Here is a 144179-nt window from a genome sequence, read left to right as displayed (position 1 = left end):
TCCAGAACAACATCACTAGCATGTACACAACTTTATTCAATGAAGGTTTTTTTTTATTTTTTTTGTCTAAAGTATTATTGTTTTCTTGGCCAATGAGGGTATAACACGTCACCCTGAGAGGAAAATGGTGGGGTTCATAGTTGGTTATAATGCTAGAGAAAGGTAGAAGTATGTTAACACAATGATCATCCGTTGCTTTTAGAAGTATAAGTGAAGAAAAGTCTCCATACCGCATTGTGGTGCCCTCTGATTGAGAACCGGACAAAACTTAATATGGGAAGTAAAGGAGGGAATACTTGTCCTTACATTAACCATACAACCCTAGAATTGTCTTCAAGAATTGATAACTCACCTGTCTCAAAAGGACTTTTAATTCAAAAGAGCAAAAAATGGAAATAAATATTTTTTTTAATTTTTTTTAAAAAAGACAAGCTAACTTGACTATATACTTTATATATTTACACAGGTAGTTAATAATAAAAAAAACTAAATATACGTGATGATAGTGCAGTGAAGTGCGTTTTTGGTCAAACTCATTGATTAAGCTGTTTAAGCAGAGTTACCAACCAAAGGGTAAATGCTAATTTTATATCTGCAGTGGGTCCGGTTTGATACTTAAAAGGAAGGTTGCTGTGGCCCTTGTAACTGTGACAACAACTCTTGTCTAATATTACCTAAGATTCTAATAGGATATAAGACCATTCCCCACATTCAACATGAATGACCACCCTTTTCTTCTTTCCTTTGGATCAAATCAAGGACAATCATAACTTTTCAAAATTTCAACATCATTGATATGCTCTTGAACTATCTGGCCATTATCAACGCTAGCCAAAACAAAAGTGCACTGTGTATGTCTACACACCACCAGATTCCTTTAATTTTTTCTTCGTTTTAAGTCATTGCAAGTAAAAGAGGGGAAGGCGGTTCATAAAACTTTCGATTTCTCCTATTAAGGAGTTGAAAAGTACGTGTCGTTCTCTGCATACATAGAACCTTTGCATATGTGTGTGTGTGTGTGAAGAGGAAGTGAAGAACAACAAAAATAGAGACAAAGAGAGTGTTGAAGTGAAAATATGCATTATTTCGAAAGGTTCATATTATTTGCTGGGGTATGTATTAATGGTGGGGGAAGAAGAATAGAAATGCCATAGACAAATTTGATGTTGAAAGATCTGGATTGTTCACTTAGGCCATGAGTAATACATACACAAGAAGGCATGAGGAGCCTCCACCAACGCCATATCAAAGGGAAGAACTAGAAAGGGACAAGCACACATTGGGGCAATAACATGTGCACATTAGAGGATAGTGACAAGGGACAAAGACACATGTGCTTGTCAATCAGAAGCGTGCTCGATCGTAGTTTACGTTATACAGGAAGGAATTAAAAATTCGTATTTAGCTAATCGATCTCCATTAGGAAAAGCAAAGAATACCCACATGAATATCTCTATGTACGTAATGTGGCTATGCGATATACTAGTGTATGGCTATAACGTTCAATAATTTGATATTATGCAAGATAATTAAGCCGTATTTTATAATTAAGAAAGCATTGGAAAAATCAATGCTATATATGACAGATAAAATGAGTTAATCTTAATAATATAAAAACAAACCTAGTATAGGAAAAAAACTCTTACACCAAAATGTCTGACTATTGATGTTACTTTAATCTAATGGTTATGTCCTAATTTAACGTGATGAGGGATAACTGTTAAAGCTAACCTAAATTATTTCAATGTGCGTGGCAAGGGAGAATCATATCGTCCAATAAAATTTAGTGTTCATTTGACGTTTGAATTAAACATGAAATTGAAATTTGTCTTTTTAATTTTTATGCTTAAAAGTTTTGTTGAATTAAAATTATAATTCTATAGTAGTTTCTTAAAATTATAAATAATTATAGCATGAGTACTGTTAAGTAATATATTAAAAATTGTCAAATTAGGTCTAACAATTTAAAAATGAAATTTGTCCATGTAGACCCATGATTTGACCTATCCGATTTGAAGCTATAAAGTTATTAGGTTAGTGGACTGTTCTTTCTATAATAACAAGTATTCACACCTTTTAAGTTTGGTGCTGAAGAGATTATGAACTAGTTAGTCGCAAATAACAAGTGTCTACACCTTTCACGCTTGATGCGCTTGAAGGATTGTAATAATATTCATCCAAGACGTAAGCTATACATGACTGACTAAGTAAGCCTTCAACAAGTTTAACCGTACCCCAAGGGTATAGACAAGGAAATCACTATGGAGCATAGTGCTAAGGTTATAATCCATAATTGTAGACTAGACAATGACCCTAGATTGATCATTTTAACTAGTTTTTATCTACTACATGATAGTCGTACGACTTGAAGAGCCTACAAAAATTAAACCCCTAAGGCTCGGATTAGAGGGATTCTAGACCATTTCCGCATGTGACTAAGGTTCTATAGACATCTCCCTGTGAGAGAAGCACCATGCACGCCACCCTCAGATAAAAGGCAAGAACCGTTGGAGGACACATTTGATAAATAGGTGTGATTCTCCTTATCAATCCATGTTTTGCTAGTGAGATGTTGCTAATATTTATTGAGTTCTTAATAGGTTTTGAGACACCGTAGTAAGTGTATTCTTTGGCAGTCATATTCTCTCATCTCTTATTTCCTTTCAAGGAATTCTTTCTCAAGTTCCATCTTGCTAGAGCAAAGGTGAGTTGCTCTTCAATCTTTAAATTGTTTTTGTGTTTTAGTACTTCATGGGCATTAGTTGATGGTGTTGAGTTATGTCTTGGTAGGAAAAAATTTCCTTTTTGCTCAAATAACACTTCCTCACTCTTTTTGGAAAGCCCAAACTAGTGAATACCATGAGGTAAGGGAAGCTCAACCTATTTTAGGTATATTTGAATCAGTGTAATTGAGTTAGAACAAATGTTATCGAATATGATAAAAATGTTGTCTTGATAAGTGTTCTCAGTCTCATATATATCTCAATAGGCAAGAGATACATAAGAGGGAAATTGGAGGTGCGTGAAAATCGCCTGTGCAAGTAATGACTACATGATTCCTATAAAAGAAAAAACGTATTAGAAAGACGGTTGAATAATATGAATTTTAACTTCAAAATTATTTGAATTTTTTTTGCAAAACTTTAGATGGAAAACTAGTTTGTAAATGTTTTCCTCCAAAAAGGTGTAAAGGACAAGCGTAAGCTAGAACACAAGAACACAAGATTTTATACAAGTTCACTCAAAGTTAACTACTTCTAATTCTTCTTCAATATTAGAAGGGTTTCACCAACCAAAATTAGGTTACACAATTTTTTTGCATTTTCTTTAAAGGCTTGTACTATTTTTTTTTTTTTTGTTTATACCCACTTCAATCTTCTCTTAGTATTGAACCTTGAAATGAACCTTGCTTTTTTATCAAAGATTGTACTTGTACTAAAAAAACCTTGTTTTTAATTAAATGCTCAAAAATCAAATGTGACGACATATTCAAAAAACAAAGGGAGTATCAGAGATAGAATATAAGAGTAGTTTAAACCTTAGCAATCAAAAGCATTGAATATAGAGCTCATGACATGTTTGCTTTGGATGAAGAAAACTTAGGTGAATATATAAATTAGAGTGTAAGATTTATTAAAGAGTTAGACGAAGTCAGGACGTTGGATGCTAAATAGTTCTTGAAAATGCTTTGCAAGCAAGTTCAATAATGTAACCCTTTGGACTATTGTCCTTTATAAAAACATTGGACAAATGCCCATTTATGCGTGTTGGATACGAGTTCAATTAAAACACTTTTAGTGTGTAAGATAGAAATAGTTATACCTTTGCAAGCATTGGACGCATATTTTTTGCACAACTTCAACAAACTCCTTAAAGTTATTCTTTGTTATCATCAACACCATGATATTTTTTGAGGAGTTAAGATAGCTTCCATGTCTTTGGTTACAATAATTCTAATAGTCGTGCATCGACAAAGAACCCACGATGGTGTATCATGACGACAGATCCACGGTGGAATGACTAAGGTGCTTTGATGTTGAGGTTCTGGTGGCTTCGGAGATGCATAGTTGTTCCGAGTGGATTTGTCGCTTAGTTAGGGTTCACACCGGTGGATCTTTTAAGATCCATGACCAAATTGTATTTCTATTTTTCTTTGTTTGTTCGAGTTTTTATTATTATTATTATTGTTATTATTATATGATACTTATTAACTTTTCGTTTTGTTAAAAGAAAAAGAAATTTAAGATGTAATAAATAATTTAATGGAGAGAGATATATTAAAAAATAATGATGTGCCAATTATTGTACATATATCACACTTCTCTCTATTTTTATCTACACATCCACAGAGATATCCTCCTGAATAAAATTTTCAATTCTCACCCGATATGTATTGAAATATTTAATGGATTATAGAAGAAAATAGCTTTTCAGTATAAGGGACGGCTAGATTTTTTATTGATCCAGCGAGATGAAATTTCTCACTGCCGAAGATTAACTCACGCATATATATGTAGACAATGTGTGCTATGCTTGACTGTAAACCATTCAGTCCTTAAGGCCAGTACACATGGAAGTGTGAGGTTGTTTTCCTTTATTAAAGATTTTAAGTAGGGATCACTACTCTCCCTCGCTGTTCTCCATCAGATCATTTCTACGTAAAAGCTTCCCATATATAAATACTAATCAAACAAATATTAAAGACTATCTTTATCAGTCACTTGTGAAGCACTTATACATCTTCATGTCATGCAGAAGCCATGCTGCGATTGCATTTCTACGTACTTGTTGATGGTGGTAGAATCTCGATCTGTGAACATTTTCAAAAAATTCAAACAGATTTTATCCAACTAAATGGACATGAATTTTAAATCCAATCCATTTAATTGGATCGGATTTTCAAAAATCTAATCCATGCCACCCCTAGTTTATGGTGGTAGAATCCCTGAACGTTTTCTGGTTGCACTCTCCGATCCTTCATCAATGCTTAGGTATCTCATATATATACCTCTGATGAAAAAGGTCTGAATCGAACTATGTGCTGAATTAACAAGTGAACTATGTGCTCATTTTGTAATCTTATTTCATGTATATTAATGCTCATAATTTGATTTAATATTATATATATATATATATATATATATATATATATATTGTATTTAAAAAATAATTATTTTGTATTAACTTCTTAAAATGTTTAAAACGTACGATTATGTTAAAATTATTTCCAATGATGGACAGAATGCCATAAAATGTGAAAAAGGTTTTAATTTTCTATCTCAATGATCGCATTAAGAAATCATCACATGAAATAAGAACATACCTCGCTGTAACGGCTGGTGTGCCTCATATTGGTTTTGCCCAAGTAGTGGCATTGGCATTTGAGGGCTCCATCTGTCACACTTTTATTGCTACAAGGTTTATTGTTATTGGATGATATCTTGAACTGAACCATATGTACCAGACGATTTTTAGGATAATCTGTCATAATGATTGGTTGGTATAGTAAAGTTCCTTTTCCTATAATTTTCTATAATTTATTGAATACGTACAACAATAATTTTTCTTATTATTCATTTTAAGGATTTATATAACTAAATGAAACTTTGGATACAGTTTCAAAATTCATATTAAAATTGTTTTAAATTTCGTGTTATCCTTTAAGTCCATCTATCAATAATATATATAAAGAAAGCATTCAAAATTAGTTATTCATTACACTAAAAGTCGTAAGAAAAAGATAGAGAGAAATATCCTTAAAGAATTTATAATTTTTGTTAATCATAATATAACAATTAAGGTCTTTGTTGGTTTTCTAGAACCTCGAGCTATTTTCAAAATTTCAGTTTAATACCTAATTACACAAAAAGTTAGGTTAGACAACATATGACAAGATATTTCAGTAATTTTTAGTTTTTTTTACTCATTAAAAAATTCTTTTGTTTGCTTGGCAATCAAATTTTTTTTTTTAGTTTATCAGTAATTTTTAATATTTCTTGAAAATTTATTTGAAGGAATGTTTTTAAAATTCTAGCTTTTAACTTCTAATTTTTTTATATTATTTTCTTTTTATCTTTAATATATTTATTAAATTTTTTGCTTATCTTTTTTAAATAAATTATTATTTTATTATTTTCCAGTTATCTTATACTTTGTGGCTATTTAATTACTAATTTTACAGATACTTATAATTTAATAAACTAATTTTTCAACTATCAACTTTTAGTTAATTTTTTAATTTTTAACTAATTTTTTTGCTTTTAAGCTAAATTTTTTATTAACTTTATGGTACATAGCTAAATTTAAATCAATTATGAGACTAGTCTTTAATTTATTTACACTTAAAATTTCTTGTCACTATCTAAAGATGTTTGTTTACAAATTGAACTGTTCAACTAAATTAAATTGATTTAGTATTTATAATCATTCATATATCATTATTAAAAAGTTTTTTTTAAACTTAAAACTAATTATATTGTAGCATATTGTAGCCCTTAACAAAGAATGAAAAAAAGGGTAAAGTAATAGATAATAAGATTTAAGTAAAGAGTGGAGTTCACTCTTTAAAAGTATTTATAGAGCTATCGAGATTTTAATTGTAAATGCCAATTAAGACCGAAATTCTTTGGTGGTTGACAGAAGTAGATAGCCTACCAAGTACAGCCATATATGTCTGATTGATCTGGCTAATTATGTGACATCGAATCATCAAATAGATTGGATCGCAGTATCCTTCCATTTTGGGATGCGGTTCGCACATTAAATAATTAAAACTAGCTATTTTATTTACATATTCATAATAATAAAAGAAATGTTAATTTTTATTAAACAGATTCATTTTTAAATATAAAAACAATTAACTAATTAGCTAAATAAGTTATATTTCTTTTAAAATACTTATATAACTATTATTAATTAACAATTAGAATTTCTCATATATATATATATATATATAAAAGAAGAAAGAGAAAAAAGAAAAGTGAAAAGTGAAAAGTGAGAGCCTTTACTAATTATTATTGGATCAAAATAGATGGTATAAATCAAAAAATTTAATAATAAATTAAAATTAAACAAACACTTTCATATTTTCAAAGATTCACGAAATAAAAATTAAGCCTTTAAAAGATTACAATTATTACATCTTAAAGTATATTTTAATCATCACATCAATTTTCTTTAAAATTGTTGTTAACCTATCACCATCATCATTAAAATTATAATTATCACATCTTAAAGTATATTTTAATTATCATATCAATTTTTTTTTAAAATTATTATTAACCTACATCATGAGTGGCAGTTCATGTGTTAAGGTGTAATGACCTCAACAAGAATTTTTTTCTTATTTGTATATGCATAATAAGTTTTTTATTTGTCCCCATAAAAAATAGGTATTGCCCCATCAAATATATTTTTTAAAAAATGAATGCAAAAATATGAAAAAAGAAAATAAATTATACTAAATTTACTAATTTACCCTTTTAATTTTTAGGTTTAATTGTTATTTTGCTCTTGTAATTTATGTTTTAGGTTCAGTTTGGTCATTTTATTTTTAAAAAGTTCAATTGGTCTCTTCAATTTATTTATTAGGTTCAATTTTGTCTTATTTTATTTTATTTTTTTTAGATGAGTTCAATTTTGTCTTATTTTTCTTTTTGCATCTTTAAATATTTTCAAAAAATGATATCAAATTTGATTTTAAATGGGACTGAATTGGATCCATTCAAAAAAAATGAAGGACCTAATTTTTTATAAAAAAAAAAGGATCAAATTAAACCTTTATGACACTTCAACATGTATATTGTAAGATACAACATCTAAGTAACTCAACATACATCTATATATAAATATATACAACTCTTAAAATGATTAACTTGCTAAACACTTAGCCCATCATCAATATACACGAAAACTAAGCAAAGTAACGGTAAGAAGAACACATCCTCACGTTCATATGTCCATTCGCGATGTCTTCAAAGAAAAGCTTCATCTCCTGGTCATTTACTTTCATAAATACAAAGTTAGAAATCATTATAGTCACAATTACATATATCACATAACACAAGTATAAGCATACCAAGACATGTCTAAAATAATCTAAAATGCCATATAATACATATCTAGATCCTATTAATATTTTTTTTTTCCTCCAGAGACCCTATTAATTTTTAAACATGGGCATTTGAAAGTTAATTCATATCAACATTCAACTTACATACAAAAAACGCACCTGGTGGTTATATACAAAAAAATAATTATGTAATATTGGAACAAGCATTTACTTATATACAAAAGGTATATTACATTTTAAAAGGAAATAATTAATAACATATTAATATTTTCATTATATAAAATTGTATAAGCTTGTTTTCTAATAAATCTTTTAATTTAACGGTTAAATGGATTGATGAAATTGGACATAAATAAATACAATGAATAAGTTTGACATGGCTTACTCTTAAAATAAATAGATTCGCATCATGCACAATTGCACATGCATACAAAGAAAGTTCGGTTATTTGTTACATAGAATAATTAATATCTATAGCTGTAAGTAACAACTAACAAGCCACCTGTTAAGAACCACTGTTAGGACTAAGTTCACTATTGATTTCAACTTAACAAAGCACCATTGAATATAATGTGATGAGACCTTTTGCTTCTTACCAACCGTACCCAAATTTGTGAGGTCTATCTGGTGAGCAATGTATGCTGCGCACCTGTGATTCTTCTTTTGATCTTCTTTTTAGACACCGACCAAAATGAATCTTGCATTGAAAGAGGAAAGATATCCTTAATCTAATTCTTTATCACATTAACTTCAACATAGAGATAGATAAGTAACATATTAACTAAATAAAAAAAAAGTAACATATTATAAAGGAATAATTTTAATTACGAAAAATGAGAATTATTTTTTGGTTTATACTCGAAGTATCCTTTTTCATTTGAGGTAATTTTATTTAACTCGGATAGAAATATCATTATGAACAAGTGAATTCTTTTTCTAGATATTTAATACAATTGCTTATTTAGGATTAAAATTTGAAACCTCTAAATTGAAACAACTACACTTCAGTCGGTACACACCTTCTCAGTAAAAAGTGAAAATTCTAATTAGACATCTTTATATATTATTTAAAGAGTGAATTTTTAATTTATTCTCTAAAATTGAAATGGTTGGTCATATTAGTCCTAAAGTTAATAAAATAGCAGAATAGTTCGTAAAATTTTAAATTATCAATCAGTTTAGTCCTTATAATCGTAATGAATTGTCAAAGTGGTCCTTAAAATAAATTAAATTAAAAAATGGTCATTAAAATGCATATCTTAAAATAAGAAAAGAGAAGAATGCAATATTTAAATCTAGAAATACAGGAGAGTGCGAAAGATATTTTAGTCATAAAATTAGTTTTAATATTTTTTTAAGTAAAGCATATATCTGAACACAAGATCTTTTTAAAAAAAAAAAAAAAAACAAACACATGATGGGAGTACATAATACTCACATCTCTTAAGTGACGGTAATATAAAAGATATTTTAATAATACTTTTTTTTTATCAAAAAGTAATAATTTTTTAAAATAAAAACTAATAGAACTAATTGAACAAAAAATTGAAAAATGTAGTGAAGTACTGAAGTGTCATATACTTAAATCTGTCAGCAAAATGAATTGTATATTTTAACATAAGATGAGAGAGCAGTATATACTCACATTTATCAGGAAAGAACAATGTAATTTACTCTATATATTTTATTTATTATCGTATCATTGTCCAAATAAGTTTTTTATTCCTCAAAATATCTTGAAAATTTAGTTTTAGTTCTTAAAGATTATTTTTATTTGGTTTGAGAGTCTATATTATTTTAAAATTGAATACTTTAGGCCTTTTCATTAAATAATGTTTGTCAAATGTTAAATTGACTAATAGTGATCAAATTATTAATGCCACATATAATTTAGTATATATTTTACTGTTAGAAGATGAATAGTGAGTATCTCACACCTTTCATGGAGTGTGAAATATGTAAGGAATAAAGAGATGGAAAGTTAAAACTAAAGGATAAAGAAGAAAATGAAAGATATAGGGAACAATATGATGAGAAAAAATAGAATAGGTGTAAAAGAATGTAAGAAAAATGAAAGTGATAAAATCTAAATTATTAGAAAATGATTATTAGTATTGCTTAATATAATGAATATGACTTCATTGAATTGAAAGAAAATCGTAAATAATTTGTATTATTCACATTTTGCATAACCTTATTAAATAATTTACGGAGGTGTAGAAAACAATAATTTTAAACTTTTTGTTTTGCCTTACGCCCCAAAAGTTCTAAACATGGGCCCTGAACTCGGGGTAGCATTGTGATTCAATTCTTACATTTTTAACCTTTCATAGGCTGTTACTTCCTGCACCCATATTTACTTCCTACACCCTTTTTAATTTTATAATAAACTGTAAATCCTAAATTGTCCTTCCGAACCCTTCTGAACCCATAGTCCACCTGCAACCCCTTTCACCATGGCATCGTTTATTGAGAAATTCTTGTATGGACACAAACCCAACACATCACTCTTAGACACAATCAACTAAAAAGTTACGCGTAATCAAATTAAAAAAAAAATACTTACTGTAAAAAATATAAGAATTTGAAAAAAGAAAGAAAGACAAACCCTGTTTTTCTCTCCCATGTTTTCAGGGTAACATCTTCCTCGTATCTCTCTGATCAACAACACCTTTGCCTTGTTATGCCTCCATTGCTACCAATCATGAACACCGTTTATATCCCTGACTGCTGCTTAACCCTCACAATTGAATTAAGGGGAAGCATCCTTTATGAACCAGAATTCTATAAATGTAAATCTTCGCATGCAGTTTTATTAATTATTAAATCGTTTTTACGAGAGAAATTGCATAAATAAATTGGTAATTTGAGGTATTGTGTTTGTGTGAAACAAGTTCATGCAATATTAAGTTATGTGATATGTTGGTGATTTGCAATGGTTAAGGATAAAATGAAAACAGAATACATCTTGACCAGCATGAACATTGATGAGGACAATGTTTAGTCATGGCATGTGGTGTGTTATGTGCACTAAGAAAGAGTTTCACTCTTTTATCATTTGAGATTTTTACATTTAGGATTTTGTACTTAGTTTGTGGTAGTAAGGATAAAGATATAAGTTTCACAATCTCTTTTCCCAAACTTTAGAAGTGTTTATCAGTAGCTAGAGATGTAAGAAGACAACGGTTACACGAAAGTTTGACGAAGAATAAGAGTTTATCTTCTTTTTTTTTAATGTTGTATTGCTTATTTATTTTATTTTATTTTCTGATTTTACAGGTTGACAATTTTTATTTTAATTTGATTATTTATAATTTTCTTATTTGTTGTTTCTAAAAGTAATGTGTTGAGTTTGTATCTGTACAAGAATTTCTCGTGTCCATTTTTGACTTGATCAAGGACATGGAAGAGAGATGCATGCATTGCTCCTTCCAAAGTGACATATACAATTCTAATTGATGCTTTTGCAAGACTAAATTATATGAAAAAAGCATGCGAGATGCATTCTTTAATGGAGATGGTTTGGTTCCAAATGTTCATGCATCTATCTAATAAAGGAACAAAGTAGGGGTACTTCAATGTCAAAACTCAAAGCAACTAACAGACAATATTTCTAGAAATTACACATTATCTAATCTAGAAGAATTATTTTCTTAATTCCAGATTACCTAATCCAGATTTAATGGCAAAACTAATTCTTCCATAATAGTGAATTTAGAATAAGCTTTTCAGATCACAAACTTTTCAAGCTTACGGATCATATGAACCCGAATACACCAAAGAAGCTTACGGATCCTCCGATCCGGAGCACACAAACAAATTTCTCAATCTGTAACAGACTTGCAATTTTCTCAATCCAAAAAAAAACACACGAACAGAGAAAAAAAAGAGAAAAGGAACATGTTAAGTGCGATGGTGGTGGGTGTCTATCATCTCAGCAGTCTCTGGTGGCGCTCTTCTTGGCTACAGTAATCGTCCACAAACTCAAACGGAGTGCACAAACAGGATTACAATTCACAACTTGGAAGTAGAGGGGGCAAAAGTGGTTGCCAGCGTATTTTGGGGATTTTATGTTTGTTTTAAAACTAAAAGGGTGCAGGACGAAAATATGGGGTGCAGGAAGTCTGGCCCCTTTCATAACTGAAGGCCCAATATGTTGTAAATTAAAGCCACCAATGACTGATTTTCTAGCCCAATCCCAACCATGTGAGCACGGGTATTGCTATTGGCACTTCCTATGTGGGTGTCTTTTAACTATATTCACTAATTGTCCCTTGGATGGAAATACAATGAAAATATGTTTCCATTACGTAAATGGGGTAGAAATATAAAACACAACGATTTCCATTGCACACTTAAATATTTACAATATGAAATGTGTTTCCATTATTCCCTTTTTTTCATTTTTTACAAAATGGAAATGTAATTTCATTTTTCAAAAGTCCCCACCCTTCCAAAACGGAAATGTAATTCTGTTTTGGCCAAAAATTCCCTTCCCCTATCCCTACAGATGACACTCACAACAACACAACAACACTGGCATGGTGCAAGGGGATGGGTGGTGTGGGGGAGGGAGGCAACACGTGTGTTTTGGATCTGAGGAAGGGGGTGTAGGGATTTGATGAGTGGGCAAAAGCGAAAATTTTCAAGGTTGGTAATGCCACTGGCAAGGATTGGTAGTGGCAATTGTATTCCCCTGTGAACACCTATCATTTGTTAAGGGCATCCCTAGAAAGAGTGAACCACCCATCAAAGTCTACAAAAAAAAAAAAGTTATTTGTGGATCAACAAAAATCCCACTTGTCCACAAAATCGTTTCTATGAGTAACCGAAACAACATGGGCTAATTCCAGAAGGTGTGTAGACTTTGTCACAAGATCCAAAAGGAAATTCCAAGTTTCGTACTTGCTAAAGTTGAGAATATTCCAGGGCAGACGCATAAGCAAACCTATAAATGGGTGAAATGCTGCAAAATTTGTACTGGGAGGAATTGCCAGCGAACGAGGTTGGCTCATTTAACTAACAATTATGTTTACACTCGCAAAAATCAAAATAACAAAGTATTAAGCATTTTTCATTGACCCATAATGAATTAGCTTCTTTTTTTTTATTTTTGCCAATTTATTAGTTTTTACTATTTTCTAGTTTTTGTTGATTTTTTAAGGCCGATTCTTTAACTTGCTTGAATCATATACTAGTCAATGCATTCCTATTTACAAAACATAGCTAATTGTAAAAATTTGAATTTTAGAAATCAAGATAGAGCCCCGACCTGTGGTTTTAGTTTTCTTGTTCTTAGAACGCTTTTGCACATTCTTTAACACTTTGTTATAATTGAATTAGGAGGGAGTGAATTAGCAGAACCGATTTGGGCCATCTCATGTGTTTGTGTGGAGTAAAATTGGGAGTGAGAAGTGTTTAAAGTTTGTGTTCCAAACCTGAATATCTTTTATCGCATGAGACGTGATTTGAGATGTAAAATGGCACAACAAATTGGATAGGATGTGTTAATCCTTTGCTATGATTCTTGTATACTGCTGACACCATGCACACACGAACGTGCTTACACAAGTAACTTCCAACCATAGACAACCACGCGAATGTTTGGAAGACATTTTTATATACATAAATCTCAAAATCAAATATAAAATTACATGTTTAAATAATCTAAACCCTTTCTTTTACTTTTGTTAACACACATTATCATTTTTTTTAACTATCTATATTATTTAATTTTTTATTTCTTAAATTACTCACAATTTGAGCGTGCCTGGCTTTTTTTCATCTATTAAAGAACCGATGTTTTTTAAAAATAAAAGGTTGGCAGGATAAGCGGATATATATAGTTTCTTCATTCAATTTTTTCTTAATTTTTATTTGATTTTAAATTTGAATATATTAATTAGAGAATCAATTTGAATAGCAACAAATTGTTGGTTTCTTAGAGTAAGGTTTCATGTCTCCATGAAATGAAAAAAATATAGATGGAATGAGAAATCTTATTAAAGATGGGAAGCTAAATTCTTTAGAGATACTTTTAACCAATGTCTTGGTTTAAAAAAAATATGACAAATGTTGTTTGTTACAAAATTGATTTTTGTCAAACTAGCATAATTTATTCTACATCCAAGAATTAATCAGGATTTAAATCCTAAATCACTTAATAATAGATACAAATTACTATTACTTGTGTCGATTGTTGTTGATGTGAAACTTATCCTATTAAATTACTAGTTTCAAAATAATTTCATTCCACCAAATATTTATGATGAATAAATTTTAAATAACTAAATCAATATTAGTTTCTCTTTTTAATGGTTAAAATTAAAATTAAAATTTAATAAATATAGTTCAATTGACTTTGAATTTGTGATGAGATACCTTTGTTTGATCCCCTCAACTCTTGGCGTATCAAACAAAAAAAATAAAATATTAAAACATCAAATTTGCGCACGGCTGTACGTACGGAGAGAAATTAATGAAAGTTTGTTGATCTCACAGACAATTTCATTTTGTGGGGGGCTTTGTTCAGTACATGACAACAAGAATGTTGAAAGGATGGAAGAAGATAAACTATAGAAATTTTCTATAATCTAACAGCTTGTTTGGAAGAGCTTATAAATAGTTTATATGAGTTTATCTTATATTATAAGTATTTGTGTTTGAAAGAGCTTATAAATATTTTATGCCTGATTTATTATAAGGTGTTTTTTCATTTCTACGTACAAAAAAAAAATACAATTTTTCATTGCTAGTAATTTTTTTATACATTCCCTTCTTTTTCACTAAAAATATAATTTAATTAAATAAATTTATATTTTTCTATGTTGCTAATATTTTTTTTTTGTTTTTTTTCATAATAGTGTGTAGTAGTGGAATTTTTATAATAATATACTATTTTTATATTTTTTTTATGCATGTGAATGGTGAATTTTTAAGCTTATATCATGATTTTATGATCATGTAAAAAAACGTGATTTTATTATATATATATATATATATATATATATATATATATATATACATGATTTTAATTTTAACAACTAAATTATATTATAATCATTTATTATTATTATTATTTTTTAAAATTATTGACAGGAGTATAGTGAATATGTGTGTGTCTCGCGCGTGTTTTTATTAAATTTATATATCATAATTAATTTTTTGTTCTTAAGAATTAAAAATGGATAAATTGTGACTGATGATTTTTATTTTTAATATTTTTGTGATATATAATGTTAGTATATTAATTATTTAGTTACTGTTTAAATTTTTAACTTATTTTTAAACATGATTTTTTTTAATTTTTCAAATGATATAACATCTTATAATTGGTTATATAACAATGCATTCGAACACTTCAAAATTAGGTAAGTACTAATCAACATGTATATTTAAACACAAATAGCTTATTAAAATTTAAGCACCTGTAACATAAACTCTTATATAATATGAACTTATTTAAAAGGATCGTAATTAAATTGTTTGTCCAAACGTGTCTATAGTGCGTAATTTCGTATAAAATATAAGGGGTTAAATTTATCATTATATTCACTTACAATCATTATACTAAAAAAATTGAAAAGAAAGATGATCCCAAAACAATTAAGTCATCTCTATCACAAGGCCCGGCAATATATAATGACCACATGCACCTGTTATTATCCCGGAGCTGGTTTATTGAATGATAACCTCATAATAAAAATCCTAAAATTATAGACATTAAGTATAACTAGTAATTAATCATATGCTTCATGAATGAATATTATATCCCCAAAATTTGAATATTTGAGTAACGTCCTATAATTTGGATATATATATATATATATATATATATATATATATATATATATATATATATATATATATATATATATATATGATTTGTAAATTAGATACACTGTAATTGAAATGTTCAAGTCACAGCCAAAATCTCTTAATTCTATCAATAGACTCATTATATATGACGTGATTAGGCTTCACCAATATTTATTTAATGTTATGTCCCAGATATCTTATGGAATCACATTATATATTATTAATTTTCTGAAAGTGAAGAGATCTTTATCTCTAGACAATTTATCACATGTATGATATATACTATATTTGAACTGAGTACCCACTGCTTGTAAAAGGGCTAGCTAAGGGCTATGCAATGGAGCTTAAGGAACCGTCTTGGACAATTTCTGAGCAATGTCTTAGTTGTTTGTATGTGCAAACTAGGGTACGAACTATTTATTGTGCAGCTAAAACAGCTGAACGAAGCTCGATCATCACCTAGTGCATGTATGCATAATGTGATATTTAAAATCATTGTGAAAATAAATACATAAGGCCCCCGCATTTATTTAAGCATTCATGCTGAAATTGAAATGTCCTTGATGTAAACAAAGGGGTCCATATATATTTTTCTCTTTTTTTTTTCTTTTTGGGTTATATATATTGCACTTTGGTGAACCACATTAGATGACATTGTTCACAAGGGTGCAACAGAATCCTACTGTTTTTAATTCGTTGGGCCCAAACGTAGGTTACGCGCAGTAGCTAAAGAGAACAAGTTATTTATTTATTTATTTATTTATTTTAATTTGTACGTGGCATATTAATTAATTACCATATTGTGGTCAAGGACTAATAGATATTACTAATTAAATTACATTCTGCATGCACATAAATCGAATATTTATCGACATATATTTAACTCAACTGTCTATCTATTTTTTGTATTAAACTTTGCTAGTTCAACAGCTTATGTATATAACCAATGATTGAATCTCTATAGACATATTTAATTCGACTATTAATTATTAACTGTGTTAGAGCTTGCGGTTCGAACAAGCTTAAGATATATGCCTTACCAATTCCGTATAGCTAATAAACCATACAGAAAGTGATGTACATATTTGGTCCCCATGGGACAAAGCCAGCCTTTTATTTTAAAGGTCTCAAGTGCCACATGATTTACTTAATTTATTGTCTGGTTTGATAGCAACGAGATTTGTCTTATTACATCCACAGGTTTTGGCCAATTTAAAGAGGCATGCATATGATGCAAATGAATCGGATTTGTAGGATTATAGATATAGGCACGTTTGATGAGTTCTCTGATTTTTATTTTTTTTTAACAAAGTTCTCTGATTTTGTTTCTTGTGAGGTTAATTGGATATATAAATGATAGAGGAAAACTGCAATACAGAAGACATTATATATCAAGTGTATTTTATCAGTGAACATAATTTTTTTTATATAATCATTACATATGTTCCTGGCGGGTGATTAATGCTTTTTTCTTTAGCATATATATGTATGCTTGGTTGTGAAGAAATATAAGAAAAAGAGATGAGAAAATTTTAAAAAAATGTATCGTCTCACATTTCTACCACGTTATTTTAATTTAAATATTTTTTTTATTTTACTCTATCAAAATAATTCTTATGCAGGCGGGACTATAAGATTCTCTTATGTACAAATATTTTAAAATATTATAAATAAAATCATATTATATATAAATATTTTATATTCTTAAAAATGTTTGATTTTTTGTCTTGCTTGAGAATAAACAAATCTCCAAATTTGAAGTTACAATGAATCTTCAACTCCTGAAGATTCATCAACTGAAGTAATTCACGGAATTAAACACCAAAAGAAATAATAATAATAATAATAATAATAATAATAATAATAATAATAATAATAATAATAATAATAATAATAATGGTTATATTTTTGTAAATATTAGAAATTTAGATAGAAATTGTTTGTTTTCTTAAATACAATTTTGGACCTTCTTTTTTAAGATAGAGATATTTAATTTTTTTATTTTTTCAAATAAGTATTTTTGATCTTCTTATTTTAAAATATGAATATTTAATCCCTTATTTTTATAAAATATGTGATTTTGATTATTCCGTCGAACTCAAAGCATTGATTGCTAAGATATTAACATTTTTTTAATGGTTAAATTGGATTTCATTCAATATCATTGGAAGTATGTACATCCTAAATCAAAAGATGTGTCACCGGATGAGGGGCATCCTCAGTCCAGTAACCTTGAGAGAAATCAAAAGCTAATTTTACTAGGGTATCTGCAACTCTATCTATTGTCTTGAGCGCTTTACAAATGAGATGAAAAATTTAGAAGAAAAAAAAAGGAAGACAATGCAATCTTAAGTATGAAGACACTTGCTTTTTGATTTTGTTCCAAAGTTGGAAATTTTGAAGGCAATCTGTTTCTACAGTGACATTTGTGAAAGAGAGATCTTGGGCAATCTGGATTGATGGGCTTTGTTTTTGTAGCATCTATATTGATTTTAACCCATTAGGATTTTGCACGGGCTTCCACAATACTGGATGATTAAGACTAGCTAGGCACTGTCGATGGGCCCAGGTGACCCACAAATATAGGAAATTAGATAAATAAGTATCTTCTACAAATAAAGGCAACAAATACAGGTATTATATATGCAAAATGAATGTGCAAAAATAGGAATTTTTTCCTAAACATTTGGCTAATTTTGAACAAAATTGTCTACATGACAAAGCAATTCCCATATTACGCGCACATTGCCGCATCTTTCCTTGTCGACCTTTGCAAGTGAAGCAACTCCTATATTCAATGGATCCTATTAATAATCCAACACAACATTCCAAACCAACATGAACGTCGTCCTCTCACCCCTTGTCTCCAATACCACCCTGTGTGACAGACCCAACATCTACTTCAAAACCTAGATGAGGTAAAAGGATTCTTCCTCTGTCGCACTGGCATCACTCCCTCGTCTATCATGATTTTATCTGTGCACGACTAAAAACATCACATAATCTGGTATGACCAGTGTATGTTGTGTTTTTGCAACATCTAAAAACAAAGTCCTTAATCTCAACGGCAACTTCATCAACCCTAAACCTAGTTCCTCTCATGCTCTCATCAAGGCCAAACAAACCCACATGCCCAAACGATTCAAACTCCCTCTTGAGTTCACCACCATGGTTTGAAGAAGGATCCAATTAAAGAAGGTGTGAAATGTATAATCACAAAAGGATGAGAAAATATGAACAAAAAAATAATAGAACAACATGCTTGAAACGAGTACAAGCTTCTTTAGCCTTTGATCGTCCATCGTTGACCCAATGGGAGACAACTGGGAGAAAAAGAAACAAGAGACTCTAATCCTAATTGATTATTTGTTTTCAAAATGTGGAGAGGCAATGAGAACCCTTTTGGCCAAACTATAAGAAGGGGACAATTATTTTTGTAATTTACCATATGAAGATAAATTACAAATTAATACTCACAAAGGGTTGTAGGGTGTCATGCCACTTCTGAAGACAAAGTTGTAAATTAATTCATGACTACTTTTGTTTTGTTTCTTTTTTTACTGAAAACATAAAAACATAAACAATTTTCCTTTTTTTTTATTACCACAAAGTCGTAAATATTTTATTTTTTAAATAGTTATTAGAAGTCGTAAACTGATTTATGATTTCAAGGTCATAATATTTTTTCAAAATTAATTATTGACAAATTTAGAATAGTTTTAGTTTTTAATTTCTAGTTCAATGTTTTTAATATCTTTGTTACTAATATTAACTTAAAATTTATCAAATAATATTAAATTTTTTTTAAATTTTTTAATTAATTTTTATAGTTATCATTAAGTAAATTAATAATTTTGTACAATATTATTAATTAATTTTATTTGATAAAAATATTTTAATATTAAAAATAAAAAATAATTTAGTAATAAAAGTAGTTGTTAAAATAAAAACAACATAATACATTAATATATAATGAACAATACAAATTAAACACAAACATAAAATTAAAAAATAAAAATAATATTAGTCATTAACTTGTTTGTATGGACCGTTACTACTACGATTATTAGTTTTAGAACAAGAGAAAAAAAGATATCGTAAAACAAGAGGACAATAACTACTAACAAATCAAGTGCAACAATAGAAGAACTTGTTGTAGGATATCATTACACTGTTAATGTTTTTCTTAAACAAATGTGTGTAGTATATTTTAATATTTTTATTTAAATTTAAGTCTTTTGTTTATATTATTTTTCTAATATACGAAACAAATAATAATCCTTAACATTAGTTAGAAAATATTCAATAAAATAATATAAAAATATTTAAAATATATTAAATAAAATAATATACAAAAATATAAAATATAGAAAATATTAAATAAAACAATATACAAAAATATTAAATAAAACTATAAATTAAAACTAATTTAAATTCATTAATAATTAATTTAAAAATTACAACTTTAAAGTCATAAATCACTAACCATTTTTAAAAAAATTAAAATATTTATGACTTTAAATTTGTAATTATAAAGAATAAAACAAAAGTTATAAATTAATTATCACTCTGTCTTCAGGTAGGATATTCTACTAATTATCCTTTTATGTAGGGGTGGGAATATGTTAGGTTGGCCTACAGGGGACCTACGACCTGACCTACATAAAGTCTGGCTTGGACTGACATATTTAATTAAAAGGTTAGGCTCAGACTTTTTTAAAAGCCTATTAAATTAAATAGATCAGGCTTAGACTTATTAAAAAGCCTTATAAGTCTGATAGGTCGGCCTATATATATATATATATATATATATATGTATATACTTATATTATTTTTTGGGTACAATTAATATTTTTTTTAAACTAGCAGACTTTGATTAACACATTACTGCTTCATAACTCTTATTCCTATAATCAAGTAAGACTTTAATTACAATTTAGGTGTGAGTCATGTGTCCCTTTATATTCTTTATTATTTTTATTGGCTTATTTTCCTATTTCTGTTAATGTTTCCTTTTCCTTTTAACGTTTCCTATTACGTTCCTGTTCCAAGCAAACAAAAATCATATCATTTTCACTTCAAGCTTTGATAGAGGTAAAACTTCAAAACCTTGCCATTTTTTCTTGCATCTTCTTATTCCTTTAACATTTTTTCTTTCATCTTCTTTTTACCTTCTCTTTTCCATGCATATATTCTTTCTTCGTGGTGAAAGCCTAGCCTACTAGCGCTTCTCCTCCTCTTTTTTGAAACCTTGTGTGGCTAGTCCTTCTTCAAAGTCTCCTGCCATTGCTCCTTCTTTTAAGTTTTTCACCATTGCTCCATCTTTGAAGAAGGTGTTATTTTTTTTGGTAAAAACAACTATCAAAGGAATATTAGGTTTAATGTGATGAAGGCTTTTAAAAAGACTATCAGGCTAAGCTAGGCTTTTAAAAAGGTCAGATCGAGCCAAAATAAAAGTCTTTAATAGGCTATAGGCTAGGCTCAGGCCTAAAAAATTCATCGTAAGCTAGGCTCAGACTTTTTAAAGCCTGGTCTGGCCTGACCTATTCCCACCCCTACTTTTATGGGTATTAATTTGAAGTTTACCCCCATTTGGTAATTACAAAAATAATTGCCTCTTTTAGTAGTTTTCCCGAACCTTTTAGTCGATTTAGTTATGCGGGGCCCATTCCATTCCCAAATGCGAGAAACAAAAGAAGGGCAAGTGTCGATAGGGGCTTTGGATAAGATAGAGTAAGCATATTTGACAGAAAATAGGCCATCAGGAGTTACAACCCAAATAGGGAAGTCATTACCATTAGAAGACAGAGGCACAAGGTAGGCCATGAGCTCAAAAAGGACCCAAGACGGTAAGAGAGGACAAAGCTCATCTATATTCCAAGAGTTGTCATCATGGACATAATATGCCATATTTTTTTAATAGATCAAGGAGGGGAACCTCAACTCGGGTTGTGGAAAGAAGTAGAATGCCCAAAAGAAGCCAAACATCTCTCTAAAAGTTAACCATATTACCATTTCCAACAACCCATCTCATATTATGAATGGCCTCCTTCCAAACCAAGAAAATACCTTTCCAGGTCTGAGAAGCATTCGGTTTAGAGCGCACATAAGGCACAATAGCAGTCCACAATTGTACTTGGCTTTAAAGGCTCACACCCAAAGCTCCTAAGGCTTAGTAATGAGCTCCCTGGCAATCTTCATCATGAAGGCTTTGTTAAAAAGATGAAGATTCTTAAATCCCAGACTTCCCTCTCTTTTAGATATGCAGAAGACCTCCCAAGCAATAGGGTGCAAACCTTTACCATTAGCCACATTATTCCATATGAAGCATCTTTGAATTTGCTCAAGCGAATCATAAAGCCCCTTGGTAATAAGGATGGACTACATGGTATAAGATGGCATAGGTTGGATAACGAATTAGGCAAGGGTGATTTGGCCAACGAACACTAGTTGCTTTGCCTTCCATGTAGCTAATCTTTGTTGGGCTCAAAGAATGGTGTGTTGGTAGTGGGATTTCCTCTTGCGATCATGCAACAAAGGAATATCGAGGTACTTCCCTAGATCTGGCAACATCATAAAGTTTCCAGCACGAATAATGTTGGAACTAATAGAGTGGTTGACACCTTTTGTTAAAAAGACCTTGGTTTTATCACAATTGACCTTAGTCCCAACACCAGAAGCATAAGTGTTGAGACAATCTAAAATAACCTCCATCTAATCAATTGTAGCCTCTAGAAAATTAAGAAGGTCATCAACAAAAAAAATATGGGAGAGCAAAGGACCTTCAAAGGCGAGCTTGATGGGCTTTCATTCTCCATCATTCTGCATTTGGATGATCTAGGAGAGCCTTTCAACCCAAAGAACAAATTGATAGGGTGAAAAGGGATCTCCTTGTCTGAGTTCTCTTTTGGGATGGAAAGAATTCGTTTTATCCCCATTCACGAGCACTTGAAAAAACATAGAAGACAAAAAAAAGAGATATTAGATGAATGAAATCATCATTAAAGCCCAAATCCATGAAAGCATTTGTAACAAAGTCCGAATGAATGTTGTCAAAGGCCTTCTAGAGGTCAACTTTGATGGCCATGTACCCAACCTTTTTCTTAGAACCCCACATGGAGTGACAAACCTTTTGGGAAGGATGACATTGTCCCTGCCCTGCCTACTTGGACTAAAGTTGGTTTGATAGGGAGAAACAAGATAATCTATACTTCTCTTCAGACGGGTTGCAATAATCTTGGTTATCACCTTATAGATGACATTGCATAGACTAATATGCCTATAGTGCTTGATAGAAGTAAGATGATCGATCTTGGGGATGAGCACGAAGTGGGTGTGGTTAATCTTCGAGATAGACGAAGGTTAATTGAAAGCTTCCTTCACTCTAGTGCAGACTGAAACATCGATATCATCCTATTGAGATTGAAATAAAATAGAATGTAACCTATCAATCCCCGACAATTTAAGAGGCCCCATGCTAAAAATTATGGCTTTGATTTCATGATCCATCGAAATGGATTGAATAAGATTGAGTTCATCCTCCATTAAGCTAAGGAAAAGCCTTTTCCAAGCCCAGTCAGTAGGAGTGTCATCATCTTCAAACATAGTAGAAAAGTAGCATTGAATGGCCTCTTTGATTTCTTCCAGGTCGTGAATCACTTTACCATCATCAAGAGTTGGATGTTGGATAACATTCCTCCTCTTTCTGTTAGTACGAGAGATATGGAAGAACCTGGAGTTTCTATCACTGAACTTGAGCCAAACCATCCAAGCTCTTCGGTACCAAAAGAGATCCTTCTTGTGTAGGATCTTTTGGTATTCTTTCCAAAGATGACTCCTAAGCTTAATCTGGCCTCCTGAGTAACCCTTGTCAAGGCTCATATCCACACATTCCATCCTGGCAATAAGCCTCTTCTTCGTTTTAAAGATGTTACCAAAGTGGCTTTGGTTCTAGGATTCAACATTGTTCCTAAACACCTTAGCCGCTCCATCCCATCTGTTTTGGCCTAACCAGGAACTGCAAACAACCTCAAGGAAGGAAGTTTTAGTGAGCCAGCTGGCCATAAAATGGAAGTCTTTAGTCTTTATGCTAATGGTTTCCAGGAACAATTTGACTAAGATGAGATGGTGGTCAAATTTGAAAAAAAGAAGATGCAAAAAGAGAATCTTCATTGAATAAAACTCTTTAGGCGACATTTGCAATGGCCCATAATCCCCCTAGCTTCCCAAGTGAACCATGACCCATGGAACCCAAGGTCCATTAAGAAAGACTCATCAAGGAAATTCTGGAAATTCATGTAGAGGAATGGTTAGGTTGGCCCCCATCCTTTTCTCATCAAGATGGACATAAGCATTGGAATCTCCAAGCAGAATCCAAAGGTCATTATCGTTGTTCCTAAAGTCGACAATTTCTTTTCAAAAAAACACCTTTATCACTCTGGTGAAGTGCTTCATACATAATAGAAAGCACCCAAATAAGAGCATTGTGCTTCTGGGAGATCTTAGCATGAATGAAATGATCTCCAGACTTAAAGATAGAGATACGAAACCCATCATCCTACAAAAGTCAAATCCCACTAACAAATCCAGCAACCTCGACGCAGAAGGAACTAGGGAAACCCAACTTTCTTCCCACTTTCTTAGCTCTGGCCCCACTAATCCGAGGCTCAAGAATGATTAGAATCTGAAACCTAAATTTGTACTTTAGGTCTCTGGTCAAAGAAAGAAACTCCTTGCACCCTGCTCCTCTAGCATTCTAGCAAAAAAATATTATTGGTTGTAAAATCCATAAACAAAAAACAAAGGAAACGAAACATGGGAGAGAGAACTCCCTTAGAGAAAATGTGAAGGGTCAACAGGCACCACCACGATGTCGTAAGGTCTACCCAAGTCCAAAATCCTAGTTTCATCCTACTTAGGTGGATCTTCATGGATCTTAGACTTACTGTCACACAGGATAGCCTAGCCAGGGATTTGAAGATTATTTTGAGTCTTCAGACTAGGGTTTCTTGGAAGGTATGAGAGAGTGGGTGTATCTTCAAAGAGAACAAGACACAACTCAGGTTGAGATTGGGTGTCTCTTTTAGTCACATGAGGGGGCTTCTAGGGGTGGACTCTCTGGGCAATCATAATGGAGCCCATGCCACAGGCTTGCATTTTTTTTCCTCATGAAAGCTTCCAGTTTTTGTTTGCTTAAGAGGGATAGTAATAATAGGGTTGGAGTGAATAACCCATTGTTGTTATTTGGGCCCGTGTTGCCCATAGGTTCTCTAACCTCATTCTCCATGGTAACGTTATTGACGATGGTTGGCTCAACATCCTTTGGGGTTTCTCCCTTTTCATTAGTGTGGTTGTCATAAATAGGATCAACGTCCATAAGGGGAGTAGTTGTGAGTGGATCTTCCTTTCCGACATTTTCTGCCTTATTCTTTGCAATATTCTTCAAGGGTTTAACCTTGAACACATACTTCAACATGATACCTTTCTTAGGGACCTTTATCTAGCTTGGAACCCCCATTACTAGTAGGAATAAAACCCTTATCTTTTATAGAAATTCTACTTATTGCTGGCTCATTGAGACAACGAAGTGCAATGAAACGAGATCTAGACTGCTTAGGGATGTTGCTTGGCGCACACTTTTGATACCCATTCTTTTTTGGTTCATTTGTTAAGTGTGTCAACAGTGGGCCTCCCTTCTTCTGCTCGTCCTGGTTTTAGGGCATATACCTCTTTCTCATGTCACAACATACCATAATCTAGGGACCAAAATGCCTTCATCTTAAGTATCTTGTTGGTCAAAGGGAGCTGTTGGTGCTGAGCCAGAAGTGGCTATGGGCGAATCTTTGACAGATGCTTCCTTGATTTGGGAGAACTCTAAGCAGTGATCTTTTCTATCACCATACTTTCCGCATGCAAAGCAAACCATGTTTAGTTCCTCGTATTCAACTAGGAAACACTTGTTGAATTTCCAAGGGTTTTGGCAAGGTCTACTTCAATAGATATCCTTGCAAATCTGATTCTTTTAGTGGTGTAGCTACCTTCATCACCGCCTTCAGCTTTGTGAAGGGTGTTGTGGTCGATTCTGATAGTTCTCCCTAAGTTATTCCCTATTTTCCTTAGAATATTGTGATCATAGAATTCTAAGGATAGTCCAGGGATTCTCACCCAAACAATGACTTTGTGAAGTTCATTCTTGTGAGGATGAAAGCACAGGTGCCAACGCAGGACAATAAGGCAATGACCTAATATCATCCATGGTCTGGTATTTAAGATTCAAACAACATCGTCCCAGTCAGTGAAACATACCAAGCAAAAATCGTTGTCTAACTCTAAAACCTCCATTCCACTACATGAGAGAGACAACTTGGTGAGCCTAGCTTTGAGGTGTCTTCAACCAATATTTTTACCCAACAGTTTGACAATCAGCAATTCTTCCATGGTTGGCTCGCTCGGTGGACCACATCTTTCGTCACTCTAATAGTAGGACACAAAGGGTTATTGAATGCTCCCTCTAGTTCCTTATATTCAACAAAGTCCTTTTCAATGTCATTTTCAAGCATGGTGTCTTCCTTCATAAACGAGGACGAGTTGAGGTCTCCTCTGTTGACACCAAAACAAACGTCCTTAAATGAAAAGGTCACCCTTTTCAAAGTGTCACCCACCAAGGTGGGAAAGAAGGGACCTTTATGGGGAAAAGATGTACCTTAAGGAGGCAAGGTCGCTCCTTTGGGGCCAAAAGGGATATTTGGCTGAGCGGTAGGTGTGGCGGGCGATTTATCCTTATGTGTGTTCGTTTCAGCTGGTTGCTGATAACTGCTAAATAAAAGTTGTTTTTTTTATGAATATAGAGTTAAAATATCTTTAAAAATAATTATTTAGCAATTATCCATGCTTAATTGGTAGGAATTGATGTTTTTTTTTGTTTATGGCTACATATATAAAAAATGGAGGGATTAAAAGCAAAAAGATGTAAAAAATACAAAAAAAAATGAAGATTTTAGCATCAACCCAAGACGCGCTCAGCGCGCGCTAAGTGCAAAAACAGGCACCTACGCTAAGCGAGTAGAGCGCGCTAAGCGCGAGTACGCAGACCCAAGTCCATTCTAGCAACTATAAAAAGGGAGTCAAGCCAAAGGGAAAAGACACACCGAATCTCAGAGCACTCTCGTACATACCCAAAGCCTGAGAACTCTTCCTTAGGGAATTCTCTTCTCTCTCATTATTCTTTTTATTCCCTTCTTCCATCCCTTCTCCTCCACCAATTCTTATACCCCTATTTCAGTGTAAGACCATCATTGATCATAAGAGGCTAAACCCCTAGTTAGGGCCTGACAGGCCTAAAAAACCAAGAGATGTATGATGTACTCCATATTTATCAATGCAACAGGTGTTTTCTATCCTATTGTCTTTTCTTATTTATATTTCATGCATTACTCATCTTTACATTATGTTAGGGGTTAGATGTTCGACAGAAGGTAACTCTTAATAAAAGTATAAAGAAAATATGCATGTATCAGTTTTAGGGGTTAGACGTTCGACAGAGAATAACTTCTAATAGAACAAAAAGAAAAGATATCATAATGAAATCATTGTTAGACATAGAATGATAACATTATGGCCATGCATTAAAGCACGCATCTAGAATCAAAACTTCATGCATTTTATCTATTAAATCTTTGCAAAGGCATTTGGGAGATAGGTAGGTAAAATAGGCTTGTCATCGTAAGGCATCAGGTGCAAGTAATTGAATAGATGTGGGTAGGATAAATTCACCTAATTGATAAAGAAAAATCCAAAAATCATACATCTTAGGCAAACAAGACATGTTAGGTCCTAACATTCTCATTCTATTGAATTCTCTAATTAATTATTTTACTTTCTATTATTTTCTCTACCATTAGTTGTTATCTATTACTATTCTTTTACTTATTTTACACCACTCTTTATTTCTTCCCTTATGAATTGAAAATTATACAATAAAAGTACAAAATAAAATTCTTGTGGAGTTAGACACTCGAATTTTCGAGTTTTATTACTTAAACATTTGATGCACTTACCAAACGAGTTACCAGTTGCTTTCTTTTGTTGTCATTGTCATAGGTAAAACCCTAGCAGAGGATCGTTGTGCCGTGAAATAATAACCGTTTTAAATTCTATTCAATTGCTTATCTCCAAAGATACTTTCAATGAGTATTTAGACATTAATAGCTAGCCCCAAATTTTTAAACAGTAATACATGTGTGGGCGTATGCGAGTGTATATGTGTACATGTGTGCTAGCCTCAAATTCTTAAACAAGTATTCATAATATATATTGTATATTAAGTTAGAATATGAAGCCGTGTGTATGTGTGTTCACACACATGTGCATGTGTTATGTGTTATGTGTTATGCGTTATGTGTATGTACGTGTATATAAACAAGAAAGCATGCGTGATAGTGTACGAAGTTGTTATATTCTTAAACAGTACATATTCATAAGACATATTATATATTTAGTTAAAATTAGACAAGTTGTTATATTCTTTAATATGTTTATATATTTTCATTTGAAAAGTAATAAAAAAATAATAGTAATTCTTTTCTCTATATATCAAAAAGTGGTAAAAAGATAATTCCCACTGCTCTTACAATTCATTAAATAGTTTCCTTAATTCTTTCATAAAAAATTTAACTAGTTGTTAATTTTTTTAATATTAAGCATATATTGTTTTGTTTAATTTGTAAAGGAATATTAAAAAGAAATTACAATAAGATATAGCAAAACCCATGCTAAAAAGTAAAAACACAACATATATTCAACTCCAGTTATTATGGTAGATAAGATAAGCTAACATAATCGTAGTTAATTATAGATGTACTTGTAATGTACACTTTGCTTGTATTGAGGGAGTTACCTTCCTACTGGGGGGCCTAGAAAAGTAGTTCAATTTTGCAAGAACTCTAATAAAGTTTAATTCACACACGCACGCATACTCTTATTTTTTTTTTTCAAAGACCCTTTGTGGTTGATTTGGTTACATGAATTTTGTTCCGACCTCAAGTCCGCTACATCGTTAGGATCGTCAATTAGAACAACCCTTCTGTACTTTCCTCGAGTGACATGTTCATTAGATCTTCATTGCATTGAGGTGCAGCATCATCAAAGAGCCAATTCTCCAGCAACATGAGAGGGACTTGTGTCTCTTGAGGCTCTTGGTACTGTGGCTTGCTCTCACCCAAGTTGGTGTTTTCTTCAGATTGAGAAGAGCGTTCAGAGTTGAAGCTCCACAAGGAGTCAAGGGCATACTCCTGTGTGCATGTGATTGTGCTTTGTGTTCCCTCACTAGAACTAGACCCTGTGGTTATTACCATGTTATTATTGCTGAAGGGTTTTGTCTCCATTGTTGTTGTCGTCGTGGTCGTCATATTTGGTGATTTCTTCATCCAATTCTCCAACAATCTGGCTATGTTTTCTGTGCTTGATGCATACAAGGATGTTGTTTGGTTTGGTGTTGTTGTTGTTGTGGGGTGGTGGTGTGAAGAAGTGGAGGGTAATTTGGTCTCTGGGAAAATTTGGGTTGGTTTGTCAAGAGATAGGGCCTCACATAAGGCTTGTTTGGCCATGTGGATATCTGTTTGAAGTCTTCTTTCCCATTGACCCTTTATTTGTGAATTGTTAGAAGAGTTTGATTTGTCATCATTATTATCATCATCACTACCACCCCCAATTTGCATCTTCTTCAGCTTCTTCTTCAAATGGGTGTTCCAATAGTTCTTTATGTCATTGTCTGTCCTTTGTGGAAGGTAGGAAGCTATAGCAGCCCATCTGCACCCATTTACACACGTCACAAACTTCATCAACAACATCGATTATTATCAAATTAAACCAAACAAACAGATCCTAAATTTTTATTTTTTTTTCCATTTTATACACACAATTCATTTATTTGTAAATTTAATGAATCAAAACTCAAAAATCAAAAGCTTTTACATTATTAGAAACTGACTTGTATACCCTTAAATTTTTCTAGAGCAAACATCGTACCCCTGAATAATTTAGGCTTTAAGATAACAAATTAAATATATTTGGACAAGGTGGTACCTGTTACCCAAAAGAGCTTGGAGGTGGATTATCATTTTCTCTTCATGATCGGTGAAATTGCCTCGTTTGATACCAGGTCGGAGATAGTTGGTCCATCTGAGTCTGCAGCTTTTGCTGCATCTCATCAAACCTGAAAAACCAAAAAACAAAATTAATGGAATCATATACTACATCATACATACATGTACTGTCCCTCACCGATTTATTAAACAATTAATAAACGGTGCCCAGCTGCACAAAATTATGAAAAACCCAACAAATAAATGAAGAAATTAAATCAAAACCATATGTTAAATTTAAGGTTGAATTTTTATTACCTGTGTTACTGGGAACCGATCTCCAATTTCCGGGTCCATGTTCTTGAATGTAAGAGACCAAGATGATGTCTTCCTCAGGAGTCCAAGGCCCTTTCTTAATCCCAATTTTATCACAGCAAGGTGGTCTTCCCATTTTGTACACCCCAAAATAAAAATAAAATAAAAATGGTATATCTAAGCCAGTTATAGCTATTAGCTATAGCAACTTAATTCTATAATTTCTCTTTTGTTTTTCTTCTTCTGGGTTGAAGAGATTTGATCCCTTTGGGCTCCTCAATTGAGAGAATTATGATGATGCAGAGACAAGGTTCTGCAACTGGGGCTATGTTGTCTATTTTCCATGAGGCAGATACATATATATAGAGAGAGAAGAGAATTAGAGGAAATAGAAGATTAATGGTTGATTCGCTGACTAGCTAGAGAGAAAAAATGAGGTAAGTAAATGAAGAAAGAAAGAAAAAAAAAAAAAAGGAGTCAAAACAGACAAGAAAGGCATTTACTCGTGCATTGCAAAAAGTCAGCTATGCGTCCACCCCTTCACTCTCTTTCTACATTAACCTTTCACACAAATCCGTGCTGCAGCATTCATTATTGTTATTATGGGAACAGTGGAAACACCCAGAAGCAAAGCAAATCCCGGAGGAAAAATAGGTGTTTTACAATCCAAAAACAAAAAGTCTTTGAAATAATTTTAGTAGTTAATGTTACTGTAAAGTCTGTATTTTTTTAAATATAATTTTTAGTTCTTATAATTAAAAAAAAAATTTTGTCATTGCAAAATTATATTTTTTGTTGTACTTGCAAATTTTTTTTTATTTTTCTTCCTTATAAAATTTAGTAGCATTTTTTTAATATTTAAAATATTATCTAATGCGCTCTAAGGAAAAAAAAAATAAAATATACATAATTTGCATTTATATGGAATAAAAGTAAAAAAATAATTTTGCAAGAATAAAAAATAAAAAAATATTAAATTATAAGAATTAAAAATATATTTAAATTTTTTTCAAGCTATTTATATGAAAGAGCCTATGCCAAAAGTGATGATTCATCTTAATCTTAACACACACAATGTGAATATTGTTTTTTCTAACACGAATTATTCCATATTTAATAATCAACAAGATTTTAATCGTAAACTACTTGATCATCCGATATATTATTTAATTTTAATTAATTATGAAAATTATCAAAATAAAGCTATAGTTATTAAAATAACGACATTCTTGTATTAATTATTCTACTTTCTTTTCTTTGTATTTCTTTTAAAAAATAATGTTAAATGTATTTAACTTTTCATTTTATGTTTTTTTTTTATGAAATAGTAAAAATTTGTAAGAAACTTTAGCCATTTCCTTAAGATAAAATGGAGTAATAACAATTACAGTATATTACCTCGTTTCTTTTTTTAATTGTGTAATTTTTTTATAAGTTTTTTTCTATATTTATCTATTGCTAAGATCACATTAATTATTATTTTATTAATTAAATTTTCACTTATCTCATAATCTTTAATTAGTTTATTCATGTATTTATTGTAGAGTGGAAGGAAAAAGAAGTAAAAATAAAAAACTTCACAGCTATTTTATTAAAATTAAAAAAATTATTATATTTTTTAATTTTTACAAAATAACCTTAAAAGACAAATAAAAAAGAACAGAGAAAGTATTATAAATATATATCTTTTATTATATTGAGAGATGTCTTAACTCTTAACATATGATAGAAATTAGAAGTATGTTTTATGAGAAATAATTCTATTTTAAGATATTAAAAACTTAATAGATATATAAAGTTTACTAAAAATTATACAAACATATATATTCAAAATATTATTAGATAGAGTATAAAGTAATAGATTTTTTATTAAAAAATATTTTTGTTGTTGATTAATACCCCAAAAACACGAATTACCTTTCATCGTATGAATGAGGGTGCATAAAATTTTCTTTTTTCTCCGCGGAATAGTGTCGCTGTTGGAATCTAATAATATGGGCTTTTGGATATAACAAGTTGTTTTCAACGTAATTAAACCTCAGGCCTTGTGATGTGTGCTTGATCATCGTGTGGTTCACAAGTTTTTCAAGAACACAGGCTTTTCAACTTCACCTTATTATCACCGGTCGGCATAATAAAGAAAGACGAGTGAGTATAATATTGTAATTTAATTTACAAGTATTTTTTTTAAAATCTTTTCTCTTTAAAAAAATCTTTTAATGTCATTTTATATATTATAAAATTTTAATAATGTGAACTTGTTTGCTATTAATAAGTAGTAGTTAATATTAAAAAAATTTGTTGCTGACATGTGGCACTTTTCAGACAAGAAATACGACTTCCCGGAACCTTGTCGGCTATTAATTTAAGTGAAGAATAGTGATTATTTTTCATATTTCTTTTTTATGTACTCGCTTTGTATTTAGCTTTTTTTCTCTCTCTTTTTTTTACACATGAAAGGTCTCATCATTAGTTTACATTTTAACGGCAATTGGTGAAAATGGGGGCTGATGGTTTTCATTTAGTGAGTAATTTAGTTCTGATATTTTTAGAACAATTTATTTATTTTTATACCTCATAACAATTCATTTATATTTGTTTGACATGATAAAAATATTGACCTTTTTTTCTTAATAATATTTAAAATGCTTGGTTAAAAAAACGTTTGTGTTATTAATATGTTAATAAACATTAAATGTATTCCGTCCAAAAGAAATAAACATTAAGTATATTTTAATATAAAGATAGATTTTCTTAAATGCTTGTAGTAATTACATCAAATAAAATATTGGTTTAATTTTAGAGTAATAAAAAATAATAGCATCTTCCGTAATAAAAAAATAATAAGAGCATCCTGGAGATTGACAAAATTACTGTACAACAGTCATTTTAGCTTCCGTCAACAATAAATACCACCATAATATTTAATGAAAAAATGATTTATGCTGTTAAAAATTAACCATATTTAATTATATTAATTTTAATTGAAAATATTTTTTTTTTACTTATCTTTTATTGAAACTTGGTACTCCCTCTATTTTAAAATAATGTTCTTTTTAGCTTTTTATTTTTTTCCAAAATAATACTAGTTCTTTTAGCTTTTTCAAACTATTTTTTCCAACAATACCTAGACAAAATTAAAATGATCAATTAATACTTACATTGAAAAGAGACATTTGTCATAAAAATAAGTTGATGAATAGTAAAATGTATTGTTATTGATAGTTAGTTAAAAAGTTAAGATATGTTTATCTAAATTTATATTAATTAGATGCTTTTTAATCCGTGTGAGGCAGTCTTAAAAGATCATTATTTTAGAATGAAAGGAGTATTACGTATTAAGAATGAAAAAAAAAGTTATTAAATCTAAATTTTCAATTAAATAAATGATATTTTAGAGATAAATTATTAAATCAGATAACATTAATTGAAAATTTTCTTATATATATATCAGATCCATAAAAATATTTTTTATTTATATTTGAGAGCAAAATATTTTAAAAAAAGTCCACGGTTACATGTTAACAAATATTAAATACATTTTATTAAAATATTTTATTAAATGCTTGTAATCATTACTTTGAAAAAAACTTGGCTAAATTATACTCCAGATACTTTTTTTTTTTTGGCAAAAACTATTGTACAAAAGATATTTTAAGCTTTTGCATATCAATTTTTTTAACGGGTTCACCATTATACACCATAAGAGTCATTAATTATTTAATGTTACCTAATTTAGATTAATATCCATTTTTAATAATTCTTTTAAATTTATTATTATAATTTACGTATTTGGATTAATAGATTCATTTGTTATCTAAGTAATAAATATTCTCTCTCATTTGTTAAATAAATTTATTTTCTGTATTATTTTTTCCTAAAAAAATAATTTCTCTCTTTCTAAAAATAATCTCAACTAAATGCATGACTTTTGCCCTCGTTATAAAATTACTACTACATGGGAAAGGAATGCTCAATGCTGAACCTTGGAAGCAATGGGAAATGAGGGACAGCACAACATTCTGGTTATGATATTTTGGTTGAATTTATTTTACAAAGAACAAAAAATTATTATTTTCTAAAAAATTATTTCTTAAGATTAATTGTTTCTAAACACGCACTTATTTACTCCAATGCTGAACCTTGGAATGAATGAGTAGTATTTTTTTTGCTGGCACTTAATTAGTACTTAAAATTGATAAAAATGGTTAAGTTTATTTTTTATATTATGAAAATCTTCATTTTAATTTTATTTATTATTATTATTATTATTATTATTTAATTTAGTATTTAAAAGTACAAAAATTCAATTTATTTTTAATATTATTAAAACAATGAATATAGCCTTTAACTTCACATTCACTTTGGCTCATAAATTTCGTAATCATCAATCAATTTGGTTTGAAGAATAAAACTAACTAACATATACTAAAGTCAAGATCAAAGCGATTGATTTAACAAATTGATTGACCTCTTGTCAAAAAACAAAATGATGGACCTTAATTAACAGTATGATTAATGATCAGTACTAATTTTAAGAATTAAAATTTTATATTATTAATTTAAGAAAATAAAATTAATAATTATTACTTTAAGGTTGATTAGGAATTGAAAGCAGATTTTAAATGGTAAATATGATATGATATATATTAAATTAATTGACAGGTTTTAATTAGGAATTGAAAGCAGAAATGTGGCAAAAGATTGATTATAGTTAAGTAATCAATAAGGTATTTGGGACCAATAACTCCGACTAGTTCAGTACAATGAGTACACTATCAATTTATAGAATACTATAACTTGATTACTCTTAAATTATATATTGGTAGTTGAAAATTATACGTCTTGTACAACTCTCTTAATAGTATATACTCCTATTAATTATCAGTAGATTACCAATACTAGTTAAAACTAGTCGTGTTAAATATTTGGACATTTATAATAGATTTGAAATATAGAATAATTTTAAATTTTATAAATAAGGAATTTGGAGAAATTTAATAAAAAAAAATGAAGAATTTAATAAAATGTGATATTAGATTCAAAGAAAGGAAAATTAATCTTATTTTTTTCATTTTAGTGAAATTTGATGTTTTGTTTTTAAATTTTGAGGATAAGAAAGTTTAAAATAATTTAATAAATTTAATTTCTGAAGATATTAATTAAATAAATGGGATCCTGAGAGATTTAATTTTATGTATTTTTTTAAAGGAATAAAAAATAATTTAAAAATAGACAACTTAATTTATTTCAAAATAGTTTAGAGACCAAAATTTATATATTGTCTAAGTTAAAGGAATAAAAATATGCAATGAAGGAAAAAATATATCTTATTTACCAATCATAATAATAAATATTTGAATTTATAAAGTTTTATTGTAAATAAAAAAAAACACATTTTTTTTCTTTTTTGTGAGATATTTATCCATCTATTACTAATCAGGAATGGATATTTGTCCACTAAATTCTAGGGAGGAAAAGTAGCTTTTTTATCAAGTCACCCTCTTTTGTCATACACGCCTCCAACTTTCACATTCATCACATCAAAAGATGAGAGAAAAATGGAAACAAGAAAAAGAAATTTGATTGGATTGTGAAATCAGGACCAGTATGTATGATGATTGGTAAACAATACATGCAATGGTGGGGAAGTGGTATTTTCTGCTTCAGTTTTGAACGTGGGACTAGTGTGGGTTCATTTTTATATAGACCTAGGGGACCATACACTGTTGAAAGTTGAGAATAAAATTAGATGGGCATAACTAACCGCCATTCAAATTCTTTTTCTTTCTTTTATATGGTTCTCCATTTTTAACAATGGCAACCTCTTAGTTACCAATAAATTTACTTTATAAAAAAATATAATTTAAAGTTATAGTATAAGATTACAAGTTGTGCATTTAATTCTTGTTGCAGGCATTGTAACTATGCATGCATATATGTAATCATGTTTGTACAAATGAAATTGCTACATTCAAGTATCGAATGTCAGATATAGCAGTCACAATATTATTATTAATATCTCCATTTATATAATTTGAGTTAGATTCTTTGAACTGAAATATATGTATGTCTGCATATATATGGGCCTCTAATTTCCAATATTGCTGCTCAATACACTTGCAATGGTGGTGGCGGGTTACTATTACTGCTGTCCACCGTCCAAGCTATATAATAACAATAATAACAAGAACAGAGGAATTGTTATTATTATTATTATTATTATTATTATTATTATTATTATTATTATTATTATTATTATTATTATTATTATTATTATTATTATTATTATTATTATTATTATTATTATTATTATTATTATTATTATCCATGAATTTTTGTAAGAATCAACTGAAGCGTGGTAGTATTGTATTAAGCTGATAAACTAAATATTTTCAAAATCATCTAACAGAAATTAAAACAATAATCTTAAGTAAATTAATTAAATTATGAATAACTTGATCCAACAATTTAAAATTATTTCACATGACTTTTTAACGGAGTTATTCTAAGTAATTCGTGTACATATAGTTAAATTTAATTTTAATCCTTCAAAAATTGAATAATTTTAGTCTATATATATATATATAAGATTTTGAAAATATTTAGTTATTATAATAAGTGATGGCACAACATATATAATTATGTTTATCTATATACCACACCAACAATCATACTAAAAATACATGTCTAAATACCACGCGATCGAGTGTGTGGTCCTAGGAGTTATTTTCAAAAGTTTCAAAATTTATAATGACCAACATTAATGATTTTTTTAAGACTAAAACTTTTCCATTATATATTTACAACTGAAAATATATTTTAGTCTTAAATTATTTACTTTCTTCACGTGTGCTAAACACTAGATAATAATTAATTATCAGGCCGTATGCTTATGGTTTTTTTAAGGAAAACATATTTTTATTAAAAAAATATTTTAAAAATGAAATAACAAGTAAGTCATTTTCCAAAAAGTTATTTTAAATATTTTTGCTCTTTTTTTTGTGTGCATGTATCTCTATATATGTTTAGGGAAAGGAATCTTGGAAGGGCAAATTTCAACATGTTTAATACATATTTATTGAATCGTCTGGGATCAAAGGCATCCGAAAAAGAGCACACACATTACAAGAATTTTATTTTTTTATTGGGCTGAGTTTGTTTGAACTTAAAAAAATATTTTTTTAATAAAAAAATAAGATTTATTTCTTAAAATAAGTATAAAATTATTTTTTAAGAAGAAATAATTTAAACAAACACAGTATAACACAAAAAATTGTTGAGTTTATTAATGTAAACATTTTTTTCAACAAATAAATTTAAACAAACTAACACTTTAACAAGAAGAACAAGTTAATGTTGTGTCTAAATTTTGGTTTCATGCATTACTCCTTTTCGTACGGAACAAACACACTGATTATAACTAAAAAGTGCTATACAAAGGTGGGTAATGACGGATTCAACATTCTAAGTGAGTGGATACAAATTATAAAAAATAAAATTAGTGGATTTAATTATATAAATATAAATAAAATAAAATATAAAAATATAAAATTTTATTTATAAATTTAATAAATTTTAAAAAATAAGAGGTGTAAGTGCACACCTCGAGTGGCTGTAGGTAGTGAAGGTGGGGTTCCAACAATATGAATTGGGCCAATGATATTACGTGAACTGGTTTGTGCATATAGCAATGGAGAACAGAACATGCAGCTATTGTACTGTTATTTAAATACATTTTTTCTTGGAGATGTAGGTATGCGGGTTCGGATGGGGTAGGAGATTATTGATCACATTAATTAACTATATATAACTTTGAGCATTCTTAGTATAAGTTTGCATCACGTTCATATTGATCCGCGTCCTTTTAAATCATGGTATTGTAGATTTATAGCTTTTGCGTAATTTTAAGTTGTGACGTGATTTTCTTGTTGCGCGTAATACGTGTTAGGACACACTCATTCTCGACGTACGTAGAAAATCACATCCAAAGGTTAAAAACGTGAAAGCAGCAGCGTATAGCTTCACATGAGATGTGAGAAAATTCACATTAAAAAAGCATAATTTTTTTAATCATATTATCAGTGATAAATATTTATCAGTTTTATCAATAATTTATATCTACCAAAAAATCTAATTAATTATCTTTAATGAATTTTTTTTTTCGATCATATTTTTTTATTCAGAAGACTTGAATTTAATATTTAGTGTGACTATGAGATAATCAAATCCAATTCTACTTGAACCAACAATTTATTAATTATTATTTTAAATCATAAATTCAAACATAGAATATGTATACTTTTTGTTTTGCTTATAATAATTTATTTTGCCTATAAAAATACATTTGAAGTTAAAAAATATATATTTATAAATATTGAAATTAAATAGAAAAATATATTTTGAAAAAAAAATCTAATACACCGTACTATTATATATATACTAACTTATATAAAAATAGTCTGTTGGTATTGGTTATAATTAAACTTGAAGCATAAAATGATTTAAATATTGAACTTTTCCTTCGGGTTCCAGAAAGTTATAGAAAGTAGAAACTATCACTGATAGCAATTGTTATCAGTTGTCTCTTCAATTTAATTATACACTTGAAGTATCAATACAAATGGCAAGATACCTACCATCCCCTTAGAAAGGAACAGGAGGAACAAGCTATGATGTGAAGACCTAAAGGAGGCAATATGTTTATGTTGGGTTTTCAAATTTGGATAGCATAGTATTAATTTGTGGGTGCGATTCAAGTGTATTAACAAATTACTAAAATATTTTTTATTAATAAATCATATTATAATTATGTTAGAGTTAATTATATGTTCTACTAATTAATTAGTTTAATATAATTAATTTAAGTATAATGAATTTATATACAAAGAAAGAAGAAATCTGTGTATACGTCTGCACGCAAGAGCCAGGTTGTGGGCAGTTAAGATCGATCAATCTATTAAAGTTGACCCCACATTCTATCAAATATTTAACGAAAAAAGATGGAAAATATAAGGTCTCAATTTCTACCTCAAGTGACACCCACCATAGTTAACGATCTTTTCGCTTTTCCTTATTGTTATCGAAATGAAAGCATAACTGAAATTAAACTGAGCCACAAGAGGAGCAGATATGAGTAGTTTATCCTAGAAGATTACTTATACGATCTTATTGCTTAAGGGTGCATTTGGATAAATAATTTAATTAAGTGTTTATTGAAGAAATACTTATTATATAACTACTTATATTATAATTAAAAAAGAAATAAGATTAAATTATTTTCAAATAATTCATAAGTTATTTTCATGTTATTTTCGTATTTTTCTCAAACACTAAGATAAGTATTGTGTCAATAGATAAATCTAAATAAAGTATTCCAAACAATCTCTTAATTAATTGTTTTGCACATTTCTCAAGGCTTCAAGTGATTTGTATTTTCAAAACATCTTTTTAAGTTCCATTGGAGATTAGGAGTCTATAAGAGCCCTTCAATCATATGTTTATGGTAATGGTGTTTTGTCGGGACATCACCGACCAACTTTGACCCCGTACAATATCTTTGATAACCTTGGTCAAGGTATCTTCATCTCACTAGTTCAATTAGGCCATTTTTGACTTTGCTTTACCAGGGTCTCTTTCAATCGACATCAAACAAGAAATCTTGTCTCGGCCTGGGCCCTATCTAGATTGGGGACATCTTTTGGCCAACCTCAACAAGAGAATCTTTGGTATGTTGAATTTTGTTTGGGCATCTTCAACACAATCTGAGTTGGGGCATCTTTGGCATCCCTCAATCAGGACATCTCCGACTATCTTTGATTAGATCATCTTTGAATCACTTTCGATTGGAGAATCTTTTGCTCAAAGTCAATCAAGACATCTTTTGTTCGATTTCAACAAAAACATCTTCGACTCATGGGTGAGGGTTTGGAAAAAATTATCTTAATTTTCCAAATCCTAATTTTTAAAAGTGAGATGACCCAATGGTTAGTAGTAGCCCAATTTGCCTTAAGGGTTTTTTGGGCCTATAAGTCATTTATATATGTGGATCATTTGACCCTAACCCACATGGACTAAGGCTAAATGGGTTAGGACTAGAGTTGTGCATGCAGGTCATTCCACACATGCAAAACCCACAACCCGTAAAGCTTGCATTCTAAATGGGCTTGTTTTTTTTAACCCGCACCTGCCCCGCATAGCTCTTAGGTTTTTTGTGGCCAACCCGCATTCACACAAAAAATTGTAAGCGAGAGAGAGAGAGAGAGAGAGAGAGAGAGATTTGTGGCCAACCCGCATTCACACAAAAAACTATAAGCACGAGAGAGAGAGAGAGAGAGATGAAGAGAGAGAGAGAGAGAGAGAGAGAGAGACTCTGCGACTGCTAAAGAGAGACTGTGAGCGCGAGGGAGTGAGAGAGAGAGAGACTACAAGCGCAAGAGACGAGGAGTGATATCGTGGTGGAGAGCAAGGCTATGCAAAGGAGTCGTGGCGGCATGGTGGAGCGCGAGGAAAAGAGTGATTGCGGTGAAGAAGATATGAAATTAAGGTAGGAAAGGGAATCTGTCATGTGAATACAATTTTAGTTTTAGGGGTTTTAGTTTTGTGAAAACACCCCATTTATGCTAAACCATACACTATTTTGTTTTTAAGTAAAGGTTGAAATACTTGCAAATTTCACAGGTAAAACTTGTTTAACTCATTGGTTATGCAAGACAAGCTAAAAAGTCCACTTTTTAAACGGGCTAAAAAATGAAGCTCATATACTATATGAGCTACGGGTTTTACAAGTGATCTGTAAGTCTGAGCCCATTTGTCCAACTCTAGTAAAGACTAATTCATTTGACAACTCTAAATAAAAGTTAAATGATAATTAAATTCTTTTTTAATCTTTACCATGTAACATTTTTCACATTCGGTGCTTATTATTTGTTTTATTTTTATCCTCATAATTTTTTTGGTTTTTACTTTTGAAATTGTTTTGATTAAGTGATAAACTGACTAACATAAGTTCATTTGTCCACCTCATCGACCTGAATGGTATCCAGACATAGGGGTAATTTATTTAATCTCTAAACTTTTTTATTTTTTTATTTTTTGGTCCCAATAAATTTGATAACTCTTTATTTCAATTATTATAAAAGTTCTTTTAATGTCTTACTTATGTAGAACACAAGTAATTTAACACTTAATTTGTAGTAAGATGCTTTTTCAAAATTGTGTTACAATGATTCAGAGTCTAAGAAATTGAAGAGGTGTGTAGAATGCAATGAGAAACCACTGTTCAACGATCTTGCATGAGTTATCCTTATCTATTTTCTCAAATTTGCAAAAGGCGTCATTTTAACGAAGCAATTGACGGGTAAGTTATTCAAATTCTTGGATATACAAAACCCTAAAGGAACATGCAGCCCAACAATATTATTGAGATTCATATATGGAGTTGTGTGTGCAATGGAGTTAGTGTAAGAGATAGCCATAGGATAGTAGAGATTGTCGTGTGGTCATGTTGAAAGCAAGCTGAAGCTGTATAGGGGATCAAGCTTTGCACTAAATTTTTTATGCACAGGGAGATACATATATAGCACAGAAAATCAACGGGTGCCGAAAGCTACATGAATTCATGAGTGACAATTAGTGAAAGAGAAGACAATGAGTCTGAGTTTATACCTAAAGTTTTTTTCAAAGGGAGACTTGTAACATATACGATCTATAGGGACTAGTGTTCAAACAACTTCTCAATGGAAGATTTAAGTGCATCAGTGCCACGTGGAAGAGATATACAAGTCTCAAATACTTGAATGGTGAGTAATGAAAAAATCCAATATATTAATTACTAATATGGTAATTAGTAGACTAATTTATATAATAGTAATATACTAATTAGTGTATTAAATTTAAATTTAATATGATAATTAAATTTAAATTAAGTGAAATTATTTCTTAATATAGAATTGCAAAATTAAATTATTTGTTGACATTATTTTAAAATGTCACACATGAATTGTTTTAGAATTTAATACTAAAAATAAAATAAATGACGGAATTTTCCTGATAATTTGTATGCATGATACGAGTAATGATAATGTTAATATTATTATAATTTAAATCAATATTAGTTTTTCCCTTTTGATTACTTCTAAGTTTCACCAAATAAGTTTTTATTAATTTGAAACATTTTTTCCCAATACAACAAGAAAAAATTAATTTCAATTTGCATTATTTTTATAAAATATAATCTATATAAATAGATTTTATCTTAAAGAAATAATAGAAATGTGATCGCATATCAAATATTTTCTTTACATATCAATACGCATGATTAAAAAAAGAATGCAGTCTTTTATATTCTTAGTATTATATATATATATATATATATTACTTTTATATCTTTAGTGTATTTTAATTTAATTGTATAAACAAAACATCGTTTATTACATGCGGAAAAAAGATTGTAGGTCGTGGCTCCTAGACACTCAAAGCCAGCCATGGTCATATCACTAATACAATATTACAATGATTTTAATTATATACTTTTTCGTACATAGATGTGAGTTTACGTATATACTATATGTGTACGTAATTTAATTTTTTTTACCCGGAATTGCATTAAGAGTTTGAGATAGACTGCGACAGCTATCGGTATTGAATGGATAAAAAAAAAAGTCTTCTAATGGTTATCCAATCGCATTCTATCCATGATGACAAGTAATCCTCAAATATAACTGCATGCTAAGAATCTTGTGTTAATAATTCCATATAATCTATACTCCTTAAAAACACACAACAAGAAAGTCTCACCATGATTATGAAAAATTGAAGACCCCAAGATTACGATAGGTTGGAATTTATCAAAAAGCTTAAGAGTTGGACTATTAATTACTCAGACAAACTATCACGAATTATTTTGACTATTTTGCACTGCGAAGGGTAGCTATTTATTAGACGGGGAAATGAGAAGCAGACGCGTCCCAAAATCTGTAACATCGTGTAGACAAGCGTAATGGCGGCACAGGTCCAAAGTTAATTGCATCATGCACTAGCAAACAAATCATGCCGAGCAACTCGTTTGTCTTTTTTTCTTTTGAAATGGCAGCAATGCTATACTTCCTTTTTCTCAAATGGCATAGAGACACGTCACACATTTTTTGTATATTACAATTCAATTCTTAAAATTTGAATTTGTTCTAAAGCTAGCTTGCGAGATGAAAATTGTTCTCTAGTTGATGTAAGATATGCAACATTTTTATTTGATGCGAAAAAGTGATAATCTCGAATGTAAAATTTACAAATTAAACATATGTAAGTGTTCATGTAGAGAATGCCACTTTCTACATACGTAGGAAATCCTAATGGCTATTGTTCATTGGAGAAGTGCATTCCTCTGTACGCAATAAGATCGTCCTTAATTAAGGTGTCAAGATAGTGTATCCCCTATCCTGTCGATCACCACGCTCTCATATTGTAGTGACGTTTTGCCTCTGACATGTTAGATGCAGTGATTCTCGTCAGGTGTCGGAGATTGTTTCATGGTGTACAATGAGTCATCCTTAGGTTGTGTCATTTGGTATGTTTATCTCTTGTTCATATGTTGAGCAGAATCAAGAACAGTTAAATCATGATCGTATGTCCGTCTCTCGTTCATCCGCTGATTACAGTGAGTCTTCCTAAGAAGAAGGACGGTCCAATAGGTAATTTGGTAAAGAATCAATAGCATATAACTTGATAGACCAACAAAAATTGATAACATAAAATCTAATATGATTTTAAAATTTAAATTTAAGCATAACAAAACTCTAAAAACTAACTCGGGAGGTACGAGTTATCACTCAATTATTTGCAGCATGCACCAACAAGCAAACTATGCGGAGCAATTTCGTTTGTTTTCAGCAGCAATGTTATGTACTTTCTTGTTCAAATGGCATAGAGACACGTCAAGTTTACTAATTAATGTTTTTTCATATTATTATTAATTAATAAACAAATTCGTTTCTGGGATTTAAGTGTTGACGTGTATGATGGGTCCTTATAGTGTCATCCCTGTTTCTCACGCTTTCACAATACACGAAGAATAAAATGATAAGCTATTTTGGCTTGCCTACACAGTTGACAAAATGTGTGTGAAAGTTGAGATGGAATGGAAGGAAAAATGGGTATTTATCACAAGAGGATACGTGGAAGAGAGCTGGTGAATTGGAAGCCTAAGATAAATGTTGAGAAATTATGCAATTTTCTTATAATCAGATTTATGAGAAATAAAATAAAGGCACGCATAAAATTAATAATGGAATTTAATTAATTATATTTACGTCTTTGAGTTACTGCACACTTTTTATTGAAAGAAAAAAAATAATAAATGTTTACAAAATATTTAACTCATCCTAATTACTCCCAAAAATATAAATATTATTTTCTCTCACTAATGTTCTCTCTCTTTCTCTTGTTGGAATTAATTATAGTAATTATAGCAGGATAACATTTATATATCATTATTAAAAAAATTATTTTTTACAGTACACATTTTAAGACGGTTAATCGTCTTAAAATGTGACGCGATGACAATTTTATAATTAAATAAAGTGAAAATCACGATGGTTTTACGTAAAACTATCATAGTTTCGTTTCCTTTAATTATAAAATTGTCATTGTGTCACCTTTTAAATCCCTAGCTCGCATGTGTGCCCTCTTCTATGCAAACCCTACATTCATTGTGTCCTCTTCTCCATCCCCTCTCTCTCCTTTGCTTCTTCCTTGCACCCTCCTTCTCCTTGGCCTCCTCTTCCTCTCCCGCACCCACATTCGGCGCCACCGGTTTTTCAATTTTCGATGTCGCAACGGTTTTAAGTACTCACAAGGTTACATTCTATATACCTTTCTCTTTTGTTTAAGCTCTTATTCCGTGCTTTAGCTGATAAAACATTATGTTTTATAACAGCCTTTATCCGTGGAGTTGAGGCCTAGAATATTGGGGAATATTTTCAATGGAATCAGGTGTGCCTTTTCCCTAAGCACAACATTCACTTCAATTTCTTTGACCAATTCTTTTCCTTTCTTCCCCTCTTCTTTCTAACTTAAATATTTCTATATCCTGACAAAGGCCTTTGAAAACTATTGCTAAATGATATGATGATATCTATATTCCTTGTGGTATCTCTGTTCCAACACTCAACAAAGATACACTTTGGGAATTTCAACCTAAGAAAATTGGTACCAAACAAATTATTTTTATTTTTACTATTAAAGTTTATATAGAAAATAAGTATTATGTGGACCATTTTTCCTTATATATGTGATTCATTGGTGATAGGTGAAGACGATCTTTTAACTGGTGGAGATTTATATGCGTTATATTTTACAGCTTTTTAGGTTATCTTCACTATTAAAAAAAGTAATTTTTCATGATGAGCTTTCTAAGACGGTTCTCAGAAAATCGTCTTAATATATAATGCAATGACAATTTTGTAAATAATAGAATATATATGACGAAGGTTTTTAAAAAACCATTTTAGAAAATAAGTATTCAAAGACGGTTTTGTTAAAATCGTCTTAATGTCATTCTCGCGTATTTTAAAAGACTTTGGCCCGTGTTTCGCACCAAAGAATTAATCCCTCCCTCCCCCTCAAAACCCTAACATCATTCATCGCCACCGCTGTGGCCGAGGAGCTCCTGCTGATGAAGTCTCGACGACAGGTGGACTCCTAGGCCAATGCAGGCGTAGTGGAGATCTTCGCCTCGCACCAGAATGTGTGGCAGGCAGAGGAGAAGCACCTCCTGCACTAGATCGACGTCGTTTTCATTCTTCCTTTTTGCCTCTCTCAGTCACACACCTTCTCGATGACCAACGACAACATCGTCGTGATAGATCTCACTTCTGGTTCGCATATCCTTCCTTTCACACTTCATTATTTTCTTTCTTTTTCTCAATCATCCTTTTGTTTCCCTCTACGTGTAGCCCTTAATGAAGAGAATCGCTTCGATCTAGTCAATGCTCTCAAGGTTTGTCAATCCCCGTCGTCCACAAAAATTGTTTATGAGGGGTTCTTTTCAAGTATAGTCTATTCAGGTATGTTACCTTATTGCTTTTAAAAAAAATTAAATCTGATTTTATCATGGATGATTTTGATTTTAAATTTGTAAAATATTGCACCTACTCTTCTACATTGTCTTTGGCTTTCGAGATCTCTAATTTTTCAAACAAACCAAAAAAAAAGTAGTAATTATTCAGTTAGTGTGTTGTGTAAGCGTTAATGTCTTCATGATTTTTCCTCTATTGATTTATTTCTTATTTGATTTTGGTTCTTGAGATGCCATAGTTCAATCTCGGCCATTGTCTCTTTACTTTTCAATTCCTCTTTTTTTCTGATTTTTGTGTAGTGGCTTGTGATAGATTTTTATTTTTATTTGTAGGTTGCATTTAAGACTGGTGATTTCAAGTGGCAAGTCGTTTTTATTGGTGGATTGGCCGATGGTTTTCTTGCTACTTCGTACGTTTCATACTCCAGAATTTCTTCCAATCATTAATTTGGATGACAATGAGTTCTTCTGACTATTTCATTAATAATTTCTTTAATTAAATAGTATATATATATATATATATATATATATATATATATATATATACATATATCTATATATTTATAATATAAATATTGACTATATATGTCATAGATGCGTATAGGAGTAGCAGTGAATTTTTCAAGCCTATGAGCTTTTAGTATAAAAAGAAGAAAGTTTGTTGATTAGTACTACTATTAGTTGTGATACTCATGTTGGATTTCATTCTTTTAGAAAATCAATGTCACATTAGTAATGTATTTCCTCTTAACCAAAATTGGAATATTGAGTTATGAATTTTCATTGCATCTTTAGAAATCTGGCACATTAAATTCTGAGCAGCATTTAGTTAGCTCTAAATGGATATTGTTCTGCATTTTCTTATTGCTGGTGGTTATCTTATGTAGCCAAAGTGGAACAAGGCACTTCTAGAGATGTTTAGAATAGACTACATAGGAAACTCTCCTTACATAAGCCGCCTACCATATCTAAAACACCACAGATTAAGCCCAAAGGACAAATTTTTAATTTTATGCTTTGACGGGCTTTATCAGTACTTGTCAATCGAAGAGGCAATGGCTAAAGTCGAGCTTTTTATCACATTGCAACCTGAAGGAGACCCGACTTAGCATTTGGTTGAAGAAGTGTTGTTTCGTGCTACAAAGAAAGTTGGTACTGACAATTACAACCAACATTTTCATTCAAAAGATCTCACAATCGCATAATGGATCATTGATTTTACTTTTTATTGATGTTTTTGCCATGTTAATCTTTAGGTTTGGACTTTCACGAGTTGCTCAAAATTCCACAGGGTGATAGGCGCCGTTACAATGATTGTAATTTTTGTAATAAAAGTCATTCCTTAAAAATCTTTTGGTCGTCCAGAAAACACTAGCACCCTCCATCACTTTGTGCAACTCTGGTTGGCAAATGACAGAGCTAGTCATCTGTGCATGATGCATCAACATCTTTTTTCCATTGAAAATAATTTTAAAAAATGCAACATATTCCAAATGCCTACAATATGGCTCAAGGTTCAAGTAGTTTATAGTTTGCCTTTTCAATTTGATGTGGATCAAGCATTATTTGCAATATGGCTTTTTATTTATTTATTTTGTGTTGCGTTATATTCCTTTAGTGAAATGGTCTTTTTCTCCAGATGAAGGCAAGCTAGATACTGAGTCAAACTCAGGTGAATTTTGGGTTCTCTTTGGTGGTTTTGCTCCCATTGTGTTATGGCTATATGAAGGGATAAGGAAATAATAGCTCAAGGTTTTGGTATAAATTTTTTTATGGCTGGAAATGATTCTAAGTTGTACATATTTGAGTTCACAAGAAAAGCACTTTGCACAGAGTTCTTCTATCAATAATTTTTGTAGTCCTTTGGAATTTCAGCGAAAATCCAGCAAATTGACTCACTTTTTTTTCTTTATTTTAATATTATAGGTTAAAGAAGAGATTAAAAAATGTTATGAACTCAAACAAATTAGGGAGAGGAGTTGTGTATCTGGGTTCTTCAAGGATGGGACCTAGCCATTCACATTATGTGCAAGCACAAGAGCTAGCTAAAGAGGCAAGTAAATATTCTTACAATAGCTTCCTACCTCTTTTTTCAGCTTACTTGGCAATGTCTATTGTATAAGATCTCATTCATTTATTACCTAATCGCATTGTTTTTGGCATTAACAACAATGATAGTGGCAAAGGTAGTTATAAGTTTTGATTATTTTTGCAACATACCTTGTTGCACAGATAGCAAATCTTTTGGACTGCACTTCTTAGTCAAGGGTTGGACCAGGGCTAATGGATGTTGTTACTCAAGGTGCTATGCAAAACCATCAATAGCTTGAGCTATTGGTTATTTTCTAGTTGTCAAGCAGCTAAGGTCATGCAATTGCAAGTTCTATTTCTTCACATGTTGGTTTGAAGTGAAGTCATTAATGTTACTGATATGTTCAGGAGTACATAGCAAAGTAACACAAATAAGCTGAGTACTTTTAAAATCACAACTTGTATTTATTCAAACTCTAATTGAACTTGTATTTATACATAGGAAAGTTAGTTTCTGCTACAACTTTTGTGTAGAAATACTAGGAAGTGGACAAGTGAAACAAAAATGTTTTCATTAATTTGGTGTATCTAAAAAATTTGTTATGTAACTGCAAGAGTGGATGCTTGACAATTTGGTGCTTTCATTAATTTGTTTTGTTTTATATTCTTATCTTCCAATGTAGGTTTTCATCTGCTGAGTTCAATGCATGCCAAGAAAAACCTAAAGAATATTGGGTTGGAAAGCGAAGACTACCATTTTTTTCAAACATGGTGGGAAGGGCTTACTTTGCACCTATGTAGTACTTGATTTAATGGTAATTATAATTTTAGTTGTCTTGTGGAAGTATCATATTTGAAAAGTGATTATATTTTTAATGATAGAATTTCTTGTGGATGTAATTACTGCTGCCTCTATTTGTAGTTAAAATTATCAAGAGGTTCCTTATACATGTAGTGCCTTTTTAATCTTTTTAATTTAATCTCTACACGTATAGCGAATAATTATAGATATTTTAAATTTATGTAAATTTTAAAATAAGATAAATAAAATAAGTTTCATAATATATTTAATTTTTTTAAAAAAAATATTCTAAGACAGTTCTCTGAAAAATCGTCTTAGAATCCTAAAATTATTTTAATTTTTTTTGCTTTAAAAAACACATTCTAAAACGGTTCTTTGGAAAAACCATCTTAGATTATAGACATTCTAAGATGGTTTTTTGGAAAAACGTCTTAGAATCCTAATTCTCAATTTTTATATATATTTTAAAAAAACATTCTAAGACAATTTTCAATGAAAACCGTATTAGAATGTGGTTATTCTAAGACGGTTAATTCCCTGAAAATCGTCTTAGAATGTGTAACTTTTCTAAGACGGTTTTTTAAAAACCGTTGCAAAAAGTTTTAACTTTGCATGACATTGACTACAAAGACGGTTCAAAATCGTCTTTGAATGTGCCGTAAAACCGACTTAGAAACCTCTTTTTGTAATAGTACTTGTAAGTTGTTCCTTTTTGGTTTATCGGTTCTTTTCTAAATCTTTGTATGAATTATATACTATTGCAGCCTGTTTTTGAGAATAGTCTAATGCAACACCATATTGCACTTCCTCCTAATAACATGGGAAAGATTGCCTACATTGCACTACCTGGCCAATATGGATGAGTTCCCTGCCTTTGGAGCTTTTTGTTTTTCCTTGAAAGAAAATGTGAATTTCATTTTTCTTGTAGCATACTAGTATTCTTTTACTGGGAAGATTAAAAAAAAGAATATTTCTACATTTTTTTACAAAGAAATATTTCAACATGTTGAAGAAAGAGTAATTTACATGATATTATATATAATGGTATCTCTGCTTTTTGATGTCAAGTAACTGGAAAATAACATAGCTTCAGGGCATGTCAAGTTGCCAGCAACAAAATGCAGATTTGTACCTGGGATATATAGTTTTTATGTCATTTCTTTGATGTCGATGGGGCTTGTTCAAATATGCATAAACTACAAAATCCAATTAATTTTAAAATGTCTTCCTTTTCTTTGTTCTGCCAACAGAAAGATATGGATTTTACTCTTAAGGTTATTGGCGGTGATTTGTCAACTTTACCGAGGATATTTGATGCTATAGAGGTACAAGTACTTTATATATTTATGTTACTTTTGTTATTCCTTTGATTTGTATTATCAGTTCACATTGCATTGTTAATAGCTTTTTAATTCATTCAGCACTCTAACTTGGTGAAAATTTCTTCTACTATTTATTAAGGAAACAATTAGAGATGCCATTGAAGACTCTATAACTTGGCCAGTACGCAAGTTATACCAATTCTACCTGGGGATTACAAGTATGTGAAAGTTCATTCCCACTTTCTTCCCAAAGGAGGAAAATATTTATTTTTACTAGTTTATGTTTTGGGAACTTAAAAAATTAGACTTGGTTGCTTGTAAATGAAAGAAATGCATGTTAGAGTCATGCCTTGGTTGCTTGTAAATGAAAGAAATGCATGTTAGAGTCATGCCTTGGTTGCTTGTTGGTTTATTTCATTCAATTTAGGCATGGTAAACTAATGACTTGGTTGCTCGATTGGAGTTTAAGTCTTCTTTTTTTCTTGTTCCAAATCCTTTTCTTTGTTTTTTTCATCATGTTTCTTATTCATATCATATTTTTTGTAGCATTTAAGTATCATATTTTTTTGTAGCATTCAAGTAAAATGTAGCTTGAATTTGAATCTTAGAAGTTTGTTGTCTTAATGTTACATGTTTGTTGTTGCATCATGGAAGAATGAGTTGATGTGCAGTGAAGTTATATTGAGCTATTGCATTTTCTTTTAAAGGTATGATGCTAAAGCCACTATTTTAACAAAGGTGTGAGATCTTCCAAACAAAAGGAATTACAAGAAAAATTGTTCCAAGTAATCCTTCTTAATTGGGCTCATTTGTTTTCCTTCTTATAAAATGAATTGATAACTATTGAAAAAAATTGTGAGGTTTGTAGTGGTGCTTAACACCTTTTCATTTGGTTAGCTTATCCAACCAGCATTCCAATCTGCGTTGGGACATATAAGATCTGGAACTTTGGATAAATTCAAGGAGGCATTTGATAAGGCTTTGAAAGAAGGGAAGGATTTTCTATGGCTGCTAATAATTGCATTGGGTCTTGTATGGTTCAATTTGATGAAACATGTATAGGTGATAAAAAAATATTTATTTTGTTTATTAGTGAGCAATAAATTGAAGTTGAAGGCCAAATTTGGAAAGGGAAAATTGAGAATATGGATAAACAAGAAGTGGATTGTGTACAATGATTAATGTCTTATGAATCTATAAGTGTTTTCTGTCAAGCACAGTAATGGCATTGAGACTTCAGGTTGTATATACTATATAGTAAATAGTTGTACCAAAAAATCAGTTTGAAATTTTGAGTGGTAAATATGAGATTAACTAAGCAAGAACGCCCAATAGCAATGCAATCATTCTAGTGAGGGATCGATTGATACAATGTATGTTGTCAATACTCTTTCTATTAATAATGATGAGTCAAAAGTATAAGATACTTCTCATGCTTAGTTACTGTAGTGATTTAGGCAAGAAGTTTATGAAATTTTGTGAGGTTGTTTGTTACGGATCAAGATAATCACAACCCTAGAATTCGAGGACCAAGGTAAACCTCTAGAAAACTATAAGGAAGAAAGGAATTCTAGTTCTTTTATTTCCATCCTCTCTCAAGGAGAAGGAATTCCTATATATAACAAACAAGGCTAAGACTGTGTCGACAAACTCCCGACAATGCTAACTGAAAGGATACAGACAAAATAACAATATCATAAAAGAATATATTGTGCCTTCTTACACCTAATCCTTCAAATATGTTGGTGGACACCCCTTCCTCTTGGGTCTTTCCTTTATGGATCCTTCATGTTCATTCTTAGCTTTCAAATGACCCACAACCTTTGTTGTATCGGCCTCTTCTTGAACTTAATTTGAAGATGTTATGGACCAATTGGTAACATCTTGGTGATCATCAACAACTTCGTCCTACGAGGATCCCACCGGCATGCTTTTCAAGTTATCTCAATGCAGTACAGTTCTGCAGTAGCTTTCGAAGTTTGAATCCTTAGTTAATCGTATTGTTGGGCTACCAAATCTTTTTCTACTAAGTTGCTTCATCTCCGGACTCGCACCAGAAATTCGTCGGGAGGTGCAGGCTTTGCAACCATTAACTCTAACTCAGGTGGCGTTTTGGCCCATTTGCAAGAGGAAAAATTCTTGGATTCACGGCGTCTCAGCCATTTTAAACCTCTTCCACCCTTCTCCACAGGGCCAGTCTCTTCACGACAACCACCGTCGCCCCCTCCACCAACTCCTAGGTCATTGCTCCCCATTCCAACCAAACCTCCACCCATACCCTTCAGGAGGCTCTCATCCAAGGAACTAGCTACACGACACGAGAAGGGCTTATGCTTTAATTGTGATGACAAATTTTCTCGAGGTCATAAGTTCTCTTTGCGGATTTTCTTGCTCGTAGCTGATGAGGATGAAGGGTCTTTGGAAGAAACTCTCGCCAATTTAGACTCTAACCCAACCGAAATCAGAGTTGACCTGTCCCCAACCCAAATAAGTTTCCATGCTATAGCGGGCCATGTAGTGCCTGAAACTTTACGCTTAGTGGGTCTCATTTCAAACCAGAAGGTGCATATATTAATAGACGGGGGTAGTACACATAATTTCATCTGCCATCATTTGGTATTTGCTTTCGGCCTTAAACCTCAATCTATAACGCCATTACGCATCACTGTCGGCAATAGAGATGAGTTAGAGTGTCATCAGCTTTGCAATGTTGCTCCTATGCACATCCAGGGTCAAGCATATAAAGGAGAGGCCCACGAGGAAGGATCATTTGGAAGCTAAGAATGAACAAGAATTATCCATAAAGGAGAGGCCCAAGAGGTAGGAGTGTCCACCAACATATTTGAAGGATTGCGTGTAATAAGGCACTAACGGAATTAGCAGTGCATTAGGATATTAGAATATATTCTGTTATGATATTGTTATTTTATCTGTATCCTTTCAGTTAGCATCATTGGGATTTTGTCGGCATAGTCTTAGCCTTGTTTGCTATATATAAGAATTCCTTCTCCTTGAGAGAGGGCAAAAATAAAAGAACTAAAACTTCTTTCTTCCTTATAATTGTCTAGAGGTTTACCTTGTCGTCGAATTCCAGGGTTGTGATTCTCTTGAACTAAAATTCATTATGTTAATTTCACTTTCATGCTTCATGTGTGTGTGTGTTAGTTTGGCACTTATCATTGAAATGTATTATGTTTTAATATAATGATCTCATGTACGAGTCCATTTCTGAGCTTCAGTAAAAAGTAACTCCAAGTTTATTTAGGTTTTACTTTTAGCTTTTTGTAAGACGTTATTTGCGAAAATCATCTTAGAATTCTTAATTTTTTAATTTTTTTTAAAAAATACATTCTTAGACGGTTTTAAATGAAAACCATTGTAGAATGCAGTCATTTTAGACGATTATTTTGTTAAAAATCGTGTTAGAATGATAGCTTTTTTAAGACGATTTTTTAAGAATCATCATATAAAATTTTGACTTTTCATAACGTTGGCTTCAAAGACAGTTCAAAATCTCCTTTGCATGTGTCATAAAACTAACGTAGAAACCTCTTTTTGCAACAGTGTATATACATAAAAAAGTTACATTTCACTCATTTTTTTTATTCTACCCAATAATATAATGGTTCTGCGTTTTTTCTCCACAAAAGAATGATACACTTCATTCATTTTATCGGGTTGTATGACCAAAGTCCAACGATAAGGTTGTATTAAAGAGTATTTGATTGCGAGGAATGAGTATTCCTCTTCACATTGTCGCTAATCTGAAGTTTAATTATAAAGTAAGTAAAGTCTGACTAAGAATTATTTTTGTCGAAGATCGGACTTGGATAGTATCCAAACGATTCAACCTTATCTTCAGTACATTAATCACTTGTGTTCAATTACTTAGTTTGAAATATACATTTACATTAAAGATATATGTTACTTTTTTCCCTTTATTTTTCATCACAAAATTCATTTTGTATATAATTATAAGTTCTCTTTAAATTATGATAAATTTTTAGTTTTATATACTATCAGTATAAAAAAAATTACACTTTCAACCAAAAAAAAAAATACGATTAATATGATTTTTAAGCAAATTATTATAACAGATTAAAAGTCAATAAGTTAATCTTATATGTCAATTTATATGATTAAACGGCAAAGTAAAAATAATCCACTGGATGGTAAGAGGTTGGAGTAGAATGCATAAGTTTATTAGCTCAAATTTCAGTGTGATTATTATAAAAAAAATGGCAAAGTAAAAATCATTTACACTATTATTATACTCTATTTCCTCTTGAATAAAACAGTCTCGTGTTAGAATTGTTAAAATAATAAATAAATCTTATTGAAATTAGTCACAATACAAAAACGAAGAGTTTTCAAACTAGGACGGCCATTTTAGCATTTAAAAACCTAGTAATGTCATATTTGATATTTCAATTGCTAATCACAGTTTAAATGTTTTGAAGGACAAAATAAAGACTTTTTTATTTTTTGCTGTGCACAAATTTTCTTTTAAAAAAAGAATTCCGTTTTAAATTATATTTTATTTTTCTCTTATATATATTAAAATAAATTCCATTTTAAATAGATTTTTTAAGCAAGACTCATAATCATTATTATGAAAATCAACCTGATCAAGTTACTGAATCAATGAGTCAGATATTGAATTCGGTTGATCAATATATATATCAAAAAATAAAAAATATATATAATATAATTAACTAATGTGATCAATCCATAATTTATATTTCAATACTAGAGTGTGATCCGTGCAGAAGTTAAATATTTTTTATGAACATCTTTCATAAATATTTTAAATATAATGTTTTTCTTAAACTTTTATTAAGAGTAATTTAAAATTATAGTATACTATTTAAATTATTAATTATTGTTGTCATTTTAAATATATCGTAGACTATGAATTTTAAAATGCAATAAATGTGAGAAGTAAAAATTAATTATATGTTAGGTAAGGTAGTAATTTAAGGATTTATTGTAAAGAAACATTTCAAGCAATTTAAAGTAAGAATTATTAGTCACAAAAATAAAATATTTTATGAAATGACATTTTTAACTATATATTTTTAAATTAAAATTAAAATTCAAAATATGCACGTCATGCATGAAATATGTTGTAGACAATGCTATAAAATATATTAAATTTTAAATATTGAAAATTTAAATTAGAAGTTATGAACTAAAAATAATAAGAATTTTGTGCTACATATCAATCATGCATTCATGTATCATAAAGTATAATAATTTTTATTGATTACCATTGTGCGGTATATATAATTGAGTATATTAATTAATGCAAATCAATATAATAATTATTATACTTGAAAATTAATTTTAAAAATTAAACTATAACAATTTATAAGAAAATATCAAATAAATTATAGTTAAAATTTATAATAATATTTGTATTATTCTGGTCCTTAAACCTATAATTAATATAATTAGATTCTGGTATCATAGTTAATTTGATTTGAATTAATTAATATACTCATTTATTTAATATGAGGAATTCCTTTTTTACTTGTAGTGCATATATTCTGGTAGCACATAAGCTTGTGGATAGTTACTGTTCCCTACTAATAGATGATTTTTCTTATTGCAATGTATAGGAATTAGTATGAGGTATTTTTTTTATTAACATATATCAACCAAAGGAGAATATTTTAATAATAGGGGTAAAGGAAACAACATTAATCAACAAAAAAAAACGTTATAATTTATATATCTCTTAATTTGTGTGCTCCTTGGAATAAACAAATGAAAATAAGAAATCATCGGTGCAAATCAAATTTCTATAAGCACAAGAGGTCTAGGTGAGTTAGTAGAGAAAAGTATGAGTGTTGTAAATTTCATGGTACTGTATTTAATTCCTATCAATAAAAAAAATTCTATAAACACAATCAAAAGCATAAATGAAAAAAAAAAAGATAGGAACCAACTAACGATTTATTAATGAAAATAAAAGGTAATAACTAACCAAAAAAACTTAAGAACACAATGATATGAAGGTGAGAGAGAGAGAGAGTCTAAATGAACATTTAATTAGAAGCAATTAAGAACATAGGCAAATGAAACAACACCGATGATAAAAAAAAAAAAGTGTTAGAAAGATGGTACAACTGACAATGGTAAAAGGAAAAAAGAAAATTAAATCATAATTCAGTCGAAAAAAATAGAAAAAACATATAAAATAGATATAAAATGAAAATGAGGAACCTCCCTCCAAGAATGGGATTAAATGGATGTAGAAACAAAGAGTATGCAAAAATCAAGCGACATTTACTAAATCCTATGCTCTCTTTTTATACTGATCATTTTGTTTTTCACGATGATATGTCATTAATGTATATAATTTGATTTGTTTGTAATTGTTTTATAATCAATATTGAAAATTATAATAATAATTATAATTATTAATCATTATAAATAATATATATCAATCAATTTTGATCATCATCATTATAATTACATAATAAATAAATATTTCAATCAAATCAATTTATTTTGAGAATCTTACATATAATTTCTTTTATTTGAAAACCATTTATTTTATAAAACTCCTAAGCAAGCCACATGTCAAATTCCTTTTTTAAAGCATTTTCGTATGTATATAGTATACATAGTTAGATTATTCACATTAATTATTATCAACATTTTATTATAAATATATTTATGTATATATATATATATATATATATTATAATTGTTATTGTTATAAAATTTGATGATTTTTTTATTATTATATATTATGACTTTATTCCTCTTTTTATTGAGATTATTGTTGAATTCTGTTTGATTGATATTGTGCTTTTGAGACTAAATTATTTTAAAAACTTGAAAAAAAAATTACGAGTTATAAAGACATCGGCTTCATTTGAAATAAAAATAAATTTCAGTATTACGATTATAATTAATAAATAATTTTATAAAATTTATTATTTATTAAATATTTATTTATTAGAGGTTAAATATTTAAATAATTAAAATACAAAGAAAAAAAAATAGCCTCCTCTTTGATGGTTTTCCGGAATATTCGTCCCTGGTACCATCCCTTTTGCATGAGCAAAATTACAAATCCCATGCTACATGACAAAACATGTCATAAATCAGTAACTTTCAGTAGCTGCTACAAATCAAATTCAAACAATTGTAGTCTACTTGCAGCGTTACAATATCAAGATATCTAAATCCCACATAAAACCATTAAACATATACCAAAAAGAAACTAATTATAAGATGTAAATTCCACTCGCATGATGTCAGACTGTTAGCTATCACTTTTCTCTATTTGATAAGCTTGTTTGTAGCAAGCTGAAAATTTTAGCAGATCCATTGATCTTTCAACATCGATATTTTATTCATGATGCTTCTTTTGGTTTCAAATGTTGCTCATGATAATTATTATAACTTTTTGTAATTTTTGTCTAAAAAGTTATTTTTTTTTTGTGTATCCTATAATTGTATTGTTTGAAACATTTAGTCATACATGGATGAGACATGCATTTTCTTTTGTCAAAGAAATATAATTTTTGTTTTGTTTTAGATGCTTCTTCTTATTCTTCTCCTTTTTCATTGATCACACTATTATCCAATTTAACTTGAATGAAAAATGATAAAATTTGAGACTTGAACGTGAAGTCAGATAATGTGACATGCTCTTTTTCATTATATTGGTTGTCATTAATATCTATTGAAGATCCTTGATCCCTAGCCAGTTATTGAAACATATAAAATTTATATGAATAAAATAGGGACGTAGGATATTGAAAATTTGTTATATTAAAATTATTTTGTGGGTCAGATAAATTTAAAGAATTTTTAAAATTTTGTGGGTCGAGTAAATTTGGAGGATTTTGTGAATTTGGATTTGTGGGTTTTTGATAATTTGACATCAGATTTAATCACATATATTGAATGAATTTTGATTTAGATCATTGAATGAAAACAACCCATAGAAAAAGTTGAAAATGTTTTGAGAGGGAGAATAAGAGAAATTTGAGAGGTTTTAGTTGTGAAAAAAAGAAGAATAAAGTGTCCCTATTTATATATAATATTCATATACAATAATTATAAAAATAAGAACCATTATCATTTTTAACACATTGCCAACGGTAAAAAAAAATATAGCCGTGTATGATTTTTAACAAAAAGAGTCATTACATCATCCATCTTTATGAATAATAATATACTTTTTTTTGGAATGGAGGGGAAAACTCCAGAACTGAAATTAAAAACTGAGGAAATACAGTAACACTTACATCCGCCATAGCAGCGTAAGAAATGAAAGAAGAAATAATAATAATATAATAATAATAATAACAACAAGCAATTGTTTTTTAAATTTAAAAGCTTAAGCAACGGTGCTTGAGAAAAACAATCGTGGCTCGGAAGCACTCTTCCACGCGCATCAACAACAAAAGTTGCTTCCCAATGAGATGTGGATGCTCTAAGTCGGTTACTCTACATCCTATATATATCTTGGTTACAAAAGAATCCACCACTATATAAGATATGATCCTTCATATACTTGTCAAACACAACATAGCTTGCATTAACCATTGATAGAAAGAGCATGAAATGTTCCCAGTTTTGATTTTAACTAGTTTCATGACCTGAACTTTGCTAAGTCCACCACTTGCTCTGCTAGCACATCAGAATTTTTCTAAGAGTATCTCCTTTTAATTTCTTCTTATACCCGTTCCAAAAAGTAAATAGGTATACGTTAACAAATCCATAAAGGTTAATGATTTCAATAGTATAACAAATATAACAAGGAGAGAGAAGGCAACGAAAAAGAAAAGGCAAAAATTTAGGTGGCTCAAAGAAATTGTAGAAAGAGAGGATAGCATGAAGACTACAACCAACAAGGAGAAACTAGCGGTGTCACTTTTGGAATTATGATTGACATATAGTAAATAGTGCTTGATTGCATATTAAACAAGGAGATTCATGTATAAATTAATGAATTTTGGTTATTATGGATTGTCATAGGGATGCCTTGCACTTATAGAATTTACTTTTGTGTTTAGAAAGTGACACTTTTATGTTTCTTTGACACTTCTTTGACATTTAGTCTTTATTAATATATTTTTTGCCTATAAAATAAACAAATATAACAAACATATATTATAGTGTAATTATTAGATAAGATGAATGTGATAATAAATAGTATTCACCAATAAGAGAAAAAGAATTACGTAATGACACTATAATAAATTTTATATTGTCATTTAATTATAATTTATCGTATATAATAAATTTTTTAATTTAAAATAATTCAAATAATAATTTATAATAAAATAATAATATAAAACTATTTTATTTTCTGTATATAAACATTAATCTCCTATAATTAAAAAGCTGGCCTAGTTAGAAGTTCACATCAAATCAAGTATGGTTAGTCGTAAGGGAACGTGGATAGATACATTTAATTGGCGATGTCGATGCTCATGGGACAGGGTCTACGATATTGCATGATTGAGGAGAGAAAATTACGAAATGAAATGAGAAGAAAAAGATACGAATCCCAGTTCACTACTAAACGCACCTACCTACCTACCTAACATAACTGGGCCTGTCTGGTTCAGTTCGTTAGGTTCAATTGTAGGAACCCACACCAACAAGAAAAAAGGCGATTTTTAAATCTTATAATGGGCCGGCTGGGCCCATTCAAGTGAACACTTGGCTGGGTGCCATGTTTCAGTGATGACGCCAGTGAGTGAGTTAGACACCATTTGGTTTTAAAAATTGAAAAAGGTGAAAGTAAAAAAGAAAATGAAATAATTTGAATTAAAGTAAATTATATTCATATTTTTTTAGTTTTTTATCATATATATTCATGTGAAATTGAATCAAACACTTAAGAACACTACTTAAGGCTCGTCTTCTTCTGTGTTCCCGAGGTTATTTGCCACGTGTCGTTATGTTATTGAAGGGAAGAGTTTCAGGGGAACATAGATACTTGCCAAGCGTAGCTGTTCTGTGGGACCCTGAGTCCGACAAGATGTTGAATGTGGCGTGATATTGTAGGTGCTAACCCACAGTTCTCATCCATATCTTTATTTCAATTTTCAAACTCATTCATTAGAATTTTTAATGAATTAAGACAAGAAAATATTTTGAAAATTACATACTAGCACGTATAAGATCTATATAATTATACTATATTCGGTGCAGATTAAAATGGTATCAAGAATTAGATGACAGACCAAATTTTGTCCACGACAAGTTTTTATATAATAAAATTCATGTGTTGGCATGGACTTGTCTGGTTGTGTTTCTTGGCGGTAAGAAACTCAATTTAATTTTTTAATATCAGAATTATAATATAACTTTAAATGAACACGTATTAGTTTTTATTATAAAATAATAATTTGAAGGCTACTCCTTATTTATTGAAAGAGATGTTCACATTCATTACTTTAACAAAGCAGAAATAATTAGATTCATGGTAATTTTATCGTATCCTAAATATAAAATAAAAAAATAGTTAATGATATAATCAATTAATAAATCATGACTCAATTTTTCAATTACTAACATTTATTCGGTTTAAAGTAATTAATAAGAATTCTAAATTGAAAATAATAATAGTTATTCAACTATTATATCTCAAATCAAATTATTTTTTATAAACAATATATGTAAAAATAAATAAATAGATCTAACAGCCACATATTCAATATGCTATTAATTTTTAGATGTGCATGTATGTAACCAACATATTATATATTTTAAATTATTTTTGGTGATTATTTAAATTTTATTTTGTACAACATCATTAATAGTTACCTCTTTTTGTGTGTCTTTATAATAACTTTGTTTTATTCAAATTATCACTAAACTATATAGAACAGCCCAAATACACAATTCCTAAAAAATTGTGAAAATTTTAAGTACACTGAATTGAGATGTGAACACATTAGTTTTTTCAACTTTGCATCATTATTATAAGATAAAAATAATATAGAGAGAGAAAGAGGGGAGATAAATTTACAGGACATTTTACCCTCCTGATTACCAAATAAAAAAGATAAATTTACTATGGTTTCATTGATATCCATTCTCTTAGATTTTCTAACTAGTTATTATTGTTTTTTTTTCTTCATGGAAATATCTTTTAAAAATTTATTAAATTTACTTTAAATTTTTTTATCTATGCTTGAAATCTTTCTTTTTCGTATAAAATGAGAAGATATCTTATTTCAAAAGATTTAAATGTAAAAATTAAATATAATTGAATGTAAATATATTTATAGTCAAACTAAAATCTTCAATAATAATAAACTCAACAATTGTTTTTTTCATTGTGATCGATTGGAAAAGGAAATCAAAGGGAAAAAGGAAGAGGGGTGTGAAACAGTTTAAAAAATAGCATAAATTATATTAATTACCCATGAGGTTTATAATTATGTCAGCTCAACAATGAAAGGTAAATTATGTAAAAATTTAAAAATTTAAATACTAAATACATCAAATTAATTTTTTGAAGATAATATTCATAAAAAAAATAGAATAAAAAATACAATTAACCCTAAATTTTATAATACGTTGAATTTGATCCGTTGAATTTTTTTAGAATGTATCTAACAGTTATAATTATTTGTTCACCGGTAAACTACTTGAAATAGTGGTTTCACTGTAAAATCCGCCTTGTAACAAAAGAGAGCAGAATGAGAGGAAGGGGGATTCTTAAATATAGATTCCTTCACCAAAAAACTGACTCTTCCTCCTCTTCTCCCCTTTGTTTCTTTCATCGATTGTTGTCAAATTTTTACTTTTTATTTTTGAGTTTCCATATTTTCATTTTTCGATGTTTTTCTCCATAAAAAATCCCCAGTGCCTAAATATCAGCTTGTGGTATGTTATTTATAGCCTAATTTGCCATGCATGATATGGAACAATTTAACTAGTACCTATATGTTCTCATGGGAAGAGAAAACTTATTATTTTGGTCTTTTTTATATAATTATTTGTTAAAAAATTTAGATAGGTGAGAGTTGGGCCAGTGGCCCAAATTATTTTTTTTTAATAATGTTTGATTTTTTGTGTTCTCATTTTATGGACATTGGGCTCAATTTAGCTTTATGATCAAAATCAAATGATTTTTTTTTATCCTGAAAATCAATTCAAATTGAAGCACAAAAGTCATCTTGTCACAGTATGTTTAACATATAGAAAAAACAATTTGGTAGACACCAAATGTTATTTAAAGCATGGAGAGAGAAAGAGAAAAAAATATAACTATAATAAATATGATATGATGGGAGAAGAAATTTATATTGATAAAGTGTTTAATATATAAGTGTCAATATATTATTATTCTTTACATCTAGGTAGGATTGAGCAAAAAGTGGATTTTTTTTTTAAAATCAGAACCGATCTATTTTCAAACAACTTTATAAAAGTGATCCAATTAAACAAATCACTTTTTTTAAGCGGGTTTGGATTTTTTCTCCCTCAAAACAATTAGATTTTTTAGGTTTAGTTTGATTTAATTCAATTATCCATTTTATATCCATATATGGATCAATTTCTCTAAAGAAATGAAAAAAATTGAACTAAACCTCTTTTTAAAAATGATTTAGTTCACCGAACCATTCATAAAGTGATTCGGCCGCTTAGTTTTTCTTTAAAATAGGGGTGAATAGGCATTTTGGTCCATGACTTTTGATCCATTTTGCAAATTAGTCCATATATTTTTGAAATGTAAAAAATAGTCCCTATCTTTACATAAGTTTTGCAAAATAGTCATTGCCGTTAAATTTAAAGTAACTTTGTTAGTGAGGTACATTGTTGGTAATTTTAGTGCCACATAAACTATCCAACGTGACAATTTTGGAGGTTTCAGTTAACTCCTTCCGATGAGAGCCATGAAGGAGAAAGATTGGAATGATGACAACCTTACCATGACCATCGTTTCTCAGCACTGTTTTGGCGATGATTCTGAAGCGCCAAGCTTCTCCATCTCCATCATCGAGGTTCTTCACTTCCTAATCCCACTACACTCTCCATGAATTTCCTAACCAACTAACATTTACTCTTCTTCTCGCAGAACATGAAGGACGAATATGGCCTATTCTTGTGGCCCTGCAGCGTAGTTCTCACCGAGTATGTTTGGCAGCACAATCATCGATTTTCAGAAGCCAGCGTTGTTGAGGTACCCTCTTATTTCAAATTCTTATCTAATGTTATGTGCTCATTTATTATTCTCCATTATTTTTTCTTATTGTATTCATGCATCTAGGTGCTAGAACTTCCTTGCCTGGCTTGGTTGCAGCAAAACTCGATGCCTGTGTCACTCTTACCGATGACTTCACCAGATTAGGGGTATTACACTATTACCATCCAATTTTTATTTTATATACTTTTATAAAGATTTCAAATAAAATATTGTCAACCACCAAGCACGTGGATCAATTGCTACATGATTGTTTTGATTTAATCAGTCATCTTTAGTTTGAGTCCTGCCTTGGGTTTGTAGCTGCGTTGCGATGAATAATTGGGGAGAGCACTTACGTGTGATTTTTAAAGATAAAAAACTGGTTGTCAATATGACTCATTGATTTCTATTAATAGTATTCTTATATGATTTTTATAGGCTTGTGTTTAAATTAATGGTTGGATCCTAAAAGTTAATATATCTAGCAGCTGATTGCTTTTTGTTTGGTTTGGGTCTACAAGGAAGTTTGCCATTGATAAGTGATTACATTGGGCATGTGGTGAATAAGTGGAAGTTTGCCAATGCTTGTTTGTGCATGTTTCTGATGTTGAAATTTTATCATATTGTTTTTGTTAATTTGAATGTTGGCCTTCTATTTGTAGGTGTTGGGATTGACATAGGGAGTTTGGGATTCATCCATATTCAATTTACAACCAACAATTATTCTAGGGGCTGATGTGCTGTATGATTCAAACGGTGAGAAAAAATGGGCTGTGTTAGTTATCCGTCACCTTCACCCTTCTGGAGGAAACCTCGTCCAGAACTTCTCCTTGGGATCAAAATCGCCCGGCCTAAGCTCTCGGAAGACCGAAGCGTGCTTATTATCTATGTTCTTTTTGCTTTGAGAAAATTCCATTTCATATATAGATGATCACCTTATTATGTTTTTTTATCTAATTCTAACCAAACCATAACTGAAAAGCTAATTAAAGTAGCAATGTAGATGAGATACCTAATACCCAGTTGAAGATTAAGCATCAAATCATAATTCTTATGCCCTTTAGAAACTGTATGACCCGATTTCTTAACATCCCCATCAACAGAACCACAAGGGCTCTTCTGTAACTGTACATCACTTTCACACACTCCTCCTCCACCATAAATCATAGAAGCCTCCACAATATCACAAGTGATATCCCCAGCTTCACCATCAAGCTCCCAAATACAAATTCTGGGAAAAATTACACTCTTATTATTACTATTACTGTTATTATTATTATTATTATTATTATTATTACACTCATCCATTGACACACGTTTCTCATTCACAAATTCTTTCCCCCAATTCCTAGAAGAAGTGCTTCCATTGCGCCACGTGAACACCCTTCTCCCCTTCGAAACACCGTTCTCCCAACACTCTTCGTAATGGTTCCCGTTCTTTCACACCAGCACACCATTGCCGGAGATGGCATCATTCTTCCACTCTCCGATGTACTCATTCCCGTTGCGCCACGTGTACCTCCCTTCCCATTCTTGTAGGTTGCACCTCCAGAACCTTTATGACTAACAATGGGTTGCATCATAATTTTTCAATTCAGTCCAAAGACTTGTCACATAGGTTTGCTTACATGGACAAAGACTTGCCACATAAACATATGACTAACAGTGGAAATTGGATTTTAATAGTAAAGACTTATTAGCATAACAGACGTAAAGATAGGGACTATTTTTTACATTTCAAAAAGATAGGGACTAATTTGCAAAATGAGTCAAAAGTCAGGGACCAAAATGCCTATTCACTCTTCAAATAGTTTAGTTTTTTTAAAGTGGTTTTATTCAATTTTGTATCAATTCAGTTGGGTTTGGGGGGTTTGATACCTCTCTCTCTCTCTCTCTCTCTCTCTCTCTCTCTCTCTCTCTATATATATATATATATATATATATATATATATATATATATATATATATATATATATATATGTTGTAGTAGAAGATTTCAATACAAATGCCTATAAAACAGAAGAATTTGCACTCTTTTTTCATGTGAAAAAGCTGCGTTTAATTTTCACGGCTTGAACCTCAACAATAGCCCATTACTTCACATGTGACCTTTAAGTACATTTTTTTGCCTACCAATTATTAAAAATGTTATTAAAAGTTTTTTACAACATTTTAAAAAATATTATCAAATATGAATAAATATTACTAATAATTTTTCACGACATTTTATCAAATGTTGAGTATAACTCACATTGCTAAAACCTACCTTTATTGTCATGGGCTATACAAAACATTTGATCAAATATCGCGAAAACATATTTGATAATTGTTCGCCCGAACTTTATCAAAAAGTGTACCAAGTCGTTAAAATAATAATAAAATGGTAAGAAACCGAGTATCGAACTCAGGGAACTTGTTTCATTTGGTGAAGTTTCATTCAACAAGCAGGCATTGATATAAAGCCATGTAAAAATAATTAAATCAAAGATGTATGTGCTGTAAATCTAAAAGGACTACAAATACGCTTATCAAAATGGGAGAGAAAACAAATGATTAAAACGTTGGGTCCTTCTACTGAACACTTGATGTAATTAAAATATTTTTTTCTATTTAATGTTATTTTTGTGTTCTATGTTGAGGACTACAATACCAAACACTGATTCCTCGCGTGAAAGGACTAATTCTAATTAAACCTCATTCTCGGATGTCTCGTCGAACTTAGCCTAACCGAACAACATTACAATCACAACATATCAACAACTAAAACCCTACACTCTATGTCTAGTAATGCAGTTATCTAGCCCTGCTCTATCCAGTTCTAGGGATTAATACATTTTCCAATGCTAAAAATCCTAACTTTACACACCAATGGTGATCAGACCAAAAACATGCAATAATTAAGTGCAGATAGAAGCAATGAACACATAAAACAACTTTAAATAGATAGTTAAGAATTTACATCAAGTTCTAGCAGAATTTCCCAACAGAGATACTTAGTCTTCCATCACAAGGCAACACCTTTCAGCTACAAGATGAGGGTTTAAGAAGAAAATAACAGATTACACAATGGTGGGGATGTCTCCTCCACCCTTAGGAACCTAGAAATTACTCCTAAACCTAAAATCCTCTTGAAAGCTTAGGTTTTTGGCTTCCTTGCGTTATTTTTTGCCTCTGTTCTACTCTCTACGTTCTAATCCACGCTCCTCTTGATTTTCCCAACTTCAGCCTTAAAAGGGCTTTTTATCCTCGAAGGCTCACTTAGCACCATTTTCGCGCTTAGCTCGAGTTAGTGAATATCCGCTGAGCGAGCTGGGCGCGCTTAGCACCAGAAGAGACAAATGTCTCACTGAGCGAGCTAATGATGTGCTGAGTGCACAGATGCTTCTCAGATTCTCTTCTAGATTCTCTCAAATCACTAAGCGGACTAAGTGCCTCGCTTAGCGCATGATTCTCGCTAAGCGCACAAGCCTCGCTTAGTGAGACACCAGCTGCTAGCCTTCACAAATTTCATTCTTTTTACCTGAAATTGAATTTAAAACACATTAAATTCACAATGTTGGACATTTCTACTGAACAAAATTAAACTAAACCTAAAAATATGTACAACCCTACAAAAAGAACCATAAATTGGGGGAAAAAATAAACATTTTATAAAAAATTTTATACAAAAGTTAGTCGTAAATGATGACTAACAATAATATTTTTTAAATATTGTCAAAAACTTTTAATAATATTTTTAATAAGTGTTAGACAAAAAATATTGCTAAAAATTACATGTATTGTAATGGCCATCAACCAAGAAAAGAATACAAGAAACCTTTATGGCACCATGAACTTCAAGAACCTTGTTAGAACCAAATAACGCACAAAACATTATGTCCAGGATTCCAAAGTTGCTTTCAACACCAACATTGCCTTCTGCCAGATAGGTCTTAGTTCCATCTTATAACACGTTCAGTTCTTATATACTTTGACAATAGCCTTTTGTTGCGTTTTTCCATCAGTTTTGAGTACTAGAAAACTGGCCTCCATTAACTGCAACAACAAAAAATTGAGAAACAAAAAAAGATAAATGAATTAGAACAAACACACATGGTTTAATTAAGCAAGAAGTTTGATTCACCCAAGTCAAAATCACAGTTCATAATAGGAAATTCTATATATTCTAGTTAGGTAACTAATCTTAAAAATGCCAAGAGTTTAATTCACAATTTACATGCACTATGAATTGTAAAAGTTTTACATACATATTGTCAATTAATCAAATACCATCCTTAATATATTATTATATATGACGATTAGCTATTGAGTGACAGATGTATATATTGGTTATTCAAAAATAATTTGTGTTCGGTGTTAATCACAAGTTAGAACATATCAACCTAGTGGTGGTGTGACCATTATACAACAAAAAAATCACAAGAAAACAAAATTTGTGAAAAAGAAATACAAACCAACTTTTTTTAGCATTCTCTCACTACTTCTCCCAACAAGTTTGCAATATCAAAGCAATGATATTATGAAGTGGTAAAGTTTTAAAGTGACATACTGATATGTATTAATAAATGCAGTGACACTATTATAAAAAATATTTTCTCTGATGCTCCATCAATATCGGTTCAATAAAAACTGTTATCAAAATTAATGCGGAGACATTATGAAATTACATCCAAATTATTGACATCAGTTATCAAAAAATCATCGTGGAAAGAATTTTTCAACATTGATTTTTTGTATAACCAATGTTGAAATGAGATGGTCAACATCGGTTTATTTAAAACCGTCGTTAAATGGGCTCGGGTCAATACTCATTTTCTCCCTCGTGCTCTTTACTCTCTCGAGCCCTTCTAATGTTTGTCTCTCTCCTAGAGGTTGAAAGAAGCGACACCACCAACAACGTGAGAAGCTTCCCCACAAAGTGTCCCTGTGAGGAGGAGCCTACGACGCTTACTTATCGTGCACGCTGCCACCACAACGGTTATGGGGGTGAGGAAGTGTAAGATGAAGTCGGTGAAGCCGCAGGAACCCGGTGATGGAGGTGGATCTAGTGGTAGACAGGATTTTACGATTAGCGGTGCCAAGCGGTGTGTCCATGGGGATTTATGAGGCGTTGGAGTTGAGGGACAAGGACAATAGCATTTACAGTGGAAAGTGAGTTCTTAACGCCATTAGGAACATCAACGAGGTCTTGGTTCCCAAACTTGTTACATCAATGTTAGGTAACAAACTTTCTTCCTTCATCTATTTCTTGGTTAATTAATTAATGTGTTGGCTAGTTTACCCCTATGAACACTTCTTGTTTGTTGTGAGTTGGTGTTGTTGTTAAACGTAAATGGAATGAAGGGTAGGTTGGTAGAAATAATGGGGAACGTTATGTTTGTATAATTAGAAGGTTTTGTTTGAGTGTTTGGAAGAGAAGAAGAGAGAAGGATGATTTTGCGATTATGTTGAGAAAATGTTATAAAGTGAATTGAGAATCATTATTTGCATATATTATTTCAAGTTGCATGAAGTATTAGCTTGTGGTTGACTAGAGGTATTTCTTTGAGGTGGGGGAGAAATGTTTGATTGTTCTGCTCAAGTCCTCTTGTTAGGTAATTTTTATGGTTTACACCAATGGAACTTTTTAAGGTACACTTTATGGGATAAAAAAATTTCTAGTCCTTAATATATAAGATCAATAATATGACTCAAAATGTGATTTTTATGGTTCTTAGTTTGCTATGAAGAAAATTGTTATGTTTTATTTAATCAACAATTTATAGTTTCCATGAACTTTTAATCTTTATGAGATATTATTGTGGCCAAGCTCAACCTTATTGTCAAGAGAGGGCTGCAAACAATAAATATTGATTTAAAGATCAATTGGTGTCTGTTTTAGGGCTGTCAGCATTACCTACAAATTTAGGGTGTTAAGATGGATGCATTTAGGGAAAGTCTTGGCAAGAATTGACTAGGTTTTCAAGAAAATGGATATTTTATCCTGTTTGGCTACATAATGAGATATTTGAATTTGTAGGTTAACATTAAAGAAATCTAAGTTAAAATTGATAGTGAGAAGAAAAATTAAGTTAGGCATCACACAAACAATAGTATTGAAGGACCAAGTCTGAATTCAATTCCCAACAACTACAAAACCCACAAGGAATAATTGGATGTTGAAATTATAGTTACAAAATTCTCTAAGCAACCCTATGTATCACCTACCAAATTCACCCTACATGTGCAGTTCACCTAATTCATCATTGGAATCTAAATGCAAAATTAGGCTCATATTGGACATGGGAACTTTGGCGTGCAATTTTCAGAATTTGTACAATATTTTTGGTAAGCACATCAAATTATAATGAAATTACTTTCTGATGCTTGAAACATCTGTAGAATCTTAAATAATATATTTATTTTCAAAAATTCTAAATCATGTGTCAATGCAATGTTTTAGCTCTTTTATGTTTATTTATTTGTATATTTACTTTTGTAGCCTTAGTATGCTCGTGCTATTGCTGAAGCCATCATGCACACTGCAAATTTCTTTGTGCCTTTAAAAGTAAGTGTATTGCAATCTTGTTGCATTTGATCATTGTTTCTTGTGTAGGTTCATCTGGCCTTTTTCCCCAATCTAAATTTGTCTCTTCATCCAACAACTCAGTTTATGAGAGCCCTGCATTATCCTGCTATTTTTCACTAAACCATTATTAGATAATGTTTTAGTTCTATATAAGTTTGTTTCATTCATTTTTATTATCTATGTAAGCCTCATATTTTCTTTTTTATAATAATGTAGAAAGCATCATAAACTTTTCTTATTTACCCAAGCTGTTACTTTTTATTACTTCAATTAGTAGTTGATACAATCCTTTAATTTGCAATCAAATATATGAAATTGGTGGTGGACCTGGAACATGTGCCAAGGTTATAATGGATTACATAATGTTGAATGGTCCTACAAAAGTTTATAACAATATGACTTACATGTACATTCCATGATACTCAATGTAGTACATATTTTTTTATAAAACCAAATTATGGTGCTAGACATAGTTTTTAATTTTTTTTTGAAATAGTGGGTTGTGCTTATATTTTATGTACCCCTATTGTCTGTATACTTCATCTTTCTATGTTGCCTAATTTTTCCATTAGTAACTTCTGTTTAGGGTCAATCTTTAATTTGGGAGTTCTAATTTCATTGAGATATGATATGAGATTATTTTTTATATGAATCCCATTTCTAACCACTGAAATACAATGTAAAGAGAGAGATAAAACAAGGTTGATTGAAAAGGATTGACAGTTAAAAAATTCAAGTACAGACATAAAAGAAAGGTAGTTTGAAATGATTGCATTGGTAGTTGCAGCCTTACGGGAAAAGTGTATAAAATGCAAGTCCTAATGAAACAAGAGAGATAATATTGTGAATGTCTAATTGAGAGAGAGAGAATAATTAAACTATGAGTAGATTTATGGCACAAATTAATATTATGAATTTTTACTGCATTTAAAATTATAATAACAATTTATAGATATATTTAATGTTAAAAAGTTAGTGGGGGCAACCATCACTTGCCCCCCCCCCCCCCCCATTGTATATGTGAATCCATGCCTGAGTAGATTCACTACTTTAGTAAATTTGTCTTGTGTACCTATATTTCATTGGAATCATATGATTCACGTCTGATTTGCAACTAAAAAGGCATTAGAAAAAACAAAATGAACATTAAAAAAAAAACAATATCGATCTTATGGAAAAACCGTCTTAGAAAGTTTTCTAAAAAAACCCTCTTAGAAAGTAGAGTTTCTAAGATGATTTTTTGATAAATCATCTTCAAATCCTCAATTTTTTAGGTTTTTTTTTAATAAAAAACACATTCTAAGACTATTTCTGAGACAACCGATCCAAAAACTGAGATTCTAAGATCGTTTAAAAATCATCGCGGAAAGTCAACAATGGTTCAAAATCGTCATGGAAAGTGTAAATTAACTGGCTTAGAAAGTCTTTTTTGTAGTAGTGTGGGTAGTGAATCCTTGTTTATGTATTTATGATGCACGAATGCAAAAAAAATAATAATAATAATAATAACTGGGAGGAAGGTTGGGTTATCATATATTGGTGGGAAAATAACGATTTTAGCTGGAGTGGGAAGGTATATGTGCATGTTCGGATTAAAGCTAAAAATTTTATGCAAGTAATTTCAATGTAAATTCAATAGATAAAAATAAAATGAAAGTAAAAAATATGGGTTATAATCCTTTAACAAAATTATATTTGCCTCATAAGTATTTTTTCACCTGAAAACTAAACATGCATCTACTATATATATCACACTGTTACGTCTTTGTATGGCTTAGGTGCTATAGTAGTTTGTAGACCAAAGATCAGGAAAACAAGGAAAGATTAGAGGGTGGACAACGTCACAACACTTTGCTCATTTTGACTCAAATTATTCTCTTATGATTCAACAACCTTAACAGAAACATATTCAAGCTTTATATAGACTTCAAAGCTTCGATCCATTGAGAGATCCCAACTAGCCATTGTCTAATAGCTTTGGTGTTTTACACGAGGCCATTAATGTGTAGAGAGAAAGAGTGTGGGGGGGGGGGGCACAAACTCTTTCTGCAACATATCTCCAAAGAAGTACAGCTTGCCAATGTTGCCTTGTGCTTAGAGCTAACTTTCAGCGTACAAATAATAAATAATGTTAACAACATTAGACAAAAGGAATTAAGAATTTCAATACAAGATAATTTAAATCTTCCCTTCTGTGCGCTATGATACAAATTGCTTACTGAATCTATGGAAGTTACTTTCTAATGATTCCTTTAAGTACTTAAGGGTCGAGTAACTATTCCATTGCTTTTGTACTATGAGCCAAGTGTTGAATCACTTGTCTTCTTAGAACTAGACGTTGAGGCAATATTGTCTAATGGTTGATACTTTAGCTATTCTCCACAACCTTTTTACTCATGCTCTGCTTGTATCTCTTAGAGATAGATAAACATATAGCTTAAGCATGAAGGGTTATCATATAAAATTTATACTTTGTTAATCATCAACACCTTTGGGATTTTATATTTTAGTGCAGTCCAATATGACTTGGACGCATCCAAACTAACAATCTCTCCCTTTTTATGATGACAAACAATATAAGTTTTTATACCAAAAAGGATAAGATGAAGAAATTAAGATCAAGGTATCTGATAAGCGTCAAATTTATCATATTTTCATATGCAATTTAAGACATTTATTTAATACTTTAGGCCTTGTTTTGAATCAAATTTGTTATGTTTCCAATTTTTAATATATTGTAGATATGAATTACGATTTTAGAAGTTTTTAATATGATTTTGTGAGTTTTTACAAATAAATAGAGCAATTTTACAAGGTAGCCTCGCTCAAGCGAGTTATAGGCCACTCAAGCTAGTTCAAACAGAGAAGTACACCAAACAGTGAGTCCAAAAACTAAATTAATTCAAAATAGAGATAATTATGGAGATATAGCTTAGAGATAAATGAAGAGAATCACTTGGAAGATAATTGAAATAGTTAAAACAAATTATATTGGCTGAAGAGATAATTTCCTTGTTCAAATTATTATTTTGTAAGTTAAGGAGATTATTTGCCTCTATTAAATGCATCTATGATTCTATAAATAGAGAGACATAGACAATAGCAAAAAAAACACATCTCTACACACCACCATTCACTGAAAAACCTTCTTCTCTTTTCTCTTCTTGTATTTTATGAGTGGCTAGTTTCTTTCTTAGCTAGGAGAAAAAGGGATTGAACCCTATTTGATGTAATTTTATCACATTAATATATTGTTTGAGTTCATTATTTACCTTCTATATTTGATGCTTTGTGAGCCTGCACACCTCATAGATGATTCTAGGAATTAGTGTACACTTTGGCAAATCTTGTTGAAACCCAAATTGAATCGGATACTTAATTGGGATTATCTATAGGGATAAAATAATCTTAGTTAAGCCTCGCTAATTCCTAAACGGTAATGTTGATTGCTTGTGTCGGTTTGCCAAGGAATTGGGAATCAAGGCAAGTGATTTAGGATCTATCACCTAAGGGATTAGGGATAGAATACATTAGTGAATTGAGGATGAATGATGTAATGGCGTAGAAGTGTGAGGAATTGCAGCAAATATAGGGATTCCGTGTACAATCTTAACATCTGAACATTATTGTTTTCGTCTATAATTATTATATCGTCAACAAGTAACTTCTTACATTTTCTTTTAATTTCTGTTATTAAATTTTTAGCACATTAATCTCTCTATAAAAATATATCTTTTATTTTCTGTTTTGATTAGTTTTAGTTTTAGGTAGTCTAAAATATAAAAACACAAAAATATCTTTGTATGAAAGTTTTTAATTTGAATATTCAACCTTGCATTATTTCCTTGGGTGACGACTAGAGCTTTAGTTTAGTACTACAATTGGGATTCAGTTACACTTAGTTGACGTAAATCCTACAGTAATTAAAACGTTAATAGTATCAAAAGAGTTTAGAATTTACTATCACACACCACTTACTCTTTGTTTGTGTATCTGAAGAATATAACTTCGATATACAAGAAACTTGTTAAGCATCATAACATAAAGAGATCTTTCAAAGACATAATCAAAGCAAATATTTCATAATCAGAGCAAATATGTTATCATAATGAATGAGCAGATTATGTGAGGATAAATAAGACTCTCCTTGAGTTCATTACCTTATGCATGTATAAGAGAATATGTATTAATCAGAGCATGCATAGCATATGTGTAGGGAGATTAAAAAACATGAAAACACACATATGTGACCACTAGAACACTTGTTTTATTAAAAATTCAGATGAGAACAAGTGTTTTATAAATCAAAATCTTTATTCTACTTTATCCCTCTTTGTCATCATCAAAAGACACGGGTTTGAAGAGAAAAAGGAAATGACTTTGAACATCATGGTCAACCTTCAATGGACAGAGGTTAAGGGATAGATGGTGGTGGCTTTGGTAGCGAAGGCAGAGGCGCAAGCACTGGATCAACAATGATGGGTGCAAGAACCTTAGGATGAGATTGTACAACAATGGTTGGTGGTGGTTGGATGGATGGAGGCAACCTTTGTGGCATAAGCATACTCATTTTAAAAAGAACAAAATCATTGAAGGACTTGAGTGAGGACTCCAGGGTGTTCTTGATCAACATATTAGTTTCATGCATTCAAACAAGAAACCTTCTTTCCATAGTTTCTTTCAGGTTGGCCTATTGAAGGCGCAACAGTTCTTGTATCCTCTCTTCAAACACACCAGTTGAAGCAAAGGTGGTCAAGGGAGTCACCTCACGAGGAGTATTGGAAATGTTGACAGTTGCGAGTGCATCTTCAATGATCTGTAGAGGTTGTGAAGTAACTTCAACCAACATAGCTTCAACAATTCTCTATATTCAATCTTCTCCTACTGTTGTTTGGCTTTATCCTCATTCTGCATCTCCATCAGTTGGAAGTTTCGTTTGTCTTGTTTCCTCTAAGGTTCAACCCCTTTCCTTGACCTGGTACCCAAGGATTCTGATCAAGAGAGAATTGATGCTTTTTAAGTGCAGGAAACTATGCCCAAGCAGTTACAATGACTCTTGTTGTTACAGCTTTAGAATACTTGTACAAGTCAAAGACAAACCGAGAGCGAAGATCAAGAGTATCATGGATGAGGTGTTGATAGGACTCATTATCTTCTTCTTGCCTTAGGAAGCACATCTTCCAATCACTGAATCTATAAATCTTGGCTGGATGCAAGATCTGCACGATACACGTATGATTGGAGGTGTCTTCCTTGTCATATTCTAAAGTGGATGCAAGATAAGAGATTTCATACATGTCTTCAAAATCAAAGAGCATGGCATCATTTTGATCAAACTTAGCGTCCAACTTCAAAGCAACAATCTTCTTAGCAACATCATTTATAAAGTACTTGCTCCAATCATAAGGAATTGGACGTAAGGAAACATTGTCCTTTAGGTCTGGATGAGGCATAGGCTTTTTGTGGGGAGGAAACTTGACTTTCTTCTTCCTAAGGTCCAATGGTGGAAACCTCAGAGCATTGCGATCGAGCATGAACTTAATGGTAGTGGTGGGTCTGATGTGAATACCAAGAGGATAATTTGACCACTTATCAATCAACTCGCATTGCATCATAATCATCCTAACATTATATATGTCATCCTTAGTCAGAGGAAGGGTTTGCTGACCATAGACTAATGGAAAAAACTTGTACATAGGAGTGAATAATGGGGTGTGCTTTAGACACAAAAAAGGCAGTAGGAAATTATCACATGATGGATCAATTTGTTGGGCGTCAATCTTGCGAAACCATCCAATGATATCCTTATCATATGTTACCTTTTCTCTACAGGCCCCTGATGGAATCTTGTAAACATTCATATGTTGAGCCGCAGTGGATGAAGGCTTGGATACCTTGGGTTGAAGTCTCTTCCATGATGGTGGAGGAAGAACTTCAATCCCTGTTGGTGGATCCATCTCAATAGAGGAAGATGCAACTTGTAAATATGTATGCATGGACGGAGGGTAAGTGACTACTTCTTCTTCAATGTCCAATGGAAATTGCATCCAATCCACCGGAGATTGGAATTTCGCATCCAATCTTCTTTGAATGTTGTAAGCATTCTCAGAAAGAAAGACCACTAGAAAACACAATCGTGCAATATCTTCATTGGTTAGGTTGGGGTCGATGGTAGGTGGACCTTGATGTTGGAAGCGATCAAGGTGGATGGGTGATGGGGGTGCTTCATAATGAACTTCATCATCCATATTGGCAGTGGACTCAGTTCTCTTCTTTTTCTTAAGATGAAAAGTCTCGGTGCATTAAAGACTGTGTTCAAACTGTTAAACAGTTGAAATTTGATGTCGAACAGGTTGAATGTCAGTTGGGGGAGGGTCATCGGCAGTATCATTGGCAATTGAAGATTTTTCACCCTTTGGGCGCTTGGGTCTTTGAGCTCCTCTCTTTTCTCGTTTGCTAGCACGGGGTTGAGAAGAAGAAGGAAGAACCTTCTGTGTTGGTTTCACCTTCTTCACATGAGGCACACAGGTCTCATCTAAAGGTGGTGTAGCGTTGTGTTTCCTGAAGACCAAAGGCCTATTGTCCTCATCCTCAATCTCACTGAGTGCCCTAAGGAGTTTAGAAGTGGATAAAGGCTTTTGCTTCTTAGGTGTTGGTGTTTGGACACATGAGTCGTGGCATTTGTTTCCTTGGGAGCAGCGAGAGTGGGAGGTGGATGCTATTGAGCGGGTGCAACCTTGGACGAAGGTGTGTCCATACTCTTCTTGGTTCTCTACTCAGCTTGAGCAATGGCTTCATCTGCGTCCACTCTTTCTTCTTCAACAACTTTCTCCCAAACTGCGTCCAGCTGGTCGTCCCGCCCAGTGTTGACTCCAAACTTCTGATGAAGTTCAGAAAGTATGGAATCATCCACTTGGGGTGTTTGTTGGAACTAGCCAACATTTGCCAATCTCATTTTGGAGATGTTCTCTTGACTGAAGCTTTTTTGCTTTGGTATAAACAACTCGTCCAGGTAGATTTGATCTTGCACATCTACAAATGTCTCATACATGAACTTCCTCATTACTCCATGGACTTCAAATACCTTAATGAGGATGACACTATGGTAGATGTCTTTCCTAATGCTCTTGTCCTTCATCACTTTAGTTGCAAAATAGTTGAAGAGAATTTGGCGTAAGTCAAAGGGAGTGCCCTCCATTTGGATAAGAAATACTTTGAGCCCTGTTTGTGAATAATTTCCTTGTTGACTATCCACTAAAAGATTTTGGCCTTGCTTAGTAGTGTTCCATATCACCTTGGGGTCTTTGCCAAGTAGGGTCCTCACACGGAGTTCCCAATGTGGTCTTCAAGTTCATATCCCCAGTTGTTCATGAACTTGGTTTCGTGACGCTCGCAACCAATTGCTTGAGTGATAGTTTTAACAGGCAACTTCATTGGTATCCCTAGTACTTTTCCAGCAAAGTATCCTCCACTGTCTTCGTTTTTGTAGATTTTGGCAGCCCTCCAAAACTCCCTGATAAGTTCAGGCACCACCATCTTGTGGTCTTCAAAGAAGTGGTGAATGTCACACAACATGAGATAAACTTTGATGGCATAGCCAGCGTTTTCCAGTGAGATGATATCGAAGAAGTGTTTAATATGAACTCCTGGTTCCTTGTCCTTCATTGTGACTTTCATAGCAAGGATAGTCACGGGTGCAAGTTTGTTGATCTGAACAGGAGAATCGTCCTCTGAGGATGCAGAGGGAGTGTTGTTTCAAAAGTCAGGTGTGGCTTGGACATCTCAGGGTTGGTTTTGTTTCTTGGCCATTTTTAGGGTTTTAGGAAGTTTCTGAGTGTCTGAGGGAAGAGAGGTTAGGATGCAGAGAGGTTTCTGAGAGAGAGAATGTGAAAAGTTTACAAAAGGTTTTGATAGTGAAATATTGTAATGATGAATGATGGTGACAGTTAAATGTTTGGGGTGAAAAGAGAGAAACTGATCATAAGGGGGAGTTGAAAAGATGTGGGCTTTTTCAAAAAAGATTCAACTTGCTTTAGGTGACTCATCACAAGTACACTCAAAATGATATGTTTTACTAAACTTGTGTCTAGGGTCACAGTCCATATATTGGATGCATGTTTGTTGTGCATCAATACTGACTAAGCTCATTGGACGATAGGTCCTCTAGACGCTTAGTGGTGTGTTAAGATTTCACACATGGATTTGAAACTTCATTCCACATGGAATATGCCAAGCCTTTCTCTTAAAGAGATTATCCTATCCTCAGTAAGGGGTTCTGTAAATAAATCAGCAAACTGATCTTCTGTGGATACAAACTATAATTCTATAGTACCCTTCTGAACGTGATCCCTTATGAAGTGATGTGTTTTTTTATGTGTTTGGCACATGAATGCATGATGAGATTTTTAGAAAGATCTATGGCAATAGTATTATCACAAAGGATAGGAAATTGCCTCTGAAATAAGTTGTAATCCTTAAGCTGATGTTTGATCCACAAGACTTGAGAACAACAACTTGCAATTGATATATACTTTGTCTCTGCTATCAAGAGAGCTATTGTCCCTTGTTTCGTGCTCGTCCAAGAAACTAAGCATCCACCAATGAAGTGACAACCTCTATTGGTGTTTTTTCTTTCCACTTTATTTCTAGCAAAATCCACATCACAGCAACCAAGCAACCTATGTTCCTTTTCTCTCTTAAAGCATAGACCAAGGTTAGGAGTTCCAATCAAATATCTAAATATGCGTTTAATAGCAGATATATGACCTTCCCTTGGTTTTGTTTGTAATTTGGCACAGAGGCATACATTGAAGATAATGTTAGGTCTAGATGCAGTGAGATAGAAAAGAGATCCTATTATTCCTCTATATGTCTTTTCGTCCACCTGTTTTGATTCTTCGTCCAGTCCAAGTATAGTGGTTGGATGAATAGGCGTTTTCATTTGCTTTGCATCGTCCATCTTAAACTTCTTCAGAAGTTTCTTCACATACTTGGTTTGATGTATGTATATGCCTTCCTCTATTTGCTTGATTTAAAGTCCAAGGAACAATTCCAATTCTCCTATCATACTCATCTCAAACTTTACCTGCATAAGCTTGGAAAAATCATCGCCCAAAGAGTCATTAGTAGCACCAAATATGATATCATCCACATATATCTAGACGATCAAGAATTGACTTCCATAATCTTTACGAAATAGAGTAGTATCTACCTTTACTCTAATAAAGCCATTTTCAGTTAAAAATGAGCTTAATTTTTCATACCAAGCTCGAGGAGTTTTCTTTAAACCATACAAAGCTTTATTAAGTTTGAAAACATGATGAGGGTAGATAAACCACTAAAACCCAAGGGGTTGTTCCACATAGACCTCTTCCTTGATAAATCCATTAAGGAACATGCTTTTTACGTGCATTTGATACAACATCATACCATGATGAGTAGGAAAGGGTAATAAAATGCGTATTTCCTCTAGACGATCAACATGAGCAAAAGTTTCAATATAATCTACACCTTTCTTTTGTGAGTAACCTTTGGCTACAAGCCTAGCCTTGTTCCTCACAACTTTACCTATTTCGTCCAGCTTGTTTCTGAACACCCACTTTGCTCCAACAATAGATTTGCCTTTTGGTTAGTTCTTCAAGCTTCTAGACATCATTCTTCTGAAACTAGTCCAGCTCTTCTTGCATTTCTTTGACCCATTATTTATCAAACATAACATCATCTATGTGTTTTGGCTTAATCTCGGAAAAATAGAGTTGTATGCTTGAGAGAGTTCCTTGTCTGGACTTTGTCCTTAGGATCACCAAGGATCTGGGACTCTGAATGATGTTTCCTCAGCAAGCGTCCAGTTGGTTCTCTGACTTCTTCAGGTTGATTGTCCATTGGTGCATTGGATGCAAGTTTGTCTTAACTAGACGCAACAACAAACTTGACGATGTTTTCTATTTTCATCTCTGCAAAGGACTCATCCAACTCTAACATTGTAGTGTTACGCTTATTGTCATTAAATCTTACATGAATAGCATATTCCACAATCAAGGTTCTAGAGTTATACACTTTATATGCCTTGAACGATTTAGAGTATCCAAGTAAGATTCCATAATCACATATGGAGTCAAACTTTCCACGGTTATCCTTGGTGTTTAAAATGAAACATTGACATCCAAATGGGTGGAAATAAGAGATGTTGGGCTTATGTCCCTTCCACAATCCATAAGGAGTCTTCTTTAAGATTGGCCATATATTTGTTCTGTAAATAATAAGCAGTGTTTATTGCTTCAGCCCAAAAGTGTTTGGGAGTTGAGTGATCTATAAGCATGGTTCTAGTCATTTCTTGAAGAGATCTATTTTTCCTTTCAACAACTCCATTTTGTTATGGTGTTCTTGGAGTGGAAAAACTATTGTGAATATCATTCTCCTCACATAATTTTTCAAAAAGATCTTTTTCGAACTATCCTCCATGATCATTCCTGATTGAAGAGATACAAATGTCTTTTTCATTTTGAATCTTTTTCTATAATTTATAAAAGGTACCAAAAGACTCATCCTTGTGGGTTAGAAACTTGACCCATGTCCATCTAGTGTAATCGTCCACTATGACTAGACCATATTTGCATCCCGAGAGGGATGCAGTCCTTGTTGGTCCAAACAAGTCAAGGTGTAAGAGCTCTAAAGGCCTAGAAGTGGAAAACCCATTTTTAGATTTAAAATAAATTTTTACTTGTTTCCCTTTCTGAAAAGTTTCACAAAGAGAATCATCTTGATATGAAAACTTTGGAAGTCCTTTTACGAGACAATGTCTTTGAAGCTTTGAGATCAACCTCAAGCTAGCATGACCAAACTTCTTATACCATACCCAATGATGTTCTTTGACTAAAAGTAAGCATGACACCTTTTGACTGGATAGATCACCAAGTTTAATCTTACAAAAATTTCCTTGTCTCTTAGCAAAAAGAGTGAAGGGTTGTCCTTGTTCTGGATGATACACATATCCATGTTAAAAGTGACATTGTATCCATTATCACATAATTGAATTATGCTTAGTAGATTATGCTTTAACCCTTTAACAAGTAAAACATTATCAATAGGAAGATATGGAGGAATATAGACTTTACTTACACCAGTTATCAAACCTTTCCAATTCCCTCCGAAAGTGACCACCCCACCAGGCATAGGGCTTAGATGATGCCAAAGAATCAAGAGTTAAGCAAATTCCAAAGATTCAAGAATCAAGTTTCAAGAATCAAGATTCAAGGATAAAATCAAGATCAAGAATCAAGAGAAAACTTAGTCAAGATAAGTACTAAAAAAGTTTTTCAAAACATTGAGTAGCACAAGAAGTTTTCACAAAATCATTACCAAAGAGTTTTACTTTCTGGTAATCGATTACCAGAAGGTAGTAATCGATTGCTAGTAGCCAACATTGTTTTCAAAACTGGTTTACAAAGCTGTAATCGATTACATGAATCGATTACCATGAGCATGTAATCGATTACCAGTGTTTTAAAATGTTAGATTTCAAATTTCAAGAGTCACAACTTGTGTTTAAACATTTTCAAATCATTTTAAATTTGTGTAATCGATTACACAATACTTGTAATCGATTACCAGTGTTTCTAAACGTTTTAATTTTCAAATTTAAACATGAGGAGTCATATCTATTGATGTGTAATCGATTACACCTTGATGGTAATCGATTACCAGTGACTGATTTCGAAAAATAAATTTCTAAAAGTCACAATTCTTCAAGTGACTTGTTTCTAAAGTTTTTTTTTAAAAGTCACAACTTTTTAAGTGACTAGTTTTCAAAAGAGTCACAATTTTTAAAGGGTGACTAGTTTTAAAGAAATTACCAAGAGTCCTAAACTTTAACTTGAGTCATCAAGAGATAATAAATATGTGACCATGGCATGAATTTCATAACATCCTTCAACACTTTCTACAGAACTTTCTAATTCATTTCTCTTCATCTTTCTAAAAGTTTTTGTTCAACACTTTCTCTTCCAAGAAAAGTTCATTGTTCAAAAACTTGTGTTATTCATCTTTTTCTCTCTTCTCCCTTTGCCAAAAAAATAGAAGGACTAACCGCCTGAATTATTTTTTGTCTCTTTTCTTTCTTCCAAAAGATTCAAAGGACTAACCGCTTGAGAATTCTTTTGATTTTTCCCTTCCCCTTAAACAAAAGATTTCAAAGGACTAACCGCCTGAGAATTCTTTGTCCCAACACATTGGAGGGTACATCTACTTGGGGATTGTTATACTGAGAACAAGAGAGGGTACATCTCTTGTGGATCAGTTCAAGTAGAGGGTACATCCACTTGGTTTTTTCAAAGAGAACAAGGGAGGGTACATCCCTTATGGATCTTTGGCTTATAAAGGATTTTACAAGGTTGAAAGAAATCTCAAGAACCGCAGGTTGCTTGGGGACTGGATGTAGGCATAGTTTGTGACCGAACCAGTATAAATCTTGTGTTTGTCTTCTTCTTCCCTACACTCTTTAATTTCCGTTGTGTACTTTTAACTGCCGCTTTTACTTTTGGTTAAGTTTCTGTTTCTGTTCTTTACTTTCTTAACTTTGTAGTAAAAGCCTAATTGAATCTAGTAACATTAAGAAGGTTATATTTTTAATTAGTCAAGACACATTAATAATTAATTCAACCCCCCTTCTTAATTATTCTAAGGCCACTTGATCCAACAGTGTCATGAGCAACCACTGTCCAGGTACCATGACTAGTGTTTCTTTCTTGCTATCAAAGAGGTCTGCAACGAGAATTATTTTATTCTTAGGTACCTAAATCATTTTGGGTCTTTTTCCTGGTTATCTTGTAGGTTTTGGTAAGCACTGCACGGACCCTTTGATGGGTTCCCCTTTTCAGAGAGGTTCTTGCACTTATGAGTTTCATGATCCCCTTTTCCATAGAAATAACAAACAGTTACTTCTTCACCATGCACAACCTTTTTGCCTTTGAAACCATGGCTAGATTTATCTTTAGGGTTTCTTTGCACCTAAATAATTTTATTAAGAGCTTTATGACCACTAACAAATTTTCCTAGGTTATCTCTCAAGGTTTCTATCTTATTATAAAGTTTTTCAATCTCAGGAGGTAGTTCCTTCAAGACCTCACATTCTCAAAGCTTATAGTTTAAATCAGAAGAAATCTTTTTATAATGCTGACATTTCATCCAGAGATCTAATTTCTTCCTTTTTCAACTAATCAAGCTCATTATTAGCAAGCATGCATTCTTTTTGAAGTAAGAGCTTTTGTTTAAGCATTTCCTTGTTCTCTTTTTCTGAATTTTCAAGAGTTGTGGTTGAGGATTTCATCTTTTCTGCCAAGTCTTGAAAATCCTTAAGAAGGATTTTTGGTCCACAGGATACCTTTTCGTCCAGTAATGCCCCGGTGATCAGACTTAGCTCGTCATCTTCTTCATCAAAGTCATCATCCTTAGATTCTTCTCCTGAAGCATCATTAATAATAAGGGCTTTGGAAGATGACTCTTTGGATGCAAAGTTATGTTTTGGTCTTTGAACCCTAAGGGCTAATGACTTCCATTTCTTTGTTCTTTCACCTTGAGCAAGCTCTTGCTGATGGACTTTAAGAATTTTAATGAGCTCTTCAAGAGTCATTGAATCTAGATTTTGGATGGTTATTAATGTTGTAACTTGAGGTTTCCACTTTCGAGATAAACTTCGTAAGATTTTATCAATGTGATCATAATTATCATAATGTCTACCTAGAGAGTGAAGCTCGTTCAAAATGGTTTGGAAGCGTTGAAACATGGTTTGGATATCTTCTCCATCTTCTATACTAATGAGTTTATACTTATGTGTTAGAAGGCTCAACTTGTTACGTTTTACCTCTAAGGACCCTTTTTAGGTAATGGCTAAGGTATCTTACACCTGTTTGGTGCTTCTAAAGATGTGAACTTTGGAATATTCTTCTTGTGATAGAGTACACAACAAAATGTTCCTTTCGCATGAATTAAGAAGAAATATGGACTTATAATCATCTATCTATTTGTTCCCGGGGATCTCGTTCTTCTGAGCATTTAAAGGAATATGATTGTCCTTTTCTACAACATCCCACTTATCAACGTGAGTGGATTCAAAGAAGCCAATCATTCTTTCCTTCCAGTAGTCATAGCTGGCTCCCTTGAACATGGGAGGCTTGTTCACAACAAATCCTTCTTCCATCATTTCAAGAATTTTCTTTCCTTTACTCTGTCGAGAGCTTAATCCAGAGATAAATCCTTGATACCAATTGAAGTACCTGAAACACACTAGGAAGGGGGGGTTGAATAGTGTGATGGATAAAAACTTAGTCTTTTGAAAACTTTTCTCAAATAGATATCAATGGATGATAGGATTTGTCCAAAGAGTTAGAAATCACTTTGTACGTTAAAAACCAGTTTGCAAAACTTGGACACAATAGTGTAGAAGTAAACTATAGAAATGGACTAGTTATATAGAAGCAGTAAAGAAAACACAACAATTTTATATTGGTTTACCCCAACTCTTGGGATACGTCCAGCTCTCCTTCAAAACTTGAAGGGTTCAACTAATCAAATCTTTGATTACAACCAAGTATTCTCTATGGCACTTTTGGTTACAATGAGTACTCTCTAGGATATTCCTGACACTACCCTTAATCTCCCCCTGAGATTAAAACCAAAGTATTCTTTATCATTAATCTTCCCCTAAGATTAAGACCCATGTATTCTTTATCACTAATCCACTCCTGGCTTTCACAAACAAATATGTTTGATATAAAGTGTATTCTAATCACTCAAGGAGTGTTTGCCCAATAAGCTTGAATACAATGAAACTTGTTAACTTACCAAAGCTAAGATTCACTCAAGTTTCTTTCGTCCAATAAGACTGATAGCATTACAACACTTTGTTCATTTTGACTCAGATTATTCTCTTATGATTCGACAACCTTAACTCAAACATCTTCAAGCTTTATATAGACTTCAAAACTTCGATCCATTGAGAGATCCCAACTAGTTGTTGTCAATAGCTCTAGCGTTTTACACGAGGCCATTACTATGCAAAGAGGGAGAGTGTGAGGGCCATAAACACTTTCTGCAGCATATCTTTAGAGAAGTACAACTTGTCAGTGTTGCCTTATACACAGAGATGATTTTTAACGTACAAATCGAAAATAACATTAACAACATAAGACAAAAAGAATTAAGAATGTCAAGACAAGACAATTTAAATATTTCCTTTTGTGTGCTATTGCACAGATTGCTTCCTGAACCTATGAACGTTACTTTCTGATGATTCCTTTCAGTACTTGAGGATTAGAGAGAGAGTGTGTGGGGCCACAAACACTTTCTACAACATATCTTTAAAGAAGTACAACTTGCCAGTGTCGCCTTATACTCAGAGATGATTTTTATCGTACAAATCGAAAATAACATTAACAACATAAGACAAAAAGAATTAAGAATCTTAAGACAAGACAATTTAAATATTTCCTTTTGTGTGCTATTGCACAGATTACTTCCTGAACCTATGGACGTTACTTTCTGATGATTCCTTTCAGTACTTGAGGATCGAGTAACTGTTCCATTACTTTTGTACTATGAGCCAAGTGCTAAAACACTTGTCTTCTTAGAACTGGACACTGAGGTAGTATCATCCAATGACTTATACTTTAGCTTTTGTCTGGAGCCTTTTTAGTCATGCTTTTTGGTTGTATCTCATAGAGATAGATAAACCTGTAGCTTAAGCATGAAGGGTTAACATATAAAATTTATACTTCATTAATCATAAAAAACTTAGGGATTTAATTGTTTGGTATAGTCCAATATGACTTGGACGCTGTCAGACTTAACAATCATCTATTATTCAATTTATTCTAAACAAAATTACATAAAAAAAATTTATATATAAGAATAAGCTTGACAATGAGATAGATTAGAGGTACGTTGAATATCTCCATTTCCATCCATGCAAAAGATAGGACATGTTTAGGTTTAAAATAGATAGATTTATATTTTTTAAACCATTTCCCATCCTGATTGAGTTTTATCATATTTGGGTAAACCTATGAGGAACCCATCACATTTTTCTATAATTTTAATTTACTTATATATTTTAAAATATTAATTTTATATTTACAATTGAAATTTATTTTATATTTTGTTTCTTGAAAAAATATCTAATTTGGTTGCTATCATCCACCATTGATAAAATATCATTTAATATTAAAATTTACATATTTTTGTTCTTTATTAATATACAAACATTTAGTTTTATTTTCTTTATAATCTGAATATTTGTTTATGTTTCTTATTTTGTTAAAAAAACAAAACTTTAAAATCATGTTTTAAAGAATATTTTAAATCTATTATCATAGATCTAATACATGTTTATGTCAATGTGAGTTAAAAATTCATTTAATATGGACTTATGAAGGTAATACATAAAAAGAACTAACAACTAACATGATAGTGCCTTTTAATTAATCACATGTCACAACTTAATTTGAACAAAAAGAGGACAAATGTGAAGTAAAATAATAACTTCAATTTGGTTATAAAAATAACACAAAATAATATTAAAAAATTATTATATAACAGTATAATTTTTTTAAAAAAATTGGGCCCTTTTTAGTCATAAGTCTTGTATCATCACACCTCGAGACAAGGTCCAAGATCGACATTGATACCTAAGAAACTCAATTATCTAGCAATTGTGTTGGACCTAGTTAGTATCTACTAATACTATGGTTACCATTATGGAAGCAAGACATGAATATAGTTGAATAATTAAAGCTTAAATATGTTTTTGATTCCTAATGATATTCGATTTTTGTGTTTGCTCCTTAATAAATTTTTATTATGCATTGAGTCCCTAATAAAACAACACTTTTGTTTTTGGTCCTTAACATTTTGTTTTAGTTCCTCGTAAATTAGTAAATTTTGTATTTGTTTCCTAATAAATTAGCGAATTTTGTCTTAGTCCCAACTAATAACAAATGGACAAATTTATTAGGGAGAAAACACAAAATTTGCTAATTTATCAGGAACAAAAAAAGTGTCAATGACCAAAAATAAAATTGTTGTTTTATTAGGAACTTAATGCAAAACAAAGATTTATTAAGAAGCAAACACAAAAATAAAATATTTATTAAGAATAAAAAACATATTTAAGTCAATAATTAAATACCTGATCCTTGATGAAATTAGTCCAATAGAAGCGAGCTTGGGCTCCTTTGTAGGAATCACTAGAAACTAGGAAAGTGGTTTAGGACCATCTTTCCATGTTTTATATACTCAAGGATCACCATGGATTCAAGTCATTCAACTATTATGAACAAGTTCAGGAACCTTCTTGTGATCAAGATTCTACTTAAGAAGTAAATCACTCATATTTGCCAAGTCTTCTTCAACATACTTGTAGGGTATGCCCTTAAAATTAAGGGTCAATTCCACCCTTTTGACATAAGGGCTGGCACACATCCCGTGTAGGATCACCTTGTTTTGCTTAGCCATTGCTATAGACTTACTTTGTACTCTATAGTATGTTGTATTGGATATGATAAATTGATGATGGAGTTCATGTTATGTTAGTACAATGGTTGTTTATATATATTGTTCTGAACTTGATCCCCAAGTTTCCTATGTGGGAATAGAATATAATGTGATTGTGAATTGATTTAAATCAATTTTGGTTAAAATGCAAGTGTTTCCATGATGATGTGAGTGTAATCTTCAAGACTTTAACTATATTTTAGTCCTTTTACCTTGAAAAATAATTCTCTTTGTTTATTAAAGCAAAACTTACAAAGGGTATACAAACATTCTTTACTCTAACATAATCACAATCCTATGATGGAAGGCTAACTCTGTGTTATGCATCTGAGAGGGGTAAATACTTGGGAGATTTACATCAATGGGACAAGAACAATCATATAAGTGAACTTGACACCACACTTTAACCCAAAACATATGTATTCCGACAATCTTCGCTCAAGCGTGAGTGTCTTCCGCATGGTAACCTACTCCTTAAGCAGAAGTCATTTTTAATTCATGAGTATTCAATGATTGCCCTTAGAGCTTAATCGTGGCTGCTGCGGCTCATCTGGCCATTATCACCAACATGCTCTAGTACCTTGTACTGCCACAACACTTGTGGGACCCACTGCCTAGCCTCTATGCATGGACTCAGCTGCCAGGAAGGCTTTGAGTACAAGTAATCTCCATGTCCATGGATTTGTCGCCACCATTTTACTCGTCTGAGTTAGTCATCACATTGAACCATCGACTCTGATACCAATTGTTGTGCAACCGAGGAGGATAAACACCAAATAGATTTACACCAATGGGTCATGAGCAATCATATAGGTGAACTTAACACCACACTTTAACGCAAAACCTTAATACTCAAGTTTATGAGTCTTATCCTCACTTATATGGTTCCTAACCTTCTCATTCCTACCTGATGTGAGACTTCACCTCACACTTTTATTCCAACACAATGTCTTACAATAAATCGTTCTAAGACCTTGTCGTGCACTCATCTTAAGGTTTTATTGTCTCAAGAATAAGATCATCCCACCTTTTAAAAGGAAAAGTCTTTCTCTTAGGGCAGTCATCATCAGTTAAGCAAATACAAAAAGCAACAAATGTTAAGATTTCCTTTAAAAAAAGAAAAAAGAAACTAATGTTAAGATTTAAAAGTGTGACAATCTCAGGCACCACACTTAATACTAAAAATATAAGATAATTTAGACTTTTGAGAATTACATATTGTAATGAGATATTCAATTTTCATTTATTTTGTCTTAACCATTTGATTTATCAAGGAAAAGAGACTCTGACTAATTCAAAGTTTGATTGAGAGGTACATCAAGTTTGACCCATAATTGTTTCTGCGTGATTTATTTCATATCCAAAGATCAACCAGGATTTGAATCTGAACTACTTGGTTAAGTTGCTAAGTATCTTTAAGAAAAACAAATATAGTATAAAGCAAAAACCCACTAAAATTAATCCAATACAAACTAAAAAATATCAAATTAAATTAAACCAGATTTTATATTATATTTAAATTAACTCAAATTGAACCATAATTATTAATTTTAATTATCATATCAAATTCTTTTTTTACCCTGAAAATCAATTAAAATTGAAGCACAAAAACCATCTTGTCACAATATATATGTTTTACATTCGGAAAAAGGTTGGTGGACTGAATGCTATTTAACAGTGAGAAAAACAAAAAGGAAGAGAGATAAGTATAAATATGATAAACGATATCACATGATAAGGAAAGAAAGAAGTGTTTATAGAAGAGTATTTGATATATAGAGGTATATCTCTATATCATCACGCTTTACATACTCAGGTGTTACTCATCCTGTTATTGAAAGATACATACACTAAAGACTCGCAGAAGAAGCAAACGATGGACAGTCTATTAAAGTGTTGAAGTATATATCATTCTGTGGCAGAAGAAGATTTCAGTGCAGACAGCCTGAACAACTGAAGAATTCCCACTGTTTTTTCATGTGGAGGAGTTGCAATTTTCACAGCTTCAACCTCAGCAATAGCCATCAACCAAGAAAACAACACAGGAAACTTTTCTGGCACTATGAACTTGAGGCCAATAACTTCTTCATGAGCCTTGTAGGCACCATATAAAGCACAAAACACAATGTCAAGGATTCCAAAGTTGTTTTCAACACCAGAGATAATAGCATTGCCTTCTCCCAGATAGGTCTTCATTCCATCTTCTAGCACTTTCAGTTTCTCATACACGTGGTCAATGGCCTTTTGTTGTGCTTCTCCATCAGTTTTGACTACTAGAAAAGTGCTCTCCATTAACTGCAACGAAAAATTAAAGGGAAAAAAAAAAACATGCATTAGAACAAAATTAAGAGTGTATGGTTTAAGCAAGAAGTTTGATTTACCCAAGTTCAAAATAGGGAATCCTATATATTCCAGTTAGAATACTAAACTTAAAATAGCTAACACTTTAATTTACATGAGTGTAAAAGTGTAGTTATTGTAAATAATCTTTAATATAACTTTTAAAACAATTATTATAAAAGTCAAACGTATTTATCATGCATATTGGTTTGTGAGAATTAAATCACAGATGCATATATTACTTTTTCAAAATCATTTGAGTTTAGTTTTAATCACAAGTTAAAAAACAAAATTTGTGAAATAGAAATACCACCTACTTTTTTAGCATTCGATCTCTCATTACTTTTATCGTGTAGAATGATATCATGTGATTCATGTCGTTGATCTCACTTAGTGGGATAAGAGTTTGCTGTTGTTATCTCTTACTACTTTCACCAAACACCTGGTGTGCGATATCAAAGCAATTATATTACACCAGTTACCACGTGCACAACTCAGTCAACAAAATCTCAACTCAAATCAGCAATTTTTTTATTCATTGTTGAGTTTTAAAGCGATTGATACTATCATTTTTCTTTTTCATACATCTACTCATGGTTTTGAGAAACGGTCTATAATTGTAATTTTGGCCGAAACATTAAGGTTTTCAAGTGTCTATGATCACAATTGTAGTTTTATAGGCAGTATTTTTCTGCAATATCAAAGAACACAATAAAACCGCGACCACAACTTAAAACCTTAGCATCTAATAATACTAACATTAAAACATTCTGGAAGCAAGACATGAAATGATATGGTCTAATAATTAATAAGGAAGCCAAGTTAATTACCTGATCCTGGATGAAATGACACCAGAATCGAGCTTGGGCTCGTTTGTAAGAATCACTTGGAAGCAGTTTAGGACCATCTTTCCATGTTTCATCAATATACTCAAGGATCACCATGGATTCAGCAATGGCCTTTCCATTATGAACAAGTACAGGAACCTTCTTGTGAACAGGGTTGTACTTTAGAAGCAAATCACTCTTATTTCTCAAGTCTTCTTCAACATACTCATAGGGTATGCCCTTAAAATTAAGGGCCAATTCCACCCTCTTGGCATAAGGGCTGGCCCACATCCCGTGTAGGATCACCTTGTCTTGCTCTGCCATTGCTATGGACTAATTCTCTGCTATGTTTGTATTGGATATATGATGAATTGATGATGGTGTTTATATAAATTTTTTGAACTTGATCCCCAAGTTTTTCATGTGGGGTTAGAATATAATACTCCAATGTCAGCAAACTTGATCCCCAAGTTTTCCATGTGAATGTGAATTGTTTTAATTCAGATCTGGTCAAAATTTAAGTGAAGTCAGCAAAACAATATATTTTTCCACTCCAAGGAGAGTTTGGTTTCCGTGAGTCAACTGCATATTTGTGTAATGCTTACTTATTATTCAAGTGATAAGTCCTGTAACATCAGCAAAAATAAAAAGACTGAATCTGGTGAGGGTAATCCTCTACCCAATACATATCATTACAAGAAAAAAGCTAAATTGGCAAGCTCACTTGATTTTCAGCTCTCTTGGTGAAAGATAAAGAGCAGTATTAGAACAGTTGGCTAAGACAAAAACAATCATCCAAAATGTCCTGGAAGTAACTTCTCTGGTGGAGCAATTGGATGGAGACAATCACTCTCACAAATAATGCTGAAAAACAGCAGATCCTTTGAAAGTTGTGGAGTCCATCTGAGGCAAAAAGTTCTTCTAATTTTGGCAAGAAAGCTTGTGATAATTTTTTTTGTGGCTAAAAAGGAAGTTTCTGATACAACATTTCCATTATGGTCCCCTAAAAAAGTTGTAATGAGAATGCTTTTAGGAACTATAATTTGATAGAAGTGTTTTTACGTTTTAGGATTTTTTTTTTCTTTCAACGAAAACGTTTTTAGAAATTTTTATTTAACATTTTATCTTTTAATTTATTATTTTTCATATTTATTTCTAAATTAAATTACGCTGTTTTTGAAAAGAAATTATCAATGATCACAAAAAAAGAATGTATTACGATATAAAATATTTATCTTTTTAGTTCTTAATTTTTTTTATGTTTTTATTCCTTGAATTATTTTAATCTATTTTTATTGCTTTAAATTTTTTCGTCTTAGCTCTTTAAAAAGATTAAAAGTAAAGACAAAAAAAACTAAAAGTAAGGATGAAAAAAAATTAAGAAACTAAAAATAGACATAAGACATAAAAAATAAGAATTTTAAAAAATTTAAGCACTAAAAATATAATTTATCCAATTATTTATCATAAATCTAAAATATAATTTAATGCTAAAAAATTTTTTTATTATAAAATTTGTTTATAATATAATTTATATATTTAATATTATAAATTTTAATTATATAAAATACAAATTTATTTTGTGTTTTACAAGGTAATTACTAATATTATATTAAATCAAAACATATTACTGGTAATTTTGTCAAGTACATGATTAATTGTTCATCCACACTAGTCCACTTATTGATTGACCTAAGGTTATTACCAATACTTATGAGTTTGATTTCCTTTTCTTTCCCAATTAGGATTACATTTGGGCTAACCTTGGTAAGGCCGAATACTAATAAGGACCTTTCATTTTGCGCCAATTCGTTGGATTTGTCTTAAAATTTGTGGGACGACAATTTAGACTAAGAAACAAACATTTACTAAAAGGGTCAAATTTCAAGAACATTGTAAGTTTATCATGTCGCATTTCTACTTGGAAATATGATATAATTAATTTTATGACACACACCACATCAGACTAAACAAACCAAACTTTGAAGTAAAGGGGATTATACTAAATTATATCAAGCTGTGGCAGAAGATGTTAGTGCAGAGTGCCTAAAAAACCTGAAGCATTCCCACTGCTTTATCATGAGGAAGGGCTACCTCTTTCACTATATTGACCTCAATTATAGCCATCAACCAAGAAAATAACACAGGAAACTTCTCTGGATCTATGAACTTTATACCAATAACTTCTTATTGAGCTTTGTAAGCGCCAAAAATTGAAACAAACACAATGTCTATAAGTCCAAAATTCTGATCAACACTAGGAGTGCCTTCTGTAAAGAAGTTCTTCATTCCTTGTTCAAGTAGGTTCAGTTTCTCATACACTTCACTAATGGCTTTTTGTTGAACTTCTCCTTCAGTTTTGATTACTTTAAGCACGTTCTCAAGTAACTGTAATAGGAAAAAAAGCAAACAAACTAAAGCATCAGAAGAAATCGACAAAGGCTTTTAGTTTTGCAAGTTTTTCTCATATATGCTGCACAGAGCTAAGTAACTAAACATCTTCAAGTTCTCCAACATGAGAAATTTTAACTTGCCCACAAAATTTATTTCTTGCTCATGTTCCTCCTATAATACTTATTTTCTAGCAGTTTAATCTTTTTTATTTCAACGATATACTCTTATCTATAAATAATTAGCATCTCTTTATAACAAAATTTTAGCTCAAAAAGTAAGGTTTTAAGCTACTAATTGCAAATACTACTATACTAGCATAAAAAAATTAAGAGACACGCATGCTTGAGTTCTATACTGAAGTTGTTACATAATTACCTTTTCATCAATGAATGACACCAGAAACGTGCTTGTGCTCTTTTATAGCGATCATCAGGCATCAATTTTGGGCCATCATCTGTCCAAGTTTCATCAATATACTGAAGGATCACCACGGACTCAGAAATGGTGTTTCTATTGTGAACAAAAACAGGAACCTTCTTGTAGACAGGATTGTATTTGAGGAGCAATTCACTTTTGTTAGCTAAATCTTCTTTCAAATAATCGTAAGGTATACCCTTGAGTTTAAGGACCAATTCCACCCTCTTCACAAAAGGGCTAGCCCACATCCCGTGTAGGATCACCTTGTTTTGCTCTGCCATGTCTAGCTCTTGATTTCTTTCTATTAGTCTCCTTCGATATGATATGAATGGCAAAAGTGGGAGGGTTATATAGATTCTAATTTGTTATGTCACGAACTTTTTCTTCAAGTTATTGATAAGAACATATAGTAATGATGTAAATCTTGATCACGATTTGAACATAAAGTTTAATATTAGGGACGGACCTAGAAGTGTATAAAAGGGGATCAATTTTTTTTTACATAATTATTTAAATATTTAACTATTATTAAAATATTTTATTATTAATTTTATAAATAAAATTAGAGATATAATCTATAAAAAAAATTAAATAAATATCAATTCAAAAAGTTATTTTTCTTATATATTTTTATTAATATTCTTTTAATTTTATTTTTTTTCTCATATACATAAAAGATCCTAAGGAAGGGGCCAAAGCCCCTGTCTGTCCCCCTTGTATATGTCCCTGTCTAATACTATATTTTAGCTTTGACTAAACTGATTTTGTTATCCTCAATGCAGTCTTGATCAGTCATGGACACTTGACATGTTCAGCCTGGTTCAAGGAGGAATATGCAAGGGAAGAATTTGAAATCTTCAAAACATCAGGATTCAAACCTCATTTACCAAGAAAAAAAAAATACTCCTTATGTTTCATATTTATGATCCTAATTTTTTTTATCCAAACAAAAATAATAATAAATAGATAAAAGAGTATAACTATTTTACAAAACTAACATTCTCATAATTAATTCATTGATAGAGTTTGTTGTTTATCATCAAAGGATATAAATAAAAAAATTAAATAATATTATATTAAAAAGTTAAAATCAATTAATTTAAAATTTCTTATTATGAGATAAAGGAAGTATATTTTAATTATCATTACACTAAGCCAACTGATAATAAAAGTAAAATTTTAGTTATCATTATTCTAAACCAACCATCTAAAGCACCAATATGGAGGGATAAATATTATCCCTAATCATGTGATCATAAGTTTAATTTTTAAAAAATATAAGAAATATTAACCTCTTAAATGAATTTTGATAGTTTAAGAATTAATCATTGACTAAACCAACTATTTGAAGGGCATTTTTGTTATAATAATAGTAATAAATAATTCGGATTTAAGGTAAACAAAACAAACACACAATAAAAATAAATAAAAAAAACATTTGGATTTGGATTTGCCGGCAATAAAATAGAACAAAACACAAGGGGTAAAGACCAACGGATCCGGCGTGGACTGTTGCGATTGACCAAAAGTGAAAGGGTCACACATTTGGAATAAATTTCGATCTTTAAGTGTTAGTTAAACCGACAAATTTTAATATTCCTACGAAAGAGTGAAGAATTGAAGATGCACCCGCACTGGGACATTTCCGTACCCTCGAACTTCTCGGAGAAACAAAGACACCCATAATTCCACTTCTTCATTCCAAACACAACAAATCATCTAAATTTTCGTTCTCTACACCACAGATCCTTCTTTCTTCGTTTTTGAATTCCCTATAATGAAGCTGCGTAACTTGATTCCATAAGGGGCCCCACCACCCCCACCCAAGATTTTCATCATTTCTTTTTTGCGTCGTTCTTGTGCCAGTAATTGACGAAATCTCTCTCCTCTTTCGTTCACATCTTGTTATTTTATAATGACCTTTGTTAACCGCTATAACAGATTTTTTTATTTTTCTGATTCTTTTTTTCTTCTTCTTTTTGTATTTCTGTTTTTTTTTTTTATTATGAAGAGAGAAGAAAGATGTATTTAATTAGAGGAACTGTTTTATTGAATTAAATTCTAATGTTTTGCTTTATTTTCTTTACCTTTGAATTTGCACTGTTGCTTGATTCTTTATGCTTTAACCTGAAGATTCCGAAGGGAGCCAGGGGAATAACATGAGGTTGTGGTCCATGTTAATTTTAATTTATTCACAGTTTAATGTGTTGAATGTTGAAGATTAGTTTAACTGAGATTGGTGAAGGAATTAGTTTGTCAGAAGGGTTAGAAATTGTGGATAGCTTCACAATCTGTGATTGCTGACCGCAGCAAGATTTCAAATTGGGGTTGTGCAATACTTGATTTTGCAAAAGATTACAGATAAATGCAGCAACAATTGCAGTTGGGATGCAGTCACAAAAACCCCGAAAGCCTTGATGTTGCAGCTGCAATTATGGTTGTGAACTATTCTTTAAAACCTTGGACAGCATTAGGCGGCAACTGACAATAGCTACAATGCAAATGCAACCACAAAATGAAACCCTTATATATTCAAATTATGTAAATTATTTGGTCAATAGAGTGATTTTTAGTTGCATTGATTGTTGTTGTCATTGGTTGAATTGGTCTAAATGGACCATCTTGCTTGCTTGCTAGTAATTCAATTTAAATTTATGCATTAATTTGTTTCACTTTAACAATGTAGAATTTACATAATAAAGATTCATCATGGTTACGAAAGGAAACCCTGGGGACAATAAAAATAATAGGAGTTCACTATCTATTTTCATCATTGTTGGATTGTGTGGTTTCTTCTACATATTGGGTTTGTGGCAACGGAGTGGTTTTGGAAAGGGAGACAGCATAGCGGTTGAGATTACTAAACGGACAGATTGTATTGTTCTCTCTGATCTAAACTATGAGACCCACCATGATGATAATTCTGGAACACCTAATGGTTTTGGCGCACAAGTCAAGGAGTTCAAGCCGTGTGACGATCGCTATATTGATTACACACCTTGTCACGATCAAGCGCGAGCAATGACATTTCCCCGAGACAATATGGCTTACAGAGAAAGGCATTGCCCTCCCGATGAAGAAAAATTGTATTGTCTCATACCTACTCCCAGAGGATATGCAACACCATTTTCATGACCCAAGAGTCGTGATTATGTACCATATGCAAATGCACCTTACAAGAGCTTGACAGTTGAGAAGGCTGTGCAGAATTGGATACAATATGAAGGAAATGTTTTCAGGTTCCCTGGTGGTGGAACGCAGTTTCCCAAGGGAGCTGATGCTTACATTGATGAACTTGCATCTGTTATTCCATTGGACAATGGGATGGTTAGAACTGCATTGGATACTGGCTGTGGGGTATGTTAAATTATAAGTAAACATCCTTGTTTTGATTGCATTTATTTTGTTGGCCTCTACATAAATGTTTGCATGAAGAAACTATTGTCCATAATGAGACATTCCTGGCTAATTGTAAGCTTTCCTAAGGGAACCTCCCACTTTGGAATGCTTCATCCATGCAACATTTTCTTATTCATTGAAATAAAATTTGTTTCTTTTTCAAAATTTGAGTTTGAGCCCGTAGTTGTGCCTATTTATTATATATTGTAGCTCACTTGCTGATTATTGATGGTGCTAGGTTGCTAGTTTTGGTGCATACCTATTTAAGAAAAATGTTGTTGCAATGTCAATTGCCCCAAGGGACTCTCATGAAGCTCAAGTTCAATTTGCTTTGGAAAGAGGTGTTCCAGCAATCATTGGTGTTCTTGGAACAATAATGTTGCCCTTCCCTTCTGGAGCTTTCGACATGGCACATTGTTCTCGCTGCTTGATTCAATGGGGTGCAAATGGTGAGAATAACTATGATGTTTCTGGCCTAGTACAATTCTGGTATCTCTTTAGGAGATGATTCTGTATGTTATTCCATCTTCTATGGACGACAAATATACCTTTTTTTTTATGATATATGCATACATACTAAAAATACAGCCGTATTCAACTTGTATTGATTGTAAAGTTAAAAACTTAAAAGGTTTGCTTGTTAATTACTTGGATTTGTTCGCACTAGCCTTAGACAACCTAAACTAATTTTGAGTACTTAAACTATGGCCTGATTGTTATTTTCAAAGCTCCCTTTTTCTTATAACAGATTAATGTCTGATTTGTATTATTCACTATGTTTCTTGGTTTCTTATTTACTGTTTGATGATTGGTTAATTAAAGTAGTACTTTGGATTTATGGTTGTGAGAAATATCTTTAAACTGTATATATTGAAACTTCTTTCTCAGATGGAAAGTACATGAAGGAAGTTGACCGGGTTCTTAGACCTGGTGGTTATTGGATACTTTCTGGTCCTCCTATCAATTGGAAGAATAGCTTCCAAGCATGGCAACGTCCTGAAGATGAGCTTGAGGAGGAGCAACGGCAGATTGAGGATACTGCTAAACTACTATGCTGGGAAAAGAAATATGAGAAGGGTGAAATTGCGATTTGGAGAAAAAAATTACATAATGATGATTGCAGTGAACAGGATACTCAACCTACAATTTGTGAAACCACAAATTCTGATGATGTCTGGTAAATTATTTCACTCATCTTTTGCCCCTTCTCTTTTTTTGTTTCACTGATTAGTTAATGCTTTATGTTCGGAAAGTCAGATACCTATTATTGTTACTCTTGCACCATATTCTTTGTCAACTTGGAAGGAAAATAAGTATTTTAATTTAAATAACTGATTAAATTTCTTCTAAATTCATATTTTCTAAGTAACAATAATACACTGTTTTTGAGAAAATGATGATCATTTTGCTTCCTTGAGATGTTACTTATTGGAATTTTGAAGGATACAAGAAGTTTTAATTTTATTCTATATGCATTATGTAAGAATTATTTCTTGGCTGGTAAAATGGTGTCTTTCAAGATGGAGTACTTGACAAACATGGTTTATCTTGGATCAGATTTCTTCAATTCTTTACAAAAAGTTACTAGTGTAGTCTTAACCATTGAATTATGGACTATTGGTTTCAATAATTGTCTGAAAGGTCTGATAATGTGTAGGTACAAGAAAATGGAAGATTGTGTAACTCCTAGTAAATCAAGTGGCCCATGGAAGCCATTCCAAGAGAGAATCAATGTTGTTCCTTTCAGAATTATCAGTGGATTTGTTCCTGGTGTATCTGTGAAAGCATTCGAAGAGGACAACCGGTTATGGAAGAAGCATGTGAATGCTTACAAACGGATCAACAAAATCATTAGCTCAGGGAGGTATCGCAACATAATGGACATGAATGCTGGTCTGGGAAGTTTTGCTGCTGCACTGGAATCTCCCAAATTGTGGGTTATGAATGTTGTGCCCACAATTGCTTAGAAAGCTAACCTGGGTGTTATATTTGAGCGTGGATTAATTGGCATTTATCATGACTGGTACTGTGACATGGTTTCCTTACCTTTTCTTTTTCCTCGTGGTTTCTCCTCTGCAACTTTAATTTTTCATTTAGTTACTTTTCTCTGTAAGTTTAACCTATCTATAAAAGTATAAATTAAGATGACAACTCTAAGATCTAGTAAACTTGACCTTCCACTGCATAAAGTAGTGCAAATAGTTCGCATTTTGTGTGTTTGAGTCTGTAAACCAATTAAATAGGATTTTTTTTGGTGATTTAATCAGGATTTTGAACGGTCCATTAAATTAGAAAGAGTTTGTTGAATTATATGAATTTTATCTAGATAAGGGGAAAGAAACAAAAGTTGAAAAGATTGATATATGGTGTGTGATGATATGTTATAAAATAGCGAGCTACTTCAATTTATACTAATACTAGACTCTTAATTTTAATCAAATACACAGAGCAAGCCATGGAATATGGAAACCACTTTTAAGAGTTTGTGTAAAATGCTCTAAATATTCTAAGATACAATGATAATAACTTATCATATATTTTTTAATACTATCCTTCAAACTTAAACTTACTATTTTAGGTTAGTTACAATTTAACATACTAAAAGAAATTTAACCAAATATGTATCAAAATATTTAGGGACTGTAAATGGGGCCTTATTACATCTTGGGACAAAGAAAGGGCTGGTGAGAGCCATAGGCAGCATAAGTCAGTGCTATGGGAAAGAAATCACATATTAGTCAGCATTGATATGATTCCTTAATGCAAAGGGGCAACATGACAACAATCTTCCAATGTTCTTTCCGTCAATACCGTAGCATTGTAAGAGGGCCATATACTAGCCAAATCACTGACAAACTAGAGATAACTTTCACAAAAAGTTCCAAGAAATAGCACAAATGCATCAAACATGTCAGAGAGTGAATGTGTCAAATCGGATAACCCTAGGGAGACACATAAGTGTTCCAAACTTTCAAAAATTCAATACCAAAATGGTGACAAGATTGGGTCATGCAGAATGGTACCATTTGATATCATGTTAGGGAATAGGGATTTAGTTAAGAGGAGGAAAATAGAGAGAAATCTAATATACTATCAATTCATGTGCAATGAATTGTTACAAAATTCCAGGCAGTGACTTTTTTTATACGAGTCTAGACTCTTATTCTTAATTGTTGGCAGGTGCAATGATGATCAGTACTGTTAAACCTTATGTACAAGGGTTACATTCAAGAGTTATTCTTTAAGCAATAAATTATGCTAAATTTGCTTTCAATGGACTTTCATACAATCTACCTCGCAGAGATTTTTAATTTGAAAAGGGGTGAAACAGGGCCTTGTTCTATTTAATAATTATCAATTCTTTACCAGGTGTGAAGCTTTCTCCACATATCCAAGGACCTATGACCTTATCCATGCAAATGGCGTTTTTAGCTTGTACAAGAATGTGTAAGTTGATTTCTTTCTCATTTCCTTTTATATTCCCAGATGAAATGTAGTTTCCATGGCTAGTTGTACTTTTCTAGGCACTTGGATATAATAAATGAAGTTCGGTAACCATAAAGATAATTACAATTTGGTAAGCCTGCTAAATGTTTATAAGGGACCGTGTAGTGGAACATCTTTGGAGACAGGTGTGCAAGGGAAACAAACTACTTGCTAACTCAAATGATCAATGCAGATGTAATGCCGAAGACATTCTATTGGAAATGGACCGTATCTTACGGCCTGAAGGAGCGGTGATATTCCGAGATCAAGCCAACATGTTAATGCAGGTGAAAAGAACTGTGAAAGGAATGAGATGGAATACCAAAATGGTGGATCATGAGGACGGTCCGCTGGTTTCAGAGAAGGTGTTGTTTGCTGTCAAGCAGTATTGGGCTGTCGGTGACAACACCATGAGCTCAGTGTGATGTCCCAAGCAGTATTAAAATGGAAGAACAATTCTAAAATGACGGTTGACAAACTGATTCTAAAACTGATTTGGATTTAAGATGTTTCCAGCTGAGTTAGATACTTGGGGCATGAAAATGTCTGGTGTCATAACATTAGTGTGCATAGGGTTTTCTTGTTTTTTTTTTTTTTTGTTGTTAAAATGTAGAGTTAATAGATGTCCTATTTTTTAGAGTTCATAAATGATAGTCATAAAATTTTTTATTTGGCTTCTCCTGAGTCACATGTTTTTACTTCTAAAACAAGCAAACAACATAGCATTCTTGAGATCACCAATCTATGTATATGATCTTGAAACTCAGGTCATGAGAGAGCTGGGTTTTGGTTTTACATTTTCATCTTTTTGTGTAGTCACTGGTATCTTGCTTTATGAGTGAATTTTAGGCCTTATCTTGCTCATTTTATAACTGAACATTTAAAATTTGCAGAGCAGGGTTTCAATGTTCTGACAGATATTTAAATCATGTCTCTGAGGTTGCCATAATTTTCTTGGTAAGATTTAAGCATGTACTACCAATCAGTGAAATGGAAAAATAAGCGTATATGGAAATCAATGAAATGTCTCATTTTCATAGCTCGAACAGAATTAAAGATGGCTTACCAAACACAAAATAAAGCAGAAACAAAGATGATACATATATTTTATTGTGTGACGTGACAAATCTTTTTTTTTTAAAACAATTTTCAATGGTTACCCTTACCCTAGAAGAATTTTTTTTTCCAATTGCTGGATTAGCAACTGCTGAGCATCTCTTCTCTGTATAATGTAATAGTATAAAGGTTTTCTAATATAACATTAATACAATAATATGGATTTTTTAAATGTTTTTTCTAATTTTGAACATCAAGGTATCCTTCAGCTGACCTTGGAGGATTGATCGCTTTTTAGAGGAAGAGATTTCCGAAGTGGATACAACCTCTCTTAACAAAGTACTCCTAGCATATTTAAACAATTTAACTATTTAATGTGTACATGGGCAAAAATCGAACTTATGCTAGCATATGTAAACAATTTAATTATTTAATGTGTGTTTGTTTTACATAAATCACACACCTTTGGAGACAGGTTAAATGGGATTTTTTTTAAGAGAAACATGGTTGAATGTGAAAATAAACACAGTCTAAGTGGGCACACTTTATTAGCACTACAAAAGTTAAATAGTATAATATTAAAAAGTGAAGGGTTCTATCATTGGATTGCATGAAGTTGGAAATGTAATTTTTGGCGGGGAAAGGAAAGAAAAAACAACAAGAAGATATAAGGTTTGTTGAGTGGTAGAAGAAGGATAAAGAGAGAAAGGAGGGAAAGAAATTACAGATTTGAATCCTTCAAGTGACATTTCTAACAAAACCAACAAAGTGACATATGTTATATCTTTCAACACCTTAGTTATATAAAAAAATAAAATGCTTCACGTTTTTAAAAATATATTTAACTTGAAAATGTTATAGGAATGCCTTTATTTATTGGCAAATGATAGTTGTTAATGGTTAATTTTTTGTTATAGGAATGCTTAAATTGTCCAAAAGCTTAAATTATGAAAACAAATCATTTTTAAAAACTTTGTTCGAAGAGAAAAAGGTAATAACGAATAGGACAAACACAAAATAGTGTATTTTTTTTTATCTCTCGCCTTGTGATATTTGTTGGTCTTCTCTACTTTACCCAAACTTTCTAACATTTTTTTTTTCTAACTAGAGATAATCAAATTCACGAAGTTCATATTTTGTTTGGTGTACAAAATTGGTAAAATAGGATAACAACTCTCTACTTTACATTACGAAGTTCACCTAGAGAATTATTGTATAGACTTACACAACAAATAATTTCATCCGGTTGCAACTATTAAATATCCTTGGGTGTTAATGAATCTCCTTAGAAAGGATAGCTCGCCAAGTGAAGAAAATGATGTTTAGAAGATTCAATAAGAAAAAAGTAATTATTTTGTCTCGTCAAGACAACTTAATTGATTAAACTGTGGGATATAAATCATAATGTCGAAGTTTATTCTCCACAACATGTTTAGCTTCTTTGTCTTTCCCTTAATCACTTCTTGGCTCTGCTTTAAAAGGCTTATTATAAGGCACTTTTTGGACTAAATAAAAACAATCATTGTTCTAAAATATAACTTAAACACAATTATAAAAATGAAATAAAAATGAAATCAAGATTTTTAGCTAGTCAAATTTTATTTGTTTAGATTAAGAAGAAAGTTCCATTAATAATTCCATTAAGAAGTGACTCAAAATGTCCAACATTAACTAGTTATAAACATGGACAAGAGCTTCTTCAATCCAAACAAACTGGGATTTGAGGTACCAATCCTAGATAACTTATGACTCGTGACTCGTGACTCGTGAGTTACTGTGTTACAGTTTTGTTGGATATTTCAAAAAATTAGTATCTTTTTTCACCCTTATTGCTTCTCACATTTTTTATGTGCACTCTCTGTATTTGCCTTCACAGTATGAAAACAACTGTAATAAACTTTCTCACTTGTAACAAACAGGACCTTTCGTATAATTCATTCATTCATTTCATAAACAGAACAAAAGAGCACGCGTATCTTAAAATTCTTACCAAAGCATGTCTCAATAGTTACCCAACCATAATTAAGTATTGACCCATATTAAATAAACAAATCCCTGACTTCGAAATGACGAATTTACCCCTACAACCGACACGTGTCACGCGGTTGTTGATTTAATAGGTGCACCCCGCACACTGCGGTGACGCACGAACGACACATATAAACCCCCCAAAACCCTAACTAACCCACACTTTCACTTCACACTCCCCTTACTCGCTCGACCTAGAACTGTGTTAGGGTTTTACGAAACCACCGAAGTTGCAGAAAAAGGAAGAAAGAAGAAAAAATGGTGGCTGACAGGAGCAAGAAGCCGAAGGTCTCCGAGAAGGGCGAAAACCTCGATGAAATCGACGGAGAACTCGTCCTCTCTATCGAAAAGTTGCAGGAGATCCAAGACGAGCTCGAAAAGGTGCACCAATTTTGTTCAATTCCCCTCCCACTCTTCTTCTTCCTTTTGTTCGGCTTTCAGTTTTGAGTATTTCGGATCGTCCTTCGGGTTTTTCCGAGGTTTTTTTATGTGATATTCGGAATGTGACTTTTGCTTATGGAGTCTCAGAGTTGCACGCGCGCTCAATGTGTTTGGTTATCTGTTTCTGGTTTCGAACGTGTTTTAATTAACCTGTTTTTGTTTTTGTTTTTGGTTTGTTTGGGTTATATTTTAGATCAATGAGGAAGCCAGTGACAAAGTGCTCGAAATAGAGCAGAAGTACAATGAGATACGGAAGCCCGTCTATGATAAGAGGAATGATATTATCAAGGCTATTCCCGATTTCTGGTTAACTGCTGTGAGTTTGAGTTTATACTTTATATACATATTGTGAAATTGATTAATTGAATTGTGAAATTGTTGTTTGTTATGATATTGGGAATGCGTTGTTTACTATTGTTGCTGTCCTTGTGCAGTTTTTGAGCCATCCTGCTCTTGGTGATCTTTTGAACGAGGAAGATCAGAAGGTCTGACATTTTTTTCATATACTAAATTTGGATGGTCTTATTTTCGGCTTGTTTGATTTTGTCTACCCCCATAATTTGCACCTATGAAGTGATTTGGTTTTGTTTGGATGATGTTATTTAAACGGCATTTGAAACCCTTGTAAGGTGTTCTGATCTTGTTTTCATATGCAAGAATTTTATGCATGTGAAAACAAGCCTTTTGAAAGAAAGCTCAGGTTGTGGCTGATTTTGGAATATTCTTGCTTAAACACTTTGCTCTACTTGAATGGAGTACTTGAGAGTTGTTTATCCATGTAATGTGTTTGGACCCTGTTTTTAAGGTTCCGTGGAAGTACTTAAAATATTGTTGTTGTTTTGGTTACAGATACCTGATGAGTAATTCTAATTTGTTACTGACCCCCTTGTTTGGTAGATATTTAAGTATTTGAGTTCTCTTGAGGTTGAAGATTTTAAAGATGTCAAATCAGGCTACTCAATCACCTTTGTAAGTTGCTTTTCCTCTTTACCTTGGTGTATGCCTCATAGAATGTTTTGCAATTACTTGTTGGTTTTAGAAGTTTATGTCTTGAACTTTTCACTTAATTGAATAATAACCACTTTTGAAATTGTTCTTTGTTCAGAATTTCAATGCCAATCCCTATTTTGAGGATACAAAACTTGTAAAGACCTATACCTTCCTTGAAGAAGGAACAACTAAGGTTACTGCTACACCCATAAAATGGAAAGAGGGCAAGGTAAGACTATGAATGCCACTTTTGGTGTTCTTCTGTTGGTTCGTACAGCTTTTATTTTGTTTGTTTCTGAAAACGTAATCCTTAAACATGCAGGGCATACCCAATGGAGTTAATCATGAGAAAAAAAGGAACAAGCGTGCTCCTACTGATGTCAGGTTGGTGCCTACATATTTTTTCCAGAAAATCTTGAAACAAAGAAAGCAATGCTTACAGGCACTGTTAACTAGCAATTGTTCTGGCTTCCCATTCTTATATATGATTGATTCCCAGACCTGAGTGTCTGAGTTAAAGCAGACCCATGTATGAATGGGGTAATTTTTATTTGTTTGAGTTCACTTGTTGATTGTTGACTCCTTCAGGGAAGCTAAGAAATATGTCTGACATGATCACAATCAGATCTGTTGGTATTACAGAAGATTATTGAATTATCAACTCTCAATAAATGGTTAACTATAGTGTGTATGGGACCAATTTTAATTAATACTGTATATATTAGCAAATTTTTCTTTTATAAATTGTTCTCTCTTAGTTTTGTTCTAATGTTATTCTGTTATAGTTAAAATCTGGAAATTAATTCAATTTGTTGACAATTCACTAATGTATGATTCCAACTTACTGGAACTTGGCTCATTCTAAATTTACAAATGATTTTATTCTATGATGAATGAATGAATAGAACAATTTCTTTATTTTTTCTTTCTTGTTAACCAATTGTCAAATAATAATTTATGTAAAAATTATTGTCTAAACTCCTTTTGTTAAACACTTCATGAAACCAATAAAATCGTTATTTTGAAACCAATAAAATCGTTATTTTGATTTTCTTGTGTTAATGTATGCAGCTTCTTCAGTTGGTTTAGTGACACCGAGCAGAAAGATGATATAGATGACATTCATGATGAGGTATATTTTGTCCGGTTTTGTATAATTAGTTGTGCATCCCTGCTATTGATTTTCCATATCTCTATTATAATAATTGACTTTCTTTAGCTTGTGTAAGTGCCACCCTAATGTAATAATATTTCTCTCTAAATAGCAGGTTGCAGAATTGATCAAGGATGATTTATGGCCAAATCCACTTACTTATTTCAACAATGTTAGTTAACCTTCAGTTTTGATATCCTTTTCTCTTTCTCTTTAGTGACGATTCTGCTTCTAGGTTTTGCATCATCATTCATTTTACTCTCACCATGGTTTCTTTCCTTTTGTCTCTTACAAGAATTGATTATATTGGAATAGGAAGAACCTGACGAAGAGGAAGGTGATGAGGATGAAGCTGATGATGAGGTAATTTTTTCCTTAGAAAAAGCCCAGGTGATTAGCAAATGCTGTAGAGTTTTGCTTCTATTGTTTTATGGAATGTGACTGTTTCTAGTTATATCCTTAATATGTATTGGTGCACTACCAGCAGTGCTGTTAAATGGTGGCACCATGGTAGAATGGCATGGTGGTTTTTTTGCCAACCACCATCGGCAATTTGTGAGCCCGCTATGGCGGCGCCATATATGGTGGAATTTTGGCCTTCCGCCATTGATAACACTGATGACTACCAGTTAGTGTGTAGTGTGGATATGGGTATTAAACTAAAAGAAGCCAAAATTCAACATAAAGAGGCAAAATTTAATGGAAGGATGATGAGGTTCAGGATCCCAATGAAGTGACTGCTGTAAGTGCCCAATAGTGTAGCAATTAAGTCATGGCCCTAAGATATAGACGGTTAACTCATTATATTGGTTTGGTGCTTGTGATTTTTATGGTTTATCAATTTTTACTGTTGATAAGTTATGGTTTATGCTTACATGAAGAAAGAGGGCAGACCTCAGCACTAAATGTAGTTTAATGAAATGAAATGCTTCTGGTGGTGGAATTGCTTTACTAAAGAAATTGACTAAGCTTACTGTTGTTCTCAATTGATTTAGGTCTTTTGGGTTCTGCATTTCTAGTTACTTTACTACTTTTGAGATGGCATGTACAAATATTTATGCTGTATTATGAAGTTGCATATTTTCATCATTAACAGGGAAAGGAGGATGAATCTGGTGATGATGATGACGATCAAGAGGAGGATGACGATGAGGGTGAGGAGGAGGATGACAAGTGAAAAATACATTATGGTCATATTACTTTTTTTTTTTGGGGTTGTAGGAGTATTTAAGCGTTCTTTAGGGGATGATCATGGCCTCCCTTTGTGGTTGTCATCTTATGTCAGCTGGTGGAGCTACCAAGGCCAGTTATTGGTTCTCTCTCTGACTATAGCCTATTTATTGTCCTACGAAGTTATTTCTGGTTTCATCCCTTGTGCACTTTTTCAGATACTAATGTTACATCGTTTCTTTTTTCATAACCCTTTGTCGTGGAACTAAATAGTAAAAATTGCAGTATTTAGTGTATAGCAGAGTCCAGTTTGGTATTTCTTAGCGTGCAGGATACCATGGGAAGCATTTATCAGATACAGATGTTCAAATGCTATTTCAATGTTATCCAATTTATTTCCTCTTACCAATGACTGTTGGGATTAATCTTTCACCAAATAAAAGTAATGCTACTTGCACAAGTCACAATTGAATGTAATTTACATGCCGTACGGTACCGGGATAGTTTACAACATTCAGATATTTTATTTAATTAATTAAGTTAGATTCTTTTTGATTGTCATGCTGCATCTGAATTTAAGTGTTCCCTTTAGACTTTTAAATTTAGATGCAGTCACATTTACCGTCAAGGTCACTTAGAACACGCCGTTGTGCAGGTAGCATTATTGTTTCTGATAATTACAGACTTTTTTCTGAGATAAGTGGTAATCACACCTAGATCTTTGTAATATTAAAAAATTACACCTACTTATTTTATTTAATCCATTTAATTAAAGGTATATTATATTTCTGTACCAAAAAAGTTATTATAATTTTTTTAATAGCTGTAATAGTATCATAGCAATTAACATAGCTATGGTCAAACAATTGGAAGAAGAAATGAATTTTCAGTAGCAATTGAAAGAAGAATCACTTGATTATTTTTAATTAATTTGTGATGCTTATTATAAACGTTGTCATAAAGTACGAGTTCAGGTCAACTATAAACATTGTAAAAAAGATACTATAAACCTAGTATGAGTTCAGTTTACTCTACCCCACAAATCTATTTATAAATGTTTATTATAAACGTTGTTTAACAAAAATCGCAAATACCAATCAATACACATGAAACCAGAAAACTCCAAAACTTGCAGACTCTAAGAAAGCAACTAGTAACCTCTGCAGCGGTAAAGTTGTGTCTTGGTGACTTGTTGGTCATGGGTTCGAATCCGGAAACAGTCTCTTTGCATATGCAAGGGTAAGGCTGCGTACAACATCCCTCCCCCTGGACAATGGGGTACGAAGTTTTATTTTTATTTTAAAGAAAGAAAGAAAAAAGCAGCAATAACTTGTCATGTTTCAGATTGAAATCATACATGATATATTATTGGGTTGGGTGCCAAATACAACAATGCACAAACATAGAGGTTTCATTTAGGAAGAAGCAAGCAAGAGATGGGTGAGGCATGCATTCCAACAGCTGATCTCTCTCCATTCGTGAGAGAGGATGAGGATGGCAAAAAGAAAGTCATGGAAGCAATCACTCAAGCCTGTTCTGAATATGGCTTCTTCCAAATTGTGAACCATGGAGTTTCTCTTGATTTGATTAAAGAGGCCATGCAGCCATCTAAGACCTTCTTTGATTACTCTGATGAAGAAAAGAGCAAGAGTAGTCCTTCCACTAATGCACCACTTCCTGCTGGCTACAGTAAGCAGCCTCTGCACTCCCCAGACAAGAATGAGTACTTTCTGTTTTTTCCCCCAGGTTCCAGCTTTCCCTCAAAACCCTCCCAAGTTCAGGTTAGTTCAATTCAATCACTTCTCATCAGTTTATGAATTGAATTGGGATAAATCTCAACCTTTGAACAGTTTTGTGAATATGGTAAGTGTTGATGTTCAAATCTACATTATCTCCATTATCCATGTAGATATGAGGTGGGTTAGATGGTTAAGGGAGAAGGAAAGAGCGGAAAGGTTGTGGATTCAATTCCCTCTACTTCAGTTTATGAATTGAATTGGGTTAAGACTAAACCTTTGAACACTTCTGTGAATATGATAGGTGTTGATGTTCAAATCTACATTATCTCCATCATGCATGCTGATGTAAGATGGATTGGATGGTTAAGGGAGAAAAGAAGAGAAATGTCACGGGTTGAATTCCCTCTGCTAATAAAATTAACATTTAACAGCTAACGTTTGCTGATAAAAAAAATCTCCATTATGCATAGTTAAAAAAAAAGTTATTTATATAACTCGATAGTTTAAAACTGCATAAATTCGATTGTTAGCTAGATCATGTTTTTTGTTTTTTGGGGTATTACGTTGGATATACTATGAGGGTTGCTGATTGGTTTATGTGAGTTGCCTCTGGTTTGTATCTTTACTTTCTGTGTAAACTTTTTTCTTGTTGAGTATCTCTTGTACAGTGTACTCAACTTATTCAATATATTCTCTTTTGATTATAAAAAAAAGGTTCATCTTTAGATATTAGAAAATCTTTTCACACATTAGTCATTCATTGAATATTGTAGATCTGTGACTGAGGTATGTAAAATGCGTGCCAAATGTGATAGGGATGTGATTGAAGAAATGTTTGTGTAAATGCGCAAGATGGGTTACTGTTGGAGAGCATTATAAACGAGTGTTTGGGTCTCCCTACCAACTTCTTGAAGGAGTTCAATCATGATAGGAGTTGGGATTTCCTTCTGGCCTTGCGTTACTTTCCGGCTTCTAACAATGATAATAATGGAATCACAGAGCATGAAGATAGCAACATACTTACCTTTGTTATCCAGGATGGAGTGGGAAGCCTGCAAGTCCTTAGGAATGTTGAGTGGATCCCTGCTGTTCCAAGAGGGCACTATTGTGGTCAATGGAAGCGATGTTATCCAGGTAACTCGGTTTTCAAATGCACCAAAATTTAGGGGCTATTTGTTTGTATTGTACTACCTCCATTCCTTTTTAATTATTGATTGTTTTTAGAGATTTTTTGTTTCTATTTATCTATCATTTACAAAGTTTAATATCACATTAATTATCCTTTTATGAATTATACTCTTACTTGTCTCCTAATTTTTAATTAATTTATTCATGCATTTATTGTGAAGTGAAAAGAAATGGGGTAAAATAAGAAATTTCACAACTATTTTATTTGAATCAAGAAAATTTACTGTATTCATTAGTTTCTCCCTAACAACCTTAAAAGATAGATAAAAGGAACAAAGATAGTATTACATATTCCTAACCAATAGGGTTTTAGTCTAGCATAATATGCTAGTATCTTACAATGTGGTGAATTGAAAAATACATAATTCCTATTACATTAACCTCATTTTTCATAAAATAAATTAAAAATAATTTTATTTAAAAATAAATTGAGTTTTCACAAAATGATGAGGTTTTTGTAATTAAATAAATAAGAAATAGTTTTATTAATTAACATAATAATTTTAAGGTAAATAAAATAAATATATATTCTTAGAAAATAAAAAGAAGATTTTATTTATTCATTTGATAGGAAGTAAAATAAAGTTTTTTATGAAATAAAAAATAGAGTAAACAATAGGCTGAAAGTACCCAAATTATAAATAGAGACATCTTAGGTCAGTTTTACATTTACGATACATTTATACGTTTTTTTCTTTCTCTTATATTCGTTTTCCCTTCCCCTCTCTCAAAACTCTCTCTTCTTCGCATATACTTAAACATGTCCTAGTAAAACTATAATCTCGAGAAATGTCCCTCGCACGTAACTCTCTCTTTCCTGTATACACCCAAATTGGTCTCAGTAATCGTTGAATTGTTGTGTACAAGACTCGTTAACCGTTGGATTGCTGTGAAATTTGAACACCAGATTAGAAACTCATTTTTTGTAAATTCCCACTGTTGGGATTTGCGAAATAATGTCTGTAATGAGATAAATGTCCCTCGCACGGTGACAATAAAATGGAGGCCTCAATCATTTCTCCTTATCTCTAATTCTTGTAAATCCTATCAGAACAAATAGAGGAAAAACTTGAGAAATCTTAGAAAACCACTAGAGACGTCACTATCACTACCAGACTACACACGTGAGCCCATGTAGATGTAAGAGATGAGTTTATCGCAATTGAGGTTAAAATAAACAAGTGTAGAGATCCTTAGAGGATCAAAATGAGATTTGTTTTGAGATGTTTACTGTATTATAATTTTTCCTTTACGATTATAATTATGAGATTATTATGTTTGATAGGCCAATTGATGTCCTGATGCGAATTGGTTGATAAAATTGAGTGCTCTTGGTGTTTTCGTATTTTTGACCTATGATTTTGATTCATTTGATTTTGATATGATTATATGAAATTGTTTGAGGGATTTAATCATATGAACATAACATATTAATATTATCACAGTGTGACATGTATATGATGCATTAGGCGTGATAATGTGTTGTCTTGGGATTATGGGAGTGTGATGAATTGTGTGTAAGTGACAAGTTGAGTATGTGTTAAATTGTGAGATCACACATGTATTGAGATGTTGTGTGTATTGAATTTTGAGCTATGAACCATACAATCATACGACTGTAAGACCTTTTAAGGGCGACGAGTTCATGTGTGATGAGTATTGTGATAGGATCCACTATGGGAACCCACGAGTTTAATCACTTTGAGACGCGACGAGTTAAAATTATTTTGAGAACAATTGACGAGTCGTGTGTTTTATACAGTTCATAGATAGAGTTTGTATGCTAAAATATTTTTTGGGTTAGACCTAAATCAGGAGGGGAGACCCTGATGGACTCTTCAAAGTGTAGGCCTTGGGGGTAAATACACTCAGTTTGAATGTTCCTTGAAGCCTATGCTAATCCCATATGATTGGAGCATTCTTGCAAAACAGAGTGACCCCGACTGGTCTCCCTATGATTTTACCAAGTGAGAGTGACTTAACTTACCAGTGTGTGGTCTGTCTTGTCATGTACTCCTAGGCACGCGACGAGGTTTTTCACTAATATGGTACTACATTGCATATAAGATTGAATCTTAGTATAATTGTTGCATAACACTTGCGTATTGATTGATATTGATTGGTTGAGTGATATCATGTTTTGATTCTTGAGTACGTTAATGATATAAAAATGTGTGAGATGTGTAGTGTTGAGATGTGATGTCACACGATAAGTGGTGGAATGATCTGAGCTGTGTTTAAGTAAATTGTATTTCATTTTTATGATATGTATATCTATGTTGTTCCATTTCTCTCTATTAGTTAGGAATGTGACAACTAACTTTTTGTGTGTTGATTGTGTTTGGATCTTGTGATGATCTCGAACTTTGTATTTGTGGAAGCAGATGGTTAGATGAATAGCTATGGAGAACCTCATCCTAGAGGACGCTAAAACACAATACTCTGATAGGATGTGACATTGGAACATGGGTTTATGAATTATTTGCATAATATTCTGAACATGTTACTTTATGTTATTTCACTACTTAACTTGTTTTCTTTTGTAAAAAAATTGGATGGTCTAATTTTAGGTCAGAGATGTTTTCATACTCTTATTTGATAAGTTTTTTGATACCTAGAATCCTTTGTGGATCCATCACTGCCAACAAAAACAATCAATTAATCATGCCTAGTTCTAGTTTCATAATAAGGGTTGCTTGGACCTAATTTTTCTCACCCACTTCTTTTGTTTTCTCAACCATTTGACTTAGTCAAATTTGGTAGCAACATTTCATTTTTAATTATAAAGTTGTTAAGAGTATATTTGCATCCTGATATTATGGAATCAATTTTTATGATGGATAAAATTTGATCTATATAAATAGGCATAGAATCCCTAGTCAAAACACATTAGAAAATAATACTCATTCCATCTAAAGTGAGTGTTTTAAAGGCTTGAAGTATTCTTTACCATTGAAACTACGAGTGTTGTCAAATTCATCTGTTGAATTATGAAAAGAGCTATAACTGAAGGTTAGTAACCTAATCAAATTAAATGTATTGTTATGTTGCTTGTGGTGTAAAAATTCATCATTTGGTATCAGAGCTTGGTTTTCCTTATGGTTGTCAATTAAGCCTTTAAATATTAAACCTTGTTCTAGTAATAGGCATGTGTTGTGTGCTGGTAGTTTTTAAATTACGATTGCAATGTTTCTTTTAAAAAAATCAATTTGATTATTTTCTATTTTTGTGAGGCTTCTACGCTGCATTAAATATATATGGATTTTGCTTATATATTTTATATTTTATTAATCCACTGTGTGTTATTCCTTTAAAACATACGAGCATGATTAATTCCATTAAAAGCATTTTTGCCTTTTCAAACCGTAAAAGGATTTTCTTTGTTAGAATCTTAACCCACAAGTAGATTTTGATGATGTATTGATTCACACACATTTTAAATTATTATAAGCACTGATATTTGGTTACATGCTATGGTTCAATCTTTGATAATCTCCGATAATAAAATTGATGTTCCCATATTAACAGGGGAAAACTATAAGCAATGGAAGGAACAAGTTCTTCCCCATTTAGGGGTTGCTGACCCTTGACTATGCTCTCCATAGGGATAAGCCAGCTGAGCTTATGGATTCTAGCACTTCAGAAGAAATTGCGTTATACGAACGATGGGAAAGATCTAACTGTCTTTCCATTATGTTCATCAAGACGCGTATAGTATCCGTGGTTCAATTCCGGAATGCCAAAAGGTCATGGATTTCATGAAAGCCATAGATGAATAGTTTGAAAGTTCTGAGAAAGCCTTGGCTAGCACCCTAATGTCTAAGTTGTCATCTATGAGGCTCATTGGAGCTACAAGTGTGAGAAAACACATTATGGAAATGAGGAATCTAGCGGCTCAACTTAAGTCACTCCAGGTTGAAATTTTTGAGTCCTTCATGGTGCACCTAATTTTGAATTCACTCATCACAGTATGGTCCCTTTAAAATATCATACAACACACATAAAGAGAAATGGTCAATCAATGAACTTCTGACCATGTGTGTCTAAGGGAGACTTGCGCAAGAGATTGGTGAAGGTGCTCTTACCATGACTTAAGATAAAGGGAAGAAGGAAAGGAAAGAAAAAAACCATATACCTCTTATTGCCAAAATTAAGAAGGAGTCTGGGTGTTTTTTCTGTAAAAAAAAAAAAAAGGCACATGAAGAAGGACTGCTATAAACATAAGGCTTGGTTTGGAAAGAAGGGTAATTATTTTTCCTTTGTATGTTTTGAATCCAATATGGTTATATTTGTCATGATACATGGTTTATTGACTCTGGATCTACGATTCATATTTCTAATACCATGTAGGGCTTCTCAAGCCAGAGGGAGCCAAATGAAGGTGAACGATTCATCTACTCTGAGAATCGAATGCGTTCACATGTGGCGGCTATTGGCACATGTAGACTTAATTTAGGATCTATATTTGTTTTTGAATTGAATAGTCTTTTATATTCCTGAATTTTTCAGGAATTTAATTTCTATTTCTAGACTTGTTCCTTTGGGTTATTCAATAAAGTTTAACGCATCCAGATTTGATTTATTGTTTAAGTCTACTATTATTGGAAATGGTGTGTTGAATGACGGTTTGTTCAAAATTAATTTATCTAACATGATTCCATATAATTTGATAGTTACACAAGAAAACGCTGGTATAAAACGTTGTATCATGAATGAAAAATCATCGAAATTATGGCATAGGAGACTAGGACATATCTCCATAGAAATAATTAAAAGGCTAGTGAATGATGGAGTACTTGAGACTCTTGACTTTATTGATTTTTGTACTTGTGTGGACTGCATAAAGAGAAAGCAGACTAACAAGACAAAGATAAATGTCAAGATAAGTTCAGAAATATTAGAAATTATACATACTGACATTTGTTGTCCCGATATGGACTCGCATGACCAAAAATATTTTATCTCTTTCATAGACGATTACTCATGACACATGTATCTTTACTTGCTTAATAATAAATATGAAGCGTTGGATGCCTTTAAGGTTTTCAAGGCAGAAGTAGAGAAACAATGTGTAAAACAAATAAAGATTGTGAGATCGGATAGGCGACACAAATTTTATGGCAAATACACTGAAAATGGACAAGCACCTGGTCCTTTTGCAAAGTTTCTTTAAGAGCATGGTATTGTGGCCCAATACACCATGCCTGGCTCGCTGAATCAAAACGGTGTGGTTGAAAGAAGAAATCAAACATTAATGGACATGGTAAGAAGTATGCCTAGCAATTACAAACTTCCTCGTTCATTATGGAATAAGGCTCTTAAGACAACTATGTACATACTAAATCGGGTACCAACAAAGGTGGTCCCTAAAACCACATTTGAATTATGGAAAGGTTGGAAGACAAATTTAAAACATGTGCGTGTTTGGGGTTGCCCAGATGAAGTTACGATTTATAATCCAAATGAAAAGAAGTTGGACTCAAGGACCATTAGTGCATATTTCATTGGTTATGTTGAAAGGTCTAAGGGGTATAGATTTTATTGTCCAACTCATAGCACTAGAATTGTTGAGTCAAGAAATGCAAAGTTTCTAGAAAATGATGTGGCTAGTGGGAGTGATTTAACTCAAGGCATTGGTCTTGAGAAAAATCAATGTGAGGGAATAGTTCCCACATCAAGTTATAAGCTAGTGGTTTTTAGTGATACTCACCAAAATCGAGCAACACAAGCTCCACATCAAGTTGATCCTATCCTAGAATATCTAGTTGAGCAACATCAAACACAAGATGTTGAGCAACCTGTTGAACAACAACTAGAAGGTGTGGATGTAACATTGAGAATATCAATTAGAATAAAGAAACCAACAATTCCTAGTGATTATCAAGTGTATTTACAAGAGTCTCAATATGACTTTGGAGTTGAAAATGATCCTAAGTCGGCTTTGCAAGCAATTAACAATTGTAATTCCAAGCTATGGTATGGTGCTATGAAAGATGAATTGGAATTTATGGCAAATAATAAAGTTTGGGATCTTGTTGAGTTGCCTAATGGGATAAAGCCTATTGGATGTAAATGGGTTTTAAAAACCAAGAAGGATTCATTAGGTGACATTGAGAGACACATGGCCCAATTGGTTGCCAAAGGATTCGCTCAAAGGGAAAGAGTTGACTACAGAGAAACATTTTCTTCTGTATCTATGAAAGATTCCATACACATCATAATGGCATTAGTTGCTTATTTTGACTTGGAATTACATCAAATGTATGTGAAAACGGTTTTTCTAAATGGTGACTTAGAAGAAGTTTATATGACACAACCCAAAGGTTTTTCCTCTAGTGATGGGGCTCACTTGGTTTGCAAGATCAAGAAATCAATATATGGACTAAAACAAGCATCACATCAATGGTATTTAAAATTCTATATTGTCATCTCATCATTTGGTTATGTTGAGAACGGTATGGATAGATGCATATATCGCAAGGTTAGTGGGAGTAAAATAATATTTTTAGTCTTTTATGTGGATGATATACTTCTTACAACCAATGATTTTGGAATGTTACATGAAGTGAAACAATTCCTTTCTAAGAATTTTGACATGAAAGATATGGGTGAGGCAACATATGTCATTGGCATAGAGATCCATAGAAACCGATCTCAAGGGATTCTCAGCTTGTCTCAAAAGGCCTATATTAATAAAGTTCTAGAAAGATTTCGGATGAAATATTGTTCACCCAACATGGCACCTATTGTGAAAGGTGATAGATTTAATTTGAATCAATGTCCTAAAAATGAGCTTGAAAAGGAACAAATGAGAAACATTCCATATACTTCCATTGTAGGAAGCCTTATGTATGCATAGGTGTGTACAAGATCTAACATTGCTTTTGTGCTTGGAATGCTTGAGAGATATCAAAGTAATCCAGGAATAGAGCATTAGACAGCTGCAAAGAAAGTGTTACGATAACTTCAATGAACCAAAGATTACAAGCTTATATATCAAAGATCTGATAATTTAGAAGTTGTCGGCTACTCAAACTCGGATTTTGCTGGTTGCGTTGACTCTCGCATGTCAACATCTGGATACATCTTCATGATGGCTATCAAAGCAATATCTTGGAGAAGTGCAAAACAATCATTAGTTGCTACTTACCATGGAGGCTGAGTTTATTTCATTATTTGAAGCGACATCACAAGGTATTTGGTTAAAAAGTTTCATGGTCGATCTACAAGTGATTGATTATGTTCCTAGACCATTAAAGATATATTGTGATAATTCAGCTGCTGTTTTTTTGACTAAAAAAAATAAAAGTGGAAGTTGAAGCAAACACGTCGACATTAAGTATTTAGTCTTGAAGGAACATGTCAAAGCAAATTAAATCATCATTGAAAACATCAGTATTGAACTAATGATTGCACATCCATTGACAAAAGGCATGCAAACAAAGTCATTTAAGGATCATGTTAAGAGTATGGGACTTGATTTTGTCATATAAAGTTCCTTTTTGTAGTGAAACTTTAATTATTTGTTTGTCTTCTCATTTTACTATATACATTTTTGTTGAGAAAAATATGTAATTTGGACTCAATAAATATTGAACTTGTTTATTTAGTTAAATTGTTGCTTTTACTAAGAGTGATTACATTGTAATACATGGAAGGTAATAATCATTTTTAGAGAACCTACCACCGTGATTCATGTTGTTAGCATCTTGCGTGTGAGCATAAAGTTATCGGTGTTGTAGATATCATAAAGTGTGAGAAACATTGGACCAAGTGAGAGAATGTTAGTTTTGATTTTGAAATCAAATTAAAGTGGTCCTAATTTTTCTCACCCAGTTCTTTTGTTTTCTCAACCACTTGACTTAGTCAAATTTGGCAAAAAAATTTTAATTTTAATTATAAAGTTGTTGAGAGTATATTTGCATCTTGATATTATGGAATCAATTTTTATGATGGATAGAATCTGATCTATATAAATAGGCATAGAGTCCCTAGTCAAAACACATCAGAAAATAATACACATTCCATCTAAAGTGAGTGTGTTAAAGGCTATAAGTATTCTTTGTAATTGAAACTATGAGTGTTGTCAAATTTATTTGCTGAATTATGGAAAGAGATATGGCTGGAGGTCAGTAACCTAATTAAATTAAATGTATTGTTATGTTATTTGTGGTGTACAAAATTCATCACCATTGCCATAATTCACTTCAGACATTGGAGAGCCTCCCAAGTATAAAGGATTCTTATAAGGAGTATCAAGATATGAGAATGAGGAACAAGAGCCATCTACCTTCTCAGCCTGAGGATGAGATCCACATTACTTATTATGCCATTGATACCTAGAATCCTTTGTGGATCCATCACTGCCAACAAAAATAATCAATTAATCATGCCTAGTTCTAGTTTCATAATAAGGGTTGCTTGGACCTATTTTTGGTTCATTGTTGCTCCCATGTTGACTTAAGGGACACGGATGAGGTCTTGATCAAAATTTCAGTATCAGATATTTCCCCATCTATGCACTAAAATATTCAAAGTTCATCAAGTCTCTCAAATTGATTCCACACTCTAAATTAAAATTGAGATTTAGTTGTATTCAGCAAGTGACATGTGTAGGAAGTAACATTGTGCTGATCTTGAAGATTATGAGCATGTAAGGACTGTATGTACTAGCTTTTAAATATTTTCAAACGCAGCAAACTATAAAGATAAAAAAAAAAGTCAATCTAAATTCACAATAAGTTATAATAACTATTGATCAGAAAAACCACCGATGATAACTATTTTTCATGCATTGATCATTTGATGGAAACCACTATATATAAGGTAAACAATCATGCCATTAGCCTTTAACGTCTGGACTAACTCCTCAATGCCCGGGGAAAGCTTGCATGTTAAGAAGTTAGAAGTACAATCATAAGCATTCAAAGTCTATCTGAACTAAAATGTTCAAGATACTCATTGGATAAATAAAGATTAGAAGGTGATTAGTGAAGATTAGAAAGAAAGTATACAGTCAATCTTTGGTGATGCAGATCCAACCCTTTATCTCATCTCATCAAAGTTTAAGCTGGTCTTAACAAAGGGATAAATCAATAAATCTTTGTCATTAGAAGTGATAGAGTATCATTTCTCTACACCACTTTCAATTTATCGAGAATAGAATGTTTTTCTTTTTCATAATTGAATTATCATTTAATAAAAATTAGAAATATAATTTGAATACAGAGGAATATAATTTTTGGCTCTAGAACCATGCAGCATTTCTTGATATGGGGAAAAAGCAAATATATCTTAATACATGTATTGTGTGATCAAATAAGTATTAGTTAGGGGAAAGCATATATCTTTTCCCAGATATTTGGTTACTTCTAGAAGTAGAAAATGCCCACAAGGGTTGTGGTTAACTTTCCATCCTAGGGGATAGTGGCTACACTCTCTTTGATTCTGTTTCAGACAATGATGGATGGGATACCTCAAACAGGCACATAAATCTGGGTTTGATAGCCAATGGAAGACCTTAGGAAAACGCCTAAGGCAAGAATAATTGGGGAAATCACAAGGAATTATCCAGGCACCACTTTTTCATATTTAAAAGACAAATCAAAAGCATATTACTCACATTAATCAATCTTAAATTCATTGTTTATCTAGTGGGATAAGATTTTGTTGATGTGGTTGTTGTTTTGATGTTGTCTAACATCAATCACTAATTTGGAATTATCTTTAGAAAAATTAAAAGATGAGTGTTCACAATGCATTTTTTATTGTTGATTAAAATTTATAAAAAATAAAAAATCATGAGTCGAAGTTATTAGGTAAGAAGTGAGATTCACAAAATTTTATTTTACAATAAATTTTAGTTAATTATTAAGTCTGTTAAAAAAAAATATGTCACAGAATGTGTTAGTAATATTTCTCAAATTCAAATATCAGGTACACGAGTATCCTTGTTCTTAAATCTTAACTAAGAAATTTCTAGTTTTCTTCAACTTGAGTTCTTTTTAAATGATAATGATAGGTACAGAATCTATCTTCATAATGAAGTGAAAAAAATACGAATTCTAATATGAATGCATAAAAAATCGTTGTTAGCCATTTTAATTATTCTAATTTGTGATACTTATCATAAACGTTGTAATAAACTAATAAAGTACGAGTTCATGTCACTATAAATATTGTAATAAAGATGCTTATCTTATGAGTTCACCTCATCTGGCGCACAAATTAAGTATAAATGCTTATTATAAACATTGTTTAACAAAAAACGCAATCCAATACACGTCAAGACACAGCCAAAAGTTACTACGACATTCGAGTTAATCTCTGTGCTTACAACAATTTAGATAGACCTTATCATGCTTGCTGCAAGGATCCAGCTTAAATGTCTTCCCTCAAAACCCTCCACCGTTCAGGTTTATTCAATCACTTCTCATCAGTTCCCCCCCTCCTTATTATTCTACTCTCATCCAAAAGTAAGTATTAATCAACAGACAATGATAGTGTCATACTGCTACTTTTTTTTCCTTAGTTTTTTTAATATCTTATAAACTGTGTGAATGGAATCATTAAAACAAATGGAATTGAATTGGGTTAATTAACTCTCAGTCTTTGGTGAATATGATAAGTTGGGCGGACAATAAATAGAACCAACTTAAATACAGTTTAAGATTTTGATTCCATAATTAATTTGTTGAACTTCTGAACTTAAGTTAATTTTTATTGAGTCATGTTGAACCTTATACAAAAGTTTATCTTTAGATATTAGTAGACTTTTTACTTTAGTCACTTGTTATAAAGCAAATGATTAATTTAGTCATTAAATTTGTATCTTGATGTCATTTTAGTATCTGAAATTAAGAAAATTCCAAATAAATTCTTGCAATTTTGTAGAGTTTAATTTAAGTTTATAAAATTATTCCCTTTTTTCTCGATCCCTAAATTAATAGGTGACAAATTAAACTTACCATTGACCTCGAGCAATGCTTCCATCTTGGGTTAATTTATTGTTTAGGCCTAGATGATGACCCACAACACAGATAGGGCCTTAAGCCCATTTCGGAACACTAATCACTGTAAATATCAATTACTTTTTTTTTTGACAGAGTAAATATCAATTACTTATTATGATAAATTAATGAATGATTTTGTATGTTAAAAATTTTGCATGATAAATTTGAAATAAATTTATGATAAATTATTTTAATATAATTAATTTTTCACTATCAATTACATGTATTATTCACGAGAAACAATTGATTTCTAGTCAATATGATTGTTATAGGTAACAAATTAAACTTTTTAATTTTTTTGGTATTTAATACAATTTCATAACTAAAACTTGAACTTAGAAACATTTGTCAAATTTAAACAATTTTGCACTAGCTGATTCACCCGCACACTCACTCATTTATTCTAATTAATTTTAAAGGTGTTTCGGAAAAAAGTTTTCTCATAGTGGAAACGACTTAATCCAAAACACTAAATGTAATATTTGTAGTTGTGAAATCTGGCTCAATCATTGATCATGTCCAAGTAATGGATTATTGGATTAGTAGTTCAACCGATGGGTAAGTAATTAGTCTGATTTGACTTTATATATATTAAAAATTCAAAATTATATATGTATCTATTATATATAAGTATTACTAACATTATTTGAGTAAGAAAAGTTCATTCATACTCCAAAATTCAAAATAACAATTGATGATAATAATTCGATATCAAAACAATATTGTAAATGTTGTCTTTTTTTTTTTTTTTTGTAAAACCGATCGGGTCAGACCAATCCAACCGAGATTCGATACCTAACCGGTCGAGTTTAACCAGATCATCTCAGATCAATTACATGACTGATCCAATAGTAGAATTGATTCGGTTAGACACCAAATCTCAGTTGAACTAATCCAATAGACTGAGCTAAATCAGGTTTTTCAACAATGTCATCTTAAATCAAGGAGAAAGTTATTTATCCTTGTCTGTCAAGTACATTCTATGATATTCATGGATTGAACATTATGATGAATGCGAACATTTCATCATATCCCAAGAATATAATTGTACGATTGTGACTGTGTCAGCTTGGACCTTCATGGGTTAAATTATCATAACCTACTAGAATGTCCCCTTAACCTCATGTCTCGGAGATGACTAAATCGGTCTTGATATTGTTAAACAATGATCGATTTAACATCCAATTGGTAGGGGCTCGTATGAGGGATCGGAAAACGAATCCAGGAGGGTACAAAAGTTATCCCACAACATATAGTGTACCGTTCCTAAAACCCGATGTTAGTAAAACCATGATTCTAATAATGCATTATAACAGTCACCACACATAAAGAACACATAACGGTCAATAATAATCTTGATGTGCCATTGCCCGTTCAATGACGTTAACTAGAATTGTTTGATAGCCTCTTCAATGCTCTCTAACCTCGTAATCATGTTCCAAACCAATTTTTTTTAAGCATAGCCTTAATTAATACATCTCATGGCCTTTGACGCCATTGACATCAACAGTTGTATAAATTTTTTAAAATAAAAAAACATGATACTTTTTTTATAAAAACATTTCCAACAACTTATCTTGAACAAATTACTTGTGGCAAGTCCTTTCCACACATATTTGAAATATTATACATAGATAAATATACATATGTCGAGTTACGGTTGTGATCATGTCATAACTCTTGAATCCGCGGAGTGGGACCAGACACGCATTGACTAGTGGCTCTTAATCAGATTGATGATGCTGTTGTTGGATTGGGTCGCTAGCTATAGCTTGTCTGATTAATTAGGAAATTGCAATATATATATAAATACTATAGCACAGCTCATAATATAATATATAGTTTTACATGTACGTACAAATTATATATATATATATATATATATATATATATATATATATATATATATAGATGGTAGGCTGTCTTCTTCAATATGACATACATAAGTAGCAAGGCATGTGGTCGCAGAAAAGGCAGCAATGCATGGTTAATATCTAAATGGTCCACTTCTCTGCTTAGAAACCAGGTCCACGATGCCCTTGTGGACTGGACACAAGTGTTACATTTGATTTTACGTCATTATTCTAATACCCCTTTCAACTTCTTCACTGTTCCATGGCTTATCCATATTTAATTAGCCTTTAATTCACTCAATCTCGATTCACACTTGAGGTACAATTGATGGTTCATCATATGTGCCTAACTTTATAATTGAAAAGTTATAATGTTGACTTAGTGGTTAAGAAGAGAGTTTAAAAGTTGAATTTGAATTTTCATTAACATTTTAATAAAAAATTAACAGTTAATATTAACTGATAAAAAAATGTAATTCCGTAGTTTCGGTTAAAAATTAGCATCTGCTCTTTACAACTATTAATGTCGTTCACAACGGGGCAAAAATTAAATATCTCCCTCTAATGATGAAGGTCATAGGAAAATAAATAAATAAATGATTAAATAAAGCTCTCGGTGGTCTTAATTATGCTTGACAAACAAGTTAGATAGAAGTATATTCTAAGTGAATAAGAAAAATAATATTATGATTACCGTAAAATGAGTTTTAATTTGAGATGCGTTTTATTTAAGGCATGCATTTTTGTTTCGTAATAAAAATCAAATTTGTTTGATTTTGCCAATCAAAATTTACTTCTGAGTACTTTTGAGTCGTTATCAAGGGTTCGTGAGAGCGTTTAATTTTTGTCTAGTTGTCTGTGTGTTAGTCTTTGCAATTCTTGGCATGTAATTTCGCGACAAGAGCTTTTGCGTTTGTGGGGTAAAAAGCTGAGGAATCTCACGTGGGCACATAGCAATATTTCGTCCTAAATTTTTTTGGAGTACTCGTTGATGGGAACTAACTTAAATTTCAAATTTATTAGCTAAAATAAAAGTAAAACAAAACTAAAAATCATAATGAATTAATGGTTTTTTCACTAATTAGAAAAGGGTCACATGCAATAAGCTTATAGTACATCTATGATCACAAGTCAATTGTTTTGGTATTACAATCAACTCACAGTTAACAGTATAGTACGTGATAGGATACTTTAATTCTTGAAATTTTTTAATCGATAATTACTCTGGGTCAAACAAAGTGGATTACATAATGACAAATATTTAAAGTAAAAAGTAGACTATATACATACCGGTTAATTGGATTTTGCATTGAATTATCATGCTTGTTAACCTTTGCAGTTATATCACAATAAATTAATCATTGATTACATGCAATCCAAAATTGACCTAATTTCTATCCGTGGCTGGCGTTATTTGTCGTTATTCGTGATGTGCAGTTGCATGCGGTAGATAACATAACTGAATTAACTCAACGTAACTATCCAAGACTACATCAACTCAATTTTTCACTCTTCGAAGATAAATAAGTGATTCGATTTTTTTTTTCATAATAAATTGACACCATTTACCCCTTTCTTTAGTATACATATAATCATCATAGACTTTGCCATATATAACAAAAAAGATTTTTCCACATCCCTTTCTGGTACACGTACGCATACTCTCCTTAAAAATACAGATAGATAGAGAAAAGTATATGATAAATTTAAAAATAATAATTTTAAATTTTCTTACTTACTATAAATTGATTTTTTTTGAATATTTTTAAGATATTAAATATATTTACTTTTCATTTAATTCTTTCTTTATATAGTAAAAATTAGAATGTGAATAAATATGTATAAATGAGGTATAGCCACCAAGAAAGTGTCAAACACTTGTTACTCTAACTAAAAAATTAAACTGATTGAATATTCAAATATTCCATGTATAACTCGAAGAATAACTGTGAAAACTGAAAAGGAAAAAGGAAAAGTTTGGATATATTCAGGGGAGTTTCAAGCTTCACTGTCATCTTCAAACCAAGCATCACTGTTAGCGTATATGAATCGTTAGCCCCATTTGTTTCGATTATATATATATATATATATATATATATATATATATATATATATATATATATATGCGTGTCACAAACTCACAAAGTGTCACTTTAATATATTTTATTTCTCCAGCTAGGTTTCTGGTCAATGCCAAGTTCCATACCAGGAAAACTAAAGACTGTTCATAAATGCAAAGAAAACGAAATCGCTACTTTGTATAGTCCTAAGGAGAAGGAGATATATATAACAGGTGATCGAGAGCTATTCAAGTTCTTCGTGCGCATTTAATTATTATCAATTTTGTTTTCTGATCAAACCTTTAAATCTTAAGCATTTGTGATATTTATAATAAATTGCTATAATGATTCTGAGTTGGATATTAATATTTTACATTTCATTATCAGAAAACCCAAATGTTAAAGAGTAACTATAAACGCCACTACAACAAAAAATATCATATGCTAAAACAAAAAAAAAATCAGTTGAAAGGCTTGTTATGTTATATAGTACTCTTTTAATACGTGTTTGTTTGATGTATAAAATTAGCCATGGAAATTTAGGTAATTTGGAGTTGAAATTAGACTTTAAAATTTATAATTAAAAAATAATAATATATATTTTCACTCTACGTGACTGTGACTGCATATATTCAATGGGATAGAAGTGAGAGATAAGAAGAGAAATAAAAGAAAGTAAAAAATTGTGATGAATTGAACAATATGACATTAAAGGAAGAGAAATATCAACGAGGATTAGTGTATTGGGAAATACTCAAATCTCATATGGTTGTTTCAATCCTTGGAGTGCAGCTTATATATCTGTTCGGCAACTTCACTTAATGTTAATTGGTTTTAAGATGAAATCTAACATGGTATCAGAGTAGGATTGGTCCCTCGGACCTCGTCTTCGCTTCTGCTGCGACGAGCACACGCATCAAGCCTAATAAGTGCTGGACGTGAAAGGGGTGTATTGAGAAATACCTACCAATTGATTTTAAGATCCAAATCACAATTTCTAACACTATCTTCATATTTAGCAATTGCTCAATGTTTTATTTTTGTTTGTCTTTGCTACATTGACATCTCTACTTGCCACCATCTCCCATTTGTTCACATTGTCTCAACTTACGCTATAAACAGGCTCAGTATTTAAAGTTCAAGTTTGATATGCAAAATAAACATATGGTGTTAAATTTTGCCTCATTTATATAAATAAAACAAATTTAAAATTTTGATTTGACTTGTTGAAAAATATAAAGTTTAAATTTTCCTTACTTAGCTCCTATATAGGTTAATAATTATATTTTATCTATTGAATGCATTCTTGAAGTGTTTTAAGATGAATTAATAACTTTTTTAATTCATATATAGGAATCAAAGATAGGTATTAGATAATTTAAAATAACTTACACATCATATTTTACCAACTAAATTAGACTCTCTTGATTTTTAAGATTAATTGTTAAGTATTTCATACACATTTCCATGTTAAATTAAAGGATGAGATAAAAAGTAAGAGAAAGATCTTAAAAGAATATTTAAACATAAAAATGACGTAAAGATAATTTTTTTATGATAATATTACAATTTACCATAAATATATTTCCTTTTTTTATCTTTATATATACGTGTACAAGCTATTTACAAGTTTTTAATGTTATTTTTAAAGTAGAGTTTGGGACTAAGAAAGTCTAATTCAATTGATATGATGCATGAGAGTTGTAAATTTCCTTATACGTATTTTTAATTTTTACAGATAAAAAAAAAAACTTGAATTTGAGGCATTTATATAATTGATTTCAAGTTTAAGCTTAAGCTTATTTGTTTATTTGAACAAACAAATCAGATTGTTCATTTAATAAGTTAAGTACAAATATTTCACAATTAACTTCTTAATTAAACCCTTAAATGCTACCAATTGTTGCTATAAGTTTGATTATTAATATCATTATTCTTATTGAAGTTATTGTTGTTATTTCCGTCATTAAAATCACCTAATCATTATAATTATTATCATTATTTAACATTGTTAATATCATTGTTAGTCATTATTATTACTATCATTGTCACAATTCACACTACTACCACTTACCATTACCATCCCCTCACCCTACTACTATCACTCACTAGTCACTACTTTTAATTAGAGGTTACAAAAATAAATTAAAATATAACTTAAAATTATGTATAATTTTAGGCTCCAATTCTTTACAAAACTCTAATATATATTAATGTTATGATTCTAAATTAATTTCATTTTTTTAGAATTGAAATTACTATATTCTAAATTACAATTCCAATTCTATAAACTAATTATGACTTTAATAATAATAATATACATCAATTTCCCATACTGATAAGTAAATATATAATTATTAAAAAATAATTTTATTGAATAAGAAAATCCACAAATAACATTAAAGTATTATAATATTAGTGCAAACCTACATACAATATCTATATCAAGAAATTAATTTTTGTTAGATAAGCAACATATTGTAACAAGAACAGCTTAATGATTTAACTATTTTTCGTTATTAATATCTATTTTTTTTAAAAAAAAGAAGTTTAATCTCAATGCAATTGACACGCGTGCTATTAAGTTATTATTCATATCTAACCCAGCAAAACTTGTCTAATGTATTATTTTAAAATAATTGTAAATAAGCCCAACAGCCAACATATATTTATTAATGATGATTTTTTAAAGAAACTTGAGTATCTCATATCATTTTTCTTACATCCATTTTATATATGTGATAAATAGAAAAAGAGTCTCTTTGCTCTCCTTATTTCCTCCAATCTGTCAAGAGATTTAATATTTTATAGAAGATACAAAGAGAGCCTACGAAAAAGTTACATGAAACAAATATTTTTATTTCTTAGAAAACTTTTTCTTGAAACCAAATTCTTAAAAAACTTGTACCTAACAATTTTGAGTCCTCAAAGTTTAATATATCAACATATTAGAGAATTCTGGAACTCTCCTTAAGTAACTTCATTTTGAATGTCTTAGTGTGTATTAATTATTATGTCTTTTGCTTTCTATTTTTATGCCGATCAGTGTTCAGTATTGAAAGATTACATAACTTTCACTCTTACACAATTTAATTTATTTCCTCCTCTTTCACAATTTCGCTTTTTTCAGTTGCTGACAACTCTAAAAGCTTAAAAAAATATAGAAAAGGAGTTGTTGTGTATATCCAAAGATATACATGCAATCAATTCTTAAGATGCTTAGTTGCGTTGGTCTATAAAGTCATTCAGTCAATGCCCTAGCAAACTACTAATAGTCAAGAAAGTTTGGAAGCATAAGTATATATGTCAATACTAATGTTAGAAAAAGCTTAGCTTCTAAGTTCCAGATGATGTTAAACTCCACCAAGTATATATATGCAAATTGAATTGAAGAAATGGGTTTCAAGAGACCTTGTTTTTAGGGGTGAGAGAAATTTGGCAAAGGCCAATTGAGAATTGAGGAATCCCAAACAAAGGTGCAGAACAAAAGGCAAAGGCCAAAGGCAAAATGAAATGATTACTTGAATGAGAAGGGACCCACCTGATAATCTTTCCTTTCCAGGTCTTTCAATTTTTTGACTTGGGATTGGGACCCACCACGGCCTCCATTGTCTTTATGGATTGAATGATAAAAAAGAGCACCTCACGTGGAGTCTGAACCAAAGAGGCTGTCCAACCACAATAAAAAGGGAAAAGTCTCTCTCCCTCCCTTCAATCACAAAAACAACAAATTAATTAAAACCCAAAAAAAATCTAAGATTTTTCCACGTTCACATTCCACCTCTCCTATTTTCCCATATTTCAAAAATTCAACACAACACAAACCTACCTCCCCCCATACAACTGGATATATGGATTAAAAATAAAAAATAAAAACAATTTATAGTTTTATACACATATACAATTTAAAAGCTAAAACACAACAACAAATCAAATTTCTTTTCTGAGAAAAATCATGCTTTTTAAAGCTCACCCATATAATTCCCACTCATTATCTTTGTTGCTTAAAGCTCATGCCCTCTCCCAGCTAGCTCCTACCCCTTATTCTCTCTCTCAAATCAACCACATCAATTCTCAAAGCAAAATTCCCTTCCCCTTGTTGCTCTAAAAAAGAAAGCAAAGAAAACCTAGACACACACCCTCTCCTCCAAATATAGCCCATTGTGAGAATGAGAGAAGACCCACCAAAGAGACATTAAACCATAACACTCACTGATCACAGTCTGTCTCATAAAAACAACTACCATACTTACACCCCCCAACACAACAATTACAAAAAATACAAAAAAAACAGCAACCTTAACCCCTTCGATCAATTCACATGCGATCATGGAGGGAGGTAGTGATGACTTCCACTACCACCACCATCTCCATAACCATAACCACCACCGACAAAACTTCCCATTCCAACTACTTGAGAAGAAAGAAGATCCCCAAGACCCTTCTTCTTGCTCCACCTCCTCCCCATACCCTTCCTTAGCCATCTCAGCTGAACCCTCTACTTCCAACAACAACAACCAACTCCTCCCCACACCCTCCTCCGAACCCTCCCCCAAAAAACCACCCCCTAAAAGAACCTCTACCAAAGACCGGCACACGAAGGTCGATGGCCGCGGCCGTCGAATTCGAATGCCGGCTCTCTGTGCCGCCAGGGTGTTCCAGCTCACGCGTGAGCTGGGACACAAGTCTGACGGCGAGACGATCGAGTGGCTTCTCCAGCAGGCGGAGCCATCCGTCATCGCCGCCACCGGAACCGGCACTATCCCGGCCAACTTCACCTCCCTCAACATCTCCCTCCGCAGCTCCGGCTCCTCCATGTCTGTCCCTTCCCAGCTTCGATCCAGCTACTTCCACAACTCAAGCTTCTCCCTCCAACCTAGAAGAAGCTTATTCCTAGAAAACACCAACACCAACACTCCCAACACAACAACAACAACACTCCTCAATTTCCAATCCAACAACAACAACAACCCCATCTTCCAAATCCAACCCAAGCACGAATTGCGCGAATCTTCATCACTAGACCTGTCCTCAGAGAACAACAACAACAACGAAGAGGGTAATTTGGGAAGAAAAAGAAGACCCTTGGAGCAAGACCTTTCCTCAACTATGCAACACCAAGTTGGAATTGGAAACTATTTGATGCAATCAAGCACTACTTCGGGGACAATTCCGGCGAGCCACCACGCTCAAATTCCGGCGAATATATGGATGCTAGCGAATTCAAATAGCCACCACAACCAAGGTGGTGGTGTGAGTGTGAGTGGTGGTGAAGCTCCTCCTTTGTGGACATTCCCTGGTGGTGTGAGTAACAGTGCTTTGTATAGAGGAACCATGTCAAGTGGGTTGCATTTCATGAACTTTCCAACCCCAATGGCACTTTTGCCAGGTCAACAATTAGGGTCTTCTGGGATTGGTGGTAACATGAACGAAGGGCATTTGAACATGCTTTCGGGGCTAAACCCTTATCGGACGACGGTGATCGGAGTTTCGGAGTCTCAGGCGAGTGAGTCACAACAGTCCCATCATGGTGGAAGCGAGGATCAACATGAATGAATGAATGATAATTAACAACATAAGAGGGTCAATCAACGTGTTCTTCATTCTTCGATTGTTGATTCCTACATGTGTAGTTGTTTGGTGTTTTAACACAACGTGATGACGTGAGGTTTGATTATTATTTGCCCTACGGAATTGAGTTTTGTTTATTTTGATGAAAAGATAATTTATTTTTATTTTTATTTCTTTGGTGTGGTTAATATGTTGGGAAGAGGTGGGTGGTGGGTGGTGGGTGATGGAAGAAGAGAGAAGAAGAGTTTTTTTTTTTTTTTTTAGGGTTTGAGAGAGATATGAATGACACTATTTAACAGTTGGATATTATTTGGCTTTATTTCACTACACGATATCTTATCATCATTGTTTGTGCAATTGGCTTTTCTTTTCCTTCTCTTCCTTTTTTTTCGAAAGCCTTTTGATTTTAATTTTATGCTTTTTTTTATGTTGAGAAGAGAAAGAAAACGACTCACTTCCATCATCATAACAATTGGTAAGTTTAATTTAATTAATTTCCTTGGGTTAATTTTTCATATTTTTTATTTTCCCTCTGCATGATTCCGGGTCACAAGGTTCGTGTAGTAAAAGGGATGAAACAGTTTACCAAAGGGAAAAAAAGAAATGAAACAGTGTGAATGTGAATGTAAAAATTGTACATTTCGGATTCTAAATCTTCGCCATGAATCTCGAGGTTTTAGAGAATGGATGATTAAGATTTTAGAGAGATGGATGGTGGGGTCTGCAAGACCTTATCGGTTCCAGGTGTTGGCTCCATGGTGGGATCCAGCTGCTGGTTATTGCCCAAACCAATGTACAATGTCACTAACTAACAGGTGGATCATTCCTCATTTTCTTTTAGGATCAATATTATTATTATTATTCATATAAAAATATTCATATATTTATTATTCATTTTATTATATATATTTCTCTCTTTTCTTATTTAATACTACTTTTCTTGTGTGTAAAAATTATATAAAGTCTGCTTAATTTTTTTTATCTCCAAGTATCATGATTATATGATTTTGGACTTCACATTCCAATTATGCATACCAATTAATGAATTCTTCATGTTTTCTAACATTCTAACTAAGTTTCCTCATCATAATTTTATTTAATATTTTACAAATTAATTCACATGATAAACTATGCATGATATGACAATAAGTAGAGATATACTACTTGTTAAAGACATGATATTTGAAGTAAATGACTTAAAAAGTACTTTAATTGAATAATATATGCTAAGCAAAATAATGACTTAAATATTAAGTTATGTAAAATTAAAATAAAAACCTAATATTATAAATAAAAAACTTAAAATACTTAATAGGTACAATTGAAATCTAACAAAGATAAATATACATGATCACAGTTCCTTAGCATTTAAAAAACAAAAACAATTAAGCCTATAAAATATAAATAGCATATCTCATTTTTCTATTTCTTTCTTTTAAGTGTTATTTTTCTGCCCTTTTCATGGAGCACTTGCTGGCATCAGAGTCTTAATTAATGATCCTCTGAAATATGGCCCACCATTCAATCAAGCAGGACCGTCCATTTGGCGGGCCATTCTTTCGATCGCCGCATTGAATGATTGGGTCTGTGTCCACCAAACCAATATTTTTTTCAAAATAGCATCATCTGTACTTTAATTTTTTATTTTAAAATTATTTCTGTTTATCTTTTGAAGTGATACGAAAAATAAACTTAGAAATTTGATTCTGAAATGTGATAAATTCATTTTAAAAAATTTAATTTTACAAGTGATTTATAAATGATTTTTTAAAGTGATGTTTTTTTGAAGAAGGTTCACAGGTCACTTCTTAAATTAAAGTTCTAGAATAAAGTATAATACATTATAGAGTTATAACTCCAAAAATAAATAAACAGCATATTCGTTTTTATTTAGATGAGAGTAATTTAAAATGACAATTTAAAAAATATGATACAAAAAGAAAATGTAAAAAAACAACTACATGCGGAATCTAGGGTTGTATGGTCACACACTCTTCCTTGTTATTTATTGTAGAAATTCATGAAATTAACTATCCCTGTGGCTACTTATTTTCTGTAGCAATCACTATTTTTATAATTAAAAAAATATATTAACAAAATAAAATTTTTCGTAAAAAAATATTTTATATTTTAAATCTTAGTTTTTTAAGTTTGCTTTTATTTAAAGAAACAAAATAAAGACTTAATCGTGTTTTATTTTTAATTTTCACGCACTATTATTATATTTTTACAGTATCAACCAATTAAAAAATCATCTTATATATGATTTTTAAAGCAATATTATTACAAAGTTTAAAATTTTCACCATATATAACAATCTAAGATTAGATGAGAATATAAAAAATTCATTACAGTTAGTAATCCTAATTAAATTCGTTGCATCATTTTTTTTACTGTTTTCATTCAACATATGTTTCATGTTATAGGGTGTTTGGATTTCCATTAAAAAAACAGCATATCACTAGACAAAAGTTATGAAAAATAATTAAATTTCAAATATGTTATTATCAGCTACAACAGTAGACGAATTTGTAAAGGGGTCTCCCTTAATTTGGCAATGACATGGCACAATGAGTGAAAAATTTGATTATTATAATATTTTTGTTCAATGAAGAAATAGGTATATAAAAGAAGAATTTAATTAGAATCCATTAATGTAAAGGTTTTCTTATACTATCCTATCTTATTATAAATTGTCATGTATGATATATTGATTAATTTTTATAGTAAATTTTAAGCATTTGATAAATATAAAAATCTTTATTTGTCTGTACATGAAAGTTAAAATCTAAAAAGAAAAAAAAAGAAAAATATAAGATAAAATGATTGATATAATAAGATGAGATAAAAAAAGTAGTATATATGTTTTGGAATCTAATTATTATATCCCCTCAGCTCCTCACTAAAATAATCGGCGACATGAGTGTATGATGCAATTGAAAATTAGTAAGATAAAGGGGAAACCCGGAAAAGCAGGTTCAGGATATTCCTCCACTACAGTTTCTATTCTGTGCACAACACGATTCGAGGCTTTATTACTTATTAGTTTTATTTATGGAGATCATATCAGTAACAAGAGATTTAAGGCAACCCCGAAAATAATGTGTTGTCTATGTGCTAATCATAATAATAAGATCCCATATCTGATTAATTTACATGTGTATAATTTGTTACTTGATGAGGGTACCTTTGTGATGTTCCAATTATGGGCAATTGAACAGTAAGGTGATAAAGACACTGCTTTAACATGGCTCCACCTATCGCTAACTAGAGCTGTAAAAGGCGAATCAGGGAACAACAATTGAAGAAGTTGCTATGCTACAACGTACGTTTCTACTTTCTCGTATTGCCACTTAGTTTTTGTTCATATCAGACACAATATACTACAAATTGTGGTATCTTGACAATTAGGAGTGTCTTGCTTCTTTTTGGTGTGAACCAAAAGTATTAAGGGTCGAAAGAAAAAGATTAATCTTTTGAGGTAGTTATGTTTTTTCAAACGTATGGGTCAATGATTTAATTTATAATTTCATGTTTAAGAGATAAAATTATTTATTAATCATCCTATATTGCTTTAATTTGACTACTTCTCTCTCTCATGATAATTTGTGGTGAAATTTTTCTGATGTGTGTATAACGTTAGGTAGTACTGCACGCTGCAACTTAAAACTTGAGTATTGTACTGAGAATAAACCGAAGAAGATATAGTTTTATTTTATTTTATTTTCAAAAAATAATAATAATCTATTGCATGCAGTTAGAGGTTGAACATTCCATTGTTAAGTTGCAATCGGGATAGGAAGTAAGATGGGTCCTTTCTTTGAAGTTTGAAGGTTTGTAGTACATAGAAGGGCAACAGACAAGCCCCGCGTATATACAGAAATTCACACAGCCACGACACTTTTCTACTGTAAGAAAGAGAGACAAAGAAAATAAGAAAAAAAAAAAGTATGAGATGAAAATGATGACGAGACGAAGAAATATGAAAATGAAATATTCCTGTTTAGTTGAGGAAAATAAAATTATTTGCTGAAAGTAAAAGAATTTTTAGAATAGTATTTAATTAAACTTTCCCATAATAATTTATTTGAATTAAAATTACTAATAATTTAATTCACCAAAAAAAATATTTTTAGTATAATTAAATAATAAAAAAATATGTTTTATTAGTTTTTTGACAATCAAATTCCAAACAATTTCATTATAAAAATAATAAATTTATTGGAAAATAAAATTTCTCACTATATATACTATTTGAGGAGTAATGCTAGCCCGCTATATATTTTAACTTGACATTATATTAGTTACAAAATATGAATAGTGCATCTCTAACAAATTAAACATTTTTTTACGAGATCAATATTTAATTAATTTATGGAATGAATAAAAAAAAAAGATGCCATATGTATACACATATAATTTACATAAAAATTGAGAATGTCTTCATTTATATTTAGGAGCCTAAAATTAATTAGTAAAACTAGTACTCCTTTACATTAATATTACATTAATATTGATAGAATTGATATTTTTTATATAAATTTTAAATAATTCATTATAATAGGCTTATAAATTAAGTATTATATGTGCTTGTATATTGATATTTTAATTAATTATTTTTATCAACATAATTTATGAATATTTTTGTAACAATAGGTCAATAATTTTAGAAATTGAATATGCATTTGATATATTTCATTTTTTTAGTCTGGTAGGAAATTACTTTAAAATTTATTTTCTTATTTTTTTAGTCTGGTAAGAAATTGAATGCATCCAATATAATATAATTTTTTATGCAATATTAAATTAAAAAAATAAGTGAGCAACAAAGAGGCTATACATTGTGAATAGATAAGCTGGTCTTGGATCAAGGCAAGTGAGCCAAACTTCATCTTTTCCTTCATGCAATGGGAGTCTAATACTGCGGCCTGCATCTTGGGTTAGTTGCATCCTGTATTTTAATATCTGTTTCAGTTTCCTAGTAATCTCAACAAGCATGAAATCTCAAAGAGCACTTCTGATATGATCATGTTAGATTATATGAACCATCACCCATATTCTCTAACATAATATATCCTGCTCATTCTCTGCTATTCAAATCCGAGGGGTTAGACTTATTTTTGGACTTATTGTATTAGTTGTAGTATTTATTAAGATTATGGTGTTTCATATGCTGCCAGGGATAGTTGGAAACTTTTGAAAACAAAGTGGCCTTACTTGACAAAGTGACTACTTTAGCACTTCTTGTATATATATATATATATATATATTACATTTCCCTATTAAAAAAAACATTATGAATAGATCGAAAGTCAATTCTCTAATGAATTTTAGACTTATCAAGAGGAAACTACGTACCAATACTGATACAACGTACATTAAGTGGTTTGGATCAACTACTGAAGCTTTAAAAAAAATCAGCAGGCCCCATCAGCAATAAATGGCTTAGGTGAGTTGTGAGCTTTGCTGCATTTGCACCACATGAAGTAACGTCGGCACATAAAATTTTACGATATTATTATACATTATTTAGAGAAACTTTGAAGAAAACTATATGTCGACTCATATCAAATTGTGTTTGAATTTTTTTTTTTGTTATAATTTTACAAAAATTTTAGAAAAAAGGATTTAATTTTAAAAAATATTTTTATTCAACAATAATTAAAACCAAAAATAGCATAATGATAATGTTATTTTCTGTATAGGTTCCGTTTACATAAAATAAACAAATAGAGTTTTGGAGGACTAATAACTTTAACATAGCGTGATGACAGAATTTACTAGTATTGTCAAAAAAATAAAGAAAATGTATTTTTCAACAAATTCTCTTACTATCCTGTAAAGAAAATATTCAATAAAAATAAATATATTTAACATCTTGAACATATAAATATAAACACTAATTTAAAACTTAATAAAGAAATAGAAAAATTAATAAAAAGATGTCATAAGAGAATTTAAAATTATTCTTATAAGAAAAATTGCTGGATCTTTTGTGGACTTATTGGAGTACTTCTGCATGATCAGGTGATGTCACTACCTGTCTGTCCGTTAAATTCATGCTTGGCATCTTTTGCCAATGATTTGTCTGATTAGCATGTGTTTTATTGATCACTCATTACCATTAAAACCCATTAATATATGCATAACATGTAGCATTATATAGCATCACTCACTCGTGAAGTGGAGAATAGGTCAGTCAGGGTCGTACCCATTTGTTCACATGGACTTGAGTCTGACACAGCCACAGGGATGCGGTCCCGCTATCAAAATCTTGTACCCCATAATTTTATACCTAAGTCTAGATAATACTTTTTTTTATTCAATATTTTTAAAATAAATTAATATAAACTTAGTAACTTGATTATGTAACTCTTTTAATTTAATTAAATATTTTTCATTTCTTTCCAATCAAACCCTTGCAAACTTGTTGGTTCGTTTACAGAGAAAGAAAAAAAAAAAAACAAAAAAATAATATGAGATTTATACTTTTATATTTTATTTTAATTCAATAATTTATCTCATTTTATAGTTTTTCATTTTTTTTCCACCTTACCTTAGAGAAGTGAACACATCTGCTAGATTTTTTTGGCAGAAAAGGAGCTGCAACAAATTTACGTGCTAAGGAGGCAACAGATTCTAATAATTTGGCCCATAAAATTCCCTAATTCCCTGTTTGGGCCCAGAGAAAATCTCTTAATCCTGCCATAGTTTCTGATAAGGAAATATTGACAAATGATTGACATTGACGCACCAGCATGTGCCTTCATACTGGCGTTTTGCCAACAGGTTGGGAGTTACTGGTTACGACATGAGAAATTAATTAGAGATCCAGACCCACCACCACATCCACTCAATATGTTTGTGTTTTACAGTACTTGCCTGTTATGCTTGCACTTTGTATGGATATGGGAGGGAGATAAATCCACCTATTGCTATTTCACGGTTTAAGTGAATTTAGCTAGAAGAAAAAATGTGATTAATTAAGTTGGAAAGGATAGATTCGATATTTAAATTTAAAGTTACCTCATTTTAAAGCTGTGAATTGCAGAAGCTGCTTTCCTCATTACCTCAAGCATAATGCATTTTTTTCCTAGAAGTATTCTTCTTTGGAGATATACTAATTTGAGTCGAATAAAACTATAACGGGCTTCAAAAATTCTCCCTTTGAGAATTAACGTAACGGTTTATCTAGGATTCGAAGTTAAACTGAAACAACAAAAACAATTTAATGTCAATTGATATATACACTAGATGGAAGCATAATGCAGATCTTATAGAGCATGTTTTGGATTGATATTACCTATTTATTGGGGGCACCATATTAATTAGTAATATAGCTAAAATAATGTATATAAGCAGAAGGTAATTTTCAACTCATAAGTTAACTTTTGAAATTTAATTAATTAAGTCTAAATATATAGTTTAAAATGATATCAACGTTTATCTTATGAATTGTTGTTTGACCTATTGAGGCAACCTTTACCAGACCACCCGTAAATACTTATGGTATGTTTGTATTCATGTTAGTTTCCGGCTCTAAGTAAAACCTACATTTTTCTCCCATCATGTTCACTACTTTGGAAAGTGATGAGAAATTATCTTAAAAAGTGTAAAATGAAAGACACAACACATTTCCAAATGCACACCTAATCATCCAAATTCATACTCAAAATGTTCATATTCCATGATGCAAGAAGATTTGTCAGAGATCTTACTTGACTAATGATATAATTAAAAATTATAGTATATATAAATAGGAGACAACCTTATATATCTAATTAAAACAAAATATATAATCTCCACATGCCAAAACAAGGTATCTAAGTAGAAAATAACCTCACTAACTAACTTTTGGAGATAAGTTAGACTAGTACTCAAATTCTAATACTCGTTCCTTCCTTTAAATAAAAAAAAAATGACAATACTATTAGTCTAAAAACTTTAACATTTTCAACTAATTAATTGAAATTCATACAAATTTTTAAGGTAATTATTATGAAAGTTAAGGATCATATCATATACAATGATTTATGATTGAATGATGATGTAAAATTTTTTATACCGTCCACACAATATTGTAAGTAAATTCATAAGATCATAAACTATGGTAAGTAACTAAGTTAACTGCAGACATGAAAATCTACAAATTCACCACACCTGATAGATTTATTATTCGGCTGTAGTACTCTTCGTAGCTATTAAGGAGGCAGCTGAGCAAGTGAGCAGGTAGTAGTAATCACAGTCCTCTCTATATTCAAGCCAGTTACATACACTTAATTAGTACATGTGACAACGGGCATAGTCAGAGAGGTACAATAATAATGCAAAAAAATGCAGCACACTGCCACATCCCTCACATGTAGTGTTGGAGATCAGTTTAAGTGTTTGTCCTAGCTGGTGATGACCTGCTGCTGCAACTAGCATGTGCATTCTAAGCTGCCCAAAACAAACGAAGATTTTGGTTGGTTATGTCTCCACAAGTGTTGCAGTACATAGTTTTACTCACAGCTCCAGCTTTTGGAGGTAAAGGTAAAAGGTGGACCAGTTTAATTAATTTATAAGGGAAGGAAGACACAAAATTATATGTATATGTTTGTTTTTTGGAATCAACAAATATTAGTTGTTAGTCTTATTAATTTTTGTTAAGGGACTGTGACCTCTCTACTTTTTCCCTTCTCCCTTCACCACTAAATCAACCTTATATCACCAAATTATATGTACGGGTGATAGGTGACTGCATATGTCCACTGTCCATCTAAAACATAGTAACAATATGCAATTAATATACAAATAACTGAAGCATGTAATGAAAGAAAGAACATGTCAAGATTGATGAAGATCTTAAGGGAAGACACAAAATTATATTTAGGTGGTAGGTACTGTGTCCACAGTAATCTAAAAATGAGTAACAATATGCAATTAATATACAAATAACTGAAGCACGTAATGAAAGAAAACATGTCAATTGTCAAGATTGATGAAGATCTTAAGAGAAGACACAAAATTATATGTAGGTGGTAGGTATGCATGTGTGTGTGACTATGTCCATCTAAAACTGAGTAATAATATGCAGTTTTCTTAAGCATTAAACTCTGTTCCCATTTACGCTTTTGTCAGTGGTTGTATATTAATCTGAAAAATTATTTAAACAAGTCAACGTCTGATATGTTCCCTGCTGCTGCTGCTGCAGACCCATATCATTGAATATGATTTGGTTTTGGCCTGTTAGCTGCTCAATAATTGTTTCTCTTCACAGTAGTAAATTGCTCAAACATCCAAAAAATGATACATATACGAGTAAAACAATGAAAATGATAGCGTTTTAGACAATACTATCTTTTTGTCGGATTTAAATAGTTTAGCTGTGGTAAATTGTTGTTGCTTGGGACAAACTAATCACAACATCACACCATAGGGTCATAGGGCAATGTGCAATGACCGTTGGAAATAGCTAGGCTGGAATTGAAGTACCTGTGCTGTAAATACTTCGACATTCGAGAATAATAAAAGAAATTAAGAATTAATGTGGGTAAAAAAAATGAACATGTTTGAGGTAAAAAATTTACTAGCTTGAATAGAGTTTAGGGTCTTCTAAAGTTGTAGGTTAGGTTTATGTTAATGGACTTGTGTTCCTGCAGTTTGTGAAAATTTGTTTTCAAGTATAAACATGGACCGTTAATTACCACCAAAAAATTGCTGATCTTCATGTTTTAAGGTAATTTTTCAGAATAGCGTTTTGTTGAGAAAATGACCGACGAATCACTTGATCAGAAAAGAGATAGCCAGAATTAAGGGAAAAGTAACGATAATGCAAATTGACTCTGGATGTAAACTACGTATATAGAAAAAATATCTGTTCCAGACCCACCCTTAGTCGTCTGTCAGCTTATTTTGCCATCCGCCCTGACATATAGGTATGGTTTGGTTGAATGGAAGAGAAGAAAAAAAAATTTGAATTAAATTAAAGAAAAAAGAGTGTGGAATCCACTCTAAATAATGAAATTTTCTCCTCAATTTCTCTTTCATTCTTTGCAACCAAACCATGGGTGGATTGCAGCATAATCTATGCATTGTGATCACTTCATCTTGTACCACGAGTTCAAGCAATCATAGACTTAAGGGTGACAGTCCCGGTTTCCGTTGCTGTTGCAGCCGCAGTTGCAAGCAGTAATTGTGATGCAGATTGCGGCCATTGTGATGTGAAATTAAAGTTAACGGTTTTTACTTTTGCTTCATGTAAAAAGATATTCAAATTTTAATTCTTCTATGTTCATGTTATTTTATTTTTAGTCATTATGCATAACATCATCAAAAAATGATATCATCACATGCTACCTCTACATAATGTTACAATAGCAAAAATGTCAAATTTATCACGTCATATTGTCATATGAACTAAAAATGAAATAACAAAAAAAAAACTTATGGAAACAAAAAATGAAAAAAAAAATACTTTAGTATAGAGAAAAAAAATTGTAGGAAATAGCGTCGATCTGAAATTAGGTCAACCAAAATGTTCGCTGGATTGTAGGAAATGGTGAGCAATGCAAGTTGGGTTTTGGCATGACATGGGGGTTAAATTAGTATTTGTGGTGATCTTTGGTTGGATGAGCAACACAGTGGCAGAATTGTATCTGAATAAGAGTATTCTATTAGGACGGTTTACCATAGTCAAGTCCGTAAAACTTCTTCTCGGGTTCTATTAGGAATTGGCTGTTGAGGAATTTGTTGTCGGGCCCTGTGAAATGGAGAACTCTATTAAGAGTTACTCTATCACCCATATGGTATGCAAGAAATGCTTTGGTATGTGTTTTCAAGTCAGCCTTGGAACCATATCAGTGATATAAATATATAGAGCCATTTTTACTTCGATGGAGATTCATCAAGCGATGGGGTTGGACTTGGAAATGTACACAGGTTGCACAAAATTGCGGTATCTCTACCCAGATCTGTAAGAGTTTAATGGCTTAGGCCTTCCTTCAATAATAAAAAAAATTACGCTCGACCGCAATACTCTTGCAATTTGTTATCACAAAGCAAAATTCACAAGTAGCACCATTACTGTAACGTCTAGGAGGAAAGAAACAAAAAGTAGAGCTAAAAAAATGGATGGTGCTGGATTGGACTCAAGAAAATATAGATCACAATTCAACTGGGTATATTTGACTCGATATTTTTAAATTTATTTTTTTCTTTAAATTTGTATAAATTTAGAAGGGGAAAAAAGAGTAAAATTAATCAATATAGATCATTAAACTTCAAAAAAAGAAACCCGCATAAAATATGAAATGGTCTAATTTGATCCATTTTTCACACTTGATCCGGTGGATCTAACGGGACTAGCCTAACCTGCCCATTTTATCATCTTACAAATAAGACATGCAAATGTTATACTTCATTCCAACACAATGTGTTGTATATAATTATATGTTAGAAAATAAAATAAAATAAATGAGAAGAAGATGCAAAGTCTCAAACTAAATGAAAGAACACTAGTAATATAACTTCAGAATATGACAAAACATGGATTAACATTCAATATAACATATAATAAGCACAAAGGAAAATAATTTAAAAGAGAAATTTTAAACAGTCTAGGTTGAAGTACGCAAACGTTATCCTTAGGGAGAAAATGTTTCCCACTGCACTAGTAGGAGAATCTAATTTTTTTTCTCTCTCAAGATATGACAATCCATTGATTTCGATCGGGTGCAATGAAAGAATCTTCAAACCTTTTGAACACCAATGTTCTTTCTCTCAAAAAAGTAAGAAGAAATTTAGAAGAGAATGCAAAAATGTTTTTCTACTTGTATCTGTTGGCTAAAGAAGAGAAATATATATAGGTATAGATCCCAATATGCAATAGCACAAAAAACTACCACACCTAGTGAACGTGGGAAACCAACGTGTAGAACAAAAAGACAAACGTAACCGGGCTTTAAGTATAGAAACATAAAAGAAAGAGCATGTGATATTGTATTTCAGTGTAAGGAACCTTTCGGGTTTGAGCCATATACCTAGTGTTTATGAACTTCTACCCGAGAAAAATGTAGAGACTTAATTGTCTTGAACTACAACTTCTTTAACCGGACTTTAGTACACAACACCTATAATATTGATGTTCATTTAGGTTCTAATCAATGGTTGCGTGTTACACGGCCTTGCGCATGTATCTTGTTCCGTGAATTTCACTTAGAGATTAGTTCATATCTCAGAGTGGCGGTCCCACCACCACATTCACTATGTGAATCCTCAAAGAGTGATTTGTGACCCTCACCCCTATAATAATTGTCATCGAATCCATTAGGAGATAAAATTTTTTTAGACCAAATAAGATACACATATATAAATACCCCAACCTTAATATTACCACAATTTATAATACACCTTGTCATAGGAATGAAAAATGGAATAACTCCACAAAATTTTATTTTGGTGTAATTTAATCAACAAACAATTTCGTTGTTACCCATTGAACTTCATTCATGAGATCACTAATCACATGGAGACAGGTGTCCATTGTTGTGACTAAATAATGAGTTTTAGTCTCATTTTCCTCGACGACTTAAATACTGTCAACCCTTTTGTAAGCAGACCCGCAATATTATTTTTTGACCATAAGTTTTAGGATTATTTTAAGTAGAAAAGAACAAAATTCAAAAGCAAAATCCTTAGCTTTTTTAGATCTTTTACTCCTTATTTGCAAGACACCCCCACACTTTATGATATTTCATATACAGTTCAATTTGTGAATACAAGACTAAGGTGAACTCATCTTTCCCAAAGTGTAAATTCTGACATAGATGGATATTAAATTTAGTTCATCATATATAATAATTGCATAAAATAACATGAGAACAATTAAAAACATTGAAAGAGTTGCATCGATCATAGGATACCAACAAAATTATCTATAAGAAGTAGAAACATTCAACATATCACGTGTAATTACACGTGCATTATCACACTTAAAATAATTTTACTTTTAATACTTCAATCGCGAGCAATTAAAATTATAGACATACTATTATGTAGCATCCAATGAAAAGAATTTTATGACACTACTAAAAAAAAGGCCTTCTACATCGGTTCTAACGCCCTTTCTACATCGGTTATGACGCGTGGTGATAACCCGGGGTCATTGAATCACAACATCGATTTTATAACCGTCTTTGAAGGGCGGCTTTTCCACATCGGTTGTCTAGCTACAATCGATGTAGAATGGGTAGGTTTCTACAGCGGTTCTAAGGCTGA

The 144179-nt window shown here is 31.6% G+C and overlaps 6 protein-coding genes and 3 pseudogenes across 9 annotated transcripts in view; 5 read left to right on the top strand and 4 right to left on the bottom strand.

Annotated features, from left to right (window-relative positions):
- Position 1, bottom strand: part of LOC100794835 (mini zinc finger protein 3) — a 1038-nt gene extending 1037 nt beyond the window's left edge. Inside the window, 1 exon segment of the mRNA XM_014777135.2 lies at position 1. This exon segment is cut by the window's left edge and continues 705 nt beyond it. The gene's annotated coding sequence lies outside the window, so the exon portion shown is untranslated.
- Positions 2-28713: 28712 nt separating this feature from the next.
- LOC100794319 (myb-related protein 306) lies at positions 28714-30896 on the bottom strand. Its single transcript, XM_003527031.5, has 3 exons — positions 30289-30896; positions 29972-30101; positions 28714-29695 (listed from the first exon to the last, which is right to left on the bottom strand). Exons 1-3 carry the CDS (start codon positions 30419-30421, stop codon positions 28957-28959), a joined length of 1002 nt encoding a protein of 333 aa, XP_003527079.1. The 5' UTR covers positions 30422-30896; the 3' UTR covers positions 28714-28956.
- Positions 30897-63396: 32500 nt separating this feature from the next.
- LOC100814550 (methyltransferase-like protein 23) lies at positions 63397-64366 on the top strand. Its single transcript, XM_026128723.1, has 4 exons — positions 63397-63504; positions 63579-63683; positions 63767-63853; positions 64349-64366. Exons 1-4 carry the CDS (start codon positions 63397-63399, stop codon positions 64364-64366), a joined length of 318 nt encoding a protein of 105 aa, XP_025984508.1.
- Positions 64367-89551: 25185 nt separating this feature from the next.
- Positions 89552-91297, bottom strand: LOC547581 (glutathione S-transferase GST 12). The gene is made up of 2 exons (NM_001251779.1): positions 90969-91297; positions 89552-90093 (listed from the first exon to the last, which is right to left on the bottom strand). The coding sequence occupies exons 1-2, from the start codon at positions 91287-91289 to the stop codon at positions 89707-89709; spliced, it is 708 nt and encodes a 235-aa protein (NP_001238708.1). The 5' UTR covers positions 91290-91297; the 3' UTR covers positions 89552-89706.
- A 1654-nt stretch (positions 91298-92951) lies between these two features.
- LOC100813484 (glutathione S-transferase U9) lies at positions 92952-94089 on the bottom strand (annotated as a pseudogene).
- Positions 94090-95075: 986 nt separating this feature from the next.
- LOC100812948 (probable methyltransferase PMT2) lies at positions 95076-101514 on the top strand (annotated as a pseudogene).
- Positions 101515-103866: 2352 nt separating this feature from the next.
- On the top strand, positions 103867-107904 carry LOC100793432 (NAP1-related protein 2). Of its 4 annotated transcripts, none has more exons than XM_014776567.1 (10): positions 103867-104126; positions 104380-104502; positions 104621-104671; positions 105084-105155; positions 105292-105405; positions 105499-105560; positions 106248-106308; positions 106442-106501; positions 106645-106719; positions 107426-107904. In XM_014776567.1, the coding sequence occupies exons 1-10, from the start codon at positions 104004-104006 to the stop codon at positions 107504-107506; spliced, it is 822 nt and encodes a 273-aa protein (XP_014632053.1). In that variant the 5' UTR covers positions 103867-104003; the 3' UTR covers positions 107507-107904. The 4 variants fall into 4 exon arrangements, with proteins under 4 accessions (XP_014632053.1, XP_003527077.1, XP_014632054.1 ...); XM_003527029.3 differs by having other exon boundaries at positions 106445-106501; positions 106645-106692; positions 107426-107749; XM_014776568.2 differs by having other exon boundaries at positions 106445-106501; positions 107426-107749.
- A 792-nt stretch (positions 107905-108696) lies between these two features.
- On the top strand, positions 108697-110822 carry LOC100812410 (1-aminocyclopropane-1-carboxylate oxidase homolog 1-like; annotated as a pseudogene).
- Positions 110823-129226: 18404 nt separating this feature from the next.
- On the top strand, positions 129227-131279 carry LOC100792383 (transcription factor TCP14). The gene has a single exon (XM_003527027.5). It carries the CDS (start codon positions 129681-129683, stop codon positions 130905-130907), a length of 1227 nt encoding a protein of 408 aa, XP_003527075.1. The 5' UTR covers positions 129227-129680; the 3' UTR covers positions 130908-131279.
- The last annotated feature ends 12900 nt before the right edge of the window (positions 131280-144179 follow it).

The sequence above is a fragment of the Glycine max genome, chromosome 6, assembly GCF_000004515.6.
Source record: "Glycine max cultivar Williams 82 chromosome 6, Glycine_max_v4.0, whole genome shotgun sequence".
NCBI lineage: Eukaryota > Viridiplantae > Streptophyta > Magnoliopsida > Fabales > Fabaceae > Glycine > Glycine max.
This window is presented reverse-complemented; position numbering and strand designations above follow the sequence as displayed.

Bases quoted from the DNA above. Each gene is read 5' to 3' on its own strand.
- LOC100814550 (XM_026128723.1), top strand. From the start codon at position 63,397: ATGAAGGAGAAAGATTGGAATGATGACAACCTTACCATGACCATCGTT. The intron at 63,505-63,578 runs GTTCTTCACTTC...TTCTTCTCGCAG, and splicing joins TCTCCATCTCCATCATCGAG to AACATGAAGGACGAATATGG. The intron at 63,684-63,766 runs GTACCCTCTTAT...GTATTCATGCAT, and splicing joins CAGAAGCCAGCGTTGTTGAG to CTAGGTGCTAGAACTTCCTT.
- LOC100794319 (XM_003527031.5), bottom strand. From the start codon at position 30,421: ATGGGAAGACCACCTTGCTGTGATAAAATTGGGATTAAGAAAGGGCCT. The intron at 30,102-30,288 runs GTAATAAAAATT...TTGGTTTTTCAG, and splicing joins ATCGGTTCCCAGTAACACAG to GTTTGATGAGATGCAGCAAA. The intron at 29,696-29,971 runs GTACCACCTTGT...AAATGGGTGCAG, and splicing joins CAAGCTCTTTTGGGTAACAG to ATGGGCTGCTATAGCTTCCT.
- LOC100792383 (XM_003527027.5), top strand. From the start codon at position 129,681: ATGGAGGGAGGTAGTGATGACTTCCACTACCACCACCATCTCCATAAC.
- LOC100793432 (XM_014776567.1), top strand. From the start codon at position 104,004: ATGGTGGCTGACAGGAGCAAGAAGCCGAAGGTCTCCGAGAAGGGCGAA. The intron at 104,503-104,620 runs GTGAGTTTGAGT...GTCCTTGTGCAG, and splicing joins CCGATTTCTGGTTAACTGCT to TTTTTGAGCCATCCTGCTCT. The intron at 105,406-105,498 runs GTAAGACTATGA...TTAAACATGCAG, and splicing joins TAAAATGGAAAGAGGGCAAG to GGCATACCCAATGGAGTTAA.
- LOC547581 (NM_001251779.1), bottom strand. From the start codon at position 91,289: ATGGCAGAGCAAGACAAGGTGATCCTACACGGGATGTGGGCCAGCCCT. The intron at 90,094-90,968 runs GTAATTAACTTG...TTTTCGTTGCAG, and splicing joins GTCATTTCATCCAGGATCAG to TTAATGGAGAGCACTTTTCT.